General features: G+C 44.0%; 1 protein-coding gene across 1 annotated transcript; it reads right to left on the bottom strand.

Annotated features, from left to right (window-relative positions):
• Positions 1–58,044: 58,044 nt before the first annotated feature.
• pkdcca (protein kinase domain containing, cytoplasmic a) lies at positions 58,045–93,135 on the bottom strand. Its single transcript, XM_029753063.1, has 7 exons — positions 92,079–93,135; positions 77,905–78,027; positions 73,422–73,696; positions 72,892–72,971; positions 71,131–71,238; positions 60,334–60,507; positions 58,045–59,840 (listed from the first exon to the last, which is right to left on the bottom strand). The coding sequence occupies exons 1-7, from the start codon at positions 92,877–92,879 to the stop codon at positions 59,755–59,757; spliced, it is 1,647 nt and encodes a 548-aa protein (XP_029608923.1). The 5' UTR covers positions 92,880–93,135; the 3' UTR covers positions 58,045–59,754.
• Positions 93,136–128,758: the final 35,623 nt, after the last annotated feature.

The raw sequence follows: 128,758 nt of genomic DNA, 5'->3' as shown, positions 1-128,758 counted from the left end.
CACCCCACCCGCCGTGCTCAAACACACCTACCACAAAGCCCCCCTTTCTTCTGCTTTTCTGAAGGATGGAGGGAGAGGAGAAGGGACAATACCCATCATTCATCCTCTTCCAGGGTCCAGAGGGAATTGACACTTGGGGCCTGCCTGTGGTTTCTCCAGTGGGGTAATGATTGTGGGGCTACTTTGAAGGCAGACAGATGATGAGTCATCACAAAGCCAGCCTGGCAGGCTGCACAACCAGCTTCTTCACTTTGGCTTGATTGGAACTGACAGGGACCGTGTTAAATGTTTTAACATTTACGATGAGTCACTCAATGCATTGTACTACTTTTGGCCCAGTTATTTTTGCTGTCACATGTATTTTAGAGGCACATTCATAGTAACTAATACTCTAAAGTAGGCTAAACTGTAGTAGGCTAAACTGTACAGTATGTGGAAATGTCAAAGAGACAAGTTCAGTGGGTCTGTGGCTGCAACTGGTGTATATGCTGAGGTCTTAGTGGAGGTTTTGAGGCAGAATGGCAGATCTCTAAATCTGCCTCTGTGTTATGGGGCAGAGTACCATTGAAGTTTCTGCTCAGCGAGATGTTTGAGAGAGAATGAGCGAGAGAGAGAGGCCTCCAGGAGGGGGGCTCTCCCAAGGATAAATATTTGTCACTGTTTCAATTCACAGTAAATCTATAATCCACTAGGTGGCCCTACTCCACACACTATTGTTTTTGATAATGAGTCAGTAAATCACTGCAAGTAAGACAATTACAGTGGCAAGAAAAAGTATGTGAACCCTTTGGAATTACCTGGATTTCTGCATAAATTTGACATACATTTGATCTGATCTTCATCTAAGTCACAACAATAGACAAACACAGTGTGCTTAAACTAATAACACACAAATGATTGTATTTTCTTGTCTATATTGAATGCATCATTTAAACATTCACAGTGTAGGTTGGGAAAAGTATGTGAACCCCTAAGCTAATGACTTCTCCAAAGCTTATTGGAGTCAGGAGTCAACTAACCTGGAGTCTAATCAATGAGACAAGATTGGAGATTTTGGTTAGAGCTGCCCTACCCCACAAAAAACACTCTTTAGTTTGCTATTCACAAGAAGCATTGCCTGATGTGAACCATGCCTGGAACAAAAGAGATCTCAGAAGACCTAAGATTAAGAATTGTTGCCTTGTATGAAGCTGGAAAGGGTTTCAAAGGTATCTCTAAAAGTCAGTCCATGGTAAGACAAATTGTCTATAAATGGAGAAATTTCAGCACTGTTGCTACTCTCCCTAGGAATGGCCATCCTGCAAAGATGACTGCAAGAGCACAGTGCAGAACGCTCAATGAGGTGAGTAAGAATCCTAGAGTGTCAGCTAAAGACTTACAGAAATCTCTGGAAGATGCTAACATCTCTGTTGATGATTCTACAATAAGTAAAACACTAAACAAGAATGGTGTTCATGGGAGGACACCATGGAAGAAGCAACTGCTGTCCAAAAAAACCATTGCTGCAGGTCTGAAGTTCGCAAAAGAGCACCTGGATGTTCCACAGTGCTGCTGAAAAAATATTCTGTGGACAGATGAAACTAAAGTTGTGTTGTTTGGAAGGAACACACAGCACAATGTGTGGAGAAAAAAAGGCACAGCACACCAACATCAAAACCTCATCCCAACTGTAAACTATGGTGGAGGGAGCATCATGGTTTGGGGCTGCTTTGCTGCCTCAGAGCCTGGACAGCTTGCTATAATCGACAGAAAAAATGAATTCCCAAGTTTATCAAGACATTTTGCAGGAGAATGTCAGGCTATCTGTCCGCCAATTGAAGCTCAGCAGAAGTTAGGTGATGCAACAGGACAACGACCCAAAACACAGAAGTAAATCAACAACAGAATGAACAGAAGAAAACACGCCTTCTGGAGTGGCCCAGTCAGTCCTGACCTCAACCCGATTGAGATGCCGTGGCATGACCTCGAGAGCGGTTCACACCAGACATCCCAAGAATATTGTGTAACTGAAACAGTTTTGTAAAGAGGAATGGTCAAAAAATTCCTCCTGACTGTTGTGCAGGTCTGATCCGCAACTACTGAAAACGTTTGGTTGGGGTTATTGCTTCCAAAGGAGGGTCAACCTGATAATAAATCCAAGGGTTCACACATTTTTTTCCAACCGCCACTGGGAACGTTTACACAGTGTGTTCAATGAAGAAATGAAAAATTATAACTGTTTGTGTGTTATTGGTTTAAGCAGATTGTGTTTGTCTATTGTTGTGACTCAGTTGAAGATCAGGTAAAATGTTATGACCAATTTATGCAGAAGTCCAGGTAATTCTAAAGGGTTCACATACTTTTTCTTCCCACTGTACAATATATTCCTCATAGATGTTTAATATTGCCTATGTGTGTATTATAATGGAATGTGTTTTTAGTGTAGATTGGTGAAAGCCTGCAGAGAATATATCAATGTATGATATTAATGTACAGTAGTACTCATATACAGCCTGTTGAGTTGTTCAGATCAACTTTTACTTGAGCAGTGGCTCGCTCTAGTGGTTGTTGGAGATCATTTCACTGAAAGAACTTCCAGCACTTAGAAATCTTAGTTTGGCTTACTGTGTAGTCTCCCTAGGCAGACGGGTTGCCTCACACAAAGGCCTTAGATTTCCAAAACTTACTGTGGGATTTCAATTGGGCTGAGAGATTGTGTGATTGCAGCCATTCTGATCCATCGGTAGGTCTATGATCTCAAGTTTATGTTAAATAACATACAACTGCACTTTAACCATTATACAGGACATTCGGAAAGTATTCAGACTCCTTTACTTTTTCCACATATTGTTACGTTATATACAGCCTTATTCGAAAATGGTTTAAATCGTTTTTCCCCCTTATCAATCTACACACAATACCCCTTAATGACAAAGTAAAAACAGGTTTTTAGATATTTTTGCAAATGTATTAAAAATAAAAACTGAAATAATACATTTACATAGGTATTCATACCCTTAACTCAGTACTTTGTTGAAACACCTTTGGCAGCGATTACAGCCTCGAGTCTTCTTGGGTATGACGTTAAAAGCTTGGCACACTTGTATTTGTGGATTTTCTCCCATTCGTCTCTGCATATCCTCTCCAGCTCTGTCAGGATGGATGGGGAGCGTCGCTGCACAGCTATTTTCAGATCTCTCCAGAGATTTTCGATTGGGTTCAAGTCCGGGCTCTGGCTGGGCTACTCAAGGCCATTCAGAGACTTGTCCCGAAGCCACTCCTGTGTTGTCTGCTGTGTGCTTAAGGTTGTTGTCCTGTTGGAAAGTTAACCTTTGCCCCAGTCTGAGGTCCTGAGTGTTCTGGAGCAGGTTTTCATCAAGGATCTCTCTGTACTTTGCTTCATTCATCTTTCCTTTGATCCTCACTATTCTCCCAGTCCTTGCCGCTGAAAACATCCCCACAGCATGATGCTGCCACCACCATGCTTCACCGTAGGGATGGTGCCAGGTTTCCTCCAGACGTGACGCTTGGCATTCAGGCCAAGAGTTCAAACTTGGTTTCATCAGACCAGAGAATCTTGTTTCTCATGGTCTGAGAGTCCGTTAGGTGCCTTTTTGCAAATTCCAAGTGGCCTGTCATGTGCCTTTAACTGAGGAGTGGCTTCTGTCTGGCCTCTCTACCATAAGGCCTGATTGGTGGAGTGCTGCAAAGATGGTTGTCCTTCTGGAAGGTTCTCCCATCTCCACAGAGAACCTCTGGAGCTCTGCCAGAGTGACCATCAGGTTTTTGGTCACCTCCCTGACCAAGGCCCTTCTCCCCCGATTGCTCAGTTTGGCCGGGCGGGCAGCTCTAGGAAGAGTCTTGGTGGTTCCAAAAGGCCACTGTGTTCTTGGGGACCTTCAATGCTGCAGAAATGTTTTGGTACCATTCTCTACATCTGTGCCTCGACACAATCATGTATCGGAGCTCTACAGACAATTCCTTTGACCTCATGGCTTGGTTTTTGCTCTGACATGCACTGCCTACTGTTGGACCTTACACGATCAGGTCCATAAATACTTGGACATTGATCAAGTAATTATTATTTTATCTGTCTACCACAGCATATTGGAGTTGAAATTAAATAATGAATATGAGCTGAAAGTGCAGACTTTCAGCTTTAATTTGAGGGTATTTACTTTTTATATGTGGTCCTCCCTTTTTAAGGGACCAAAAGTAATTGGACAATTGGCTGCTCAGCTGTTCCATGGCCAGGTGTGTGTTATTCCCTCGTTAGTTAATTTACAAGTAAGCAGATAAAATGTCTAGAGTTGATTTCAAGTGTGGCATTTGCATTTGGAATCTGTTGCTATTAACCAAAGTCCAAAGAGCTGTTACTGCCAGTGAAGCAAGCCATCATTTTAGGCTGAAAAATAAAAACAAACCCATCAAAGAGATATATAGCAACAAAAAAAACATTAGGTGTGGCCAAATCAACTATTTGGTACATTCTTAAAAGAAAGAATGCACTGGTGAGCCCAGGAACACCAAAGGCCCGGAAGACCACGGAAAACAACTGTGGTGGATGACAAAATAATTATTTCCCTGGTGAAGAAAAACCCCTTCACAACAGTTGGCCAGATCAAGAACATCCTCTAGTTGGTAGGCGTATCTGTGTCAACAATCAGAATACCGAGGGTTTACCACAAGATGTAAACCATTGTTAAGCCTCAAAAACAGGAAGACCAGATTGGAATTAGCCAAAAAAACATCTAAAAAAGCGTGAACAGTTCTGGAACAACATCCTATTTACAGACAAAGATCAACTTGTACCAGAATAATGGGAAGAGAAGAGTATGGAGAAGGGAAGGAACTGCTCATGATCCGAAGCCTACCACCTCATCTGTGAAGCATGGTGGAGGTAGTGTTATGGCGTGGGCATGTATGGCTGCCAATGGAACTGGTTCTCTTGTATTTATTGATGATGTGACTGCTGACAAGCAGCAGCAGGATGAATTCTGAAGTGTTTAGGGCTATATTATGTGCTCAGATTCAGCCAAATGCTGCAAAACTCATTGGATGTCGCTTCACAGTGCAGATGGACAATTACCCGAAGCATACTGCGAAAGCAACCCAATACTTTTTTAGGCAAAGAAGTGGAATGTTCTGCAATGGCCAAGTCAATCACCTGACCTGAATCAAATTGAGCATGCATTTCAAACACCCCAAGAACAAGCAAGAACTGAAGACAGCTGCAGTAAAGGCCTGGCATCACCAGGAATGATACCCAGCATCTGGTGATGTGTATTGGTTCCAGACCTCAGGCAGTCATTGATTGCAAACGATTTGCAACCAAATATTAAAACTCACAATTTAATTTATGATTATGGTTGTTTGTCCAATCACTTTTGAGCCCCTAAAATTGGGGGGCTATGTTTAAAAATGGTTGTAATTCCTACACGGTTTATACAATAATTTTGACAAAACCCTTAAATTAAAGATGAAAGTCTACACTTAAAGCGCATCTTGATTGTTTCCTTTCCAATCCATTGTGGTGGGGTACAGAGCCAAAATTATGCGAATTGTGTCACTGTCCTAATACAAGACTGTATAGACTGTAGGTGTGTGCCTTTCCAAATCATGTCCAATCAATTGAATTTACCACTGGTGGACTCCAATCAGGTTGGAGAAACATCTCAAGGATGATCAATGTAAACCAGATGCACCTGAGCTCAATTTCGAGTCTCATAGCAAATGATCTGAATACTTACTGTATGTAAATAAGGTATTTCTGTTTTTTGTTTTTAATACATTTGCAAAAATGTCTAAAAACATTTTTTACTTTGTCAATATGGGATATTGTATGTAGCTTGATGAGGAAAATATTGTATTTAATCCATTTTAGAATAAGGCTGCAATGTAACAAAATGTGAAAAAGGGAAGGGGTCTGAGTACTTTCTGAATGCACTGTGTGATTTTCTATCCTAACCCCCCCACCACCCACACACCAATGTGTACCTCCTCGTACATACATACCCAGCTCTAATATGTAGTCTACACTAGTTCCTTCTATGGGAAAACCAATCTCCTCCAAACGCTATTACCATGCTACTCTGAATGTAAAGTTACCACGGGACGGTTGATGAATTCTTTACCATAATAATATCAATAAGGATGATAATGATGATTACCGTGGACATGGCAGCCAGCTGTTGCGCTGTGCCGAAAGGCCTGTTTATGCGGTGGGGCCCTCATTAGCCATGTTTTCATAACCTCCTTATAACGTAATATTTCTTACGCCGTTTTAATTGCCCCAGAGTTGGGCTGCTGAGAGATTGTGATAATTGTCCACGCTGCTGTAACTCCATGGTGTGATGGAATGTAGAGGCAGCAACCTACATTAAGCACAGCAGGCAAGGGAGAGGAGAGGAGGGGGTCAGTGAAGGGGCTTTTCTCCTATCCTGATAGAGCTCATGCAAATATGTTTTATTTATCTCTGGCTCAGGCCCTATTTACACGAAACATCTAACACGGATTCTGCACTGACTGTCGCTGGATCTGGTTTTGACACTATATTGTATCTCTAGCACTGATATGTATTGTTCCTTTGTTACTGAGTGTATGATTTAAGTAGACGGCAGTCGCCTGCCGATTCTAGGTATGTGGTCTTTGTCTGGTGTTTCAGTTATTGACTACTGTGTCTATTGTACGGTAGCTTAACAGTAAACACTCTATTAGGTTTGAGTGTTGGTACAGTGCCCACTGGAAAAAAACTGGTTGAATAATTTCTACCCCAAAAAATCAATGTGATGACATTGAATCAACATGGAAAACTGATTGGATTTGCAAAAAGTCATCAACGTAGGGGCATTTAGTATTTTTTTCACCCAACTTTTAACCTGAATCCAATGACATGGTGACATTTGTTGTTGATTTCTCATTGAGTTCAAGTTAGTTGGCAATTCAACCAAATGTAAATCAAAACTAGATGATGAACTGACGTCTGTGCCCAGTGGGTGAGCTCAGTATTCGGGGTTATAGTTGAGGCTAGCATGGTGTGCACCTCAGTGTCACACAGAGAGCCCAGGCCCATGTTAGTAGAGCTGGGAGACCCCTGGCCAGGTTTCCTGCTCTCATCACTCTCTCCCCCCACTTTCCATCTCTTCAAAGTTCATACTCCCTTTACACCCTATGTACCCCCCCCCCCCCCAGACCCTATGGTCTCCATGTGCGACAGCAGCCCCATGACCCCCACTCTCAACCAGTACCCACACTCCCCTCTCTATTCTCCCCTCTGTCAGAGAGTGCAGCGGAGGGAAATGCCGACGTCAAATCCGAAAGAGAAAGCAAAGCACGATCACTCTCCCAAGTCTCTGTTATTCCACTTTCCCCACACCCCCCTCTTCCCCCTGCCCTCGTCTTCTACTCCCCTTCTCCCTCGCTCAGCGGGCCTGTTGAGAGAGTTACATTAGCGAGCCGAGAGATGGAGGGCAGATAAACTCACGCTGGCAGAATGGAGTCATTAAGGAAGTGTTGATGGAGGGGGGACTGAATTGCAGTGAGGAGGAGGGCTGGAAGAGGAGAGGAGAAGAGGAGGAGAGGGAAGTGCCTCATTCACAGCTTTTTACACTTCGGTTTATGTACATTATGTACGTTTCACAGGGCTTTTACCATTGAGGGCTCATGATGTGAATGAACAGAGCCAGTCTCTGTGTGCCCCGCGCTTTCACTTTCAATAAATACTGTCAACATTGAAATATTCAATTACTGCTCTTCACTCACTCTGAGTCCCAGAACACAGCAGACTGTCTGAGGCCCTCTAGGCCTTGTGAGGGGCGACAGGAGACTACATACTCATTCACGCAAGTCCCCGTTGACAATAAGATAATAAAAGATCAGCGAGGGAGCATGAATTTGATTACTCTATCAAAGAGCGTGGATTGGATTATTGATTGACAGAATATTGTGTGTGAAATTGCAGTTGGGCAGTATAGCTATTCATGTAATCACCGCAGCGAGCCAGCCCTTTTGGATAAGCTGAATCACCAAGGCATTGGCGAGCAACGCAACCACTCTGTCACGCTCTGCCTGGCACACAAAGCCCTTTCCCTCTCCCTACCAGCCTGTCTGTCTGTGAGACACTGTCAACCCTCTGGATTAGAGCAGGGAGCTGACAAACCACAGAGAACTGAGAGAGCTCCACTTTCCTTTCCATCTGAACAAACACACAGGGTGGGAGAGTGGGTAGACAAATCCACACACACACACACACACACACACACTCCACAGCTCGTTGGTCTGATATATACATTATTCCCATAAATATTTAAGAACGCATGTAATGGAACATACCAAAGCTAGGAATTCTTTTCTCCTCCATTCCTACTTGATGTGAGAATAACCAGACCCAGGAGTGGTGTAGAATGACGTCTCTCCACTAGATGGCGAGAGGGGGCTGTATAGTTAACCATGATTGCAGGGTTGGAGTGGGTGTGTGTGTGTGTGTGTGTGTGTGTGTGTTGTGTTTCGGGTTCTGCTGCTCTGTATTACAGTTTTTTCCAACTGCTTACACACGTTTTCAAAACGCGTCTCCTTTTTTTCAAAACTCTATACACAATTCCCTAAACTGCACACACAAAATGCAAAATGCCTGACATCTCCTTCAAAATGTAACACTGTGTTCAAAATGCCATAAACACATGTCAGGTTGAAGCATTTGCATCGAATGGCAAACACTGCTTTCATAATAGTACATTTTTGGATATGCCATGTAAACACTGTTGCTCTAAATCTAAAGCTCTTTGGTCTTTCATAGGCTTATATCTACATTTCAATACAATGTTCTACAGTGAAAGTAATCTGCTGAGAGGGGTAACAAGTACACTGTAAACACCAATGCAATGTAGAAACAGAAAATATTTATTAGGCCAAACATTACTGTTGTATACAGTAGCATACAACAAAACCATAAACATATGTAAACCAAAAGTATATTCTTTAGAATACAGTAAAGAACACAATTGTGTGTGTGTGGGGTCCCGGGGGGGGCAGTCCAGAAATTGGTAGGGGGGGGGGGGCAGTCACCAGTGCTAAGCTACGCTTCATCTCTTCTCCGGGCTGGGTCTGGCCACAATACTTCGTCCACATCACAAGAAATGTTTTCTCTTGCCAAACATCGAGGGAAGTATCTCCTAGCATGGCGTATCCAACCTTGGACAGAGGCAACCTCTATGTCCCCACATGCGTCCTCCATTGCCTGGAGAAGCGGCATGCGGGCATAGGGTTGGCGATCATACACTTTCCAGCGCCAGGCTGAGAAGAATTCCTCTATGGGATTTAGAAAAGGTGAATATGGGGGTAGGTACAAAACTACAAATTGTGGATGGGTGGCAAACCAGTTTTGGACCATAACAGCCCGGTGAAAACTAACAACGTCCCATAAAACCACAAATCTAGCAGGCTCCTGATCTGGATCAGGGACAAGCATTGTGTAAATTGCATCCAGAAAAGTGAGCATATGGCCGGTGTTGTACGGACCCAGTGTGGCATTGTGATTGAGGACCCCGTTTTGAGTGATGGCAGCACACATAGTTATATTACCCCCACGCTGTCCAGGGACATTGGTAATTGCCCTCTGTCCTATTGTGTGTGTGACCTGGTGAATAAGTGTAGCATTTTGATTGGTTGTGTTTGGAAAAGGAAAGCAAGTCACTTCCTGTTCGATTTTTGTGTTTTACGTAGAGAATTGTGTGAAGTGTTTTGAAAAAAGTGTTTTATGCAATTGACAACTCAGTCAAAGGCTGAGAAATATAGCTTATGGTTTTGGATATTTGGTGTGTAGTTTTGCACTTTGAGTGAGAGGTTTCAAAAATCGTGTGACTTGAAAAGATTTTGTGTGTAAGAAAAAACTGTAAGTCCTAGTCCTAATTACCCCTACCATCCCAGACCTCAACTCACACCCTCGGGCACAGAGCAACTACCTTCACCACCCCCTCTCCCACCCTCAGTCCCACACCAGCAAGGTTATTATAGTTTTGTGTTTTTATATGACTTTTGATTTCTGTTTGTTTTAAAAATGTGTATTTGAAATTCTGCTTAGTTTCAGTTAGTTTTCAGATTTGATTTAGTCCTTTTTTATTTCATTTGAGTTTGATAAAAACATTTTCTGTCGTTTCAGTTCTAGTTTTAGTGTTAGGGACAGAAACTAGCCTCTGCGTAGAAGGCTAGGAGCCATTTATGTCTTGTAGGCCTAAAGTTTGTGTTTTATGCGGATGACGCTTCATACCACTGGTGATGGTCATAGGTTTGGTTAGGCTTCAATTCTAAATCAATCTTAGGCTACATTCCAGAGCTTAGACTTTGATTACGCCTGACATATCTTATAATGCCTGGATAGGTATTTCAAGTATCAGCTAACCACATCATATGTTATAACAATCTGTCAGTCAATGACACAGTCGATGACGTGGCACGCAACCATTGGTTGATGCATGCAACGTCCGAGCAGGGGAACGCAACCATTGTCTGCTAATTGCCCCCGCAGTGCCAAGGTGGTGCCCCAGAGCGAATCATCTCACTGGAAAATTCTGCTTATTGCCCCTGCCGCGACCAGAAAAAAATTGCCAGTGAGTTGTTTCGCTCTGGGGCACCCCCTTCACCAGATCAGAGTGGCCCCGCCACGATCAAATCAAATCAAATCACATTTATTTATAAAGCCCTTACATCAGCTGATATCTCAAAGTGCTGTACAGATACCCAGCTTGAAACCCCAAACAGATCCGGGAAAAAAATGTGATAGCAGATGAAAATGCATGTCATCAAAGACGGAAGGCAGGCGGCAGGAGACGAGATCAGGTGGGACCATTCTATCCAATGAGAGGGCAGATAGGCGTGTGAACAACAGTCACAACTAAGTTGTTTTTCTCAAAGTTGCCGAATGCCACGTGCATACACCTACATCAGTACATTTGTAACAGTCTAAACATGAATCTATTTGATCAAATAAGCCTCAAGTAATTTGACACTCTCTCATAGGTCTTCTTATCTCACGGGGACAGATTTTGCGCGGGGGTGATCCTCTGGCTTCGCCTCTTCCTCGCCGGTGATAGCTAGCGATAGTGATGCACAAGGTCTTACAATGTTTTTTTGTGTTGTTTCATTTTTGTTCGTATTGCAGTCTAAGATAATAGTGTAGTGCAGATGGCCTAGCCCTTGTTCCCCCATGTGTTCCACGGTGCAGGTTCTGTGTGCATGATAGCCGCTCATTGGTTAATGGGTGTGCCGTGTTCAGGTTAGCCAGTTGTCTAGTTTTTCCCACAGTTGTAGTTTCGCTGGCATGTTCATGGCATGGACTTGGACATCGTTCTGTGCCCGAGCAAGAGAGCCTAGACAGAGCATGTGTTATCACATTTTTGTATAAGAACATCTCCTGAATGCCAGTATCTTCATGTGGATCCCCATCGTCATTATACTATATCATTTGAGACGACCTTGTTGCCGTGGCCCTTCTTCACCCACGCGTCAGTAGCTAGGAAGAGCTCTATCCAGCAACACCACAATAGTTTTCTTCATTATTTTACTTCATTAAATGTTTTGTTTTAGTTGACAACGATAACCTTGCGTACCAGATCCCTCTACACTAGCTACCCCTCGCTCCCTCGCCGTCGACCTCTCTCAGACATACGTTCTCATTCTCTCTGCTCCTTCTCTCCTACGTGTCTCTCCTTCAGTTGTCATCTCCCCTCAGCCCTCCTCTACCCTGTGCCTACTCATTCCTCTGCTTCACCCCCCTAACCAGCAGTCAAGCACAATATGCCAAGAACTTTTTTCCCCCCATGATAATCTGAAAAATTGAAATTTCCACCACAAACATGTCAAATTATTGTCTAACTGCTCCCAGCTGTGTTGTCGAGGCGGTGGTCCGGTGCGGCACGGCGTTGACAACTGAGTGAACTGAGAAAAATGAATTAGCAGGCCTGTTTATAAGTTAAAGATGTGACCCTACCGACAGAATACAGTACAGAACTATCAGCACTGAGCCTGGAAAGCCACAGCCTGCCTGTAGTTGATAGCCACCCTGTTAGACAGCTCTGATAGCTAATTATAAACTGGGTAGTTCGAGCCATGCTCTAATTACGTTGGTAACAAGTTTATAATAGCAATTGAAACCTCTGGGGTTTGCGGTATATTGACAATATACCATGGCTAAGGGCTGTATCCAGGCACTCCACGTTGAGCCGTGCATAAGAACAGCCCTTAGCCATGGTTTATTAGCCATATACCACACCCCATCGGGCCTTATTGCTTAAATATACAGTAGTCAGTAGCATGCATCAACAGCAACTTAATCCTATTGTTAATGTACAGTAGAATTACATTGCGGGTCATTCTACAGGTGTTGTCACAGAAAATGTCGTAGTGGAGAGAAGACCAAGGCGCAGCAGGTATGTGGATACTCATATTCTTTAATGAAAAAAACACACAGAGCATCCACAGTGAAAAAAAGCAATAAATGATACTCACGACAGCAACAGTTTTGCAGGCTATACAAACGCAGTGCAAAAACAACCCACAACCCCAAAGAAAAACACACACTACTATATAGGACTCCCAATCAAAGGCAACTCAACACACCTGCCTTCAATTGGGAGTCCAATCACCAACACAACCATTCACACACACAAAAACCCTGCCACATGCTGACCAAAACTAACACCATTACGCCCTCTGCTGGTCAAGACGTGACAGTACCCCCCCCTCAAGGTGCAGACCCCGGAATGCACCTAAAAGAAAAAACAAACCCCCAAACAACAAAAAATATCCCCCTAAACAATAAGGGAGGGAAGGGAGGGTGGCTGCCGTCAACGAAGGCACTGTGCTACACCCTCCCTCCCCAACCCACCTCTCCTGGAGGTGGCTCAGGTGCAGGACGTGGACCTCGCTCCACCTTCGGCGTCACCCACTTCGGTGGCGCCGATAGCTGCGCCGGGCAGACGGGCCACTCGGGCTGACCCTGCCAGACGGACCACTCTGGCTGGGCCGGAGGACATGCGGGCCACTCTGGCTGGGCCGGAGGACAGGCGGGCCACTCGGGCTGGGCCGGAGGACAGGCGGGCCACTCGGGCTGGGCCGGAGGACAGGCGGGCCACTCGGGCTGGGCCGGAGGACAGGCGGGCCACTCGGGCTGGGCCGGAGGACAGGCGGGCCACTCGGGCTGGGCCGGAGGACAGGCGGGCCACTCGGGCTGGGCCGGAGGGCAGTCGGGCCACTCTGGCTGGGCCGGAGGGCAGTCGGGCCACTCTGGCTGGGCCGGAGGGCAGTCGGGCCGCTCTGGCAGACCCGGGCAGTCGGGCCGCTCTGGCAGACCCGGGCAGTCGGGCCGCTCTGGCAGCTCCGGGCAGTCGGGCCGCTCTGGCAGCTCCGGGCAGTCGGGCCGCTCCTGACTAGCGGGCGGCTCTGGCGACTCTTGACTGGCGGGCGGCTCTGGCGACTCATGACTGGCGGGCGGCTCTGGCGACTCATGACTGGCGGGCGGCTCTGGCGACTCATGACTGGCGGGCGGCTCTGGCGACTCATGACTGGCGGGCGGCTCTGGCGACTCATGACTGGCGGGCGGCTCTGGCGACTCATGACTGGCGGGGGCTCTGGCGACTCATGACTGGCGGGCGGCTCTGGCGACTCATGACTGGCGGGCGGCTCTGGCGACTCATGACTGGCGGGCGGCTCTGGCGACTCATGACTGGCGGGCGGCTCTGGCGACTCATGACTGGCGGGCGGCTCTGGCGACTCATGACTGGCGGGCGGCTCTGGCGACTCTTGACTGGCGGGCAGCTCTGGCGACTCTTGACTGGCGGGCAGCTCTGGAGACTCTTGACTGGCGGGCAGCTCTGGAGACTCTTGACTGGCGGGCAGTTCTGGTGACTCTTGACTGGCGGGCAGCTCTGGTGACTCTTGACTGGCGGGCAGCTCTGGTGACTCTTGACTGGCGGGCAGCTCTGGTGACTCTTGACTGGCAGGCAGCTCTGGTGACTCTTGACTGGCGGGCAGCTCTGGCGACTCTTGACTGGCGGGCAGCTCTGGCGACTCTTGACTGGCGGGCAGCTCAGGCGACTGTTGACTGGCGAGCAGCTCTGGCGACTCCTGACTGGCGAGGCTGGGCTGACGCACTAGACGCCTGATGCGTGGGGCTGGTACTGGACATGCCAGCCTGGAGACACGCACCTCCATGCAAGTGCGTATAGCGGGAAACACCGGACCGTAGAGGTGCACTGCCGGTCTTGAGCGCAGGGTTGGCATCACCCCTTCCAGCTCAATGCTCACCTCGCCCTGGCACATGCTGGGCGCTGGTACTGTGCCTACCGGCCTGAAAATCCCAGGCCTCACCACAGCCCCAACCCCAAAGCACGGGACCTGTCCAGTCTGCCCTACAAGGGTACGGGGAGCTGGCCTGGGGCTCCAATCTCGCCCCGCCAAATAGCCCTTGTGCCCCCCCCAAAAAAAATTATTGGGGCTGCCTCTCGGGTTCTACCTGCCTCCCAGGCAGGTTGTCACAGTGGACCTGCAACTGCTCCCATGTCCAGTCAATCCTTTCCTCCAATACTTCCAGCGACCAGGAATCCATCTCTTCCCGAGCGCGCTGCTTCCAATAGTCCTCCTTGACTTCCCTCTGTCCTCTTCTCCGCTGCTTGGTCTTTTTGTGCTGGGTAGTTCTGTCACAGAAAATGTCGTAGTGGAGAGAAGACCAAGGCGCAGCGGGTATGTGGATACTCATATTCTTTAATGAAAAAAACACACAGAGCATCCACAGTGAAAAAAAGCAATAAATGATACTCACGACAGCAACAGTTTTGCAGGCTATACAAACGCTGTGCAAAAACAACTACCCACAACCCCAAAGAAAAACACACACTACTATATAGGACTCCCAATCAAAGGCAACTCAACACACCTGCCTTCAATTGGGAGTCCAATCACCAACACAACCATTCACACACACAAAAACCCTGCCACATCCTGACCAAAACTAACACCATTACGCCCTCTGCTGGTCAGGACGTGACAGGTGTGGTGTGGTTTGGGTTGGAGAGGTGCCCTGCCAATTGATCATGGAGGAGTTGAAATGTGTCTGTCTAGTGAAACTGTCCAGATTTATGATATACTATGTGTGCGTTTACCACATCATTACCTGACCATTTGTTATCAGGAGACCTTGGCATCACATTAACCTTCCCTGTGACCCAACATCCCCTAGCCCCCTGTCCACCCTCCATGCAGGATGCACCAGGAAATGAGGAGTGTGCCGATGTGTGTGGAGAGATGAGGGGCTGCAGGCTGCTGGCAAGGGCTGCTAAATGCTGCAGAAGGGTGTGGTGCTGGACCCACATGGGCGATCACACAGCCACCCCTCCGGACCCCACTCCACACCCCTCCCCAGACCCCTGATCAAAGACCTGGCTCACCCCTGGCTGCCGTGACAAAGTGCCCCCAACGTAAACAGGAAGGCCTGCGTACATGAAAACATTTAATCATTTTCCATTTTCCTCCCCAAACAGCCAGTGGAGCAGACACTACTCTTAGGCTCACTACAATCAACAGCTTGTACTTAGAAGTGTTGAGTTAGTGTTTACAGGTCGTGCATATGTTACTTCCTCACTGTCTTCAGTTGAATATAATGAGGGTCATTTCAGCAGTGTGATTATTGTCATTTAATGAAGGTTTCCACTTTCTTCACGATACTTATATAGGAGATTATTAGTTGTGGAGGAAAATGCATTGACATCAATCTAACTATCTGTCCTCTACTGTACCCTTTAAATCCCTTTCCCAGGCTCGCTTAAAGTCGGCGGCGGCAATAGAGGATGTCAAGGTATTTGTGGTCAATCTTGGCTAGACGTGAGGGACCAGATCAGATGAGCAGTAACAGGTCGGGTTATCACACTAAAACATGGGGTTTTCAAAAGTACATCTACTGTAACATCTGAGAGAGGGTAGGATGAGAGAGAGAGACTAACAGCAACATACAGACAGTGCCTGGTCTATCTCAGAACGGAGAGTGTGTGTGTGTTGTTGATCAGGTTCCCAGTTGTAGAGACAGAACTACTGTATAATTTCTTCATTATATCACAGACCCACCAGAGGCCTGGAGAGGGGATCAGGTCCAAATCCACAAACGGATTTGGCCACTCTGCAGTAATCAGGCAGCCTTAAATCCTTCCCAAGTGTGTGTGGAGATAATGTACAGCATCGTACCATGGCATTTGATCAAATTCTCTCCGCTAATTCAGCAAATGTACATGGGAAAGCAAACACAGCCACAACTCAAAAGCTAGTTTGACAGCATTTGGCGGTGCTTTCATGGAGCTTGTCCCGTGTGTGTGTGTAAGTGAGACACACACACACACACACACACACACACACACACACCCTGTATTGAAACCAAATATGCTTGGCTTTGGGAAAATACAATAAACTTTCCCTGGATTGGAGTGCTTCCACTAAGCAGGAATTGAGCGTGAGCCCAGTGTTTAGGTGTTGAGTCTGGACTGAACCTCTGTCCAAAACCTGCTGTTCACATTATTGGGCTCCGAACCCCTGACTGTCACAGTTAAAAGCAGGGCTGGACTATCGCTTTTGGGGCCCCGGGGCATCGACCGGCAGATTTTTTGAGGGGAAACAGCTAACTTCCTGCATTTCAACACGTGTGTAGAAAAAAAATGCGGTTTTAAAGCAAATTTCCTCAAATTCTACACTTTTTGCCATGGGACAAAGAGAAAATGTGCTTTTTTTATAGCTCATCTCATGCTATTGTTCACATTTTGCCATGAGGCTGAGAGAAAATGTTGCTGAGCTAATATCCTGCAATTAATTATTTTTCTCTCATTTGGCTGAGAGATCATTTTACACTTTTAAAGCTAATTTCCTGCAATTCTACATATTTTTCTATCATATTCCAACACAACTCCCCACACAAAATGTAAATAATAATACTAATTTTGGTTGGGAGGACCCCTGGAGGTCGGGGCACGAGCCCTGTGTGCCCGTTCTGTAATCTGGCCCTGGTCAAAAGCCTACTAACAGTTTTATAACACTTTTGGCCTGATGTAGTTTTTAATTTATTATTCGTTGTGGAGATAGTTCTGTGGATCTCTGAAATTCAAAGAAACATGCCATTGAATACACCAAAGAGGCCTTGAATTGGAGTAGCAATAAGGGTGGAGACTGGTTTATAAGGTACAACACACAGAGGGGAGGATGTATCGGGTTTGTGTGAGATGAATAAACAAGATGAACGGGGGATATACACAAGGCCACCCAGTGGACATAAATAAAGGAATAAAACAGGCCAAGGAAGAGACAGATGGAGGGAAGGGAAAAAATGATACAGACAAGAAGCTATAAAAGCCACTGCTGGACTTGCTACTGGAAACATACTCCCACTCCAAGCGATATACCAGTAATTGCGCTGGAGGGGATGGCTGCCGTTTTACAGGCTCCTAAAAGCTTCTTAAGGATAGCACCCTTTTATTCAATTTTCGCCTAAAATGGCATACCCATATCTAACTGCCTGTAGCTCAGGCCCTGAAGCAAGGATATGCATATTCTTGGTACCATTTGAAAGGAAACACTTTGAAGTTTGTGGAAATGTGAATTGAATGTAGGAGAATATAACACAATAGATCTGGTAGAAGAAAATACAAAAAAACCTCTTTTTTTTACCATCTTTGAAATGCAACAGAAACTTTAGCTATCACTCTGGTTGTAATTCTGATGGTGTCCACAAGATGGCAGCAGTGTATGTGCAACGTTTCAGACGGGTAACTTAAAGTATGAGCGAACTACATGACATTTAGTGTGAAGTAACCCAGGTACATTTGGGCAAATCGTGAAGGAGACTTTTGCATTCATATTACATTTTTCTGCAAGAATATCATCAAATCTGTATACTTGGACTTTGATTAAGCTTTTCCAGTATGAGTAGCCATATTATAAGTTCAACATTTGCAAAACAACCAGTTTTCATAACTTCATAACTCTGAATACTCTTATAATTTTTGTCCAAAAGGAAAAGGCATGCTGTCGCACAAGGTTAGCAGCTACATTTTGCGACAGATACTGGGTTTCCTGTAGATAGCTCATTGGCTATCTAGCTAGCTTTGTTTGACCCCGATTGGTGCTTATTTGACAAAGTTAGAGTTGATCACACCCGCGTCGGAGTGTGATCAAGGCGTCGCTCTCTGACCAAATTTGGTGTCCTATAGGATATACTACACCCCTAATGATATAGTGAAGTCTAGTTACATTCTAGGATCTCTGAGTAATACAAACAAATGTGATTTGACTGGTTGAAACAACGTTTAGGGTTAGATTTTCACAGATTCCTTTCTTTGCAAATTGAACGGAAATACAAAATCGATCGTGCATGCTATATGGACCTTTTTAGGATATGAAAAATGATTTTATCTAACAAAACAACACTTCATGTTATCTCTGGGACCCTTTGGATGATAAATCAGAGCAAGATTTCAGAATGTAAGTACACATTTCACCTTCAGAGGTGAATTTATAAAACCTATTGCGGTGAAAAAAGTGTTTTGTTGTTAGGAGCTCTCCTCAAACAATAGCATGGCATTTTTCGCAGTAATAGCTACAGTGCAGTTATATTAACAAGAATTTAAGCTTTCAGCCGATATAAGACACATATGTACCGACATTTGTTGTTTTTCTAAAATCTGCGATCGTTACACAAGGCGCTGCATGATTTACAACTGTCCCGTTGATGGGACATCGATCATTAAGAGGCAACTGTGCTATTTTGTTAGTTTTTTCACATTGTTTGTAACTCATTTTGTACATAATGTTGCTACTCCTGTCTCTTATGACCGTAAATAGCTTCTGGGCATCAGAACAGTGATTACTCACCTCAAACTGGACAAAGATATTTTCTTTAATGAGTCCAACATGAAGGATATACTGCTTTGTCAAGACAAGGCCCAAATCCCCATCATCAGTTTGAAGAAAAGACAGAGGAAAAGGGGGAGGAGGGCGGGGCGCCTTGTAGGAATTCGCCGACTAGTAGGTAAACCCCCACTTCCCTCTGTATTATTGGCCAACATGCAGCCATTGGAAAACAAACTGGACGATCTACGATTAAGACTATCCTACCAATGGGACATTAAAAACGGTAATATCTTATGTTTAACTGAGACGTGGCTGAACGACAACATGGATAATATAGAGCTGGCTGGCTTCTCCGTACATTGGCAGGACAGAGTAGCTACGTCTAGTAAGACGAGGGGTGGGGGTGTGTGTCTATTTGTCAATAACTGCTGGAGCGCGATGTCTAATATTAAAGATAGTGTGGTCTACAGTTTATCTACCAAGAGAATTCTCATCTATATTATTCGTTGCCGTTTATTTACCACCACAAACTGATGCTGGCACTAGAACCGCACTCAACGTGCTGTATAAGGCCATAAGCAAACAATAAAATGCTCATCCTGAAGCGGCACTCCTAGTGGCCGGGGACTTTAATGCAGCAAACTTAAATCTGTTTTACCTCATTTCTACCAGCATGTCACATGTGCAACCAGAGGAAAAAAAACTTGAGACCACCTATACTCCACAGCAAGAGACACATGTATACAAAGCTCTCCTTCACCCTCCATTTGGCAAATCTGTCCATAATTCTATCCTCCTGATTCATGCTTACAAGCAAAAACTAAAGCAGGAAGTACCAGTGACTTGCTCAATACGGAAGTGGTCAAATCAAATCAAACTTTATTTGTCACATGAGCCGAATACAACAACTGTAGACTACCGTAAAATGCTTACTTAAAAGCCCTTAACCAACAGTGCAGTTCAAGAACAGTTAAGAAAATATTTACCAAGTAGACAAAAATAAAAAGTTAAAATAAAAAATAACACAATAAGAATAACAATAATTAGGTTATATACAGGCGGCACCGGTACTTCCCTCTGTAGCGCCTTATGGTCAGATGCTGAGCAGTTGCCATACCAGGCAGTGATGCAACCGGTCAGGATGCTCTCGACGGTGCAGCTGTAGAACCTTTTGAGGATCTGGGGACCCATGCCAAATCTTTTCAGTCTCCTGAGGGGGAAAAGCTTTTGTTGTGCCCTCTTCACCACTGTCTTGGTATGTTTGGACCATGATAGTTTGTTGGTGATGTGGACACTAAGGAACTTGAAACTCTCGACCCGCTCCACTACAGCCCCGTTGATGTTAATGGGGGCCTGTTCGACCCGCCTTTTCCTGTAGTCCATGATCAGCTCCTTAGTCTTGCTCACGTTGAGGGAGAGGTTGTTGTCCTGGAACCACACTGCCAGTTCTCTGACCTCCTCCCTATAGGCCGTCACATCGTTTTCGGTGATCAGGCCTACCACTGTTGTGTCGTCAGCAAACTTAATGATGGTGTTGGAGTCGTGTTTGGCCACGCAGTCGTGGGTGAACAGGGAATACAGGAGGGGACTAAGTACACACCCCTGAGGGGCCCCATTTTCTTTAATTTGAAGACGGCATATTCTGAGCCCGAGTGAGTGGACGTCTCTTTCCCTGCCTAGTGGTGGGGAGTAGGAGGCTCCTGAGGCTGCAGCCAGAGCCGTGTGCTGTGGGCCTTCCTTATTACAGCTTTTCCAATGGCTGCAGTACAGCACACAAGACCCCGGCTGACTCGACCGAAGTCCCAGATTCCACTCTCCCTGCCCCACAGATCGTACCAACCCGACCCGCGGAGGAGAAAGGGAGGGTGGGTGATAATTAAACCAGCCAACATTCCAACACTATCTCACTACTGTGGTGGGTGAAGCTGTCTGTCTATGAGCAAAGACAGAGCACTTGATGATTAAATGTCTTTGACTGTGTATATGCTTACCAAAATATTATCTCCTTGTAGCGCCATGAATATATACTGAACAAAAATATAAACGCAACATGCAACAATTTCAAAGATATTACTGAGTTACAGTTCATATAAGGAAATCATCAATTAAAATTAATTTCACGACAGGGGAGGGGCGTAGGGGCGTAGGGGCGTGGATCAGAAAACCAGTCAGTATCTGGTGTGACCACCATTTGCCTCACGCAGCGCAACACATCTCCTTTGCATAGAGTTGTGTCAGCGTTCCATCATTGTTAGAACCATTTCCATAGTCTAACCATCTGCACCGTTCAACTGAACCAGTCTGAGCACCTAGCTAGACGGTTGACATCTGCTCTCTCCTTCATGCTAGGAGTTTTTGTTGCCACGTTTAAAAGCCATATCTGCCAGTGGCCACAGCAAAGGCAGTAAAAAAAAAAATACAACACACAAATGAATTGAATTTCATGTAAAGAGACGATCTCGCATTGAAATGCACTTCCATTGGCAGGCCTTTCTGCTGTCAGTCCACTTCTGGTTGTGTAAGAGCCAGTTAAAGGACTATAACATATGGGGAGAGAGGAGAAGTCTGTCAGTGGTTGACACTTTAAATACCTGCTCGTTAAAACTTTACACCGGAGAGGACAGAATGTATTAGAGAGAGGCACAAAGTACACATCAAACTGATCCTAAACATGTCCTCTCATCTTTTGTCTGTTCCTCTCTTTAGGAGACTGAAATGATCTTGGTGACGCAGGTGATACATTTTCATGCACGCTGTACCCAGTAGTGCTCTGTGACGTCAAAATATTTTGGGGTAATTAAAATGTCTCACTATTGTCTGAAGCAGGAAAGATCACGGACAAATTATTTAAGAGGACAATGAAATATTGTCCTTGCCATAACATTTTCACAAAAGATGCTGCTGTGTACACTGCTGTTTACTCAACTGTAATCTGAGTTTACGGCAAACACACCTCACCAAAACCGCTCCATACTTTCTCTTAACTCTTGAACTTTGCCTTCAGGTTGGAATTCAGTGTAGTTAAACCGCCCCGTGTTTCCTGAGCCTCCAGACGTCAGCTAGACAGTTCGGAAATATTTCTAGAGGATGAAACAAACCCAAATCGTCATTATAAACATATTTCAGTGGCAGGATTAAACTATTAGGCCTGTCTCTAGGGCATTGTCGTGTTGGTTTGAAAAAACGGCTGCGTCTGCTGTGAGTCAATCATGTGGGTGTTCTCTGTGGCTTCGCCGGGAGGCCTGAAAGGCCTGTAAAATAGCAGCACGCAAAGCAGCAAACCTCCCGCCCATCTGTCTGTCTCTGAACTCATCGACTACGAGCTCTTCATTATTCAAAATGGAGTTTGAGTAGAAGGAATAAGGAAGGCTCTATTGTACCTTTAATGTCAATGTACCAGATATAGCTGTCATGGTCTAAAATCAACTGGCATTGGTTGTTGTGTTTTTCATGAAAGCGTTTCCCTTTGTGTGGAAGTTTGACTTAGAGGCTTTGTGTGTGCATGTCTGTGCCTTTTTTTGCTTGCATGCATGAGTGCACGTGTGCATGTGTGAACGGCTGTGTCTGGGTGCGTGACTGTTTATGTTTTATATGTGTGTGCGTGTATGCGTGCGTCTGGATGTGTGTCTGGCGATGTGTTAGTACAGCATGGCAGTAATTAGTGTGTACAGGAGGGGTTTTACTGTGGTGTGATGTCACCCCTCCAGTGGAGGCTCCCAGGCTTCTACCAGGGAGAAGGGTCTAGGCCTGACTCAAGGAACTGCTACTCCTGGAATTGTAATGGGATCGTTCATGTGGGGAGTAGAGGCCTTGCAGACTGGTAACCACTAAACAGCCAGCACACAGCAGAAGACATTGAACTCGCAGGTATCACACTGGGATCCTATACTGGAGTGAGAGGAACTGAGACGGTTTTGAGATTGCATCCAAAAGATGTACGTTAGTGTGTGTTTCTCTCGTTAATAAACCCTCGTTCTTCTTGGAATGGGCAGAGCAGACCTAACACTGCTGGCAACATTCTGTGTACTGTTGTTGACAGTATCAACAAGGAAGAGGACAGTACATTTAAGGCCCTATCCCCTGTAGTAACTCTTCTGATGGAGGCATTGATCCATCAAATGCCGTGTGTCACACTCTCTCCCCATCTGGGTCAAGGTTCAGTTCAGAGGGACCAGCCCCTCTCTCTCTCTGTGTGCCTGGTTCCAACCTCTAGAGTGTGCTCTGCTCTGCACACACGTGTTGGCCTGGAGTAGCTATATCCATCACAGTCACAGCAGAACCATGCCGGGCTGCTCTGGTGAGCCTTAGGGCGGGCCGACCTGTCAGGAGCCTGGCTCACATCAAAACAGCCAAAAAGTGAAACTAGCGCAAAGGGCATCGTCATGGCAACGTGACAGTAACCAATGCTCTAGGTCAAAGGTTGAGTGTCTGGAGGTGAAGCTTGAAAGGCCAGAGGAAAACCATGGTTTTACTCCCACACCTCTCGCATTAGTGTTTAGCATAGAGCTGTGTTTAGATGTATAGATCAGCAGGAGTTGTATTTCCAATGAGGCTACCTTATATGGCCCCTTAATGTCTGGTTATGCTTTTCTGTATGTCCAACCAAACTCCCCCATCTGTCGTTTTCACTTGATCTCTTAATTGATCAGTGGGCTTGAACTTCCATTGCTCAATTGATGTCATCCATCTCCCCTACTGATAATGAACTACAGGGATTGAAAAGGCATACTTCTGGTTACTTTCATGTCACTTCCAGAGGGATCAATGTGAAAGTCATTGCTTGAAATTTTGTGAAAATATTGGCCTCGTATTTGTCATCCAGTGGAAGGAGGCAGGTTGTCATACAAAAATACTCAATATTTTTACACACGCGCATGGGTGCACATCATTCAAACACACACACACACACACACACACACACACACACACACACACACACACACACACACACACACACACACACACACACACACACACACACACACACACACACACACACACACACACGAAGCCTCACCTCGTCTCAGCAGTACAGCTTATTTTCTGCTACATTAGGAGCTCTCCAGCAGTATCTGTCTTGCAGATGGACTGCATTAGGATCAACCAGCCCTCTGCTGCACTATCTGCCTCTTTCCCCAAATGTACACAGCATATGGCCCATAAGCAAATCATTTTCCCTTCTGTGGTGGGACCTGGGAGAGGGGAGCAGGATGGAGGGGGCAAGGCTTGGGTGTGGGCTAAGACAGACCATCTGAAGCAGCTCCCTCACTCAGAAAGCTAAGCTGCTCTCCTCGTCTGATCTGGGCTGTGGTCTGTCGGATCTCACTGAAGTTTTATTTCACCTTTTAGCCAGAATACTGAGAAGGAGAGAGAGAAGGAGAGAGAGGGAGGGAGAGAGAGAGCAGAGCCCTGTAGCATCTCCATTTGAAAATAGCAACACCTGGAAAATAAACAGATGAGAAGGACCTTTGTTTGTTTTATTTCTTCCCTAATCTTGATGGTTAATTACAGAACATGAAATAAGGGGGAGGAGAGTGTTGACAGCAGTCAGTGTTGTATAGAGACCACACTACAGTAAACAACACTTGAGGTTTGACATGAGCTGCAATTTACAGAGAGAGAGCGAGAGAGAGAGCGAGAGAGAGAAAGGGAGAGAGAGAGGGAGAGAGGGTTCTCCCAAGGATAAATATTTGGCACTGTTTCAATTCACAGTAAATCTATAATCCACTAGGCGGCCCTACTCCACACACTATTGTTTTTGATAATGAGTCAGTAAATCACTGCAAGTAAGACAATTACAAGATTGATTGGTTAAAGCCTGAAGTGAACATATCAATGTATGATATCAATGTCTGTTGAGATGTTCAGATCAACATTGTGTCCGTCCCACATTGACGTTATTAGCCACATTAGTGTCCTGATTATCCGTGGAATTCACCCAGGAAGTGACCTTTTGAAGTTTCTTGCTGGACCAGATGTAGTTTGCGGCTGTCCGTCCTCAAAATGGCCGTTATCAGAAGGACCGGTCTGCGTCTAGACTGAACCGAAGGAGCAGACAAGCATTCTCAGACGGATGATGAGACAACTCTGAGAGTTCGAAGTGGAGCGACTTCGCAGTCTTGAATTGATCAGATAAGAGCGAGCTGTTAGGTGTGCGATTCTTTCTGCTGACATGGCTTTTGTTCCCTGTACAGATCGAGGACATCAGAAAAGATTCGAACCAGATTTAAAAGTGATCACCAAATGGCATGATATTTGAGTGAAGCTAAGAGTAAATGGTCGGAGTAGGAGCAGCAGAAAAAGCATTAGAAACAGTACCAGCGTAGCACTAAGGTAGTACAGTAGAAAGTGTGTTAGCAAGATCTTCTCAGCGAGGCAGGGCTCCTAGGACATGTTCCCTTGTGCTCAGGAGTGGACATTCCCCTTGCATGCAGTCTCTGTGTGTGGAGCTCTCTGTGATCCTACCTTCCCCAGCAGTGGAAACATCAAACAGTGCTGCCCTGCGTGTACGTGACACACGATTCTGCCTGCCGTTTAGAAAACCCCAGTTAAGCTCTAAGTGAACTCAGGTGGATTATCGATTGGATCCAAAAACAAATGGTTATTTCTTCACACATTCGCCTATGGTCCTGCTACACACACTGGCACACACTGACTTGATTTACTGTGGATTAGAGAGGTGACATGAGGATTACAGCACAGCAGACCTTTTTTCCCCTTGTCTCTTTCACGACACATTGCACGGGGATATGTTGGACAGGTGTTCTGCATTGAAGAGAGGCCTACGGTAATCTGCAACATTGGCCTTACCCAGACTCTTCCCTGCTACTCCTTATATGTTTGGTCAGGCAACCGCACTCTCTCTTTCTTGACTTTCTCCCCTTTTTAATCTCTCTCTTTTTCTCTCTCTCTCTTTCTCTCTCTCTCTCTCAATATCTATGTTCTCTGTCTCACTGGCTCTCTCTCTCTCTCTCTCTCTCTTTCTCTCTCTCTCTCTCTCTCTCTCTCTCTCTCTCTCTCTCTCTCAATATCTATTTTCTCTCTCTCTCTTTCTCTCTCTCTCTCTCTCTCTCTCTCTCAATATCTATGTTCTCTATCTCTGTCTCTGTCTCTCTCTCTCTCTCTCTCTCTCTCTCTCAATATCTATTTTCTCTATCTCTGTCTCACTGGCTCACTCGCTCGCGCTCTCTCTCTCTCTCACTCTCTCTTTCTCTCGCTCTCTCCATCCCTCCGTCTCTTTTTCCTCTCCACCTCTGTCCTCTCTCCCTCCTCTGTCATCTCCAATAGAAATATTTCTAATGACGGTGAGTGATCCCGGGTCATAATTAGCAGAGTATTTATTGGAGGGTGGGGAGGTCAGGGGTCAGTATTTAGACAGGCTCTCGTTACTCCCTGATATTAAGGCTAATCGAGACGACTCTGTGTGCTGCTCTGTCCTTCTCTCCCTGGTGCCGGCTGGTCTTTGGCCCGTGAGCCTGATTGCTCCCAGCTCATTCCCAGCCGGGATCATGGTGCAGTCAGTCAGTCATTACGGAGCTATTTGAAATAGGGTGGGTCATCAAGAGGATTCAAAGATGACTGCTGGGGTTATGTGTGACTGAGAGGGAGTGGATTCAGCGGTGGTGCTTTTAAAGGAGTAGAATAGACCTTTGTGTATTCCAGTGTTACGTGGAGGGTTTTTTGGTTCCAATTGTATGTGGATATTTGGTATTTGTCGTTGATTGACATCAGTGCTGATGAGAGACTTGACGTGATGCCTCAAGTAGAGAAGGCCCCTCCTCACCTCCAACAATGTTATTCCATAGACTCCTTTCTGTCAAACTGTGTCAAAGCAATGTATTTTACTCATTCAGACTCGTCTTACTTTCCCAGGGAGGACAGTACTGTTAAAGGGGACAGACAGTGCCCAGTGTGACCACTAGAGGGCAGACCCAGTATGGCAAGCTGACTGGCAGACGGCCTACTCACTCACCACTCAGCATACCTGTACCAGACCTGTTTCACTAGCTTCACCTGGGACTACAGATACTTCCTTTTTGAAAGTTTTAGTTCACATTTTCCCAATTTGTATAAAATGGCCCATTTACTCAAGTTATGGTGTTCCCCCTCAAAACCCATCTACGGCAGGGAGCCATTGGCCTCTCATTCTGTCTACACTTGGATGGTGGTGAACATAGCTCAAAGAGGTAGCACATCAGAAACAGGACGCAACAGAGTTCACAACTGTGTCGTTTTCAGCCGAACAATATTCAGCCTCATTCTTTGTGGAATGTTTCTAGAGGAGAGAGGGATGGGATGGGGGGGGCTGGCGGTCTGAATGGAGACTGTGTTTCAGACGACCATCCTATTAGTCTCTGATGTAGCTAATAAAGTTATACGCTATCATTTACAGGGGCCTGCTTTGATGTTGTTCTAACCGCCAGGAACGATTGAGTCATCTCCAGGGGCAACAGACTGTCCAAGCTTGATCTAGTCAGGTGACATAGGAGTAACACTTTCACCAACATCCAATGGAATAGAATAGAAAAGCTGCATTGTCCACACAACGTGGAAATAACTGAGTCAGTAACAATGAATCGCCGTTGCATATTCTACTATGCGAGTGTATCTCTTTGATTCCGTCATTTAGGACTATGGCTTTATGATCTCGGACCCGCCGTGGCCCCAGTATGTGTTTGATCACTTGTCTGCTGCAGCTCTGAAAGGGCATCTGCCCTCATGGCTTGACGATGCTCTTTGAAGTTGGCTGAAGTAAAAAAAAAAAAAAAAAAACACACAAAAAACACGAAGACCACATCAGAACGTCTGTCTGTCTGTCTGTGGGACAGGAAAGACTTGCTTCATGTCATGGTCAATTACAGGCCAGTCTCCATAGCTTGCCCCCTTTAATTAAAGAGGTTGCTCACGCACACAGAAAGCCTTGTTGTTCTTCTCCGGGTGAGGCTTATGGTCAAGGGTTCTGATGTCATTGCATGGTCAGTTCCCTGTTGCTGCTCTCCTTACGCCTGGGATGGGATGTCTCCTTTCATCTGCTCACCTCCATCTTTGTCTTCATTGGTAGCCCTGCTTTTATATCAAAGGTGCTGGTGTGGCTGGTTCCCCTATACCAGCCACTGATAAGTACATAGCTACCCCAATTACCTCGTACCCCTGCACATCGACTCGGTACGACCCTGTGTGCATAGCCAAGTTATCGTTACTCATTGTGTATTCATTCCTTGTATTATAATTGTTCTATATTTTTCTCTCTGTATTGTTGGGAAGGGCCTCTAAGGAAGCATTTCACTGTTAGACTACACCTGTTGTTTACGAAGCATGTGTCAAAGAAAATTATATTCTGTCTTTTTATTTGACTTGATCTTCTGTTTTGCGAAGGCAGGTCTTCGAGACAGGATGCTGCCGTCTCAGTGCTGCTCAGCACACACACACACATCTGTTATTCCTCCAGCTGTCACCACGGCAACAGAGCTGGACTGTCTCAAGGTTCTGAAGGTTCCAGGTGAAAATAAACAAAGTCCAGGAGCAGAATCGACCGGAGGGGAGGGGAGGGAGAGCGAGAGGGAGGAGAAGTTCTTAGTTCTCACCAAGGATTCTCCCCACATACGTCATACGTGACCTACCATATTGTCATGCATTCCCTTATGACAATAGTTCTCTCTTTCATTCCATCTACCGTTTCAGGTGCAACAAATGAGCTGTGTCCCTGGTCCTCCCAGATCCAGAGTGTGTTTGCCCCGTGTCTCAGTAGCCTGAGCTGATTACTGGGGAGCATATGAAACACTCAGCAGACCTCCACGTGTTGACAATACTGGTCTTTGTGGTTCGTCCCTGGCTGGAGTCAGAGCCTTCTGTAACCAGAGCAGAGCGGTGGAGGCCATCTGGCCCGTTTAGCCCTACATTGAGCAGACGGTACATACAGCACAGCACTACAGTCGGTTGTGTCAGGGGATGGATGCCCTGCCCTGGGTCCTGTGTGTGTGTGTGTGTGTGTGTGTGTGTGTGTGTGTGTGTGTGTGTGTGTGTGTGTGTGTGTGTGTGTGTGTGTGTGTGTGTGTTGTGTGTGTGTGTGTGTGTGTGTGTGTGTGTGTGTGTGTGTGTGCGCGTGCGAGCGCGAGCGCGCGCATGTGGGATCAAACGCACCGTGATAAATTCATTACAGTGAGGCTGTTACTGTAAAAAGAACACAGGGCCAGAATATAGCCTACAGTAAACACACAAAGCCACAGACACTCAAATACACGGAAAAAGAGATAGCGAGAGAGTTAGAAAAAAATGCTGTCGCTTCTGGATTTCATTTTCAATAATCCTCAAGCCTAGTCAATTCATTGCTTTTATACGCGCTCATATTTTTCACTCCAATGTAGCATAGCCTATGAAACAAAAAATGCCTGTGATAGACAAAATGTATTTATTAGGTGTATCATAAGGAAGGAGTTGTTGTGGGTTTCCTCTATTTTAGTCTAAGCTTTTATTCGGTTCTAGGCGCTTTTGTTAATACTCCACCATGCGCAGCTCCTCATCGCGGCCCCGGAAGATACTTCCTGTATCTAACTTTGTTGGGGGTTATCTATGATATTGGCTAGTCCAAGCGGGGCTTTTGAGCAATGACTGTATATATAAATAGACAAAGCCATCGATCACATGACACCATTCCTTCCTATGGGAAGACTCAACGGGGCATTGAAGACGAATGAAGCCGGTTAAGATGGCTAAGACATAACATGAGTAGTTTGAGCTACTCCAGGAAGTGGCGTTGCAGGCTAGCTCAGTGCTGCCCCCTCACACTGAGTACCTCAAGTTGAAGGCCGACCGGGCTACTGCACGCTGCCATTAGCAACTAAATGATCCTTATAACTTCTTCTGTGTGCGATTTTCAAATAATCGGTTCAAGGACATATGTCTTTTGTATTAGAAGCAATTATTGCTATCATGATTGTCTTAGTAGATTGACCACAACCATTTTTTCATTCACAATAATGGGGTATCCTGTTTTCTGCAATCAATGCCTGCAGTACCGCGGTCAGCATTGGAGTCGAAGGGAGTTCAATGAGCGGGGGTGGTAGTTCTCCCCTGCTTTTGTGTCATTGGCAGTGTTCCCGACCAGTCACAGAGCTATACATACACTGAGTATACCAAACGTAAAGAGTGGATTCAGTGGTGGTGCTTTTAAAGAAGTAGAACAGCTTTGTTTATTCCAGCGTTATGTGGAGGGTTTTTGGTTCCAATTGTATGTGGATAACAGGTACATTTGGAACCATTTGCCCTCGAAACGTCGGGGCATGGACTCTACTTTGGTGTCGAAAGTGTTCCACAGGGATGCTGGCCCGTGTTGACTCCAATTCTTCCCACAGTTGTGTCAAGTTGGCCGGATGTCCTTTGGGTGGTGGACCATTCTTGATACACATAGGGAAACTGTTAAGCATGAAAAACCCAACAGCTTTGCAGTTCTTGACACCCTCATACCAGTGCACCTATAACCCGTTCAAAGGCACTTCAATCTATTGTCTTGCCCATTCACCCTCTGAATGGCACACACACACAATCCACGTCTCAGTTGTCTCAAGGCTTAAAAATCTTTCTTTAACCTGCCTCCTCCCCTTCATCTACACTGACTGAAGCTGATCTAACAGGTGATCCTAGCTTTCACCTGGAAAGAGCAGGTGTGTGTGTGTGTGTGTGGGGGGAGGTAAGTATACTCAGTGTATACTTACCTCCCCTTGTTGATGTGCAGTGCTGTATCACTATGCGTACCTTATTTCCCCACATATTACTGAGCTTGCTGTGTAATCGCTGAGGGTCTTGCTCCACGTACTGAATATATCAGGAGATTGCTTTGGATCACATATTGTTTCCAGTGTCTAATCACTGTATGTTCTCTTGTAGGCTGGTATGCCTCCCCCCTCTTGGCTGATTTTAACCTGCAACCAAATGATTGTAATAAAGGAAAAGCACATGAACTGCTATTGTAGTCTGCTTGGTTCATGGCCAATGGTTGCTACCCAAATCTAAAAACCTGAGGGTTTTTTACACACGAGTGCATCTCATCCAAAACAGATATTGTAAATCAAGAAATCGTGTCAATAAAAAAAATCGTCAGGCTATTAGTGCGTGTGTGTGTCTGTTTCTGTGGGTCTGTTTTTCCTCTTCAATTCCCAGGTTATTTCTCGCCTTAGCTTGAAGCGGTATTTCCCTGATCGCTCAGAGGTCAGACTGGCCCGCTGCCAGGTTGTAGACATGACGATAGAGTATAAAACACAGCCCTTAGGACACCAAGAAGAGGTGGGCGTGTGTGTGTGTGCGTGCGTGCCTGTGTGTGTGTGTATATGCAGGTTAAATGAAAATAAAAATAACAGATTGGCCATGCCTGCACGCCAGTGTCCAATTAGTTATCTGCAATGATAAATGCCTGTATGGATACGCTGGGCCCAGCGAGATGACTGCTATCTGTGTAGTGGGTGATGTCCGGGAGGCAGGATAGGAGGGTGTTTGTGTGGACAGCTGCTGACTCCTTAGTGTGTGATTTATGTCTCCATGTTGCAGAGTGCTCTCTCGCTCTCTCTCTCTCTCTCTCTCTCTCTCTCTCTCTCTCTCTCTCTCTCTCTCTCTCTCTCTCTCTCTCTCTCTCTCTCTCTATTGAGCTGTTTCTGTCCGGCTCCGTGTAGGATGAGAACTGGCTGTGCTGCATCATAAATCAAACAACCCCCTCTTTCCCAACCGAAAAATCTCCTCTGTCACTTTTTACATTTTGGATGAAGTGTTCTTTATGCCACGTTATGCTCGCTACAGTTCCCATCCCTCTGAATCTCGAGTCTTGACACAGTGCTTTCTCAGTACATTTTAGATCATTTGCATTTTTATAGCGTTAGAATGAACAGGGCCATAAACTATGAGGAGCGATCATACATACAGCCACGTCTGAACAGGGCTTTGAAAGGTTCACATTCAGTAAATGGATGCCGTGAAATAGTCAAATGACTGTGCTTCATGGTCTATTAATTATTTGACATCCGCTGTATGTCAGTGCATTTTGTTTTGGTGTGAATTCACCCATAGGTCATCATTTCCCAGGCAACAGAAGGAGAGAACTGAGAAAGTCCATTGCAGTTGGACAATTGGACAGCGTTTTCAATGGACAGTGTTTTCCTCGTTGAAACAAATTGCCTACATATGTGGGATCTTAATTTGACCAGTTTCGTCGCAGCTCTAAAATAATCCTGCAGCAGGAGAATTTAATTATTCAATAAATTAAAATGATAATTTCAAACATTAAATTTGTTTTGATACAGTGCGCTATAGTATGGATGTAGTCTACGGCTGTATTTCGGATACACTTGTATGTCGTAGTGAAGGCCAATATCTATCTTGTGTTATTAAGCTATATAAAATGACAGTTGTTGATGGTGTTGGCTGCATTTCAGTTAGATTTTTGAACAATTTAATGTCACATTAGTAGCAGCTACTGTGGTAGGACATGTATTATGTCTGGTTCTTTAGCGTTTGAGCGAGTGAGAGAGAAAGAGAACTGGTTCAATTGAATTTCCCGCGGCATAAGAAAATTCTCATCGACAACAGAGTGATCAAATTAAGATACTATATCTGTAAGTCAATTACTGTGTCTGGCTCTCTAATATTGATTTAGCTAACATCCTGTCCTTTGTGGAGTTGTTGTGTGGTTAATGAGGGACATTTTGTATTAAGGGGACTGAAAGTGGCTAGCTGGCCAGATTCCCCTTACACCCGGCGCTGCTAACATGCCTAACTGAGCGGGTAGAGACCAGAGCCTTTGGCATGAGGCCGATGTGGGCTAGGCTAGGCTATGTGTTACGAGGACCACAGATGTTCCTGTAATCTAGTGGGTGTCCTGCCCTTCGCATAGTGAGAGCCCTTAACAGGACATGAAGCAAGATGAAATGAAACATATGTCTAGCTGTTGCCTGTGAGAGGGGAAGAGCATGGACACACACACACACACACACACACACACACACACACACACACACACACACACACACACACAGGTCCATCATCACAAACACAGATATGTCTCTCTCTCTTTCTCTCTCTCAACCACACACACACCCACAAAATGTGTTTTTACAATAACACTTTACATCACCAGCAAACTTCCTCCTGGAGCCGTGTTGGCATGAGACAGGAAGTCGCCGTGCTAATATACAAGTGATATTCAAGAGTAGAAAAGAGGTGACATGGCGGGGTGAGAAGGCTATCCCAGGTGCCCCAGCTGCCCTGGAGATTAGAGAGAGATTAACAAAGGGGTCACAGCGCTGGCGTGGGACACACAACTGGGGAGACAGACTCCGGCTGGCCTGGATGGGCGGCAGTTTGGATAGTACTATTATGACTCCATTACTGCATTTGATGTAAGTAGAACAATAGTACCAGTTAATGCATCTGATTTGGAGAGACATACTTTACTTTTGAAAGTAATTGTTTAGCCATGGATTTGGCGTAATTCCATCAACCACTTACAAATTTAACATCAAACGCTTCAGCTGCTGGAAACTTCCTCACATCCTCCTTGGACAGACTCCTTCGCACCCTCTCTCCTTCTTCCCCCTTTCACTCTCTCTCTCTCTCGTCTCCGTTCTCTCTCACACACATCCCTTCTGTGGCGTGGTCAGTCTTGGCCTTCTGTTTCCTGGGGCATGTGTATCACGGACAGACTTCCTCTCACTGTCAGTCACAAATCACAGACAGAACACACTGGTCAAAATCACACTGTTTTATTATCACACTGCGGCCCTGTTCGGCACCGGTGCTAAATCTTTGGGCCATCAACTGAAGACTTGGTCTGTGAGAATGAGATCTTCAAAAGAAATGGCAAACATAGCTTGCAGTAGAACTGTTGGTCATTTGTGATGAATTCATTTGCATAGGAGCAGGACTAAGGCTAGATTCTTCCTCCATGGTAAATAGACAAGAGGAGAACATAAGAAACCAGACAGTTGATCCAGAGCCCATTCACTCCTAGTTGAGTTGTTTGCTGCAGTCATCTGATCGAAGGTCTCTTACGGCACAACCCACACACGCTCACAAAGAACTCCATTCACCATTGATTATCACTGACAGTGTTTTTACTGTTTAATTGAGAATCATCCCTGCTAATACTGGCTCCTGACTTCCTCTCTAAACCACATTTGCATCACTCCAATCACCTCTTCCCCTTTTCCCGCTGCCCTGTCCTCCTTCTAGTGAGAGCAACCTAGTGCCAGCTAAATGGCCTGAATTGCACAAGACAGCAGACCTTATTAGGAAGCATGGAACTTCTTCTTCCTTTCTGCGACATATCATGTGCAGAATGATATCTTACAGCTTTAGTCGTAAATCCACACACATCCATCTTTCTTGAACAGGGCAAATATTTAGACGTGCATTCAGCAGCAGTTCCTGATTCGGGGCTGCTGGAATCTGGAGACTAGGGGAGAGTTGTGGATGTGGTAGATGATACAATACGTCGATTGATGTATAATGGACTAAGGTACATAAAAATAGATTTTATCTCAATGGGACTAACCTGGACAAATATTCCTACAAGTCCTACATTTTTGCACATACAATATCACTCAGTGACGTCGATGCATAATTTACACCAATATCTGAGTTACTCACTTGTTGCTCAAGTTAAGGATTTGGCGTGGAGTTCACATCGTCGCATAGCCTCTGTTTGGGCAGTCTTCGCTTTATTGTCAATGTATGTTGAAAATGAGCGAACTGGTGTTGCTTGAATTATGCCGTGAGCCCTGTGGTGCAGCTCTGAGCTGAGGACTGCATGTAGCTTTGAGCTCTGTGAAGGAGAGCTTACCATTCTGTGTCTCTTGGAGTTCTGTTTGAGCACTGGGGATTTTTTCCGCTCTGTGAGAAACATGAAAAGGCCTCAACTGGCAGAGGATGGAGGGTTTTCTGCTTCGGAGTAATCCTGAGTAATCCTCTGAGACTTTGTGGCCAGTCTCAAAAAAACTTCACCCAGATCCACTCGGTATCTTAGCAACCGCATGCCAACAACACCTCATTATACCGTGAAGACTGGAGACAGGGAGTGTGATAGAATGAAAGAACCAGTAAGAGAGGGAGGAAGAGAAAGAAAGAGATTGAGATGTCTTTAGTCAAGAATTTTAAATGGACTCTCTCACAATTGACACTAGCCAGTGTTTAGGTGCCAACGGCGGAGCGAGCGTGTAAGCCCATTGGGGAAAAGCAGCCAAATATCACCTTGTGTCAATAATTTGTTTATTTTCATTTGCGTTTGCTGGCGTCCCATCGTCTGAGGCTAAAGCATATCAACACATGCTCACGCTCTCACCTTCCACAGAAATGCAATCCCAATCACGCACCACCACCACACACACACACACATACACACACACACACACACACACACTCACACACACACACACTCACACACACCACTCTCAGAGAATGTGTTAGATTATATTCCTGTGCTATATACAGTATGTGGACTTGCTGCAGTAAGTTGAGCTGAGGGAGGGCTGGCTGTTAGTAGTGCTGACAGGGCGTTTGACTGTACCTCCACTCAGGCCTGGTGAGGAATGGGCCTGTCACAGCCCTAGAACCGGGCCCAGCTGTGGGCCTGTGTGCATGAGACGCAGGGCTCTGGTAACTGGGCCTGACACATAGCAAGGCGAAAGCTTTCAGAGCCTCATCCATCATGCTGTAGCCAGGCTCTGCTAGCCACCCTGATCACGTCAGCAATGCAATGCTCCACTCACTGCCTGGCCTGCTAAGCCCACCACCACATACCGTTCACTACCATTTAGACCTATCCTTCAGCTCCAACACACAGCTGCTAATGTACTGCTAAAACACTTCACAGGGCCAGGGAGAGTCCCCAGCATGGAGCTCACCCAGGGGGCTCAACAGGGGTGAGGCTGAGCTGGGGAAGTACTTGTCAAGATGGCCGGTATGTGTTCACACTGGTGGACATTCTGTAAATGTATTTCCCTATGTTTACTACTTGAGCCTGAGGCTGTTATTCACCCAGACCCAGGCCAGATAGGAATTAAACCAGCAGACCATCCAGCAGAAAAACACTCTGGTTCCTGTGTTTGACGGGCGTCCTGAATAGGGAGGGCAGGGGAAGGTAGGGCAGGATGGGCAGGATGGGCACCCAGGGGAGAGATGAGACTGCCCAGTGAAAGAGCGGCAGCAATGAGGAATTTCACGCCTGCTGGTTGGGAGTGGAGCCCCCTGAAAGAGCCAGTCTGTGCGAACATCGGCCCCCGTCTGGGTGGGGGTGGGGGGGGTCACCATTGTGGGGGTCCGGAGAGGGGATATGGGAGTGACATCATCATTGTTAATGCCAATGAGAACAACAGCTGTCTCATAGAGTGCATATGGAAGCCGCTGTCTCTTCTATTCATACTTTTCTGGTGTTAATTAAGTCTTCAGAATAAGTTATAATTCATTTATTACTGCTGTAGCATATTGTCAACTATCACAAACAATATCTAACCCTTGGCAATAACTGAAATTGAGTCACCAAAAGTTGTTTTGTCTGCTTGAATGGTGATCTCTCTCTCCCTCTTTTGCTCTATCGCGCACTTGGTCTCTCTCTCTATCATTCTCTCTTTATTTCTCTCTCTCTTTCTCTGAAAGGATGAGTTGTTGTAAAGAAAGATGTTTTACTCTGAAAAAAAGCATCTGTCCCTTTCTCTGAGCTACAGATCCAAACAGACCTTGGGTTCTTTTGGGTCACTGATGCCATTCTCTGTCCTGTGCGCCAGTAGCCTCATCAGCCAATCAGATGCCTGCGTGCTGTTTGAAGATCTTTACCACAAAGACATTCTTTGAAGTTATTCATTGTGACAGTGCTCAGCTGACATCTTTAAACCCAACGCACTAAAGCGCAGCTTATACTTTAACTCCAAGGTAGGCTATACAGTATCGTGGCGGGTTTTCTTCTTTTCAGTATTGGAATTGCTCTCAGATCTTCTGGACAGTTTCCTTTCAGACTTGCTGCCATGCGTTCAACCGAAATGCAGATTCCACTTCCCCATTGAATCTTTGTTTCTTTCCTTTTAGTGTGAGCAGTGGGTGAAGTGGCGGAACGGGCTGATCAAACGTGGACTAGCCTGGGTGCTTGGAACCCTTTTGTCCCGCTAGCTTGTACAAACACAGTCCCCTCTGGCTCACTCAGAAAGCATAAGAGGAGGAAAAGATGGCGTGGATATATATAAGGTGTAAGGATATATAAGGTACAGAATATCATAATACACTATATGTTGATAAAACTGTCCGTTTGGTCTACACAGCCATAAAGGTGGCCAATAATGGATAATACGACACTGTATATTTTTCTGTTTTCTTTTTGGGTCCTTGCTTTGAATATAATCATGGAATAAATCAGAATACATCTGTTCATGTACATTATTCTTTTCAGAGATTATTTTGTTTTATTTCTGGCATCAAACATATTCAGGTATTACACAGGGACACAAAAAGATGGAATACTGATAGCGAAAGGTGCCGTGAACATGCAATTATGATTATGCAAATTGCAAGACATTATCAAAACCTGGGGAATGATTCTTGCTCTTGCTTTGCTAACAGTTAAAGTCACTTATCTGACTGTAGAACTCGTGCTAGACAAACACTCCTCCCCGCCCTCCCTTCGGCAAATCAGATCACAACTCAATTTTGCTCCTCTCTTCCTATAAGCAGAAACTCAAAACAGGAAGTACCCGTGCTAAGGTCTATTCAACGCTTCTCTGACCAATCGGAATCCATGCTTCAAGATTTTTTGGATCACGCTGACTGGGATGTGTTCCGTGTAGCCTCTGAGAATAACATTGACGTATGCACAGACACAAGTTCATCAGGAAGTGTATGGGGATGTTGTTCTTTCTCGGACTATTAAAACCTACCCAAACCAGAAACCGTGGATAGATGGCAGCATTCGCGCAAAACTGAAAGCGCGAGCCACGCATTTAACCATGGCAAGGTGACTGGGAATATGGTTGAATACAAACAGTGTAGTTATTTCCTCTGTAAGGCAATCAAACAGGCAAAATGTCAGAATATAGACAAAGTGGAGTCGCAACTCAACGGCTCAGACACGAGACGTATGTGGCAGGGTCTACAGACAATCACGGATTACAAAGGTAAAACCTGCCAAAACACTGACGTCTTGCTGCCGGACAAGCTAAACACCTTCTACGCCCGCTTTAAGGAATGTGGGCTCTCGTTCTCCGTGGCCGACATGAGTAAGAAATTTAAACACCCCTCACAAGGCTGCCGGCCCAGACAGCATCCCTAGTCGCGTCCTCAGAGCATGCATGCGCAGACCAGCTGGCTGGAGCGTTTACGAATACATTCAATCTCTCCCTATCCCAGTCTGCTGTCCCCACTTGCTTGAAGATGTCCACCATTGTTCCTGCACCCAAGAAAGCAAACGTAGCTGAACTAAATGACTATCGCCCCGTAGCACTCACTGCTGTCATCATGAGAGGCTAGGATCATATCACCTCTACCTTTCTGACATCCTACTACTACTTCAATTTGCTTACTGCCCCAATAGATCCACAGATGATGCAATCGCCATTGCGCTGCACACTGCCCTATCCCATCTGGACAAGAGGAATACCTAAATAAGAATGCTGTTCATTGACCATAGCTCAGCTTTCAACACCATAGTTCCCTCCAAGCTCATCATTAAGCTCGAGGCCCAGAGTCTGAACCCCACCCTGTGCAACTGGGTCCTGGGTAAGAAACAACACCTCTACTTCGCTGATCCTCAACACAGGGGTGCGTGCTCAGCCCCATCCTGTACTCCCTGTTCAACCATGACTGCATGGCCACGCACGCCTCCAACTCAATCATCAAGTTTGCAGATGACACAACAGTACTAGGCCTGATTACCAACGATGACGAGACAGCCTACAGGGAGGAGGTGAGGGTCCTGATGGAGTGGTGCCAGGAAAATAACCTCTCCCACAACGTCAACAAAACAAAGGAGCTGATCGTGGACTTCAGGAAATAGCAGAGGGAGCACGCCCCTATCCACATAGACAGGACCGCAGTGGAGAAGGCTTCAAGTTCCTCAGCGTACACATCACTTACAATCGGAAATGATCCACCTATACAGACATTGTGGCGAAGAAGGCGCAACAGCGCCTCTTCAACCTCAGGAAGCTGAAGAAATTCGGCTTGGCCCCTAAGACCCTGACAAACTTTTACAAATGCACAATTGAGAGCATCCTGTCGGGCTGTATCACCGCCTGGTACGGCAATGCCACCGCCCGCAACCGCAGGACTCTCCAGATTGTGGTGTGGTCTGCCCAACACATCACCAGGGGTACACTGCCTGCCCTCCAGGACACCTACAGCACCCGATGTCACAGGAAGGCCAAAAAGAACATCAAGGACATCAACCACCCGAGCCACGGCCTGTTCACCCCCACTATCATCCAGAAGGGGAGGTCAGTACAGGTACATCAAAGCTGGGACTGAGAGACTGAAAAACAGCTTCTATCTCAAGGCCATCAGACTGTTAAATAGTCATCACTAGCCATCACTTGCCGTCTACCACCCGGCTACTCAACCCTGAACCTTAGAGGGTGCTGCCCTATATACATAGAAATGGAATCAGTGGTCACTTTAATAATGGAACACTAGTCACTTTAATAATATTTACATTCTGATTTACTCATTTCATATGTACATACTGTATTCTATTCTACTGTATTTTAGGCAATGCCACTACTTTTAGATTTGTGTGTATTGCTGTGAATTGTTAGATACTACTGCATTGTTGGAGCTAGGAACACAAGCATTTTGTTACACCTGCAATAACATCTGCTAAATATGTGTATATAACCAATAACATTTGATTTGATTTGAACACATTTCCCACCAGTTGAGAATATTTCCTGGTGTAAAGTTTTTCCCCTGTTTTTATTACTGATAGTAACGGAATCTCCCCTGATATTTAGTTTATACCCACCTTTTTATTGGATCCACACATTGATATTTTTGGGATCAGAGGGGGTTGCCAGAGAGAAAAGTTCTCTCCAGTCCGGGGAGACTGGTCCCAGCTCCACGCAGGAGGCCTCCAGCGATGCTCCTCAGCCCGGAGCCTCCAGCGACGCTCATCAGCCCGGAGCCTCCAGCGATGCTCCCCAGTCAGGAGCCTCCAGCGACGCTCCTCAGCCCGGAGCCTCCAGCGACGCTCCTCAGCCCGGAGCCTCCAGCAACGCTCCCCAGTCAGGAGCCTCCAGCGATGCTCCTCAGCCCGGAGCCTCCAGCGATGCTCCTCAGCCCGGAGCCTCCAGCGACGCTCCTCAGCCCGGAGCCTCCAGCGACGCTCCTCAGCCTGATGCCTCCAGCGACGCCTCTCAGCCCGGAGCCTCCCGCGACGCTCCCCAGTCAGGAGCCTCCAGCGACGCTCCCCAGCCCGGAGCCTCCCGCGACGCTCCCCAGTCAGGAGCCTCTAGTGACGCTCCTCAGCCCGGGGCCTCCAGCGACGCCCCTCAGCCCGGGGCCTCCAGCGACGCCTCTCAGCCCAGGACCTCCAGCGACGCCGCTCAGCCCGGGGCCTCCAGCGACGCCGCACAGCCCGGGGCCTCCAGCAACGGTCTGCAGCCAAGAGCCTTCAGCGGTGGTCTGCAGCCAAGAGCCTTCAGCGGTGGTCTGCAGCCCAGAGTCTTCAGAACGGGAGCTACGCCCAGAGCCAGAGCCACCTCCGTAGTGGGAGGATTGGCGAAGGGGGGGGTGTAGCACAGGAACCATCGTTGACGGTGGCCACCCTCCCTTCCCTCCCTTTAGGTTTGGGGTTGTTTTTGTGTTTTTTTTTTTTTGAGGTGCAGTCGGGGTCTGCACCTTTGGAGGGGGGTACTGTCACGTCCTGACCAGTAAAGGGGTCATTTGTCATTGTAGTATGGTCAGGGCGTGGCAGGTTGTGTTGTTTTTGTGTGTTTTGGGGTTGGTTTATTTAGAGGGGATTTGTTCTAGTTTTCATTTTCTAGGGTTGTTTTCTATGTGTGGCCGAGTATGGTTTCCAATCAGAGGCAGGTGTCTTTCGTTGTCTCTGATTGGAAGACATACTTAGGCAACCCTTTTTTCCTTTGGGTTTGTGGGTGGTTGTTTTCAGTATAGCCTATGTGCCTTACGGAACTGTTTCGTCGTTTGTTTATTTTGTTTGAGTGTTCTCTCTAAATAAAGAAAGAAGATGAGCACTATACCCGCTGCGCCTTGGTCTGTCCCTTATGACGCTTATGACAGGAAGGAGAAAAGCTCCCTAACAGAAATGTAACAAAAAGCATCTCAACCAAGCATGTCTTGAATATATTTATTTTCATATTTATATTTATATTTATGAACATATTTATTTTTGTGGTGTAGGGCAATTTGTTTGGTGCCGGAGCGCAAAAAAATTATATAAATTAAAATCATCATTTCGCAGTCAAAGTTTATCACCGTCACCAACAGGCCAATGCAATATATTAAAGATTTGTTTTTTTTACAATATGCAGCAAATTCATCTACAAATGAAACATCTGCCTATGCCTATACACACATTGGCTCAAAGATTTTTGTCTTCTAATACCCTCACGCACTAAATTAGGCTCAACTTATTTCAAAATAGGCCATCATCACTGACATTGATTTAGCTTTGATCAACCTTTACGAGTACCATTGTGAGAAGTGGCAGAGTGCTGCTCCGGTGCGCTCCTCCAGCACTACACCTCTGCTTACTATGCCAAAGATTTGTTTAACAAATGTTTCAATGCAACATGATCGGAAAAGGAGTTACGAATACACATTGACAGCAAATATTTTTTACAGTAATTTGCAAATCTCCTGAATCTGATGCAAAGATCCAGGATCTGACAGCTACCCTACTGAGTTCTTCAAATACATTCACCGTTAATCATCAAAATGGCAGCTGAAATAAAACAATCCTCAACAATTCCACCACCCAAACGGAAACTGTAAACTCATTGCTGAATCATCCCGACCGAACAGGTTTTATCAAAGACATCAAACAACATGCCTAGTCACTATTAACGGTATAACATCATAAAGTTTAACACTGAACAGGCGAACCAGGCAAGGATGCCCACACTCTCCCTCACTATTTGCACTATTCATCGAACCACTTGCCACTGCTATACGACAAAATGAAAACCTCTCTCACTCTCAATACAAACCACAACATCAGCCTTTATGGAGACGCTATATTGCTATGCCTACAAAATCCATCAGACTCACTACAAGAAGCCATTACACTCAAAAATACATTCTCTGTTATATCTGAATACTTTATAAACTCGACTAAATCCACAATTCTACCCGTGTGGAGATTCATGCAGAACTCCTGGAGGAGTCCCATGCAGAATACATTTGTTTACACTATCTTCCCTTAAACAGCTTTTCTCTCTGATGTGGACATTGTGATTAAATCAACATAATATCAGTCCCTTTCAATGCAACAAAACAAAACAAATCTAACTTTGCGAGATTGAGTCTGTGATTTTGTTGTAGGCCAAGGAGTGCATTGGAGTAGCCTTTGGTTGTGAGTAGCCTAGATGAGTAGAATTTGGTTGTGAGTAGCCTAGATGAGTCACCTTTGGTTGTGAGTAGCCTAGATGAGTAGCCTTTGGTTGTGAGTAGCCTAGATGAGTAGCCTTTGGTTGTGAGTAGCCTAGATGAGTAGCATTTGGTTGTGAGTAGCCTAGATGAGTAGCATTTGGTTGTGAGTAGCCTAGGTGAGTAGCGTTTGTTTGTGAGTAGCCTAGATGAGTAGCCTTTTGGTTGTGAGTAGCCTAGATGAGTAGCATTTGGTTGTGAGTAGCCTAGATGAGTAGCATTTGGTTGTGAGTAGCCTAGATGAGTAGCATTTGGTTGTGAGTAGCCTAGGTGAGTAGCGTTTGTTTGTGAGTAGCCTAGATGAGTTGCCTTTTGAGATTATAGCACAGCCACTGAGTGTAGACATGTGTGTACATTTGTTAATATTCTTTGCTGGTTTGCAAGTTAATATCCCAGTTATAGCTAGTTTTGGTCAGTAACGGAGGAGTGATTGTTGTGTCATTTTCAGCCATCTATTGGGCCAATGATGTTACAGATCTTTTTGTATTTTTGGAAATGTGATTGGAGCTTTCGGGACAAGTAAAACATCAGTCCTGAAATGGTTCATGTCAAGCCATGCATAATGTTGCCCACATTATTACCCAAATAATGATCATGATCAACGGACCAGCCAGTCTGGCATTTGCCCAAACTGCCCTATGGCCCGTCCATTTCTTATTACAGGGACACATACCAAACCCAAACATCCCCAAAAATGAGGGTAACGACATGAGCAATATTTGCAGGTCGACACCTCAATGTGGTGATGTAAAAAAAAAAAAATGTAAGCAATTTCAAGAATTGGACATTTCATCATGCTAACTTAGTCATTCTATCTTCAGAAGTTGGTAAAAGTGTGTCCCTGTCGATAAATAAAGACATTGGTCAAAAGAAGCCATTCGATACAATCAATTCATCCACATTTAAGTATAGTAACTAATACTACTCCATACTTGGCCCGTCTTACTGGTTTGATTGTTCTCAGTGATTGTCTGTTCAACAAGCTCTCACAGTCTCACTGCAGAATTAGACATTTATCCACGTTGCTCCAAAAGTCCCATTTCAAAGTGTTTTTGACACCCTGGGTTGCCCTTCCTGCTCTGTAACATTTCATTTCTCCAAATGTCAAATTTCAAAGTTAAAGGTGATGTTTAGGCAGTCATTCCGAATGGTTGAGGTAACCTAAGGGTTAAGATTTGGGATAGGTACAAAAATAAAACAATTACACCCATGTGCCATCCCCATCCACAATGCCATCGCAAAACCCAAGTCTGATAGATGGTAATAGTGTTGCCCTTAGTGTCTGGTTTTGGAGGCACTGTGTGTGTGTGTGTATGTGTGTGTGCGCGCACTCTTGCGTGCGTGTGTGCATGCGTTTTTGTGGGTGTATGCCTGCCTGCCTGTATGCGTGTGCCTGCTTGAATGTTTGTTTGCGTGTGTGTGTGTGTGCGTGTGTGTGTGTGTGTGTGTGTGTGTGTGTGTGTGTGTGTGTGTGTGTGTGTGTGTGTGTGTGTGTGTGTGTGTGTGTGTGTGTGTGTGGATATCACAGGTGTGTGACTGATTCTGCTATAATATTTAGATTTACCTGCGGCAATGCACCAAATTCAGGTTTCAGCAGTGGATCCTTTCTTGATAAATCGACCTGCTGAAGGACAAACAGAGTTGTCTGGGCTTATCGCCATACAGATGGCTCTGAGTGTTCAGTGGGGTTTGGCGGTGGCTCGCGCCTGGACGTGCTACGGTGGTGATGAAGAAATGCTGGCTGATCCCCAGTCAGGGAGAAGCAGTAACTGAAAGATGGGAGAATATAGGGATTAAACCCTCTCCGGTGGGAGAGAGATAAAGTGAGGGGGGGGTTAAGGCAGGGCTCTAAGGTGTGTTGATGAAAAGCAGGAGGGTGATATGCATTTCGTAAACTTGATAACCAGTGCTGTGCTCATTTCTATATCTATGGTGTGTTTAGGATCGTCCTTTAATAACATAATGCCTCCTCAGGGACTACCTGACGTTTAACATATCCTGGTACATAGAAATGGGTCTAGTCTTCATTTACTCCTTTCACGTGGGCAGGTATATCCACATTTCATCATATGTTCAACTATTAAATCAGCTGTGTTTGTTACTTCTAGACAGGAACGAAAGACTGCACAAAGATTGGCCACCGCTGTTTTTGTAGGTCAAGACTCACGGCATGGGAACATGGCCATCTAAACCTATACAATCCAAGTTGCTAATTTAGTGGTGCTTGGGAGATGTGGTCCCACTATTCCCTCTTGGCTTATGTGGACATATCAGACCTAGAAGTAGCATTCCATTGGTGGCTCAGTGAGGGTAAACTGACTTGGGCCCGTATCCACAACGTATCTCAGAGTAGGAGCGCAGGATCTGCCCATTTAATCTTATCCATTATGTTTTTTTTTTAAAGATCAGCGCTCCTACTCTGAAACACTTTACTGTCCCACAAGTCCCCACACCCTCCCTCCCGGAACCAGACCCCAGACCCTAGATCCCAGCGTCAGATAAACCAGGTCTGAAGGGGTTATTAATTAAAGCCTGAGAGAGTGGCCGACCAACTGGCCGCTCCACTGCTTGACCTCTGACCCTGACCAGCTGCCATGACCTTCCTAACCACATTCCCCTGATAAGACAGGAAGATAAAGAGAGAGGAGGGGGGGAAGAAAGAGGGGGGGTGTCCAGAGTTGTGGAAAGTGAAGATGGAAGGGGTGAGAGAAGGGGGAGGTGTGCATAGAGAGGTTGAGGTAAGGTAGGGGTGGAAGAGGGAGAAGAGAGTAGGGTGGAGAAGAGAAGAGAGACTGAGTGGGTGAGATAGGAGAGAGGGAAATAGACGGTGGGTGAGAGATAAGAGAGGAAGATAGATGAGTCAAAGAGGAAGAGAGAGAGAGTGGGTGAGAGAGAGGGGCGAGGAAGAGAAGAGGTAAGGGGGAGGAGGACAGTGTGCATCTCAGCTTTCAGGCGGGCTGCCCTGGAGGCAGTGTTATCAGACCTGTCACTATACACTGATAGGACACAGTGTTCTGGTTGTCCCCGGCTCCAAACAACACATGTAAGGACTCAGCATTTGTGCCTCCAGTGATAGTGAGGAAGATACTGGAGATAAGAGTGCTGGATTAATTAGTGTCTCACTCACATGAACTCACACACTCAGACACACACACAAACACACACACACACAACCACACAGATTCACAAATACATTCAGACACACACACACACTCCCCAGACATACCTCCCATATTCCCACACACTGACCTCACAAACAGACTCAGAGAGCCTCCCTGATGTATCATGCATTGTGCAACATTAGGAGTGTACTGTATCACCGTGTTAGTCCAGAGGAGATAGAGTCATGAAGACAAAGGGAATGCAGCCAGTGGTCTCTGACAATTCCATGTGAGTTATTACAGTTTGAGATGATTGTAAATCAACGTTGTTTCCAGGCCTGTGACGGAGTTAGGAGTACAGAACGGTATTTGCCAGGGAATGCATCGGTCCAGTACAGGGAGTTAAAATATGCTCTGGTGTCCTGGCTTGTACAGAAACACACACACGCACCCCTAGCACGCACTCATACACACACACACACACACACCAGTGGTGGTCGTTAATGTTTAAGATAAGGGAGAAAGATCTTTTTTTAAATGAGCATGGCCTTGTTTCTGTGAAAGCATATTGGATGACTGTCTGTTCATATTCCGTTCACTCGGCTCAACGTAACATCGACAGGTTTAGGCTGCTACGTGATACTAGAATTTCCATGTACCCATCATGAGCATTTCGCTACACTCGCATTAGCATCTGCTAACCATGTGTATGTTGACCAATAAAATTGATTTGATTTGATGAGGTTGCTACAACCGACGATACAAATGAAAGTTCATAACGTAGGTGCGATAGGTCGAGAGACAAATTGGAGTAATCAAGGTGACAGACAGTGACACGTTCAATATCGCCTTGCACACTCTTGCCTGCATCTAGCTGATCTGGGTAATCACTAGTCCAATAGTTGCAAATAAGAGTTTCTATTGGACAAATTCAGGTATGTTTATCCCTGTTTTGTTCTGTTTGATTCCTTTTAAGACATTTTTTTCAACAGAATCGGCGGAATGAATACACCCCTGATCACACGCAAACACAGTTCACTTTCATAGCAGCCACATACAAACACCATGATCATTTTGCTCGTTGTATAAATTCTTTATCTCATCTACGTGCTCTCCTCATCCTACCTTTTCCCTTTGCTTGTGGACTTAAGTGCATAACACATCAGATCTCTGTGACCAGGCGGAAAAACCTTTCCAAGCCAAACCTTCATATCATAACCTCTAATCGCTACACACAGCATACATCGTCGTCACCATATTTGCTAACGTCATAGTAAACCCGCTACAATCATGCAGTACAGTGTACAGTCAGCAAACAGTTTAGCAGTTACACTGGCAAGCCACGTGGTAATAAATGTATAAAAGCTTACCTTGACTTGGAAGCGTTCCAGTGTTTGATAGCCATAGCCATCTAGCTAACATAGTATCCCTCTGTGTTCAAGCCAGCTAGCTACATTCGTTAGCTAAGTGAAAGTTAAAAGAAATACTACGAAATATAGCTATCTCTCTTTCTCTCTTGCTTCTCCTTCATTTTTAAAGAAATGTATTTGTTCAAAACTGTTTCTCTCTCTTTGAGTCAACTACTCACCACATTTAATGCACTGCAGTGCTAGCTAGCTGTGGTTTATGCTTTCAGTACTATATTAATTCTCTGATCCTTTGATTGGGTGAACAACATGTCAGTTCATGCTGCAAGAGCTCTGATAGGTTGGAGGACATCCTCTGGAAGTTGTTATAATTACTGTGTAAGTCTATGGAAGGGGGTGAGAACCATGAACCTCCTAGGTTTTGTATTGAAGTCAATGTACCAAGAGGTGGACGGAAGCTAGCTGTCCTCCGGCTACAACATTGTGCTACCCTACATACAGAGTGCTGTTAAGGCTACTGTAGACCTTCAATGCAAAGCAATGTGTTTAAATCAGTTATTTGGTTACATTAATATATTTAGCACAGTTTTATCTAAAAAGGATAACTTTTTTCATGTTTCACTTTTTTTTTAAATTAAATTCATTCAGGAGGATGGTCCTCCCCTTCCTCCTCAGAGGAGCCTTCACTGACACACACACACAAACACACACACACAGATTGAAATTGACTGTAAGTAAGGTTACACAGCTCATTTCGCTACATACTATATGACACACAACCCCAGAAAGAGGAGAATGTCAATTTTCTTGCTTATCCACCCATGACATCATATTGTAATGACACCTTGCATTTCCAAGGTTTCACTGGAAATTCTAACCACAAAACATTACCAAGGACCTAATAATTTATAGGACAGATTTATAAAACTCAGTAAAACTAAACATGTTTCCTGACAGCTCAGTATGAGTTTGAACCTGAGGTACAGTTTGAAGCTTGGAGTTGTTTTTCTTCCCAACTCACCCATACCCAAGCCCTCTCTGTCTGTCAGGCAGGCAGACTTCCTTCCCTAGTTGGCACACTGGGCAGTGTGGGCACAATGACCTCAGATGTCCTCGCCCTGGGTGGCATGGTTGCGTGTGCTGGGTGCCCAGACAGTGCCTTGCATGCCCACGGCGTGTGCTGATTACTTCCTTGTCAAGAGCCAGTCACCCACAATGCCCTCTGATAGCATCAGGACTGATGGGAATCTGGTGGGATTTTTCCCGGCTCCATGCTCCTCTATGGCATTCCTCTTTCCTAAAGAAAAGGCTCTTTTTAGGTTTGTTTAAGAATTGTTCAACGCAGTTGTTCCATGAACAATGTTTTCTTTGTCGTCAAAAACTTGTTTAGAATTGCTTTGTGATAATGACGTGTGTGTGTGTGTGTGTGTGTGTGTGTGTGTGTGGGGGGGGGTGGGGGGGGGGGGGTGTGTGTGTGTGTCCTCCCTCATTCTGTAGTATCTGTGTGTGTGTGAGTGTAGAATGCAGGTCCGTATAGAGAGCTGGGGAAAGGGAGGGAGTCAGGAGAACCTGGGTGACTGCCAGACAACCTTGGAACGACCCCTGACTACATCAGACAGAGAGACAAACAGAGAGAGCAAGAGGGAGGAAGCGAGAGAGGCAATTCAGAGCTTCCATTCTACTCCCCTCTCCCTCGTCACCTTCTCTGTGCCACACACGTGTTGCAGCCTTGTAAGCCTGGCGCCTTGTGGGCCCGGGTATTAGGGCATTAGGGATGAAAGGGCAAGGGCCGCCACCCTGACTCCCTTTATTTGAGCCTGTGTGTCTCTCTATCATTGCCTCAATCCACCCTGAATCCAGTCAGTCTGTCTGTCTGTTTGTCTGTACCTCTCTCTCGCTCCCTGTCTCTCCCTCTCTCTCTCTCTCTCTCTCTCTCTCTTTCTCTCTCAATTAATCAAATTCAATTCAAAAGGATTTATTGGCATGGAAAGTATTACCACATACATTGCCAAAGCAAATATATAGAAACTTATCAAATAAATGAGTAATAACGATTAAGAGGACAACACAGTAATATTGAATGTGGACAATAATTCACTAATGATCGAGGCAAAGGCAGCAATGTTATTGCCCTGGCTAGTCATTCCACTGGCTGTCCCTACACTCACAGAAAACAAAATACCATCTAGAATCTAAAAGGAGAAGCCTTTGAAGAACACATTTTGGTTCAGGGTATAACTTTAGATTTTTTTTGTAGAACATATAACCCAAAAGGGTTCTACCTGGAACCAAAAAGCATTCTCCTATGTGGACAGCAGCGGAACCCTTTTGAAACTTTTTTTTGTATGAGTGTATGAGTGTGGCAGGAAGCTACTTATTTACATATACTCTCTCTGCTCTCTCTGTATCTCTTTCTGGCACCACTCCCCATATTGGGACTATACAGTTCTATCTGCAAAACAAATATTCTGAGATAATTGTTTTTAATGTTCCGAACCCTCACTGGTTTGAGTAACGTCAGCAATTTCTATATCATATACTTTTGAATTTAACAATATGAATTGGGGTATTTAGCGTACTATATAGAACATTGAACAGAACAAGGCTATGTCAATAAAGCCTTGTTCAGACTGCAGGCCTTAATGCTCAAATCAGTTTTTCTTTTTTTCTCCGTTTTGGAATACTGACTGTCCAAAACAGCAAGTTAACAAGTGACCACATCGGATGTGTGTGTTCAGACAGCAGTCATTTGCTGACATGGCTACGCTAGTTGTCATAGTAACGACTGGTGTGAGCCCAGTGGTGTAGGCTGATTGGTGTTGGTGCTCGTGCTTCCTATCACTCAGCAGTTATGTAGCGAGCTAAGCTGAGAACAACGCCTGCCATGGACGTTTCCTGGTTGCTTTGAATGTTCAAAGTCATAGTGTAGGAACACTCTTAAAACCTCAAAGGATAAGACGATCTGTCTTTCAAAGTAGTTATTTTTTGGCAAGCCACAGCAGTCCCTTAGCTAGCTAGGTAGCTGATTACCTTTCTTGTACATTCACTAATTTGTTTGTAAATAAATAACAAGCTAGTTAGCTACCACATATCCTTGTCAAACTGTCAACAGAGTAGCTAGCAAGCAACAAGCTATGCCAACAGTATAAAAACACCTCGAGGGCAAATAAATCAGTCACATGGCCAAGAATCAGATTTGTATGTAACTTCAAACCACCTACGAAGGTGGTATAAAATGTGGCTTGAAATAGCCAATTCCATCTGCTTTTTGACTGTTCAGACTGCAGGACAAAGAACAGATTCGAATCGGATATGCAAAAATGTTCGATTTGAGTCACTTCAAACTGCCAATGTGAAGAAGTCTTTACTCTTGACAAAAATGCAGATAGAACCGTACAGTCCCAAGCTCTTGCATTGGCTCTCACAGACTCTCATCTGTGATTCTGCCCCCACGAACACCTACCCTGTGTGCCTTTGGAACCACTGTCCCACTGTCACATTCACTCACTGAAAGAACACCATCAGTCAGTAATGACAGTAAATGGACAATTACGGGATGGACATAACCAGAAGTTCAGTTTCCTGCTTGTCAGCTGCTAGCTATCTATTGGCTCCATAGTTAGGGGTCTGTCTCTGGGGACACACTTGCTCTCTCCCCTCCCAAGGTGTTGACAGTCTGTTGTTAACACAGTACACAGTGGGGTTCCTGGTAAGACATCTCTCTCTTTCTCTCTCTCTCTCTCTTTCTCTCTCTCTCTCTCTCTCTCTCTCTCTCTCTCTCTCTCTCTCTCTCTCTCTCTCGCTCTCTCTCTCGCTCTCGCTCTCGCTCGCTCTCTCTCTCTCTCTCTCTCTCTCTGCCAGGCTGTGCTAGCTTGCCACACTGTCAGCTGAGCTAGACTATACCCCTTAGGTATCTGGCTCCATGTCTAATGCAGCCAAAGTCTGTTTACATTGGTTGTGAATCTGTCTCGTTTTGATGACATAATATTCCAGATATGTAGAATGGCTTGTGTGTGTTTTCTAGTTGGTGATGAGTAGGTATAACCTTCACTTCTCTATGCCTGAGAACCACAGTAAAGTGCACCACGTCCGGTGTCTCGCTGTATCTCTTAGGTTTTTAACCGTTTTTACAGACTTCTAAATCACTTTAAAGCTACCGGTTGAAGTGAATGTGTGTAATAGTTTGGTAGTTGTGTAATCAGGTGGATTGTTTATGAGGAGAGATTTCTGGGAAGTATAAACAGTCATTAAAGTGCTAAGAACACACTGTAGAACTCAGAGCTAGCCAGTAGCAGACCACAGGACGTTTCATACCAGCTTCTGGTTCTGTTTCTTCTCTCCCGTCAGAGATTCTAAGAACTTCCATGCGAAGCAGCAATCCAGATAATTAGCCTTTGCCCAAGAGTGAGCTGCGAAAAGTAAGTGTTACTCAGTGGAAGCTACTCAGAGGAGGAAGGGGAGGACCATCCTATTCCTCTAACATTAAAAAAGTTGTCCTTTTTAGATAAAACTGTACTAAATATATTCACGTCACCAAATAACTGATTAAAATGGTTAAAATGTTTTGCAATGGTCTACAATAGCCTCAGCAGCACTCTGTAGGGTAGCACCATGGTGTAGCCGGAGGACAGCTAGCTTCCTTCTTCCTCTTGATGGTACATTGACTTCAATACAAAACCCAGGTGGCTCATAGTTCTATCCCCGTTCCGTAGACTTACACAGTAATGATGAAGACTTCCAGAGGACGTCCTCCGACCTATCAGAGCTCTTGCAGCATGAACTGACATGTTGCCCATCCAATCAAAGGATCAGAGAATGAATCTAGTAATGAAAGCATAAGCTACAGCTAGCTAGCAGGGGAGTGCATAACGTGTGGTGAGTAGTTGACTCAAAGAGAGAGAAAGACAATAGTTGAACAGTTTGGAACAAAACCATTTCTTCAAAAATTGAGGAGAAGCAGCAGAGAGAGAGAGAGAGAGATTTGAATTGTATGTTTTTCTTCTTCTTAGCTTGCTTGTTATTTACTTAGCTAGCTAATGCAGCTAATTTAGCCTACTCAACAACCTGACTCAAACAGAGAGGAATGCTATTTATGTTAGATAGCTGGCTAAGACTATCCAACACTGCAACTCTTCCAACTCAAGGTAAGCTTTCGGTTTTATTCATTTATTGCCACCGGGGCCCACCAGTGTAACTGCTAAACTGCTTGCTGTACACTGTACTGCGTGATTGTACACATGGATTGGATTGTGTGTTTACTAACGCGTTAGCTGTGTAGCGGTTATGGTATGAAGGTTTGGCTTGGAGAGGTGTTTTTGCCTGGTCACAGCCAGCTGTTGTGTTGTGCACTGAAGTCCACAAGTGAAGGAAAAAGGTGACAGGAGGAGAACACGTAGATGCGAGAAGGAACGAGCAAAGTGCCAGTGCTGTATGTGGCTGCTATGAAAGTGAACTGTGTGTGCGGTTGATCAGGGGTGTATTAATTCTGCTGATTCTGTCGCAAAATATTTCTTAAAAAGGAAGCAAACGGAACGAAACGGGATGGACCTACCTGAATTTGAACGTTTTGCAACTGTTTGGACTAGTGATTACCCAGATCAGCTAGATGCAGGCCAGAGTGTGCAAGGCTGTATTGAATGCGTCACTGTCTGTCACCTTAATTACTCCAATTTGTCTCTCGACCTGTGTGCACCTACGTTATAAACTTTCATTTGTAGGCTAGGTTGTAGCAACCTCATGATGGGTATAGGAAACATTTTAGCATCATGTGGTAGCCTAAACCTATGGATGTTCCATTTCGCTGGGTGAATGGAATGTGAATGACTGTCATCCAATATGCTGTCATAGAAATGGTCATAAATGCTGTAAAAGATCATGCTCATAAAGAATAGTCTTAAATGGCAGCGACCGCCACTGGAGTTACTGGTTCTTGGAAGTGTGTGTGTGTGTAAGGCGGGGGTGCAATGCGCGTGCACGCGCGTATGTATGACAGCGAAAGAGAGTAAGTAAGACAGTCGAAAGACCAAAAGAAAAAGAAAGACCATGCAGGTAATACCACTTTCCTCTATATCCCTCCATCCCCACTCACCTCCAGGCCACTTGATGCCTAGATTGAATATCATGTCCAGACGTTCACATGTAGTCACCACCAACAATTGCTGCCATTGTTGCCTCTCTCAACAGTGCTAGACAGAGAGACACAGGATAGCTGAGACAAAGGCGGGTTTTGAGAGCCCCTGTGACAGAGGACAATGCTGCTACTGTTGTCGGCCCTTAGGGCCACAGTTGGGCCTATGGGGCAAGTGCAGCCAGCAGCCACTGTGAGGTGCAAATCAGTGGAGGCTGCTGAGGGGAGGACGGCTCATAATAATGGCTGGAACAGAGCAAATGGAATGGCATCAAACACCGTATTTGATGTAATTTATACCATTCCACTCCGGTTAGTACTACAAGCCCGTTCTCCCCAATTAAGGCAGGCAGCCACAAACACATAACACACACACACACTCCGACTGATGTTCTGCATTGAAGTGTGTTTCATATGGTGATCTGCAATAATGCCATTGCCCAATGCCTAACTTCCTTCTAGATCCAACCTGCCTATAGCTGCCATGTCCCTGTCTGTCTCTGACATATCTGTCTGTCTCTCATTAGCAGAATTTAGCACCGAGGAGGCCCTCCCTGCCCCTGCCCCTCCAGCCCCACTCTAGTCCCCCCTGGCCCCCAGGCTCCACCCCAGGAAAGGCCCTAATCCCCCAGGCCAATAAAACACAGATGCTGCGCCTCTCTCTGGAGACACTCACCTCGCTCTTCCTGTCCCTCACACAAAAGATGCTAGGCTAGGGGTAAGTCTTTCTCTCTCTCTCTCTCCCTCCTCTCGTTCCCTCTCTTTCGCTCTCTTTCTCACTTCCACCCTCTCTCTCACGCTGTCTCTCACTCTCTCACCCCTCCTCTCTCTCTCTCTCTCTCTCTCTCTCTCTCTGTCTCTCACTCTATCCCTTTCCTTCTCCTCCCCCATTTTTAACTGGCACCGAAGCAACAAAGTTTTCCCTCTAACATGAAATCAACCAATTTCAGACCTGTCCCTGTTGATATGAATCACTTGGCAGGTGTCTTCTTATTTGTTTAGTGTCCAGAAGCAAGAAAGCGGTCTTCCCACCAGCTTAATAATACACAGCAATCACACACATTCACGCATCAACAGCCGCATACAAGCTAACACATACAAGCTCAGATAGACAAACACGCTCTAAACAAACCGTTAGCGTCACCACACACACGCGCGCGCACACACACACACAAAAACACATGTACAGACACACAGTCTCTACACAGATACATTTCGTTACATATTTGCTGGTTGGTTTGTTTTGGAGCGATTTTTTGGGGGGGGACGGCTGGCCCTGGTTTACTGGACTCCCAGGCTGTCTGTTATACGGAGAACAGCTGCTGGTACACTGGAACACACCAGTCTATTAAACAGCACAACCAGTGGTTCCAGTCCAGGGGGGACTACATGCGTGACCACAGCCCTATACCTACTGTGAGTGGGGTCGGTGGGGAATGTGTGAGAACGTGAACGTATATGATTAATAATGTTTACAGTGTATCTACTCACACTGATTTACTCACATTGCTCCCCTGGGACAGGAGAGGTAGATTTAAGCAGTAAGGCCCGAGGAGGTGTGGTGTATGACCAATATACCACGGCAAAGGGCTGTTCTTAAGCACGACGCACCGCGGAGTGCCTGGACACAGTCCTTGGTCGTGGTATATTGGCCATATATCACAAACCCCCGAGGTGCCTTATCGCTATTATAAACTGCTTACCAACGTAATTAGAACAGAACATTTTTTATGTTTTGTTATACCCGTGGTATATGGTCTGATATGCCACGTCTGTCAGTCAATCAGAATTCAGGGCTCGACCCACCCAGTTTATAATGTTGTGTAGCTCTGTGCAGGTCTACTCATGTTAATGACAATCACTTTAGTGTGTTGTTTCAGTAGATCGCTCCATGCTTTACCGAGTCCTCCTTGCCACTCTTCTGAAAACGTCCTCCACATTTTGTGTGTGTGTGTGTGTGTGTGAGAGTGAGTGAGTGAGTGAGTGAGTGAGTGAGTGAGTGAGTGAGTGAGTGAGTGAGTGTGTGTGTGTGTGTGTGTGTGTGTGTGTGTGTGTGTGTGTGTGTGTGTGTGTGTGTGTGTGTGTGTGTGTGTGTGTGTATGTGCGTGCGTCCGTGTGTGTGTGTGTGTGTGTGTGTAAATGTGCATATGCTTGTCACTCCCTGTATTTCTGCCCCAGTTACCCTGTGACCAAAATCTCCACTGATTAAGTTGTAGAGAGTATGTGTGTGTTGACACAAGCAGCCTTTGAACACTCAATGGGAAAAAAGGATTCCCCTCTATAGGATGCTCCCAGAGTCCCATGGCCTCCCTCTCTCACTGTTTAACAGCCTTTCCCTTTGTCCTGCCCACTCTGAGGTGAAAAGGTCAGGGGCCAAGGGTCACACGGACTCATTTCAACTGGAACGGTCAGACAAAGAGCCTCACACACACACACACACACACACACACACACACACACACACACACACACACACACACACACACACACACACACACACAGGCCCTCCCTACATGCACACTTCATGAAGAGTTGGGGGGAGTAAACCAAAGAGTGTGTTCTCTTCATTAAGATGTTGTTTTCTTTCCTGGGTGCTTGAAGGGCCCCTTCAGGACTTCCATTGGGGGCCCTTAGCCCCACAACCAGGCCCCCACTCCCCCCACTCCCCCAGCCCCCTGGCTCTGTGCAGCTCTTTAAGCCAGTGACCCAGGACCGGTCCAGATGGGCTGCAGGCCCATGCCAGCTTCAAGGGCCTCTTTAACTCGCACTCCATCCAAATAGTTCCATGATTGTAAAATTATGTTTGTTCTCAAAACACACTCTCTCTTACTCCTTTTTTTGCAGACTTTTTCCTTTGCATTATTCCCTCCTGCATTTTTCCCTCTCTAGAGGTGAAGAATGAGAAACACATCTCCATGTGTTTGTGTGGTTTGTTTTCTTTTCACAATGGGGCCAGTACTTTGGGGTGATTCCAGAGAAATGTGTCCTCAATCATTTCATCAGTTGACAGGTACATCAGATGGGATGGGCATTCACTAGGCCAATCAACACCACCACAGGCTGTACTGTACCCCTACAGTAATAATCTGTACTGTTTACTAATCCATTATCTATCATCTAAATACAGTGCATTTGGAAAGTGCTCAGACCCCTTGACTTTTTCCACATTTTGTTACGTTACAGCCTTATCCTAAAATGGATTAAATTGTTGTTTTTTCCCCCTTCATCAACCTACAAACAATACTCCATAATGACAAAGCAAAAACAGGTTTTTAGAAATGTTTGCAAATGTAAAAAAAGTATTCGAATTAAATATCACATTTACATAAGTATTCAGACCCTTTACTCAGTACTTTGTTGAAGCACCTTTGGCAGTGATTACAGCCTCGAGTCTTCTTGGGTATGGCGCTACAAGTTTGGCACATCTGTATTTGGGGAGTTTATCCCATTCTTCTCTGCAGATCCTCTCAAGCTCTGTCAGGTTGGATGGGGAGCGTCGCTGCACAGCTATTTTCAGTTCTCTCCAGAGATGTTCGATCGGGTTCAAGTCTGGGCCACTCAACAACATTCAGAGACTTGTCCCGAAGCCACTCCTGCGTTGTCTTGGCTGTGTGCTTAGGGTCTTTGTCCTGCTGGAAGGTGAACCTTCACCCCAGTATCAGGTCCTGAGCACTCTGGAGCAGGTTTTCATTAAGGATCTCTCTGTAATTTGCTCCGTTCATCTTTCCCTCGATCCTGACTAGTCTCTCAATCCCTGCCACTGAAAAATACCCCCACAGCATGATGCTGCCACCACCATGCTTCACCGTAGGGATGGTGCCAGGTTTCCTCCAGACGTGATGCTTGGCATTCAGGCCAAAGAGTTCAATCTTGGTTTCATCAGACCAGATAATCGTGTTTCTCATGGTCTGAGTCCTTTAGGTGCCTTTTAGCAATCTCCAAGCGGGCTGTCATGTGCCTTTTACTGAGAAGTGGCTTCTGTCTGGCCACTCTAGAATAAAGGCCTGATTGGTGGAGTGCTGCAGAGATGGCTGTCCTTCTGGAAGGTTCTCCCATCTCCACAGAGGAACTCTGGAGCTCTGTCAGAGTGACCATCGGGTTCTTGGTCACCTCCTTGACCAAGGCCCTTCTTCCCCGATTGCTCAGTTTGGCCGGGCAGCCAGCGCTAGGAAGAGTCTTGGTGGTTCCAAACTTCTTCCATTTAAGAATGATGCAGGCCACTGTGTTCTTGGGGACCCTCAATGTTGCAGAAATGTTTTGGTACCCTTCCCCAGATCTGTGCCTCAACACAATCCTGTCCCGGAGCTCTACGGACAATTACTTTGACCTCATGGGTTGGTTTTTGCTCTGACATGCACCGTCAACTGTGGGACCTTATATAGACAGGTGTGTGCCTTTCCTAATCATGTCCAATCTATTGAATTTACCACAGGTGAACTCCAATCAAGTTGTAGAAGCATCTCAAGGATGATCAATGGAAACAGGATGCACCTGAACTCAATTTTGAGTCTCATAGCAAAGGGTCTGAATACTGTAAATAAGGTATTTCCGTTTTCCATTTTTTATAACTAAAATATTTTTTGCTTTTTCATTATAGGGTATTGTGTGTAGATTGATGAGGGGGAAATCTATTTAATCAATTTTTAGATAAGAATGTAACGTGACAAAATGTTTTCCAAATGCACTGTATATACTACATAGGGTTTTCTGTAATTAAATAAAAAGATCTGTAACTCAAATCATCACTGACACACACAGAGAGAGAGACACACACACACACAGAGAGAGAGAGACACACACACACACACAGAGAGACACACACACACAGAGAGAGACACACACACACACAGAGAGAGAGAGAGACACACACACACACACACACAGAGAGAGACACACACACACACACACACAGAGAGACACACACAGAGAGAGAGAGACAGAGAGACACACACACACACACACACACGTCTCATTTGCCACAAGTTTTGTATTTTTCCATATAAAAATAGCCATCTCATCATTATCATCATTATATACATCAATGAACAGCCTACACAGTGTTAAAGCTTTTGTAGAATTCACTTTTGGTAATTTTTTTCCACAATGTTCTGCTTTCACTGAAAGCAAGAGCTCTTTTGATACTTGTCTGATTATTTATCTAAAGGTTCATGTCACATTTCCTTAGGAAATTAGAATAGATGGAGATTACTTCCTGCTGTGTTTGCTCTAAACCCAGGGTCATATTCATTAGGGCAAACCATTGCAAAGCGTTTTGCAACAGAAAACGAAAATTTGAATTTCTTATTGGACAAGTTTAGTCCCTTTTCTTCCGTTTGGTGCCTAATGAATGCGACCCAGGAGTGGGACAGGAGCCAACACACACGGTCCTCAATAAATACAACATGATCAAAAAAGTGACCCTCTCAAGGAGGTCACTACACTACATTACATTTGGTCAACATGCAAAATCAGCAATGACACAATATTCAAAATAAGTCTGTGATTTTCCCATACGAGAACAATTTCTTTGTTTTCATCAACATAGGATTGAAATAAAAGATATTTGATCTGATAACTCAGCTGTTACAATCCTCTGTTCTATAAGAACAGATTCTTCAGCCACTAAGACGTGGAAATCAATCACTTATTGAGTTGCTTTTTGAAAGCACAGAGAACCCCTGTTTGACTTAATCGAAAGTGCTGTCGATCTAACACAAGACAGAGGAAGGGAAAGGAAATAGAGAAAGAGAGACAGGGTCAGGAAGGAGGGAGAAAGTCTTAGCAACGCTCAGCGTCAGAGAATAAAAAAACAAGAGCTTATTCACTGATTAAGACGTCACAGTAACACTGGGACATCAGTCCTTTGCCAATACCTTTGTTTCCACCTAGAATAAAGCCTGAACATTGCATGAAGACGAACTATTGAACTAGTCCTAGGGCTCGATTCAGTCTGTATCGCTAAAACGTCACATTGCACAAACGAAATGTAAAGGTCATTTCCTATTGAGCCAACATGCGCAGCTTTTACCGGGAATGCAATCTTCGCTCACGCGGGAACATTACCTTTAAATTTAAATCACGCTATAACACTGACCTTCAGCGATACAGATCGAACCCAACCCTAATTTGGACGTTTTTTCGGATATGTTTGTTGAGTACCTTTCCGATTGTTTGATGGTTGGCTGATGGTTCGTATTGAGGCCGCCTTCGAAACCTTCACAGAACAATGATTAAACACTCTACAGTACCAGAAGGAGATCCTTTTGACCAGATATGTGAAGGTAGTTTAGGGGGCACAGGAGGGGCATCTGACCACAGGGATACATTCTCACCCCTCTCAGCTAGGAAGGTAACCTCAGCATACCCTGAGCTAAAAGCCTGCACAACTGAAAAAGAGTCACGTTTAAACATTGAATTTGAGGACAGATCATCAACATCTATGTTACGATAAATGTTCTCCTTGAGTTATTATTGCACTTCAGCAGGAGCTGGTTTGGTTTAGCCTTCTTTACGGCCCGTGGAGGTTCACACTGGAGGGTGTGGTCTAGGATCCATCTTACACTCCCTCTGTCTGACCCATCCAATGGGGTGGCTCACTATGCCGTGAGGGCCCGCCCCAGGATTAGGTTAGCCAATCAGAGGAAGGTTTGGTAGTTAAGTCTGCTCCCTCTCCTTTGGTTCAGCTGCCCACTCTGACGTAGGTGACCCGTCCCTTGGCAGAGTTTAGACTGGCAGGGCCCGTCTTGAAGAATACAAGCTGGTGACCTGTAGACAGAGAAGAAGAAAAAAAGTAAACTCGCGAATAAAAAGTAGAAAAGTAGGAGAGACCGTAAAGTTGAAGACATTATGTTAAATGAGCAGAATGTACCCTAGCACGTGCTTCCCTTCTACAATGTATTATTGGTTAATTGCATGAATGCGATGACAATCGTACAATGCCAGAGATGTACAAAAAATGGAAAAAGACTGAAAAGAAAGAACTGCGGTGAGAGATATACTGTATGACAGGGGAGGAGAGGATGAAGAGTGAAGAGAATTAATGTGAAAGTGCTGGCCTGGTTCAATAACGATTAGTGATTGCCATGCTGATGTGCTCCCTTCAGACTGCTCTCCAATTAAGTGTGTGTGTGTGTGTGTGTGTGTGTGTGTGTGTGTGTGTGTGTGTGTGTGTGTGTGTGTGTGTGTGTGTGTGTGTGTGTGTGTGTGTGTGCAATACAATGATAACACTGTGGCGTGAACACATTCATTTAACTCTTACCTGTCCAGGTTGTCTGATTGGTCAGTACAAATGCTCGGCACTGGGCGTGGCTCTCACATACACCAATAGCCTCTGTGATGCTGTAGACTGACAGCAGACATCCATCGTGCTGATAGGATGGCCAGCAGCGGTAGTTCTCCCCAGGAATAGAGGCATCCACTACACGCTTATAGTCTGGAGAGGAGAAGGAATTTAGTTAGCAAGGAAGGGTGTGCGTGTGTGCGTGTGTGTGTGTCTGTCACTGGCAGGGTGTAGATGCACTGAGGGTCCTGCACGCGTGTAATGAGGTAGGTCATTGTGTAAGCGTGGGGGCTCTGTTTTGTCTCTCTGTCAGAGGGAGTGTCATGGAGCTATTGAGGAGTGAGAGGCTGACATGTCTTCTGTGATCCTCGACGCCACCCCCCCCCCCCCCCCCCCCCCACACACACACACACACACGCACACACACACACACACACACACTCCCCTTCTCCTCTCTCACCCTCCCTTTGCCCCACTAACTGTCTGACACACATTGTAAAGGCCGCTTTTCTACAATGGTTGCCACGGCAACCGCGACCCTAGGCAGACTGAACTCAGGAGTGACAGAGAGAGCAGAAGAGAGAGAGGGGGGAGAGAGAGATACTAAAGGGAGAGTGATGTGAAGGGCCCAGGAATGAGGACCACACTAGAATACCTCTACAATTCTTTCTCTTCTCTCTATTTGTCTTCTCTGTTTTAATCATTCTAATCCTAAATCTTAAATGGGACCACTTTAAAATATGATTAGAAATACTGTACATATATTTTTTTTAACCTTTATTTAACTAGGCAAGTCAGTTAAGAACAAATTTTTATTTACAATGACGGCCTTCCCCAGCCTAACCCAGACGACGCTGGGACAATTGTGCACCGACCTATGGGACTCCTGATCATGGCCGGTTGTGATACAGCCCGGATTCGAACCCGGGTCTGTAGTGACGCCTCTAATACTGCTATGCAGTGCCTTAGACCGCTGCGTTACTCAGGATCCCTAAAATAGAAAAGGGCGATTGATTTAAAACATACAAATCAAATGAGATTACATTTCGATGTAATACATGTGTAGACCTAAGCAGTTGCAATTTAAATGTACATTTACCATGGCAATATAGTAACATAACTTTCATCAAATTGTATAATAGAGTGAATGAAAAAAAGATCAAGATTGTTTTAACCAGATTCAGAGTTCCCCTGAGGATCCACTAACAATATACAGTTGAAGTTGGAAGTTTACATGCACCTTAGCCAAATACATTTAAACTCAATTTTTCACAATTCCTGACATTTAATCCTAGTAAAAGTTCCCTGTCTTAGGTCAGTTAGGATCACCACCTTATTTTAAGAATGTGAAATGTCAGAATAATTGTAGAGAGAATGATTTATTTCAGCTTTTATTTCTTTCATCACATTCCCAGTTGGGTCAGAAGTTCACATACACTCAATTAGTATTTGGTAGCATTGCCTTTAAATTGTTTAACTTGGGTCAAACGTTTCGGGTAGCCTTCCACAAGCTTCCCACAATAAGTTAGGTGAATTTTGGCCCATTCCTCCTGACAGAGCTGGTGTAACTGAGTCAGGTTTCTAGGACTCCTTGCTCACACACGCTTTTTCAGTTCTGCCCACAAATGTTCTATAGGATTGAGGTCAGGGCTTTGTGATGGCCACTCCAATACATTGACTTTGTTGTCCTTAAGCCATTTTGCCACAACTTTGGAAGTATGGTGAGGGGTCATTGTCCATTTGGAAGACCCATTTGCGACCAAGCTTTATCTTCCTGACTGATGTCTTGAGATGTTGCTTCAATATAGCCACATAATTTGCCCCCCCCTCATGATGCTATCTATTTTGTGAAGTGCACCAGTCCCTACTGCAGAAAAGCACCCCCACAACATGATGCTGCCACCCCCGTGCTTCACGGTTGGGATGATGTTCTTCGGCTTTCAAACCTCCCCCTTTTTCCTCCAAACATAATGATGGACATTATGGCCAAAGACCAGAGGACATTTCTCCAAAAAGTAAGATCTTTGTCCCTATGTGCAGTTGCGAACCATAGTTTGGCTTTTTTTATGGCGGTTTTGGAGCAGTGGCTTCTTCCTTGCTGAGTGGCCTTTCAGGTTATGTCGATATAGGACTCTTTTTACTGTGGATATAGATACTTTTGTACCTGTTTCCTCCAGCATCTTCACAAGTTCATTTGCTGTGGTTCTGAGATTGATTTGTACTTTTTGCATCAAAGTACGTTCATCTCTAGGAGACGGAACACGTTTCCTTCCTGAGCGGTATGACGGCTGCGTGGTCCCATGGTGTTTATATTTGCGTACTATTGTTTGTACATCATGAATGTGGTATCTTCAGGCATTTGGAAATTGCTCCCAAGGATGAACCAGACTTGTGGAGGTCTACAAAAAAATTGTTTAGGTCTTGGCTGATTTCTTTTGATTTTCAAATGATGTCAAGCAAAGAGGCACTGAGTTTGAAGGTAGGCCTTGAAATACATCCACAGGTATACCTCCAATTGTCTCAAATGATGTCAATTAGCCTAACAGAAGCTTCTAAAGCCATGACATAATTTTCTGGAATTTTCCAAGCTGTTTAAAGGCACAGTCAACTTAGTGTATGTAAACTTCTGACCCACTGGAATTGTGATACAGTGAATTATAAGTGAAATAATCTGTCTGTAAACAATTGTTGGAAAAATGACTTGTGTCATGCACAAAGTAGATGTCCTAACCGACTTGCCAAAACTATAGTTTGTTAACAAGACATTTGTGGAGTGGTTGAAAAACAAGTTTTAATGACTCCAACCTTCGTGTAGGTAAACTTTCGACTTCAACTGTAAGTTTGTCGACGAACAATAAATAAAAGCAAAAACATAAATCTAAAATATGAAACAAATGAACAGTAAAGTCAATAGAATGAAATAGTTTTCCTTTGCCAAGGCCCATACCAAACTACTGCTGGTAGCCAACTGTTAATAGCTGTATGTTGTACAAATTCAAAGTCTTTTTCTCTATTAGAATAGCCTGTTTTGTGTCCTGGGTTTCATGCTCAGTAGAGCAAGTCTTATTTCTCAGAGTGTTCTCACATGGAACAATAACTACATAGACATACTGTATAACCAGAATACATTACTGATTAAGCCCGACCAGACATGGTTAGCTGGATCTGAGATGGAAAAGATAATATTGAGTGCATGGCTACCTGTGGAACAGTCTTTGCAACTTAGATGCAACTAACCGTATACAAGTATCAGTAAGTAGTTTGAATGATAAGACTTCAACAATGTATATGATGCCTTGGAATATGCACAGAACAACACAGTCATGCTCTGGATTTTAGTGTGCTAGGGTCTTATGTAGTTTTCTACAGCAGGAAAATAATCCTGCAGCAACAGTAAATGTGAATTATTATGTGGATTATATTAATGGACATTTTTGTAGGGGTTGATACATTTTTTTGTGAGGGAAAATCAAGTCTGAAATTTCTAAGGGGAAATTACAAACTTCAGAAGCCTTTTTAAACCTCAAATACACAACAAGTTTTAAATTCCCTGAAAGTTCTCCTGCGACAGGGTGATCAAATTAAGATCCGACATATGTAGCTTGATTGATGTGTGGCAATTGTCATTCTCACGAAGTTTAGTCAAATAAAACACAATTGTTCTGTGCTACTTTTTCTAGTGGTTAGAAACATAACTGACTATGATTACCGGCCATTGTTATGCTGATCTTTGGATGCTAATAGTGAGGTTTTCCTCTGTCTCATCCCAAATGGCTATGATTACACTGTGGTCTAATGGCTAGAAACCACACTCTACACAGTCCAGTCAGCAAGATAGCCGTGTGTGTGTGTGTGCACGTACATGTGTGTGTGAGTGCATGTGTGCGCCTGTGTGTGCTTGTATGTGTGTGCTTACATGCTTGTGCATGCATGTACAGTGCCTTGGGAAAGTATTCAGACCCCCTGACTTTTTCCACATTTTGTTACTTTATAGCCTTATTCTAAAATGGATTAAATATTCATATTTTTTCAGCAATCTACACACAATACCCCATAATGACAAAGCGAAAACAGGTTTTTAGACATTTTTGCAAATGTATTAAAAATAAATAACAAATACCAAATTTACATAAATATTCAGACCCTTTGCTATGAGACTCGGAATTGAGCTCAGGTGCATCCTGTTTCCATTGATCATCCTTGAGATGTTTCTACAACTTGATTGGAGTCCACCTGTGGTAAATTCAATTGATTGGACACGATTTGGAAAGGCACACACCTGTCTATATAAGGTCCCACAGTTGACGGTGCATGTCAGAGCAAAAACCAACCCATGAGGTCAAAGTAATTGTCCGTAGAGCTCTGAGACAGGATTGTGTTGAGGCACAGATCTGGGAAAGGGTACCAAAACATTTCTGCAACATTGAAGGTCCCCAAGAACACAGTGGCCTCCATCATTCTTAAATGGAAGAAGTTTGGAACCACCAAGACTCTTCCTAGCGCTGGCTGCCCGGCCAAACTGAGCAATCGGGGAAGAAGGGCCTTGGTCAAGGAGGTGACCAAGAACCCGATGGTCACTCTGACAGAGCTCCAGAGTTCCTCTGTGGAGATGGGAGAACCTTCCAGAAGGACAGCCATCTCTGCAGCACTCCACCAATCAGGCCTTTATGGCCTTTATGGTAGAGTGGCCAGACGGAAGCCGCTCCTCAGTAAAAGGCACATGACAGCCCGCGTGGAGTGTGCCAAAAGTCACATAAAGACTCTCAGACCATGAGAAACAAGATTCTCTGGTCTGATGAAACAAAGATGGATCTCTTTGGCCGGAATGCCAAGCGTCACGTCTGGAGGAAACTTGACACCATCCCTACGGCGATGCATGGTGGGGGCAGCATCATGCTGTGGGGATGTTTTTCAGCGGCAGGGACTGAGAGACTAGTCAGGATCGAGGGAAAGATTAACAGAGCAAAGTATCGAGAGATCCTTGATGAAAACCTGCTCCAGAGCGCTCAGGACAGACTGGGGCGATGGTTCACCTTCCTACAGGACAATGACCCTAAACACACAGCCAAGACAACGCAGGAGACACGTCTCTGAATGTCCTTGTGTGACCCGAACTTGAACCCGATAGAACATCTCTGTAGAGACCTGAAAATATCTGTGCATCAACTCCTCATCCAACCTAACAGAGCTTGAGAGGATCTGCAGAGAAGAATGAGAGAAACTACCCAAATACAGGTGTGCCACGCTTGTGGCGTCATACCCAAGAAGAATCCATGCTGTAATCGCTGCCAAAGGTGCTTGAACAAAGTACTGAGTGAAGGGTCTGAATACTTATGGAAATGTGAAATTTCAGTTTTTTTGTTTAATAAATTAGGAAGAAAAAAAAACTGTGCGCTTTGTCATTTTGGGGTATTGTGTGTAGATTGATGAGGGAAATAAACAATTTAATACATTTTAGAATAAAGCTGTAACGTAACAAAATGTGAAAAAGGTCAAGGGGTTTGAATACTTTCCCGAAGGCACTGTATGTGTATGATAATTAATGTATATATGTGTGTACTGGTTAGTATGGCTCCATGAATCAGCAAATAAATCACTATTTCAATAACCTATAGGTTTTAATTTGAACTGAGACAGTATTCATGCTGTACATGAAGCAGTTTGAGCATCTGTACTTCCCCTACACAATCAGGATTCACTTTTCCTATCTTCTGTGGGTTTAACTAAGCTTCACAGGACTGTGACAATGGGCCTAATGAGAAGGGCAGCTTCAAAGCAAGTACCCCCGCTCCTTTAAAGCCTCCCAGCCTATGAAGCATGAATCATTGAGTCCAACTTTCTCTTTCTTTCACTTTCTCTCTCCGTTACCTACTATGTTTCTCTACTACTCTTATTTTTTTTTAAAGTGTCATGCCTGGCTGGACCAGGAGTAGTCCTGGAGATTTACAGGGAGGGTTTACACGCCTGTTTGAAGTCGAGGAAGAAAGATGGCCTTTAAATGGAGGGGGGGGGGGCAGGACAGTATGTCTCTCCAGACAACCTGTCCGCGATTTATTATGTGGAGGTACACATACGCACACGCGCACACACACACACACACACACACACACACACACACACACACACACACACACACACACACACACACACACACACACACACACACACACACACAAGCTGGCCCCTGCATGCGTGGCAGCAGACAATCAATAACTACAACTATCGTTCACTTTATGTCCATAATTAAAGCTTAACGTAGCTCTCGATTTCTGCAAATGCAGGACTTAAAAGCTTCAGGAATGGCATTACAGGGAGAGGGAAGGGGAGGGATAGAGGAATGAAGGGAAGGAGGGCGCAAGGAAGTAGGCATGTCCCTGTGTGTAATTGCAGAAAAATCACATGATGCAAGGGCACATTCCACAGGGAAGCCCTGCATGGGCGAACACTTCCCCAGCTAACACATAACGTTCCGAGAACCATATGTTTCTTAGAGCTTGGTGAGAGTGTGGTTGTCCTATGGTTAGTTTGTATACATCTAGGGCTGTGGCGGTCACGAAATTTCATCAGCTGGTGATTGTCAAGCAAATAACTGTCAGTCTCATGGTAATTGACCGTTAATTAACATATACACATTTAGCACCTCCTGGCTTCCACCTCAAGCCACTGATGCAGACCTTTCGAACATCTACATTTTAGAAAGTCTAATAAATCCATGTAATGTAGCCTACACCTTCATAATAAATCCATTATTTATTTTAGACAGATCTAAAGAAACATGATATGAAGAAAATATAGTATATTTCAGAAGAACAGAATAAGATACTCTGAGTTGTCCTTATGTTAGGTCCTGATCTGGCTATGCCATATGGCTGTGGGCTACACTAGTTCATTTAGTAGAAAAGATTTGCTTAGAATTCCGTAGCTTTATTTAATATTATTTTATAGTATGAAGAATACAATTTAACAAAGCTGAATAAAATAGAAAGGATATTTTCTCCAAACAATTTGAGGGAGTGCGCACATGTGGCTATTCTGTGTTGAGCGGTTAAAAAATAAATAGGTATTCCAATATGCTTAATTTAGAGTTATTAATGTAACTTTAGTTGTTTTACAAACGTTGGGCTATATGTTTTGATTTTTAATACATTGTAAGGCTGCATGATGACATTCTAATGACGATTTGAAAAAAGTCACTTGAAAGGCATGAGCTCTGCTTAGTTTTTTTGCGCCAACTGTACACACTTCATCAGTCTTTCATTCACATTTTGAGAATTTCCCGGTGGCATCCCCTTTGTGTGGCCGTAATGCACCCCCAAAAAATCCATGCCTTTTGCAGCCCTTCTCCCTGTGGGTTGCCCCGAAGCACCTCTCACTCACATGGCTCCCCATCACGTGTACAGGTCTTTCTCATGGGCTACAAGTGAAGACAGACACATCGGGAATGCAACTGCGCGCATCCTTATCCAATTCCGAGGTGCATATTGAAGATATTGGAAGAACTGTCCACATTTACTTTTCGTCAGCCAACAAGATGATTAGGCCTAACGAACAGCAAAAGCACTAGCCCATGTCAATCTACTATCCCCCATAGTACAAAGGTTGACCTATTCTGTGGGAGAAATAAATATTCCAAACATAGTCTGGGACAGTTGTGGGATGCGATAGATCCCAAATTAATACAACCACTAGCATCAAATACCTTTTTCAAACATTGAGGCTGACGCAACAGATCAGAACGTTTAGCTTAAAATGTTGACAAACTATTAGGCTATTTATTCACATTATAAGCGCAAACACAAGGGAGTAGGCTATAATCGTGAAAACATGATTAGCAAAAGTGACTACAAATGTGATTATGCATGTAATGTTTTTATTATAAAGGTGGATTGTTAAGGTGAAAATGATCTTCCCCAAACTTGAAACTCACACGCTGCTTATGTATGCCAGTTAGGCTCTACACCCCTTGTAAAGTGGATTAATGTGCTTAATTTTAAGAAGTTATTTGGCCACTTTAGTTGTGGTACAAACCTTATCAAAACATATAGGCCTATGGTCTAGGCTACATGAGGTGTGCGGCTATGATTCGATAAAGTCACAAAAAAAGGCATAGTTTCTTGCCTTACGCTGGTCATCATTCGCAAGTGATAATATATAATTCACAAGTGATATGCTAATATTGTCATCCATCAGACTATTCTTGAATGAATCTTGTCTTTACATATACTAAATAATAGATTTAGAACGGACCATTATCATGCTTATGTTTCGAAACAGGGGCAGGGGAAAAAAATACATGTCATCTCTGCACTTAAATAGCGAATGGAGGATGCTTTTCCCATGGTTTATTTTCATGCCAGCCAGGTAGGCTATACTCCTGTTGTAAATAGAAGCAATGTGCTTAATATTAGGAAAGTTGAGAAATAAATATAGTAGGCCTAGCGTATAGAAAGCTGATGGAATCCTCCTATTTTTAATAGAGGCCATCAACTGTTTTCCATGAGCTCATGGCCTCTCATGAAGTGTTTGATTAGATTTCCGATTACATTTGCATTGATGTCAAAATGATTAGAGAGTGCTGAGTGCCAGGCAGTTAGCAAGTTTGGTAGGCTACTAATGACCAGCAGCAGCATCAGAGCTTGGAGAAGCCTAATTACCGTGACTAAACGGTCACGTAGAATTTGACTGCCTTCAGGTGTAGCAGTGATACGGTCACCGCAACAGCCCTACATACAACTTTCCCACAACTTTCTGGGAATGGTGCAGGATAGTTGGAACATTCTCAGTTTCTCTGTATTTCATTACTTTAACAGAACATTTCCTAAAGGTTCTAGGAATGTTCTCCAACTGGTTTGGCATTGGGAATGTTCTCAAATAGTTCAAATAATGTTAAGAAACAACGTTCTTCTGTGGGAATTTCAGTTCTTCAGCATAACGTTTCCTACAGGTTCCCTCATGGTTCTATTCAAAGTCATGCTCTCAAATTGTTCCAAGAACGTTAAGAAGCAACGTTCTTCTGTGGGAATGTCAGTACTTCAGCATAACGTTTTCCTACAGGTTTCCTCATGGTTCTATTTAAATTCATGTTCTGAGAAAATACACAAATGTCCATAAAAACCATAAGGAAATTATCTTAATCTTGATCTTAATGATCGCTTGTTTCATTTGAAATGGGGTATGTTTGAATAGACTAAAATGAACAGCGTAAAATCATGGCATGCTAGCTCCATCCTGGTGGCGCAGTGTACTAATTACATGGATAGAGAACAGAAGATTATAGGTTTGAATCTCACTGATGTCATGTACAAATAAAAATGTGTTTGCATGATGCCTAAGGAAATGAATTTCTATGTGTCCTACCTGTGAGTTCAAAAAAGTTAACTTTCTTGAACTATTCTGGGTTATTAAAAAACCTCCAAATAACCTAGAATTAAGTTTTCAGAGCATTAATAAAACCTCACCGGAAAACGTTCAAGGAACCAGAGTAAAACATTTTCAGAACCTCCTGGCAACCTAAAAATAACGTTCCCAGAAAAGGCAAAATTGTCACTTCTGTTCTCAGAACGTTTTAAAAACATTCCGTTTTATCGGTCAGTAAATTAATGGCTTTGTCCCCACAACCAATGTGAAACCAAAAGCATACGTTCCCCCAACTTCCAAGGAACCAAATGTGATAGCTGGGTAGCCACTGAGAAAGACCCTACCAGTGTTCCTGTGTAATAGTTATAGTCAGAGTGAGAGAAACCACAGCACTTTTGTTCCGTGTCAGTGAGAGAGGAGCTCAAGGTGGGGACTGGGGAGTGAGAGGCCTACTGGAGCAGCAGTCTCTTTGTGAATAGCTAAGCAGACCCAGTTGTGTTCGGCCCTTGGGCTGCGAGCACTCGTCAGTCAACAACTGTCTGAATCTGCTTTACACTGCCAATGGAGGGAGGCGATTCGACACGAAGGAATGGAGAGAAAAAGAACATGTGAAAGTAAATGAAGAAGAGCAAGGGACACCAAGTGAACATTAGAACGTGAAAGCTGACGCCTCCAGATAGAGGAATGGAGAAAGGTGAAAGGATAGAGAAGGAAAGCTTTCGAACATACAGTAAATGTGAACTGAGCGGGAGAGAGGGAGAGCTCACTCAGTCTAACCTCCCCCCCCCAAATGCACCCTGGGATTAGCAGAGCTGTGAGTCTCTCCCATCCCCCACTGAGTTTCCTCCCGTTGTATGAAGTGTAATCTTTTTAATCTCATTCCATTTGTCCGGAGCATATCTGATCAGACCCCCCTTTCTCTCCTTACTTCACCCCCCTGGGCCTCTAGGTGTACTCACCTACACACACAAACACACACACACACACAAACACACACACACACACACACACACACACCAGCCCCTCTAAGGGCAGTCCATATATGGCCATCTTCATGGGCCCTCCAGTCTGTTATGTGGCGGTTCCAACCCCAGACATGGGCATTAGTGTGTCAGTCGAGGGGATAAAAGCCAGTAGCCCAGACATATAGCCAACTGAAAGGGGTAGTCCAGGACACAGAAAGTCCAGGGGAGACAGCCAGTTATGTAACTATATTACCGTATGAGCTGATATCTAGCACAGTGTGTGTGTGTAGGATTCACTGCTGGGTTTAATTACATTAGACTGTTATCATACACAGGAATGCATGGGAACAGAGGAATGATGTACTGGATCTGCTGTGGTATGACAGTGTGTATGCGTGTGTGCCTGTGCGTGTGTGTACTGTATGTATGTATTTGTGTTTGCATGCATATGTACCTGCTCTGTGCGTCTGTGTGCTGTTCTGTAGGTAAAATCCATTTCTGTACAGGTGCAACACTTCCTCCAACTGAAGTAGTGTCTCATCTATCCCCCATATCAGCTCTCCTGAAACCAACACAGGAAGAAACATTCAGATAGTGCAACACAGTTTAAACTCTACACCTTCAAACAAAAAATTCCACATGACAAGGTTAGGACTCATTGTTATACAGACATTAAAGCATGCAATTGAACCAAAAACTGGTTGAAACTAGGGTGCAATAGCACAAACAAAACAGGCACAGCTCAGTCTTTGAACGTCAAGGGACATGGGGCAGTGCCTGTGTTGGCTATTCTTATAGCAGGGGTTCTTAAAGTGGGTCTGCGGAGGTACTGCAGGGGGTCCGCAGCCAGATCAGAAATATTCAAAAAAGAACATTACTACTGACAACAACAGATTAAACCAATTTTGGAATTGGTTTAAAGGGTGTAATACAAGACAATATAATGTAATATTAATCTAAAATGTATGTTCTTAACCCTGGGCAACATGGGCCTGGGAAGCTCACAGGGATATTGGTGTCCACACCAATTATGCACTCAAAACTTTGTGAATTCCTCAACAATTTTTTTTTTTTCATAATGCACTGTAATTTAAGGTTTAAATAAAACTGAAACTTTTTCACTCTGCCTTATGGCAAAATGTGTAGAATTGCAGCATATTAGCTTTCAAGCTGCAACAACAAAAAAATCTCTCTACCCCATGACAAAATGTGTAGAATCGCAGGACATTTGCTTCAAAACTGAAAAATGATCTCTCCGATGCCAAGAGGCGTGCCTTTTAATTGTTCCTTCCCGTAGCTCGAGACTTGGTTCATCAGGCCATGGATTCCAAAAGTCATAGTAAAGTCTTAGTAAAAATAATTTTATGCACAACAAAAAAATCTCACTCGAGTTTTGTTCTAATTATGAGGAGGTCCCTGATGAATTGGCTATCACAAAAGGGGTTCCTGGCCCCAAAACGTTTGAGAACCCCTGCCTTAAAGGAAAAGCTGCTCAGAGGTCGTGAAGCTGTCTGTCTGATAGGCTGACTGGGAGAGATAAGATCACCTGACTCATCCCCCAGTTCGCGCACACACTCACAAACACACAGATGCATGCACACACACGTGCACGCAGACAGAGACACACACCGCCCGCCCACGCGGCCTGCGCCTTCACGGCCTGTTGTGTCCCAGAAAAACAGATCTCAACCACCCGGCTGACATACCATTAACCTGAGGATAAGCCAGATAAGGAGGAGGGAGGGGAGAATGGAAGAGGGAAGGGTAGAGAGAGGGGGAAGCAAAGAGAAAGGGAGAGAGAGATAAAGAGAGGGCAGGGTGGATAGAAGGGGATCCAGCTGAAGCAGATAACGTAGAGAGCACTGAGGCAGACTAGGTATACTGGTAGCTAAAGTGGCTTAATCCCTAAACTAAACAGGAACTAGTGAGAACTAGAAAGAGAGAGAGAACAAACACCCACTAGGCACAAATGGGTTGAATCAAGGTTGTTTCCACATCATTTCAACAACAACAAAAAGTGTGATCACGTTGAATCAATGTGGAAAACTGATTTGATTTTCAAAAAGTCATCAATGTACGGGAATTTCAGGATTTGGGGTATTTCTTTCACCCCCTCCAATGACGTGGTTCAAAGTTCACGTTAGTTGACAACTCAATGAAGTGTATATACAAAAAATGTAAGTTGAACTGACGTCTGTGCCCAGTGGGCACTCACCTGTGGAGTTAACTATCTTGTCCAGTAGGGGTCTTAGAGAGGGCGGGGCACTGTGAGGCAGCAGGTAGGTGAAAAAGAACCTGGAAATCAAAATCAACGCCGTTTCAAACACCACAGCCAAGTTTCCTTAGACTCCAACAAATCCACCCCCACATTCTGAAATGGCATTTTTGTCCCCCCCCCAGTTTTATAATTGGAATGTGATACAAAACGAGGCCCCGGTGTGCTTAAGGACCATGCAGACACCTCCGAGCGGTCAGGTAGGCTGTTTGGAGTGTTTACCCGACTAGGTAATTATTTTTATTTTATGCTCCCCTAACTCTCATCATACGACGACGTAACTAATTCAGAGGAGGTTGGTGGCCGCTAAAATCGAAGGAGGCACTCATTGTCATGGCTGAAACGCAATGAACCCGACCAATCCTCGGATAACTCCTTCCCCACCAGCCTTCGCTGAACTACTTGGATGATCCTCTAAAATGGCGGGGGTCTTGATTCTTCTGTCAAATGGCCAAACGCTTGCTCCTCACCTATAGGCGTTGTAGAGATTGCGCTTCTCGTTGATGCCCAGGCAGCGCCCTCTGCTGCAGGGGAGGGTGAAGTTGCGGGCGGGAAACTCCATGACACAGTCTGAGGTGGAGGAGGGTGAGCAAGGGGCCTCCTCGGTGCTGGCGTCGTCCAGGTCGGTGACTTTGAGCTCGCCCGCCACCAAGACAAACTGGCGTGGTCTGAAGTCCAGCAGGGTGACAGAGCCTAGAGGAGAGTGGGCCAGGTAGTGGAGAAGACGTACCAGACTCAGACAAATCTACAGCAGAGAGAGAGGAGAGAGAGAGAGGAGAGAGAGAGAAGAGATAAAAAGAGAGGGGGAGAGAGAGAGAAATCAAACGTTAACACACATTTACATCACATCGTTTGCAACCCATTCAACTCATTGTTTATGCAAGCAACTGCACTTTCTTTATGTGGTAATTCTCTAAATCCCTGAGAGGACCCTGTGTGTGTGTGTGTGTGTGTGTGTGTGTGTGTGTGTGTGTGTGTGTGTGTGTGTGTGTGTGTGCGTGTGTGTGTGTGTGTGTGTGTGTGTGTGTGTGTGTGTGTGTGTGTGTGTGTGTGTGTGTCCCTCTCTCATTGTGTGTGTCCAGGGGGCAAGGGTAAGGGCTGAGAGTAGCAAGAGGACATGTGAAAGGGGGACTTGAGACCTATAGAAGAGATACTATAAACCACACAGAGAGGGGGATTGAGACGGAGAGAGTTGAGACCTATAGAAGAGATACTATAAACCACACAGAGAGGGGGATTGAGACGGAGAGAGTTGAGACCTATAGAAGAGATAATATAAACCACACAGAGAGGGGGATTGAGACCTATAGAAGAGATACTATAAACCACACAGAGAGGGGGATTGAGACCTATAGAAGAGATACTATAAACCACACAGAGAGGGGGATTGAGACCTATAGAAGAGATACTATAAACCACACAGAGAGGGGGATTGAGACCTATAGAAGAGATACTATAAACCACACAGAGAGGGGGATTGAGACCTATAGAAGAGATACTATAAACCACACAGAGAGGGGACTTGAGACCTATAGAAGAGATACTATAAACCACACAGAGAGGGGGATTGAGACCTATAGAAGAGATACTATAAACCACACAGAGAGGGGGATTGAGACGGAGAGAGACAAAAGAGGTGAAGAGGATGAGCTGAACAGCTCATTTATTTTCAGGCGAGACAAAATCGTTTTTTAATGTACTGTGGATTATTAGTAAGTGGGAGAGGTCGGACTCAGAGCACTGAGGCGTGAAGGAAGTCTCTTTCTTAACCTAGTGAAGGAAGAGTAGTGCTGGAGGGATGCAATACTATGTCACACTATGCTGAAATGCTGGGTCATAGTCCACATTTCAATGTGCGTCCTTCCCTGTGTACAATGATGAGGCTAAAGCTGGAATTTAATCAGACTAGTCATAGGATTGTTGCAGTGTCTTTGCTTACAAACTTTTCGTAGTCTGCAATCTTCTTTTTTTAAATGATTGATTTGATTGATAGTCATAGGTAATTTTGTTTGACCATGGTGAAAAGTACTACTGTGTATTTTAAATTCTACAATACAGGTTTGATTGAATTCAGCCATTAGTTACTAATATTCATACATGTAAATGAGCCTGACCTGAAGGTTGACAGACTAATGGGTGGGAGTGGTTGGTGAGGGAGGGGCTAAGGGGGACATGGGTGTGTCTGTCTCACTGACAGGGGCCGCAGGCCGAGGCCATCAAAGCCTTCATCAACGCTCACAGGAAATGGCTACAGACTTACGGTAAATGGAGCATTTGAAATTCAGTGGGTTTACAGCGGGCCTCCCTAGAGTCTATTAATGTCTCATGTGAATTGCAAAAAAGCTTCTTTTTTTCATTTTGCACTCCACATTTCAAGGGAAGGATCTTGGGTGAGAAGAGGGAAAGATACCTGATAATTATGTTGTGGGGAAACAAAGGAGCAACCAAAAACAGAACACACTGATGCCTCCACGAACACACACATCAAGATCCATAGACAGTATGTGGTGATACTCCAGTCAAATATTATTATTATATTAAAGCTGAAATGTCAGTTACAGATCTGTATTTCTCATTGAAAGCAAGTCTAAGAACAGGTAAATCTGTTCTATATGTGCTATTTCTATGCTTCCCATTCCATTTCTATGCATCTTTTACTTTCGGTTTTGTACACCAGCTTCAAACAGCTGAAAATACAAAATTTTGGGTTATTGAAAATATATTTCACAGCGGTTGAGATGGTACAATGATTCTCTACACTATAAATTGCTTGTATTGTCACATAAATTGAAATGGGGTGAACTATTCAAATTTTTGCAACCAGGAAATGACGGAGCCATTTCTGCATATTGCACCTTTAAGTAAAAATATTGCACCTTTAAGTAAAAACATATTGCACCTTTAAGTAAAAATATTTAAATGAATATTTAAATATTTAAATGATTTCTAACCTCATGCTCTGATATTGCATTACGGTAAAATCGAGTTACACAGACAAAAAAAATAAAAAATTTAAGTGCATAGTTTCTCTCAAAGGTAGACAAAGCCTTTCCCAACTGAGCCTCACATCCAGTGAGTGAACCTCTAAGAGCCATTTGGAGAAAAGCAACATTTTTATGTGCAAATGAAAGTTATTTGAATGCTGTCTCTATCCTACTTACAAAAAGGAACAAGCACGAGGAAGGAGTCTTAAAAAGCAGGTATTTCATGGTCGCTGTTTAAAAGGGGGAATTTATTTCACTTTTACTTCAGTGGCTTAGAAAAATTTCTGGCTATCATTCAAGGCCCAAGAAATCAGTGGAAAGTTACCTCGATGTATTTACCAGAAGGCTGATGTATTTGATGTGTCTAACTACACTATGGAGCTCTGAGAGGGAGACAGCTCTGACTTTGGTTAACCTTTTACTGCAGTGGGCTAAATCATTGTCACCCAGAGTGTTTCTTGGTAGTCTTAAACAAATCTGCTTTGAAACAAAAGTATACACCTCACACACATGGTTATGGGCATAAAAAGAAGACGCCTGTACCATGTCAATATAGAGTTGAAATGTATGACAAAAAAAATGTTTGCATCCCAATATTACACTTTATATACATCACAGAAGACTGAACTATAACAAAACCGTTGACATAGAAACACTGGATTTTGGGCATTTAAAAAATATATATGTTTATTAATTAGGAAATTATGAAAAATATAAATAACATTCCACTCATGAGGCCACTAGGTCATTTGACTGCAGGAAAGGGCTAAAGTTCGCCTCTCCTCCTCAAATACAGTGTTGATTAAGATGATGAAACAAATAAAGCTTTAGGAGGTCATAGACTAGTGTGATGACATGTAGATGGGCGTAGTGCGTAGTGTTATAAATGACAGTGATGACACATCCAAGGACGTGTTGAGCCGTGCATGTGTCAATGGTTACACCGGGAACTCTACAACTAACTCCCCCATGCCCAGTTCCCAACCCACCCCTAGCCCCTACACCCTAGTCCCTACCCCCCAGGCACTTATTCAAATCCGAAAGGATTGGATAGATGTAAATGATATGGAAGCCCAAGACACTTAAAGAAGCCCGATGTCTTTCAGAGGGCAAGGTGAAGCTAATAACACATTTTGTATATCTATCCATTCTATGTTTTGTATATCTATCCATTCCTTTCAGATCCATAAGTTCCTACAGCTATACGATTTGGAATTTGGCAAACAATGTCAACTGAACTTTCCCGCCCCGTATTCATCACTACACTTTTCCGTTGAAGGAAGTCTCTCAGTAGAAGAGCTGCCTGTCTCAGGGAATCTCCTCCGGTGTTGCCAGCCAGGGAAGGAATAGAGGTAGAGAGCACTTGCTGGTGATTTCATGCACTGGAGCTCTTCCATCCTCTGTGCGGCAGGCGGGTGGACACTCCCAGGCCACAGGAAGCAATAGGGAATAATTAGAGTGTGGCGCTGTGGCGATAGTGATCGGCAGACCAGGCCGAGCAGCCCCTGCGGCCCAGTGGCACACAGGCCCATGCTGCTAAGCTAGGGAGGCAGGAAACTGGGCAGGCTCTGGAAATACCGTCTGCTATACCAGTAGTGTCCCTATAAACCAAGTCAAGCCAGCCAATGCTACAGCCAATTCGCTCTGCACTCAGACAGCCTGTAATGGGTTTGAGTCACAGGAGGCTCAGTAAGGCCTTAGTATCCACTCATGCATGTGATCCACCCTCAGTCCCTCAGTAACCCCAACCAGCATTCAGCCTACTCTGCTGACTCAAACATTTTGCACTCTGTTCAGTGAGAGACAGAGAAGCACAAGAAGCTCACAAGAGAAGTGTTAATGTTAATGTGGCATTAGATGAAATACTGGTAGTGCTTTAAGTGAGGGTCTGTGTTTAAGTGAAGTGTGTGTGTGTGTGTGTGCGTGTGTGTGTGTGTGTGTGTGCGTGTGCGTGCATTGTAACACTCACCCTGAAGCGTTCCTCCCAAGAGGTCTGCAGTAGTTGGATCATCTCCAGAGGACTACCGAGCTCTGTAATGGCTGTCACTGTGTCCTGGATGTCATTGCTGTCCTGGTAGCAGTAACCGTACAACTGGAGGGGGCCAAAGAGATACACAGGTTATTCATCTATATATACTGTCCATGGTATAAATCTGAGCGGTCAAATGCCAACAATCTCTATCAGAAGATGAACATTTTTGTATGTCAATTGCATGCATTCGGATTCCGAAAAGGTAATGACACACGAGATAGCTTTGGCACTGATGAATGTTTCTTTCGGTCGATTCCAGTTGTTTACTCTACTCTGTATTACCATGGCGACAGCCTCCTAGAGAATCTGGCTGGAACCTTTGCTTGCAGAAACATTTACATAAGGTGATTTGTGCCAGAAGAAGTAGTTTGAAATTAGAGGGCATGAAATTCAATCTAAAAGCTAAGCAACCGACCTCGCCGTCAAGCACACCACCAAACCGAATCAAGGGAAAACGTTGACTATGCAAAACAGAGAAGGTGGCATTGCGTGTTGTTGTTTTGGTTAATAAAATGCTTCACAGGTGAATGATGTGAGAATGTAGCGTGTCGGAGTGTAAAGTAAAGGGTTCATACACTTGGAGTCTGACTAATGTTCGTTGGGGGTTTCGGTGCATCTGTGAAGGGCAATGTGAAGAGCGATGCATGGACATTTATAGCAGTGGTGTGTGATAGGAAATGTGAGGTGCCCAGTGGGTGTCAACCCTGTGGGAGGAAAGGAAGGGCCCGTGGGCAAGGCTGGCAGAAATACGTGGAGAAGACTTCACCCAAGCCTTCTTTGCACTCGCACTTGTCTTTTCCTACCAGCACTAACTTTCCTGATAATGACTTTATTAAGGGAAAATGTACACTATGACTGTGATGCGTGGTTGTCTCATCCTAGCTATCTTAATAAGGTGAATGCACTGACTGTAAGTCGCTCCGGATAAGAGCGTCTGCTAAATTACGAAAACGTAATGTAATGTAAGTGTACACTTCTAGAGCTTTATTCAGGCCTTCGGGATAAGTCCGATTCAATATTTTCCTTGTGCAGTGAGAGTGCGTGTTCGAATTGAGTTTAGTTGAATGGGGTTGAGTTTTCTAGTTTTGCGGTCTCTTTATTGCTCTCTATAAATAGTGTTTTGTTGAGTACATGAATCCAAAGTGCATTTTTTGCAGCAAAGATTTGCTATCTGAGATTAAATTCGCATTAATGACTATTATCGCCGCACGCCATCTCGCTCTGATTCAGAGGGGGTTGGGTTAAATGCGGAAGACACATTTGGGTTGCATTCAGTTGTGCAACTCCCTTCCCAGATTGTGTGTGCGCACCACATCTGCAGCCAGTGCTGAAGTTGTTGGTATCGTGCAGCAGAGGCATTCTTATGCCAACATGACTGCATCTGGGCAGTGTTGCTCCTCCGTGGCCGACTAGACTCATCGGCAGCTCAGCATGCCCTGAGTGAGATAGCAGCTGCACGCACGCTGGGGCAATGTTTGTGTTGACTCTGAATGTGGTGCCATTTTGTCTGACTGGAGTTCAGAGGTCACTCGCCTCGGTAGTTTGCTAGCGTCTTTCTACTGAGAAAGGCATCACTGAAATATTTTAGGGAAGTGTTGTTGTTTTTTTTACTGTTCTGTTGTGAGTTCAGGTTTTGATATGTCTCGTTTTTTTCTGGAAGAAGAGGTTTATCTATGTGCATTGTTGGACGGGTGTATATGGAGCATGACAGAGTGTGGCTTACAGTGAAACGTCTGAGAAACTGTGAGGTGAGGTAAGTATCAAAAGGCAGGTACGTTAGGAACAAAGCCTAGTACGCCAATCCCCTGGCAGTCATCCCCTTTCCTGGCCACAGGCAGGAGTGAGTCGGGATGGCACGGCTCGGCATGGCCTCGCCAGGAACAGAGAGGGGACCAAGGGCCAGGGCCACAAACACACACCAGCCCAGGGACCAGATACACTCACACAGGCCATACCCTGGGGTTTAACCCCACTGGCCAATTGCCTGTACACACAGGAAGTAAGTTGAAGGAAGGAAGGTCTCTCTGTTCTTACTAAACCGAATGTAGTGTAGTGGGAATGAACATTTCAACTGAGACAGTCGTATAGAGATATTATAGAGAAGTGAGAGATGAAGATGGACAAAGAGAAGGAATCCATGCAGGTTCTGCTTAAGGTGGGACTGGGTACTGGTCAAAGTGAGACGTTTCAAGCAGCCAAGAGGGGGTGCTGCTGCTGAAACAGTTGCCCCGCTCGAGAAGCAGATGAAATAGTCGAGAACATATGCTATACGAGTCATAATATGCCAACACATCAGTGCTCCACAAAAGCATTTCTGTGTGGGACATTATTAATGTGTAAATAAACGCGGGGGCCGGCAGGGCAAGCCGAGCTGGCTGTTACCCCATTCACCACACTTTCTTTAACGAGGGCCTCCTGGTCCCTGATCAAACCGGCCCCGGGGCGGACATGTTTGTCCAGAGATGAAATCCCCAGCATCTGCCAGAGCCCAGAGCACACTGCTGCTATTCTGTTGGACAGGGTCACTGCAGGACTGAGTGTCAGGCAAACAAGAGTACCTCTATCATACGAATAGGATTCTCTCTGGATCTCTGCTATGGGCTGGTGGGGACTTACTATAAGCCCAGGTCAGGTAGTAAGCCCAATAAAAAAGTAGAGATTTTAATTTCACTCACAAATCACGTAATAAGGAACATACTTTTGATTATTATCATGTGGAATTCATCGAATGTATGTGTGAAGCGTATTCATGTAGAGTATACGGGTTTAACTTAGCGTTCCTGTGTGTGTGTGTGTGTGTGTGTGTGTGTGTGTGTGTGTGTGTGTGTGTGTGTGTGTGTGTGTGTGTGTGTGTGTGTGTGTGGATGTAAGCCTGTGTGTAAGCCTGTGTGTGTGTTGTGTGTGTGTGTGTGTATCGCATGACGTTAATGGTTGAATTTCTTATGCCTTGTTTTAATCAGAGACTTGGGCCAAGTGCCACTGGCAGAAAAACCTAATGTCATTTTTATTTTCCATCTGAATTGATCCTAGTACATTAACTGGATTTGAGACTTATAATGCATTAAATAAAGGAGGGTGAAATTGTAAAAACCATACGTTTGGGTAAATAAAGGGGTTTAAAAGTTTTGAGTTTTGATGATTATTCCGTTTATTACATTTTTCCCCTTATATAATTTGCATGACTTCATAGGGTTGAAAACACAGAGTTTGGGAGAAAGCGTTCAGGCAGCAAAGACGTATGGCTGCTAACTTAGGGACTGGACTGTACGTTATTTATAATGAGGGATACCCGGAGAAAATCGGGCCTCAAATGAAAATGGATGGCCCACCCTTCAGTACAATATATTTTTATCCGACCATCCCTGAACACTTAAAAAAAAACAAAAAAACATAACGTGGATAGCAGAGAACATGCCTACCATTTACCTTCACTCCTAGGACAGATATGCAGTCTTAGAAACTGTATCTTCGTTTTGTAAGCAATTCATGGCAAAGTAGCCAGAAGGTTGTGGATTCGCAGACCACCGCTGACAAGAGTAGGGGTGAAAAGATATCCATTAAAATTAAAAGCACTGCATGAATCTATCAACTGATTTGCGGTCAGAGAAAAAATGTCCTTATATAAACACATTTCATTCCATTTTAGGTCATTTTACATGATTGGAGACAAGCATAACCTTTTTTTTATACCACGACAGAGCATGACAACAAATGAGTGCATGCTGCAGCACTGGAGACGTTTTGATTTCTATGCAGGCTATTGTTTAAAAAAAAGAGAGGATAGTCCAAGTTTGGAACAGTGTTGAAGTCGTCTGCAAGCTGTAAAAATGTTGCGCAACAGAAGCGTTTACAACTGAAGTATATCTGATCGTCAGTGGTTGTTTACTACAGCTGCCGCATATGATCAGGGATCAGGATATGCATTTGGGAAACTATCACTGTGTTGACTGTGATTAGGGCCTGGGAATACAAGAGCAGCTGCTATGGTAAATGAACAAACTAGGCGTGCATAGCTCACTGCATGATCCTCAAACCAATGACTGACCAAACTCTTGTTTCTAAAAGTGATTTCAAAGGCACTGTAGAATGACTGTACAGCCTAATAAGGCATTTTTCGTTTCATTATTATGTAATTCGAAGTAATTATCTTTTCAATGACATTTTAGGCAGCCTAAATGCGACATTTATAGGCATGTTGTTGAAGTGCGGTTGTTGATTTGTTGTTGAAATACTGAGCGCTCCTGTCGGCCTGTATCGTGTCACAGATGCGTCACAATCGATTTCCTAAATTGCAGGCTATAGCCTTGAAATAATAACAATATAGTCTAAATAATAAAATGTTCATTCCTTCTTAGGCTACCTGGCTTGCTCCTGACTGATTTAGAGGTAGTGTGTTGTTTAATAGCCTGGTGAAATGTCGAACGTCAATTGATAGTGACAGAATCGCACATGACTTCCAAAGCAAAGTGACATTTTTTGTCTCCTCGGCTATAGAAGGTTGTAGTGCAGCCTCTGAATGTCATAGAGACAAACCAAAGACATCCCAAAAGATATTCCCCCAACATTTTATAGCTTGTTTCTAGTGTAAAGCATTGCGGACAAAAGAGTTGTTTTAGATCGCTGTATATAATCAGGTCTATTAAAAGCTTAAGCTAACAAGGGGTAGGCCTATGCTTTTAGCCATTTTCTTTAACAAAAGCCACAATGCCCTCACATACCCCCTCAATTCAAGCCCTGGTTTTAACTTAGCAGACCTAGCTCTTCGGTGACACTGAGATATTTAAGGAGTGCATGGTGACTGAAGCAATTGTCTGACAAAATCTATGGATAGTAGACTATAATTTCATCTGTCAAAAAAGTAGGCCCACCTCTTACTTCTTGAATAGGAAGAAATAGGCTAAAAAATAAAGCCCTCTTGTTGTTAGAAGCCTAAAGTCAAATTAAGATGAAGACTGTTTAAATGAATTAGGCCTTCTCGAATTAGCCTACTTTCAGCACCCATGCGCTGTCTATTCCCGCGGCTGCCGCTTCATAGTAATGTAAGTTATGTAAATGACTTGAATATGGCTTATTGTGAGTTCAACAATTCTAATAAATAGACTTCATTATGGGCTACGAAACATATTGTTTTTATTCAGATAAATGATAACAGTAACAAGCTTACATCCGGTCCTCCTTCTCATCTTCCGCGCTTTCCCTCTCAAACTGAACAGGACATCAGTAGGCCTAGTCCACGCGCAGAGATATTGCAATTTGGTTAGGCAGCACAAAAGGGTTTACATCATCAAGAGCAGGGCAGGCCAGGGCTCATGATTGGGAACGCCTATCCATTTCAGTGTGTAATGCAGTTTAACCTATTTTGCTATATATATACCATCCCAGCAGCGCCCAGCAGAGAATCAGGGATGAGGGGCATCATCGAGGGGGGGGGGAAAAAATAGAGATTCTACAATAAGCAACTCATTCTCAAAACCTGAGCAATACAAATCAAATCGTATTTGTCACACGCACCGCATACAACAGGTGTAGACCTTACCGTGACATGCTTAGTTACAAGCCCGTAACTAACAATGCAGTTTTAAGAAAATAAAAGTAACACGATAAAATAACAATAATGAAGCTATATACAGGTACCGAGTACCGAGTCAATGTACCGAGTCAATGTGTGGGGCCACAGGCTAGTCGAGGTAATTTGTACATGTAGGTAGGGGTAAAGTGATTGTGCATAGATAATAAACAGTGAGTTGCAGCAGTGTAAAAACAAGGGGGGGGGCACTCTGTGACTTGGGTGACTGGAGTCTTTGACATTTTTTTCGGCCTTCCTCTGACACCGCCTAGTATATAGGTCCTGGATGGCAGGAACCTTGGCCGCTGCAGCCCGGAGCCTACAGCGGCGGTCTGCAGCCCGGAGTCTTCAGCGGCGGTCTGCAGCCCGGAGTCTTCAACGGCGGTCTGCAGCCCGGAGTCTTCAACGGCGGTCTGCAGCCCGGAGTCTTCAACGGCGGTCTGCAGCCCGGAGTCTTCAACGGCGGTCTGCAGCCCGGAGTCTTCAACGGCGGTCTGCAGCCCAGAGTCTTCAGCGGCGGCCTTCAGCTCAGAGTCTTCAGCGGTGGTTGGCGTTTCAGAGCCACGGTCTGGTTCCTCCGGACACACAGAAGCGGGGGGATCAGTGGGCGGGGGGGGTTCTACGCCCGGAACCAGAGCCGCCGCCAAATATGGATGCCCACCCGGACCCTCCCCAATAGGTTCATGTTTGCGGCCGGGAGTCCGCACCTTTGGGGGGGGGGGGGGGGGGGGGGTACTGTCACGCTCTGACCTTGGAGAGCTGTGTTTTCTCTGTTTAGTTAGGTCAGGGTGTGATAGGTGGGTGGGCATTCTATGTTTTCGTTTTCTATGTTTTGGCCAGGTATGGTTTCCAATCAGAGGCAGCTGTCTATTGTTGTCTCTGATTGGAAGCCATACTTAGGCAGCCTGTTTTTCATGTGTTGGTGTGGGTAGTTGTTTTCCGTTTTGTAGGTATTACCTGACGGAACTGTTGGCTGTCGTTTTTGTTGTTTTCTGTTTAGTGTCATTATTAAAGAAAATTATGAGCACTCTACACACCGTGCCTTGGTCCCCTTTATACGACCTTTGTTACAATAGTTAAGTATCAAAATTAAAAGTACAAGTATATATTATTTACAATTCCTTATATTAAGCAAACTAGACAGCGCCATTTTATTTTTTATTTACGTATAGCCAGGGGAATACTCCAACACTCAGACGTCATTTACAAACGAAGCATGTGTTTAGTGAGTCCGCCAGATCAGAGGCAGTAAGGATGACCAAGGACGTTCTCTTGATAAGTGTGTGAATTAGACAATTTTCCTGTCCTGCTAAGCATTCCAAATGTAACGAGTACTTTTGGGTGTCAGGGAAAGTATATGGGGTTAAAAGTACATAACTTTCTTTAGGAATGTAGTGAAGTAAAAGTAAAAGTTGTCAGAAATATAAATAGTAAAGTACAGATACCAAAAAAAACGACTTAAGTAGTGCTTTAAAGTATTTTGACTTAAGTACTTTACACAACTGATGATGGTGTTGGAGTTGTGCTTGGCCACGCAGTCGTGGGTGAACAAGGAGTACAGGAGGGGACTATGGTGTTGAATGCTGAGCTGTAGTCAATGAACAGCAGTCTCACATAGGTGTTCTTTTTGTCCAGGTGGGAAAGGGCAATGTGGAGTGTGATTGGAATTGCGTCATCTGTGAATCTGTTGAGGCAGTATGCGAATTGGAGTGAGTCCAGGGTTTCCGGGATGATGGATTTCAAAGCCTTTCAAAGTACTTCATGGCTACCGACGTGAGTGCTACGGGGCGGTAATAATTTAGGCAGGTTACCTTCACTTCCTTGGGCACAGGTACTATGGGGGTCTGCTTGAAGCATGTAGGTATTACAGACTCAGTCAGGGAGAGGTTGAAAATGTCAGTGAAGACACTTGCCAGTTGGTCCACGCATGTTCTGAGTACACATCCTGGTAATCCGTCTGGCCTTGTGAATGTTGACCTGTTTAAAGGTCTTGCTTACATCGGCTATGGAGAGCGTGATCACACAGTCGTCCAGAACAGCTGGTGCTCTAATGCATGCTTCAGTGTTGCTTGCCTCGAAGCGAGCACAAAAGGCATTTAGCCCATCTGGTAGGCTTGCGTCACTGGGCAGCTCGTGGCTGGGTTTCCCTTTGTAGTCTGTAATAGTTTTCAAGCCCTGCCATATCCGACGAGCGTCACAGCCAGTGTAGTAGGATTAAATCTTAGTCCTGTACTGACGCTTTGCCTGTTTGATGGTTCGTCTGAGGGCATAGAGGGATTTCTTATAAGAGTTCAGATTAGTGTCCAGCTCCTTGAAAGCGGCAGCTCTAGCCTTTAGCTCGGTGCAGATGTTGAATTTACTCCAATACTCTGGAGTTATCTTCATCTTCTCATGTCCTTGTTAAACACATCTAATGGTTTCTCTAGCCACAAATCAATGCCTGAACTTCAGATTACCAGTTAACGGGAGCTGAAGATGTTCTCAGGGTCAAATAAAGGGAAGAAGTTACAGAGCTTTAACTAATGCAAATGATGTGGGAGACTCGCTGGCCCTATCAAATAGTGTTCCGCACCAATTGATCGTCATCTGATCAAATCATTTTTCATGTGTCTGTTTTAAGACTGGGGAGATATCCATAGATATTCTGTGAGCACTTCTAAACGTATCTTATCTTTCCTTTACTTCAACTATTACTTTTGAATTGATGACATGTATGTATTGCATATTCTTTGAAAGTTTCAGAACAGGAAGAGAAGCAGAAATGGCTTGTGTTTATGTGGTGAGGGTCTAGGGGTCTTGGGGGAACCCTGCTCTCCCTGCAGAGTGCGGGGGCTGCAGGGCTGTTGAGCCCCAACAGACCCAGACCCACAGCAGGGGTAGATCAGAAACAGGGCTGAGGGCTGAGAAAGGTATTGCAGGCAAAGGAGGCCTTGGACCACATTTGTGTGGCGTTCCATTTCCCCCTCAGCTTCCTTCCCGTGGAAGTCGGAGGTTAAAGTGTTAACCCTGGCTTAATTGCAACTCTGTCTCCAGCTCACGCCCCCTCTGCACTCCCCCCCACCCCCCTCATCCTCAAACTGACCCCAGGGCCTCTGTGGCCCGGGACACCCAGCTTTCACATTAACACAACCTGGTTACTGATTCCCCAACTAATGGAGGAGATCTACAGAGCAGGCCCTGGGGGAGAGAGGGAGAGGTTGACAGAATGACACGCTCGTGTAAATATAATCCAACTACATGGCCAGAAACAGGCCCAGACCCCTGCAGCAGCCCAGAGGTCCCACCACTCTCAGATCATCTGTATCCACCATACACACATGCAAGTGTGCGTACGCTGACACACACACACACACACACACACACACACACACAATTTCTCGGAAGGATAACCCTTACCCTTCCACCTCCCTCTCCTCCTCCCCTCCTTCTCTCCCTCACCCTACACACACTCAGGCAGGCAGGCCGGCAGCCCCTCTCGTTATCTTACTCTCTGATCAGCTCAAATTCATCTTGTTCACACTCGCTCTAACATGGACGAGGGGAGAGAAAGGCGGCCCGCGCCTGCCGTGCGTGCTGGTGTGAAAAGACGTGTCCACAATCCACCTCCAACTTCCCCGCCCAGTCAGTCACCTACCCCTCCTCTCCTCTCCCAAGGAGAGTCCCCCATCTACCCTGGACAAGCAGTATCAGTCAACATGGCTATTGACACCACAAGTGTGCTGAGTTAGGAGAACAGAGATGAACTGCTTTGGTTTCTACCTCTGATCCCATCTGTGGTAGTTTAAGGGGTGTGAGTCCAATAAGATCCCACTCTCTCTAGTGAGAGAAAGCATGGGCCTCTGTCTCTCCTCTCATAGCAAGGGACTGGACAGAGGCAGACACTAACCAGACAGTGTGTTGGAGGCTGTTTTGCTCAGACGGAGCCAAACTTCATCACTCTAACAGGATGTATTGGATCGGCGGAGCTGGACATGAATTGCTCTTTGTGACATTAAAACACGCTAAATAACGGTTAAAAAATATTGTTATACAGACAGATTTCAAGTTGCGATTCTAGTAAGTCAAGTTAATGTGGACCTAGGTCGGCTAAAATAAACATTCCTTTTTTCAAAGTGACATGCCGCTGTAATTCAGTTTTAAAGTTAATATATTGTTCATTTCTACAGGTAGTGGAGCATGTCAATAGAATTTACCAGAAGTCATTCAGGCATTTTTTCCTGGTGCACAAAAAAAGTGCCTGGATTAGCCTTAAGGCCAGTGTGCTGTTTAAAAATTCCTTGTATATTCCTCATGTTCATAGAGGGATGAACAATTAATAATAGTTTCCCTATGACTAGAGAGAGACATCTCAAACCCTTTTCAGTTTATGTTAACATGTTCTAAAGCAATTCCAGTAAACCTTCAATAATATCTTCCATGCCAGAAAATGAATTTAGTTATTTTTTTTAATGTTTATCCTGAAATAAATAATATTGCTATTATTTGCTTATGACAACGATGAGAGAGTAGGATAAAGCCAAAGTCCACTTTCCAGTCACACAATGCTAGCGTGTACATGTGTGTGTAGAACTATGTGTGTGTGTGTGTGCGTGTGCGTGTGCGTGTGCGTGTGCGTGTGTGTGTGTGTGTGTGTGTGTGTGTGTGATGGCATGATGGACAAAAAAGTCTGAGTGGACACAGGGAATATGTGTCACCTCTGACCCTGACCGAGTCCACTCCCACACAAACCAAGACTCCAGTATCACAGTCAATATCAATGTAAATATATACCTAGAAAGTACACTATCACAACATGGACTAGTACGACAGCGATGAGAGATGGGCCGCTGCTATTGGCTCTGCTCCCCCTTGACTCCACAATGGAACTTATATAAAGAAAATAACTTCCCATCAATGAACAAACCAAGTAAAAGTAGAAGACACGGGGATGTGTAATAACGTAGAAGAAAAACAGCCCATGTAAAAGTAGAAGACACTGGGATGTGTAATAACGTAGAAGAAAAACAGCCCATGTAAAAGTAGAAGACACTGGGATGTGTAATAACGTAGAAGAAAAACAGCCCATGTAAAAGTAGAAGACACTGGGATGTGTAATAACGTAGAAGAAAAACAGCCCATGTAAAAGTAGAAGACACTGGGATGTGTAATAACGTAGAAGAAAAACAGCCGAAGTAAAAGTAGAAGACACGGGGATGTGTAATAACGTAGAAGAAAAACAGCCGAAGTAAAAGTAGAAGACACTGGGATGTGTAATAACGTAGAAGAAAAACAGCCGAAGTAAAAGTAGAAGACACTGGGATGTGTAATAACGTAGAAGAAAAACAGCCCATGTAAAAGTAGAAGACACTGGGATGTGTAATAACGTAGAAGAAAAACAGCCCATGTAAAAGTAGAAGACACTGGGATGTGTAATAACGTAGAAGAAAAACAGCCGAAGTAAAAGTAGAAGACACGGGGATGTGTAATAACGTAGAAGAAAAACAGCCCAAGTAAAAGTAGAAGACACGGGGATGTGTAATAACGTAGAAGAAAAACAGCCCATGTAAAAGTAGAAGACACTGGGATGTGTAATAACGTAGAAGAAAAACAGCCCATGTAAAAGTAGAAGACACTGGGATGTGTAATAACGTAGAAGAAAAACAGCCGAAGTAAAAGTAGAAGACACGGGGATGTGTAATAACGTAGAAGAAAAACAGCCCAAGTAAAAGTAGAAGACACTGGGATGTGTAATAACGTAGAAGAAAAACAGCCCATGTAAAAGTAGAAGACACTGGGATGTGTAATAACGTAGAAGAAAAACAGCCCAAGTAAAAGTAGAAGACACTGGGATGTGTAATAACGTAGAAGAAAAACAGCCCATGTAAAAGTAGAAGACACTGGGATGTGTAATAACGTAGAAGAAAAACAGCCGAAGTAAAAGTAGAAGACACTGGGATGTGTAATAACGTAGAAGAAAAACAGCCCAAGTAAAAGTAGTGCTCTTTTTAATGCTGTTGTCAAAAAAGTATCTCTGGTTATAGTTATGTTATAACTTCAGTGGTCATCAAGTTTTGATATAGTTAATATTTTGAAATATCCCAAATATTTCATGTGTTTTTTTATTTTATTATTTATTTAACTAGGCAAGTCAGTTAGGAACAAATTCTTATTTACAATGATGGCCTACACCGGCCAAACCCAGATGATGCTGGGCCGATTGTGCACCGCCCTATGGGACTCCCAATCATAGCCAGTTGTGATACAGCCTGGATTCGAACCAGGGTGTCTGTAGTGATGCCCCTAGCACTGAGATGCAGTGCCTTAAACCGCTGTGCCACTCGGGAGCCCAAGTTAAAATATGTATTTTTTTCAATGACATAAGCCTTACTAAAGTCTATACATGTTACGTACATTATCATCTTGGTTTTCTATTTTCATTTGGTAATTTAATTCAATATTAATTGTTTGACAATTATATGTCGTTTGCAATACTACACATAAGACGGTGATATTTCTTTATTGTATGCAATTTAAATCTTGATAAGAATGTAAGCTACATGAAAAGCTTTAAAAAGGGTAAATAACTTGGTTATTACCAGATATTCTCTTATATCCTCGGTTATCATACATTATTATCTTTAAATTGTTCTCCATTCACAATGCACAAAAAAATGTAAAGACTGATAGAATTTATTCAAAGTAAGTGTGACACGTTTCGTTTTCTCAATGTTTAAACAGATAACTTCCCATTCGAATGTGCTAACCAAATACTGACGCGTAGAAATTCCGATCAAAAGGTCACAGACGTATAATATTGTCCAGAAAATGATTTTAGGGAGTATAATTGATTACATTTGCACACACTGTACATAGATTTTTCTATTGTGTTATTGACTGTACGTTTGTCTATCCCTTTTGTAACTCTGTGTTGTTGTTTGTGTCGCACTGCTTTGCTTTATCTTGGCCAGGTCGCAGTTGTAAATGAGAACGTGTTCTCAACTGGCCTACCTGGTTAAATAAAGGTGAAATTAAAAAAATAAAAATAAAAATGTATTGTATTTTAATAAATATTCTGTATAGACTATTTGGCGGCTGTCTTGGTTCCTTTGTATCGTCCTAAAAACAGTATAGGCCTATCTTGAAAACATACCACTTTTTACTTGGTTAAAGTGCAACACTATTTCTTACCTTAAATTACCCCATATTTATTAAGTTATAATAACTACCCTAAACTTTATTTCAGAACATTAAGGCACGTTTTTCACTTGTTTGGTGGCTACTTATCTATCCATTCTACAAAGGTTGCAGTGAAGGCATGAAGTTCCCTCAACAACATCGTTTGGATATTTTAATTGGGCCTCATGCGGTGCATATTACAAGCACTAATTTAGGCTTATACTGTTGCCTAGAAATGCCACTATAACCAGTACTTCAAGGCCATATATTTTTCTCAAGTATTAGCAAAACATGTGAAACATTAGAAGAACATTTTTTAAATATATGCCCTATAGGCTATTGTAAAATTGGACATTCGCGAGTATAAAGGCTTGCAAATTATGTTATAGGGATACTTGTACAGGCATAACGATTGGTAGACCTGTATTGCAGGCTTAGATGAAATATAAATGATTCGTGTGGATATTGATAAGGTCATTTGGCCGACTTATCTCGGTCTGAATTGTAAAATCGTCCTTTACGCATTTATTTAGAATATGCCGTAAAACGTTACCAGGCGCTTCTTGAAAATACACGAACAAAAACGTGCCCAGGTGTAGAAAGACTAGCTTTTATATAATTACATTAAACGGCCTTCTTTCTTGTTTACAGAACGTGTCTAAATGCAAATAAATACGAGGTAGAACGCGACAAAGCCTCGGGCATCTCACCGGCTGGTGCGCCATGCAGAGCCAGCAATCTGCTGATCGGATTTAATCAACAGGGGTAACAATGGAGCGATGGCGCTCATTCAACTGTTTAGCCACAGAACGCACAACACGTCGTCCAAATAGCACTATTAAACCATGCCAATCATGCACTTATTTCATGCTGACTATTTTGTTTTCGCTGCACCGCCACATGAATTGATTTCTCAAGGAATCTCGTGGAAATGGAATACACACCAGTGTTCCAAGTGTTCAGCCCATGTGTCACTTTTGAAACGCTGAGAGTAAAGTTTCACACCTATGGTTAATTCAGTCATTAGGGAAAGAATGATTCACGGTTTGGCTGTTGGTATAAGACAAAACGGCTATTAACCGTAACTTCGATATGTATAACAAGCGCAAATTGGGTTAAATTTGAAGTCAAACTGAAATGATTTATAAGGCCACAGTTGTAATGACGTTATAATTAAATGAATGGATTTCAGATAAATCTCCTGTCGTTTTTGGTCTGTAGGCAACATAAAACATATAGGTTGCATCTTAAATGTGTGTGGAATAGGCCTATAGCTAAATAAGTAATTGTGCTGATAATTTACAGAAATAGGCTAAAACACAGATTTAGAATATAAAAAAATGTGAAATCATTCATCATCAATTTGTTAGCTAGCCTAGATATATATTACCTTTAGGATGTTGGGGTGCTGTAGCCTTTCCATTAGCGTCATTTCTTTCACTATTTTGAAGGACGCCAGTCTGTAGCAGTCTCCAGGTGAACCATATTTCTTTACGCAATTTTCCATATCGTGTCCCCCGAAATCCACCGATTTCAGAGCCACCGACAAGCTGTTGTTGAGAGCCGCCTTGTAGACAGCCTTTGTGTAGCCTGAGCCGAGGTACTGAATATTGGTCACGTTGTCTATGCTGTTGCAGTCAAGCATCGGTGTACTGTTAATGCTCCTCGAATTCAGAGTTAAATCTTTCCGTGATTTTGTCTGCGTGTATGTGGAAGGTGAAAGCCGATTTTGAAAATGCTTCTGTTGGTTATCGGTTCGCTCAATGACTTTGACAGGGTCCCAATTGTCCCCTGGCTCTGAATCCATGAGCCTCCTTCTCTCCAGCGGGCGGACGGGGTCCCCGGTCCCAGACCCATGTCCTTGGCGCCGACGGTACCGCACAACCTCATCGAATCTCTCTCGTATCTGCAGTAATAAGTCCTGGTGATGCCTGCTTCCCGCGGCGTTTTTACTATTAGACTCGGACAGAGCTTTAGTGTCCGACTCGCCGACGTGAAGCTGTGAATCGCCTGTAACCCGCTGCTGTTTTTTGTGGTAGTACCGATGTACTCTATTGTCGTGGTTCTGATGGTGCTCGAACCCTGGTATGTACAGCAAATTCATCAGCGTACCGAGGAAGAAAGAGAGGCAGAAGCCTGCTGCAACCACAATCTTTCTTCGCTTCATTGTGATCAGTTGTAATAATAGCATAAAATAAATGTGTCCGTCTTCAGCTCCAGCCCCCGCCTATGTGTCTACCACCTCTGCAGCGGTGCCCGGCGTTCAAGGTTCTATCGTGCGCGACAGAACTGAATGGGATTCCGATGCCGAATGCGCTATGATCACGTCTTCATCTTGAATTATATGATTTATGCAGCCACGCAGGTTTAAGATCCTCCCCATATAAGGTCGACCATGGTGACACTTGCCTTCACACACTGCAAAGCCCACCACTTCTGTAGCCTATGAGCGCATCAGGCAGGGGTCCTCTAGCCTACTAGAAGCCCCCTGAGCTACTAAACAGCCGTGACGCCACTGTGATTGACAGCATACGTAGGTCATGCGTCTGTGAGCACTGTAGTTTTCAGGAAGTCCATTTCCCATTAGGGTACGTTGAACATAGAAAATCTTAAAACCACACTACCCATGGTGCAATGTAAAAATCCAGACAATTCCAGCAAACCAGCAGCTGTGGAACAGTGTTTGAGGTTTCTTAGAACTGCCGTTTCGAGTAGACCTTATGGCACGCGCAAAATCTGCCCACTGACGTTAGTGATGAAAGCGCGTGAGTTGATGGACATGAATTATAATATCTACTATCTAATGTTGTTTTATTTCAATTTTATTAATGGCCAGGCTTATATGTGTTTTAAATATAGCTTTAATTGAACGTTTGCAAAGCCTTTCTAATAGGCCTATACGCCTTAATATGCCAATTGGTTATGTCATCCGGATTATTAATTATTACCTTTGCGCATAGTAACATTATGTAGCTTAGCCTGTCCAGTAGGTTTTCTGCTGATGGTCTATACACATCATGGAAAGTAGGCTAAATTGAAATGTTTCCAATGAATAATGAACATTGCGTTATGAGACAACTGTGCATACACATAAGAACGCGTCATGCTTTCAGCAAGTAGGGTATTCCATTTAGCTAACACTTTTGGATTGCATTAAATCTTCCACCTCTGTTTTAAATTGGTTGAGAAGTCCAGACTCCTTGCAGGCTGAAGTTCTGCGAGCCCCTCTGTTACTTGGAAAGAAAAATGTGTATAATTATGTCTCTGGGGTCGGAGAAGTAAAACTCTAAATTAAAAGCAGACATTACGAAAAAAAGGGAGTATAAATAATCAAATAATAGGCTCCAGTACGGCTTTGTTAAACTCGGCAGAGATAAGCATTCCTTGACTGGAATCTCATGTTAGCCAGCACCCCCGTCCTCCCAAATAAATCCCGTCGTGTTTGTCTGCTGTAAATACACTATAGCAGTGCCAGCGACGTTTAAAAAATGAGCCACCCCGACCCCTTTTAAGTGGGCCCAAACAGAGTTCACCACGGGGTCTCGCTCTCTATTGTGGTAGGCTAAATGATGATGAACTTTAAAATAATGTTATTAATGCTCTCATTGTTTATCGGATTACTTTAATAATGACACATTAGTTATTTCTGGTGCAGCTGAGGCAAGACCAAGTGGCCTCTATACCTTCATTAGGCCAACAAACCAGAAGGATGACGCGGGGAGACCGGCCTGAGCCCTGCTTGAGATCCGGATAGTGTAGACCTGAATGCAAGTGACATGGCTATCCATCAAACCGACATTACCATGTAGTTAGCAACTAATTAACAAATACAATCAACCTGGAAACTGAACAAACAAAGCGGAGACAGCGGGGCTCAGCCGCACGACGGCCTGGGGTCGAGGGGCCAGACGCAGGGAGAATTTGTACAAAAGGCGCGCGTCCACTCCTTTTAATAACTTTGGTAACATTTTTTAAAAGGTCAAAGTAGTGTAAATATAATTATATTATATTAGCCCTATATTATATTATACTATTGGAACCATTTTATTGGCCCTTTTTGACAGGAAAGATCATTTTGGCTGGAACTGCTTTGGAGCTGAAGCATTTCAGTAGCCTAACTATAGCCTACCTCTCGCGCTGAAATGGCCACTGTATCCGACACCAACTGTTATCATATCTGGAACTGCTCCTGTCACTTTGAGACTGTTTTATGTCCACACATTTGATAAGTGGCATGGATGTGGAGTAGCTTAGCTCCATCTCCTGGACAACAGTCTTTGATGATGATAATTATAAATTGTGGCAATAGTAATAATTGATCATTATTATCCGATAATTAACAATTTGTGCATTTGGCGATTATTTTTCTTACATTTTTAAGCACGATGATTGGATTCAATTATTGTTATCTCTTCAGATTAATGGTCATTAGGGTTGATTGTCCGTCATTATATAGTCCAATAAACATCCGAATGATTGATTACACTTATCTTGCCCTATTTAGCAAGTTATCTATACATTGTGGTGTAAATTATATAATATAAATATTTAGGGTACTTTTGCAATCCAACTGTCAAGACGTTTTGACAAGATAGCCTAACCCAAAACGTAGAATTAATTATTTGGCTGCATTTTTTTAAGTAACAGAAGTGATGTGTAAGGAAACGGTATTTACCTCGTCAGTGGTGCAACTGTTGCTTTCATTTCCGATTTCTTACTATGAGAGTGGAGTGGTCATTTGCATGGCTTAGTTTGGGGCGGACAGCTCTGCGGGAGAGGAGGCTCAATGCGCCTCGGGGGAGCTAACACCCATTAATCCCACTTAAATAACTTCATTTTCTCTAGGATTATTAGGGACAATAGGCAAACAGTGTATTCTAACCACTGTGCCGGGGCCTTTCCATTTGACCAGCCGTTTACATGAGAATCCGGGAGTGGCAGTTGGCTGGCTCGCGGGTAACGGATTAGCCCGCTGCAGCGCAGGAATGTTACCTTTGCTGTGCCTTTGTGATTGGCTCAACCTACGGCCGTATATGACTGAACAAATCCTTTTACACTTCTATTTTCTGAGGGGGATAATTATATGCCTTTGTCACTGTAAACCACACATTAATTAAAATGAGGGCGAAGGTTGGCCATTCATTGGCAATGTGCGCTTTAGTAGGCCAAATACATTATGTCACCCAAAGTAATGACGTGTCAATTAATCAAGTTTGAGCTGAAAGTATTTATCGCAATTTGCAACCTGCAGAAGTGAATGCCATGGAGAGAAGGTCTCAATATAGAAGTTGTAAACTTGTGCATGAATGAGAGATATCCCTATTGTCCATTTTATTGCAAGGACCAAAAGGCTAAAAAGAAATTGGCTATGTATCTTGAATAAGACATTTTTAGTCAGAGCCATTTCTGAAACAGAGCTTAAATATACAGTGGAGTCAGTGAACTTGAGATGTTTTTAATGAATTAAAGACATTTCTGAACTGTATCTTGATGTTGTCCAGTATCTAATAAATGTGCTGTGCATCGTGGTTTTGATTTTGGAAATGCACTGTTCATGTATTTCATTTCCCACCTAGGTGCCAAGCTTTTTTATTTTCCGTTTAAGTTGAAATGGACTCTTTTTCCATCTGAACCTTTAGTCAGGAGGTTTGTGTGGTATTTGTATTCCTCCTCTCTTGCTGGCTGCTATAGCGAAGTGGAGTAGACCCATATCAGTGTCTGAGACAAATGGGTGATAAGGAGAGCGTTCTCTACTCCATAAGAGTTAAGTTTCTAGAGAGGGACTTCTGGTTCTGTTTAGTTGAGAAAGGAGGGAGTTGGCGAGAGAGGAGGAGAGAGAAAGACTGGGGGGGGAAATCTCAATTGCATACTCCTCGCGTCCTCTCTCCTCTCTCCTTATCTTCTTCTCAAAAACCCATTGGAGGAGAAGGTCAGAGGGTAGGGACGAGGAGTGGAGGAGAATGCGATTGAGATCTTCCCTTGGAGGGAGGCCTGTGCCGCCAGCAAACACTCAGTCACACTCTGTGAGTTTATGAGCCTCAGACTAGTGTGGATATGACCTTGAAACAAGCACGTGCGTTGGTTGGAGCCATTAGGAAACATGTAAGTGTGGCCCATATGCCTGCGTGTGTGTGTGTGCGTGTGTGTATCCATAACCTGCCTTACCTAACAGTCCTGGCTATCAGTCAGATGTTAAATGCATTGCAGGTGATGGCAGATACTTATCCCAGTAAGACAGTGCAAATGTATGCGTTTAATAAACCGTGCTACTCCCCAGGACTACTACCAGCCACGGGGGCCAGATACACCTCACCGCATTCATCCCATTTAGCACTGAATAGAAGCTGCATGCAGCACTCCTGTTTTCTCTCCAATCTTCCAATTTAATGGTACATTAGCATATCTAATTAGTTGTAAAGTGGATCATGGCTTGGAGCACAATGGGACACTTGTCTACGTTTTGCCAATACGATGCTAATTAGTTTGAGAAATCTTGTGGCCGGAGAGGTGAAATACAGTTGAAAAGAGAAAACAAAATTCCTGGACTGGGTCTTACTGTGAGATCTCAGGGGCCAGCAGAGAGAGAGAGAGCACTGGCATTTGGGTGTGTCTATATCTGTGTATGCAGTGGTGCAAAAAGTACCCAGTTGTCATATTTGAGTTAAAGTAAAGATAGAAATAGAAATTTAGTAATAGAAATTGTCTCAAGTAAAAGTGAAAGTCTGTCACGTTCGTTTTGAAAGACGGACCAAGACGTGATTAAAGTTTCACATCTTTTAATAAACAGGGAAACTCCTACAAAACAATAAACCAACAACGAAACGTGAAAGTAGTGGTGCTACACACACAAAACAATATCCCACAACCCAGATGGGAACAATGGAGAACTTAAGTATGATCCCCAATTAGAGACAACGAACATCAGCTGCCTCTAATTGGAAACCACACCAAGAGCATCAACATAGAAATGAAAAGACTAGAACAACCCCTAGTCACGCCCTGACCTACAACACCATAGAGAACCAAGGGCTTTCTATGGTCAGGGCGTGACAAAGTCACCCAGTAAAATACTACTTGAGTAAAAGTCTAAAAGTATTGGGTTTTAAATATACTTAAGCACCAAAGTAAATGTAATTACAAAAATATACTTAAGTATATACTTAAGTAAAATTATAAATAATTTCAAATGACTTACAGTGCATTCAGAAAATATATTCAGACCCCTAGACTTTTTCCACATTCTAAAATGGATTTAAAAAAGCCTAATCAATCTACACACAGTACCCCATAATGCCAAAGCAAAAACTGTTTTTTAAATATTTTTGAAAATGTATTAAAAACAAAAAAAACTGAAATATCACATTTACATAAGTACTCAGACCATTTACTCAGTACTTTGTTGAAGCACCTTTGGCAATGATTACAGCTTCGAGTCTTCTTGGGTATGTCGCTATAAGCTTGGCACACCTGTATTTGGGTAGTTTCTGCCATTCTTCTCTACAGATCCTCTTAAGCTCTGTCAGCTTGGATGGGGAGCGTCTCTGCACAGATATTTTCAGGTCTCTCCAGAGATGTTCGATCGGGTTCAAGTCCGGGTTCTGGCTGGGCCACTCGAGGACATTCAGAGACTTGTCCCAAAGCCACTCCTGCATTGTCTTGGCTGTGTGCTTAGGTTCGTTGTCCTGTAGCAGGTTTTCATCAAGGATCTCTCTGTACTTTGCTCTTTTCATCTTTCCCTCGATCCTGACTAGTCTGCCAGTCCCTGCCGCTGAAAAATATTCCCACAGCATGATGCTGCCACCACCATGCTTCACCGTAGAAATGGACCCAGGTTTCCTCCAGACGTGATGCTTGGCATTTAGGTCAAAGAGTTCAATCTTGGTTTCATCACACCAGAGAATCTTGTTTCTCATGGTCTGAGTCCTTTAGGTGCATTTTGGCACACTCCAAGCGGGCTGTCATGTGCCTTTTACTGAGGAGTGGCTTCTGTCTGGCCAGTCTACCACAAAGGCCTGATTGCAGAGATGGTTGTCCTTTTGGGAGGTTCTCCCATCTACATAGGGGAACTCTGGAGCTCTGTCAGAGTGACCATTGTGTTCTTGGTCACCTCTCTGAACAAGGCCCTTCTCCCCCTATTGCTCACTTTGGCTGGGCAGCCAGCTCTAGGAAGAGTCTTGGTGGTTCCAGGCCACTGTGTTATTGGAGACCTTCAATGCTGCAGACAGTTTTTGGTACCCTTCCCCAGATCTGTGCCTCAACACAATCCTGTCTCGGAGCTCTACGGACAATTCTTTCGACCTCATAGCTTGGTTTTTGCTCTGGCATGCACTGTCAACTGTGGGACCTTATATATACCTTATATGTGTGTGCCTTTCCAAATCATGTCCAATCAATAGGATTTACCATTGGTGGACTCCAGTCAAGTTTTAGAAACATCTCAAGGATGATCAATGGAAACAGGATGCCTCTGAGCTCAATTTCGAGTCTCATAGCAAAGGGTCTGAATACTTATGTAAATAAGGTATTTCAGTTTTTAATTGATAAAACATTTTCAAAAATGTCTAAAAACCTGTTTTCGCTTTGTCATTATGTGGTATTGTCTGTAGATTGATGAGACAAAACATTAATTTAATACATTTTAGAATAAGGCTGTAACGTAACAAAACGTGGAAAAAAGGGAAGGGGTCTGAATACTTTCCGAATGCACTAAGCAATCCAGATGGCACAATTATCTTTCATTTTTTATTTATCGATAACAGGGGCACACTCCAACACACAATTTACAAACCTTAGCATGTGTGTTTAGTGAGTCCAGATCAGAGGCAGTAGAGATAACCAGGGATTTTCCTGTCCTGCTAGTCATTCAAAATACTGTACTTTTGGGTGTCAGGAAAAATATATGGAGTAAAAAGTAGATTATTTTCTTTAGGATGTAGTGATGTAAAAGTAAAAGTTGTCCAAAATATAAATAGTAAAGTCAAGTACAGATACCTCAAAAACTCCATAAGTAGTACTTTAAAGTACTTTTACTTAAGTACTTTACACCACTGTGTGTGCGTTTGCCATGCAGCTGAGCAGCGGCATGCCAGCTATGCCTTGGAGTGGAGATGCTAGTATTCTGCACTCCTTCTGTGTTTCACATCCATCTGACATCAGCCTGCTTGCACATCACCGCATTCCACCAAGAGATTCCTCATCAGATCAAAATATCTACTTCCTGGACAGAGTCACATTGTAGGCAAGCAGGTCACATGTACTGAGTCAGTATTTACACATTGATTCAGTGTCTCAAAAGTAAGAAGTTTGGAATATCAAAAACGTACAATATACAATTGTAAATTCAATCTACCTTTATACCTGTTATATCTCTCCTCTCCAGAGCTTTATTCAGAGGTGTCATGCCCATAGGAGGCACAGGGGCACGTGCCCCCTCAGATTTGTCCTGTTTAAAAAATATCAAACAATTAAATAATATTTTTTTTTTTTTATAATATTTTTGCTGTTTCTTTGTAACACTACTAGCCACCTAGCAATTTTATAAAGTTGGCTTTAGCTAGCGCAGATTGGTTCCCAATCTCCTAACCTCATAATCAAATCAAATACAGTTTTATTTGTCACATGCTCCGTAAACAACAGGTGTAAGTAGACTAACAGTGAAATGCTTACTTATGGGCCCCTCCCAACAATGCAGAGAGAAATATTAACATTTTTGGGAAAAAATTATGACACATAAATACACACAATGAGTAACATTAACTTGGCTATTTACACAGGCTACCAGTACCGAGTTGATGTGGAGGGGTACTAGGTAGTTGAGGTAGATATGTACTGTGCATATAGGTAGGGGTAAAGTGACTAGGCAACAGGATAGATAATAAACAGTAGCAGTATGTGTGATGAGTCAAAGAATTTAGTAAAAAACGGGTCAATGCAGATAGTCCAGGTAGCTATTTGGGTAACTATTTATCAGTCTTATGGGTAGGAGCTGTTCAAGGTCCTGTTGATTCCAAACCTTGCACATCGGTACCGCTTGTCGTGTGGTAGCAGAGAGAACAGTTTATGACTTGGGTGGCTGGAGTCTTTGACACATTTTAGGGCCTTCCTCTGACACCGTCGAGTATAGAGGTCCTGGATGGCAGGGAGATCAGCCCCAGTGATATACTGGGCAGTGCTCACCACCCTCTGTAGTACCTTGCAGTCTGGTGCCTTGCAGTTGCCGTACCAAGCGGTGATGCAGCCAGTCAAGATGCTCTCAATGCTGCAGCTGTAGAACCTTTTGAGGATCTGAGGGAACATGCCAAATCTTTTCAGGCTATTAATCAAGTTAGAGTAGCTAGCTTGTCTAACTATCTTGGCTGGCATGCCTGATGGCGAGGTTGGTAGACTTTAGCAATAACTAAACGTACTGAATAAGACTCACATTCCTTTCAATCTTTCGCCCAGATTTTTGCAGAGCTGTAGAGACGAATATTTGGTTTCTTTAAAAAAATAACCACAGCGAGGATACAGCGAGCAGAAGAGGTATGCTTAGATAGACAGAAAAATTGACATATTTTGTTTAATATAGAATTGAGCATAATGATTATGGCTCTAGATTGCAGGAAAAAGCCCAAGCCCCTGTCTGGACGACACCTCAACCATCCACATGTACTTTGTGGTCCCTCAGACTTTTGGGGTGCGTGACGCCCCTGGCTCTATTTAATCTGCGTCTGAGCCAACATATGCAGCGTTTAACATGAATGCAGCCTCCGCTAACGCGGAAACATTGTCTTTACATTTTAATCATGCTGTAACGCTGAACTTCCACGATACGGATTTAATGCTGTTTTACACACTTTTTATGGCTGTGAAAAACAGCAGATAAAGCAACACTAAAACGTGACCTTCATTAAGCAGAAAGTACATGGGAACTAACATCAACCAACAGACCCTCAAGGTCTTGACTTAGATGGATGGCCCTTAGTGCACTGGCTTGGACGTGCTCCAGTCATGACCACGGTTTGTAAACAGTGTTGACCGAGCCATGTTTGCCATCTACTGATAGCCCCGCTGGCTGGCATATAAAGACACATCAGTTGAAATGCTGGGGGCTGGTCTGGATGGTTATCTGGTCTCAGTAGTAGATGAGATTGATATGTAAGGAGAGCAGGGGTTAAACTGATTCTCTAGCTCCTGGCCCTGTGTTGCAACACAATCTTCATTCAAATATGTACAATTGTATGTACAAATATGTACAATTCATGCACGTATGTACAAAAAGTATTTCAGCCGATTTTGTGCGTTTTGTACCTTTTTGTGTAGCTTAATTCGTGTGAAAATACACACATTTTTGTGCGACTTAATTTTTGTGTGACACAAATTCATAGGAAAATTCAACTTCGGCACAATTTTTTGAAAATTATTGGAGCAATGCATTTTGCCTTTTTTGTGTCCCACATTTATATATATATATATATATATATATATATATATATATATATATATATTTATATTATATTATATTATATATTATTTATATTACATTTTGTTAATCATCCAGGTTGTCATGAAATACTTCTAATATAATAGTAGCCTTACATTTGTTTTTGTTTTTATTAATGCCAATGCTGTTTTAGATGCTTGTTTTCGCTACATACTTTGGAATACTGGTGCTATGACGGATTTTGAGGGTTGGGATTGGAGTAAAAAGCTGTATTTGTCTGTTTTTGTGTGTGGTATCGATGAAGGTATTTGATTTGGGAATGGGGATACATTTTCATAATGGGAAATTCATTCATCAATAAATGTGGGGAAACAGAAGACCTGCAAAAAAAATCTGTTTGGTTTAAATCTCCCTGTTGCAACTGCATGGTATTTGCCACTATAAGGAGTCTGGACTATGATCAATTAAACCATATCAATGCAGCTAGACGGGTTAAAGTTGTGACAGCGTAGCCTAGTGGTTAGAGCTTTCGACTAGTAACCGAAAGGTTGCAAGATCAACTCCCTGAGCTGACAAGGTACAAATCTGTCGTTCTTCCCCTGAACAAGGCAGTTAACACACTGTCAATGAAAATAAGAATTTGATCTTAACTGACTTGCCTGGTTAAATAAAGGTTAAAAAAAATAATAAAAAAGTTAAATAATGAATTATGTTGGTTTCCATTTACGGCTCTTCCAAGGCCGTTTCATGTTTATTACGATCGTGTCAATCATGTTATTTACTAGGTCTGTAGGTCTGCATTGTAGACCTACTGCCCCTGCCCAGAGGCCTACTAAGCTTTAATGACAACGGCCGTTAGAGTTCACTTTGTCACGGATGAGCCCTGGTTAGAGTCCCTGTTCCAGCTTTCACTTTCTTAAGCTACATTGGTGGCAGCGTTGGGATCACATCCAGCTCACGTCTAGTTATGTGATCTAGTGGCGGGAAGCATTCTGTTTTTCAACATTGTGTTGGGTGTAGTTACATTGATATATCTAGTGAACAATGGAAAAGCGACAATGGGTGTGACGGATAGAAGTAGTCACTACAGGCGGGATCAAGCCTTTTTACATCCAAGTTGCCTGAAGCTGAATGGAAAGTGCAATGCCCTAAATCCTCTGTGACTGTCTAATTTACATAAGTTACCCAAAACAAACACATTGTACACATTTACAAACTACCTGTTTAAAGTGTTATTACAACCATGGTGTTCTGTTGTTACTAAAGCTTATACATCTAATAACCTGACAATGATCCACATCATATGGGTAGACAAATGACGCAAGTGTGTTATGCAGCAAAACACAACTATCCTTTTTATAGGATGCAAACCAGTAATATGAACCACTGTTGATCCATCCTGTTCTGATCTAATGAGATGGATGGAGGATTTTCTGCAGCCTAGAATCGAGGCCTTTCCCTTGGCATAAAGGACGAAGCTAGGCCCCTCTTGGTTCTCATTGGCGAAGACTGAACTCAAATTAGGGGTTATATATTTCCAACTCTCCTATACCACTTTTCCCAACATGTTATACCCCAGAGGTTGTGAATAACCCATTTTTAAGGTGATATAACTTGTCTCATTGATATAAGACTGTGAAACCCATAGCCAAATGGCTTCAGACTGAGCATTTCTTACTGGAAATTGCTGGTGACATTGAACATAACTTACGGTTAGGGTATTTCATTCATTTCAGACTCTCCTATAACACTATTTCCAACATCTTATACCCCATAGGTTTTAAATAAACCTTTTTAAGGTGATATAACTTGCATCATTATTATAGGGCTGTGAAACCCATAGCCAAATGCCTTCAGACTGAACATTTCTTACCATTTATTTATGGAGAGCCATTTTCATTTTATAACAGGTGGTGTCCATTTATTTACAGTAGTGTGTTGATTAGTTATTGCTTTCTTCAGTGGAAATAAAGAATGTGTATAAAAATGCCAAATATACCAAAAGCTAAATCAAGCAGAGATTTACAACTATTTAACCATGTTAATCATAACTGAAACAAGCAAACTACAAACATTTAAACAATTAAAGATAATGAATACATGACAAATAGATACAAATCTTTAATAAAAAATGATTCATACAAAAGTCAAGAGTTGGCTATAACATGAGTACAAAGTGTTTTTGTGCATCTGTGTGTATTATGGTGTGTATTATCATTTCCCATCTTAAAAATGTATCCCCATTCCCCAATCAAATACCTTCACCAAAAAGAAAAATCTGTCTTTTTTTCCAATCTGGCAACCCTCATAAAGTTCAACGTAGCCTTGTATAAAATGCATTATAAAATAAATGGTGTAATGTACACAAAGTGGAGCCTTGTATTAATTGCATGATGAAGAGAATTGTGTAATGTAGGCTCCACAAACTATGAAAAGCATTATGAAGAAAATTGTGTAGGCCTACTGTTGACTACACAAAAAAGGGCTTTTCTGCACCAGTATCCCAAAGTATTAACTGAAAAAAACAAAAAAACAACATAAGACTACTATCATATTATAATTATTTTGGTGACAACCTGGTTAATTAACAATATTGGGTTGTTAACACGTTTGTTGTTTTATATTAATAAATGTTGGACACAAAAAAGGTAGTGTAGAACACCATTGCCCATCATGCATTGCTCTAATAACTTTCAAAAGATTATACCGAAGTTTACCCCCCAAAAATGTATTTTCCTATGAAAGAAGTCACACAAAAATGTGTCTCTTCTCCTACGAATTAAGTCACACAATTTTTGGGGTCTTTTCACACAAATTAATTAAATCTGCTGAAATACTTTTTTTTTTTTTTTTACATATTTGCACGAATTGAGTGTGAGATTGTGTTGTGTATTATAAGTAGCTAGGCAGCTAGCATTAGCATATCCCCCTGACAACCCCACTCAGCACCATGTACACACCACCCAGAGTGGCCCAGCAGAAAATGATCTGGCCCGAGTGCTGAAAGACGGACGCGGTGCACTTTACGCTGTCAGATGGCCCTGATCACTGGGCCGCGTCGGGGGCCTCCGTCTTCCTGGGACAGTGGCTGGTTGGAGGACCAGGCGGCGGAGAGGGTGAGGGAACCCGATCTGGCGGGATGCTTTCCAGTGTGGAGCGTGAGTGCGGGCGCCTGGAGAGCAGAGGCCTCACAATGGAGCTGTTCAGTAGAGAGATGGGAGGACGTTCCAGCCCAGGGCCCAGGGAGAGAGAACCATTGTCACCCAACGCACAGGATCTCAGAGAGAGAGAGAGCGCAAGAGAGAGAAAGAGAAAGAGAGAGAGGAGACTAAGGAGGGAGGGAGGAGAGAGAGGGTGGGGTAATGATCACAGGTTCGTAGGGAGCACTTGTGATGAAGACATTGGGTGAATAAGCATGGATGAAAATAATATAATATTTAGAGAGATACCAAGAGAGAAACATTATGTTAAGTATGACTGGTCAAAGTGAGAGGCATCACAAGGATAATTAATCTGTCTGTCAGTCTGTCGCTATGGGAGTCAGTGGGCGTAAAAGAGCAGGATCAGGGCAGGCAGATGGCCCCTTCTAGCTCATAGTCTATATAGATGAGCTCTCCCAGCTAGCACATAACGTTCTGAGAACCATATGTTTCTTAGAGCTTGGTGAGCGCGTGGTTGTCCTATGGTTATTTTGCGTACAACCTTCCCACAACTTTTTGGGAATGGTGCAGGATAGTTGCTTGGCTTTGGAACATTCTCAGCACATTTAAGGAACTTACTTTTCTTGGTATTTCATTACTTTAACAGAACGTTTCCTAAAAGTTAAAACATTGTTACATTTCATTTCAATTTTGGTAATTGTCATGTCTACTCCCGCTCTCCCGCTCCGGCGATCAACGTCGCCGGTTTCCTAACCACCGGTCCTGGCAACCCCTCATTATGTACACCTGGCAACCATCATTACGCACACCTGCACCCCATCATCATGCACACCTGGACTTCATCACCACCTTGATTACTTCCCCTTTGTCTAGCACTCTGTAGCCTCTCTCATCAGGCAGTATTGGTTCTGTTTTCATGTTCAGACGCTTCTCTTGTCTTGAATCGCGCCATGTTCATTATCATTAAATGCACCAACTGCACCTGCTTCCTGACTCCCTGCGTCTCCATTACAGTACTGTTCTAGGAGTGTTCTCCAACTGGTTTGGCATTGGGAATGTTCTCAAATAATTCAGAGAAGGTTAACACCTTACACTTGTGGGAGTTGTCCTATACGGATAAGGCTAAACTGAAGTTTCTTACAGAATAAATATGGAAAGCATATGCATAACCATGGTAGCAATTAAAAGGGAACAGTTTGGAGAAGATGGGAACATTACTAGAATGAAGGTGAGGACACAATGGTCCACCTGAAACTAAACTCAATCCGAATATTACACTGTTGATTTTATGTGCGTTTCACGTTTACTGTACTTTTCACCGCATTTGTTGATAACGAAATATGAAAATACTCTGGATACATTCAGCAACATGATAAGAACATTCCTAGAAAATGTGGGGTAGGTGCAACATAAGACCAAAAAAATGACACGGGTTTGAGTGAGAGGACTAACTGGTCTCTCCTAGTGTCCACACACCTCCCCAAAGTGTGCAAGTAATTCCAATGAAAATTTTATGACTCAAAGAGTCTTCAACTACACCTGTAGTTGTTTTGTTTGGGACACAGTCCTGCATCCTCGCCTTTACATAATTACTGTTGTTTACGCACTCCAGAAAAACGGTCCATTATAAATCGCAGTCTGGGTCATGTTGGCATCATTTGAATGCGTATTGCCGACATGACTAGCTAAATTATAAAATGTGCTCTTACAGTGTCAGGCTTTCAGAAGGCAGATCTTAATTCAGTTGCGTATCGAGAATGGAGTCGTGAATGCATTCAGATGTGAGGTCTGCAGCAAATGTTCCTCACAACACAACAAACACAGGCTTGTTTTGTTCAGGACAACCCAGGGTATAACGCCGTGTCATCTTATAACTTTACATCAAACATAGTGATCGTAAATGTGGACACTGTATATTACATGAATTTTATGATATGAAAATGTGAAGTGCACATTTGGACTCACGGGTGTTTGGCTTGCTTGTATGACATTAAAGCTGTATTTATTATAATCCTCTGTCTCATCTTTGAAAATACGTCAAATCCCTGTCATTTACAGCATTTCCCTCACTCAGTCATCAAAAAATGTGCACCAGTTGCCAAATTATAGGCAGGGATTGGGGAAACTTCTTGTCGCATGCAGTGCTCAAGTTCAAAATGTCTGTCAGTCAAAATCCACAGCCCTGTGAAGCGCAGAACCAGAGCTCTGACGTCATGTATAGCATGTTACTGTACAGCCACTACATTCCAATTTAGGCACTTATTAGTGCCCAAATCTACCATTTTCAACCTGTATATGGGTATGAGTATTAAAGGCTACAAATTAACGTTCTTCTGTGGGAATTTCAGTACTTCAGCGTAACGTTTCCTACAGGTTTCATCATGCTTCTATTTAAATTTGAGTTTGAGTTTATTTTATTTTTACAGGGACAGTGCACATTAATCAACGTTTCAGTAAAAGTGCCGGTTTTAGCCAGCCGGCTAATTTTCAACCGCAGTCCCTGGGCAGGTTATTAAAAACAATTACAAAATAGACAATCATAGAACAGTGAGCACACGCAGAGTAACATAGGACAAGCAAGACATAGCATACAGACAGAGCAACATAGGACAAGCAAGATGTAGCATACAGACAGAGCAACATAGAACAAAAAGCAACAAGACAAAATCCATAAAAACAAAGTGTTTCCACACCTCACAAGCTACAGACAACATGGAAAGCGGCATGAGAGATATACAGTGTGGTATCTCTCAGGGCAGTTGCCTTGGGCTGTTACTCTTCTCTATTTTTACAAATGATTTGCCACTTGTCTTACAAGAAGTTCAAATTGCTATGTATGCTGATGACTGCACACTTTACACTTCAGCACCTACAGCCAGTGAGCTCACTGAGCCTCTTGGCAAGCAGTTACAGTCAGTGTCCGAATGGGTAATTATCAATAAACTGGTCTTAAATACATCTAAAAACCAACAGCATTGTAAATGGTTCAAAATATTCTCTTAGAACTAAACCTCAACTGGAGTTGTGTATAAAGGGTGCGGTCATTGAACAAGTTGAAGAAGCTGAACTCCTAGGAGCAACATTGGATGGTCCGTTATCGTGGTCAAGTCATATTGACAAAGTTGTTATGAAGACGGGGAGAGGTATGTCTGTTATAAAAAGATGTTCTGCGTTTTTGACACGGAGATCAACTATACTAGTTGTTCAGCCTCTGGTCTTGTCCCATCTTGATTACTGTCCGGTAATATGGTCAGGTGCAGCACAGACAGACCTAGCAAAGCTGCAGCTGTCTCAAACCAGTGCAGCACACCATGCACTTAACTGCACACACAGAACTAACACCAACAACATGCACGATAGTCTTTCACGGTTGAGGGTCGAGGAGAAGTTGACTACTTCTCTTCTAGTCTTTAAAGAAACATTTGTGTGTTGAAAATGCATACCCACTTATATAATCGATATACATTCACTTCAGACATACACACCCCACCAGACACACCACTATGGGTTTCTTTACGGTACCCAAACCAGAAACAGATTTAATGCGTCGCTCAGTTATATGTAGAGTCATGTCATCGTGGAATGCTCTGCCACCAGAAGTTACTCAGGCAAAAACCAAGCCTAGCTTTAGAAAAAGGGAAAAAACCCATCTTGTGTCACATCTTGTATTTCTAAAGACCTAATTTAACTGTACTGTATATAAGATTATGAATATGTATTTATGAATAGTGTATTTGTGTATTTGTATTTTTGTTGTCTCTTGGTGTCTTTCATATATACAGTGCCTTGCGAAAGTATTCGGCCGCCTTGAACTTTTCGACCTTTTGCCACATTTCAGGCTTCAAACATAAAGATATAAAACTGTAATTTTTTTGTGAAGAATCAACAACAAGTGGGACACAATTATGAAGTGGAACGAAATTTATTGGATATTTCAAACTTTTTTAACAAATAAAAAACTGAAAAATTGGCCGTGCAAAATTATTCAGCCCCTTTACTTTCAGTGCAGCAAACTCTCTCCAGAAGTTCAGTGAGGATCTCTGAATGATCCAATGTTGACCTAAATGACTAATGATGATAAATAGAATCCACCTGTGTGTAATCAAGTCTCCGTATAAATGCACCTGCTCTGTGATAGTCTCAGAGGTCCATTTAAAGCGCAGAGAGCATCATGAAGAACAAGGAACACACCAGGCAGGTCCGAGATACTGTTGTGGAGAAGTTTAAAGCCGGATTTGGATACAAAAAGATTTCCCAAGCTTTAAACATCCCAAGGAGCACTGTGCAAGCGATAATATTGAAATGGAAGGAGTATCAGACCACTGCAAATCTACGAAGACCCGGTCGTCCCTCTAAACTTTCAGCTCATACAAGGAGAAGACTGATCAGAGATGCAGCCAAGAGGCCCATGATCACTCTGGATGAACTGCAGAGATCTACAGCTGAGGTGGGAGACTCTGTCCATAGGACAACAATCAGTTGTATACTGCACAAATCTGGCCTTTATGGAAGAGTGGCAAGAAGAAAGCCATTTCTTAAAGATATCCATAAAAAGTGTTGTTTAAAGTTTGCCACTAGCCACCTGGGAGACACACCAAACATGTGGAAGAAGGTGCTCTGGTCAGATGAAACCAAAATCGAACTTTTTGGCAACAATGCAAAACGTTATGTTTGGCGTAAAAGCAACACAGCTCATCACCCTGAACACATCATCCCCACTGTCAAACATGGTGGTGGCAGCATCATGGTTTGGTCCTGCTTTTCTTCAGCAGGGGCAGGGAAGATGGTTAAAATTGATGGGAAGATGGATGGAGCCAAATACAGGACCATTCTGGAAGAAAACCTGATGGAGTCTGCAAAAGACCTGAGACTGGGATGGAGATTTGTCTTCCAACAAGACAATGATCCAAAACATAAAGCAAAATCTACAATGGAATGGTTCACAAATAAACATATCCAGGTGTTAGAATGGCCAAGTCAAAGTCCAGACCTGAATCCAATCGAGAATCTGTGGAAAGAACTGAAAACTACTGTTCACAAACGCTCTCCATCCAACCTCACTGAGCTCGAGCTGTTTTGCAAGGAGGAATGGGCAAAAATTTCAGTCTCTCGATGTGCAAAACTGATAGAGACATACCCCAAGCGACTTACAGCTGTAATCGCAGCAAAAGGTGGCGCTACAAAGTATTAACTTAAGGGGGCTGAATAATTTTGCATGCCCAATTTTTCAGTTTTTTATTTGTTAAAAAAGTTTGAAATATCCAATAAATTTCGTTCCACTTCATGATTGTGTCCCACTTGTTGTTGATTCTTCACAAAAAATTACAGTTTTATATCTTTATGTTTGAAGCCTGAAATGTGGCAAAAGGTCGAAAAGTTCAAGGGGGCCGAATACTTTCGCAAGGCACTGTGTACATATACAGGGCATTCGGAAAGTATTCCGACGCCTTGACTTTTTCCACATTTTGTTACGTTACAACCTTATTCTAAAATTGATTAAATAAAAAAATGGCCTCATCAATCTACACACAATACCACATAATGACAAAGCGAAAACATGTTTTTCTAAATGTTTGCAATTTTTTTTTTATTAAAAATGAAATACGTTATTTACAAAAGTATTCAGACCGTTTGCAATGAGACTCAAAATAGAACTCAGGTGCATTCTGTTTCCATTGATCATCTTTGAGCTGTTTCTACAACTTGATTGGAGTCCACCTGTGTTAAATTCAATTGATTGCACATGATTTGGAAAGGCACACACCTGTCTATATAAGGTCCCACAGTTGACAGTGCATGTCAGAGCAAAAACCAAGCCATGAGGTTGAAGGAATTGTCCATAGATGGAGCAAAGTACAGAGACATCCTTGATGAAAATCAGCTCCAAATTGCTCAGGACCTCAGAATGGGATGAAGGTTCAACTTCCAACAGGACAACAACCCCAAGCACACAGTCAAGACAACGCAGGAGTGGCTTCTGAAGTCTCTGAATGTCCTTGAGTGGCCCAGCCAGAGCACGGACTTGAACCCGATCGAACATCTCTGGAGAGACCTGAAAATAGCTGTGCATCGGTGCTCCCCCTCCAACCTGACAGAGCTTGAGTTGATCTGCAGGGAAGAATGGGAGAAACTCCCCAAATACAGGTGTGCCAAACTTGTAGTGTCATACCAAAGAAAACTCGACGCTGTAATCGCTGCCAAATGTGCTTCAACAAAGTACTGAGTAAAAAGTCTGAAGACTTACATATGTAAGTATGATATTACATTTTTTTGCATTATTTATTTGCAAACATCTAAAAATATATATTTTTAATCAATTTTAGAATGAGGCTGTAATGTACCAAAATGTGGAAAAAGTGAATGGGTCTGAATACATTCCAAATGAACTATATATATATATATATATATATATATATATATATATATATATATATATATATATATATATATATATTAGTGCTCAAAAAAATAAAGGGAACACTTAAACAACACATCCTAGATCTGAATGAAAGAAATAATCTTATTAAATACTTTTTTCTTTACATAGTTGAATGTGCTGACAACAAAATCACACAAAAATAATCAATGGAAATCCAATTTATCAACCCATGGAGGTCTGGATTTGGAGTCACACTCAAAATTAAAGTGGAAAACCACACTACAGGCTGATCCAACTTTGATGTAATGTCCTTAAAACAACTCAAAATGAGGCTCAGTAGTGTGTGTGGCCTCCACGTGCCTGTATGACCTCCCTACAATGCCTGGGCATGCTCCTGATGAGGTGGCGGATGGTCTCCTGAGGGATCTCCTCCCAGACCTGGACTAAAGCATCCGCCAACTCCTGGACAGTCTGTGGTGCAACGTGGCGTTGGTGGATGGAGCGAGACATGATGTCCCAGATGTGCTCAATTGGATTCAGGTCTGGGGAACGGGTGGGCCAGTCCATAGCATCAATGCCTTCCTCTTGCAGGAACTGCTGACACACTCCAGCCACATGAGGTCTAGCATTGTCTTGCATTAGGAGGAACCCAGGGCCAACCGCACCAGCATATGGTCTCACAAGGGGTCTGAGGATCTCATCTCGGTACCTAATGGCAGTCAGGCTACCTCTGGCGAGCACAAAGAAATGCCACCCCACACCATGACTGACCCACCGCCAAACCGGTCATGCTGGAGGATGTTGCAAGCAGCAGAACGTTCTCCACGGCGTCTCCAGACTCTGTCACGTCTGTCACATGTGCTCAGTGTGAACCTGCTTTCATCTGTGAAGAGCACAGGGCGCCAGTTGCGTATTTGCCAATCTTGGTGTTCTCTGGCAAATGCCAAACGTCCTGCACGGTGTTGGGCTGTAAGCACAACCCCCACCTGTGGACGTCGGGCCCTCATACCACCCTCATGGAGTCTGTTTCTGACCGTTTGAGCAGACACATGCACATTTGTGGCCTGCTGGAGGTCATTTTGCAGGGCTCTGGCAGTGCTTCTCCTGCTTCTCCTTGCACAAAGGCGGAGGTAGCGGTCCTGCTGCTGTGTTGTTGCCCTCCTACGGCCTCTTCCACGTCTCCTGATGTACTGGCCTGTCTCCTGGTAGCGCCTCCATGCTCTAGACACTACGCTGACAGACACAGCAAACCTTCTTGCCACAGCTCGCATTGATGTGCCATCCTGGATGAGCTGCACTACCTGAGCCACTTGTGTGGGTTGTAGACTCCGTCTCATGCTACCACTAGAGTGAAAGCACCGCCAGCATTCAAAAGTGACCAAAACATCAGCCAGGAAGCATAGGAACTGAGAAGTGGTCTGTGTTCCTCACCTGCAGAACCACTCCTTTATTGGGGGTGTCTTGCTAATTGCCTATAATTTCCATCTGTTGTCTATTCCATTTGCACAACAGCATGTGAAATTTATTGTCAATCAGTGTTGCTTCCTAAGTGGACAGTTTGATTTCACAGAAGTGTGATTGACTTGGAGTTACATTGTGTTGTTTAAGTGTTCCCTTAATTTTTTTGAGCAGTATATATAGCTTCATGAGGAATGCTTTTCCAAAAGTCTTGAAGGAGTTCCCACATATGCTGAGCGCTTTTTGGCTGCTTTTCCTTCACTCTGTGGTCCAATTCATCCCAAACCATCTAAATTGGGTTGAGGTCGGGTGATTGTGGAGGCCAGGTCAACAATCCATCACTCTCCTTCCAACAAGCTTTCTCTACCCTTAACCTTGTTCTGAACACCTCCAAAACAAAGGTCATGTAGTATGGTAAGAAGAATGCCCCTCTTCCAACAAGTGTTATTACTACCTCTGAGGGTTTAGAGCTTGAAGTAGTCACCTCATACAAGTACTTGGGAGTATGGCTAGGCGGTACACTATCCTTCTCTCAGCACATATAAAAGCTGCAGGCTAAAGTTAAATCTAGACTTGGTTTCCTCTATCGTAATCGCTCCTCTTTCACCCCAGCTGCCAAACTAACCCTGATTCAGATGACCATCCTACCCATGCTAGATTACGGAGACGTAATTTATAGATCGGAAGGTAAGGGTGCTCTCGAGTGGCTAGATGTTCTTTACCATTCGGCCATCAGATTTGCCACCAATGCTCCTTATAGGACACATCACTGCACTCTATTCTCCTCTGTAAACTGGTCATCTCTGTATACCCATCGCAAGACCCACTGGTTGATGCTTATTTATAAAACCCTCTTAGTCCTCACTCGCCCCTATCTGAGATATCTACTGCAGCCCTCATCCTCCACATACAACACCCGTTCTGCCAGTCACATTCTGTTAAAGGTCCCCAAAGCACACACATCCCTGGGTCAATCCTCTTTTCAGTTCGCTGCAGCTAGCGACTGGAACGAGCTGCAACAAAGACTCAAAATGGACAGTTTTATCTCAATTTATTAATTCAAAGACTCAATCATGGATACTCTTACTGACAGTTGTGGCTGTTTAGTGTGATGTATTGTTGTCTCTACCTTCTTGACCTTTGTGCTGTTGACTGTGCCCAATAATGTTTGTACCGTGTTTTGTGCTGTTGTGTTGCTACCATGCTGTGTTGTCATGTGTTGCTGCCTTGCTATGTTGTGGTCTTAGGTCTCTCTTTATGTAGTGTTGTGTTGTCTCTCGTCGTGATGTGTGTTTTGTCCTATATTTATATTGTATTTTTTTATTGAATTTTTTATCCTGGGTCCCTGTCCCCGCAGAAGGCCTTTTGCATTTTGGTAGACCGTCATTGTAAATAAGAATTTGTTCTCAACTGACTTGCCTAGTTAAATAAAAAATAAAATCCTTCTTGGTCAAATAGCCATTGCACAGCCTGGAGGTGTGTTGGGTCATTGTCCTGTTGAAAAATAAATGATAGTCCATTGCTCGTGTTTCTTGACCCAAGCAAGTCTGTTCTTCTTATTGGTGTTCTTTAGTAGTTGTTTCTTTGCAGCAATTCGACCATGAAGGCTTGCTTCACGCAGTCTCATCTGAACAATTGATGAACAATTTCTGAGGCTGGTAACTGTAATGAACTTATCCTCTGCAGCAGAGTTAAGTCTGGGTCTTTCTTTCCTGTGGTGGTCCTCATGAGAGTCAGTTTCATCATAGCGCTTGATGGTTTTTGCGACTACACGAAGAAGCATTCAAAGTTCTTGAAATGTTCTGTATTGACTGACCTTCATGTCTTAAAGTAATGATGGACTACCATTTCTCTATTCTTGCCATAATATGGACTTGATCTTTGACCAAATAGGGCTTCTGTATACCACCCCTACCTTGTCACAGCACAACTGATTGACTCAAATTCATTAAGAAGGAATGAAATTCCACAAATTAATTTTTAACAAGGCACACTTGTTAATTGAAATGCATTCCAGGTGACTACCTCATGAAGCTGGTTGAGAGAATGCCAAGAGTGCAAAGCTGTCATCAAGGCAAAGGGTGGGTATATATATATATATATATATATATATATATATATATATATATATATTTATTTAATGCTTAATCTTATGTTGTTCTTGTCTGCTACTGTTCTGTACTTGGTCATGTATTTGAATGTTTTATGTGGACCCCAGGACGAGTAGCTGCTGCATGTACGGTAGCTGATAGGGATCCTGGTAAACTAAAGTAATGTTCTCAAATTGTCTGAATGTTTTAAGGGAGTTATTCGAGAGTAGTTCTCAGAGCGTTAATAAAACCTACCAGGAAATCTTTCAAGGAACCAGAGTAAAACATTCTCAGAACCTCCCTGCAACCTAAAAATAAATCTCCCCAAAACAGAAAATGTTTAGCGGTCAGGAAACATATGACTTCATTACCAATGTGAAACTAATAACATACTTTCCCACAACTTCCAAGGAACCAAATGTGCTAGCTGGGCTCTGTGTGTGTCAGGTCAGTTGGAGAACACAGGTGCTCAGGGGGAGTCTGATCTCTCACCCCCCTCCTCTTCTTTCTCCTCCCTCCATTCCTCCCCATCTCTGCCCCACTGCACCACTGTCTCTCAGCCTCTTTGTCTGGCCCTCAGAATTCCTGGAGGAATGTCCCTCATTAAGACGTGCTGGTCATATGAGCATGGCTGTGGTTCCACTTCATGGCTAGAAGCTGGAGGCTCTGAACTGGCGCACACACACACACACACACACACACACACTGAAACAAATGCACGTACCCACACTCGCACACACACAAGCACACATGCACTCGCACACACACAGAAGAGCACACTCAAGCACGCATGCACGCACACAAACACACACGCACACACTGGAGCCATGGTGCAGGGGTTAGTTTACCATGTGAGTTCTAGAGATCTGTGGTGTGCATTGCAAGGCCAAAAAGACACTGTATGTCCCCATAAATGACTGGTTCATGTGTATGTTTATGCTCAATGCATTTTTTCCTCTCACTATTTGTATGATACGTTCAGGTCATAAAAGGCACTGCACCTCAATGGCTGAATTTACCCACAAAACCTCTGCATGGTTTGCACCCCAGTCATCAGGCCCTGGATGTCTGCATGAACAGGCGTCTCAGTTTGAGGCCAGTACTAGCTGGCTGCACATCTGGCCACAACATGGTGCCCAAATCAGCCTAAGCCACCGTAGTGTGAGCTGTCAGGGCGCCCAGCGCGACGCCAAGCCCCCCTTGCATGCCCAATACAGTCTGTCTCCATCTCGCCATTCATCAGCAGAGTGGCTAAAATGCTTAATGCCAGAACTGGGCTCAGTTTACAGGTCAGAGACAGACACAGAGACCGAGACAGAGACGCTTCTCTCCTCTACTTTTCTCTCCTCTCCACTCCTAGCTTACTGTACTGAACAAATGTTCCACACATACACAAAAAGCATATTTCTCTCAAATTTTGTGCACAAATTTGTTTACCTCCCTGTTAGTGAGCATTTCTCCTTTGCCGAGATAATCCATCCACCTGACAAGTGTGGCATATCAGGAAGCTGATTAAACAGAATGACCATTACACAGGTGCACCTTGTGCTGGGGACATTAAAAGGCCACTAAAATGTGGCCAACAGATGCATATCTGTATTCCCAGTCATGTGAAATCCATAGATTAGGGCCTAATGCATTTATTTCAATTGACTGATTTCCTTATATGAACTGTAACTCAGTAAAATCTTTGAAATTGTTGCATGGTGCGTTTATATTTTTGCTCAGTATAGATGTGCTGGGCTGGGGAGGTCAGGGAAGTGAGATGATATGGGAGAGTGGGCTTCCCCACTGTGCAGGCTCAGCTGTTGGGATGGCACCAGCGCCACCACTCACTGTAGGAGCAGAGATCGAATGTACTCTACTGTACTGTTTGCAGACTGCGTGACACACCAGGTTCTCATCTCAGACAACACAAGGGCACTTCTCGTGTCTCAACTGTCTGTCAATCAGCGTTTAATAACCTGTAGGGGAGACCGGGGTTGGTTGTCACAGTGTGGTGATGCGTGGGTTGACCCTGCAACCTGGACTCTTAACCCGCAGTCCCCGCAGTTATATCAGCGGAGCAGGCGGGTTTAGGGTCATTAAATATTGTGTGGATGAAGGGCAGGTTGAATAAAGAGAAAATATTACCTTAAAAAAAAAGTATAATTCTTGTGGAATTTATATCTATAGGCTACATTGAGGTTTTTCGAGTCATTATTTTAGGCTATCTGGCATTAGTGCGTAAAAGCTTTAGGGCCCATCTGTAGGCTATGCGCGCCAAATAGCCTACACGCCAATCACCAAATGCTTTTGAAAACGGGATGAAAAAGTTAGTTGAGCCAGAAAAGGAATGTTGTCACGGATCCGTCCGGAACTTTCATCACGCACACCTGTCCCCTATTCCCACTGATTAGTATTTGTATATATGTGCCCTTTGGTTTCCATTGGGGGTCGATTATTGTTACAATGTCTGTTGGTGCGTGTAAGTACCTGTGCTGTGTGTTTTGGCTTTCGTGCCATTGTGGATTGAGCAGATGATTACGGGTCTCGTCCCGTGGGTTAATCATTCTGAGCTTGTGTTATTTATTCGACGTACTCCTCGCTCTTTTGTTTGGGTTTCAACCCTGTGTTTTTGTTACGTGTTTGTTTGGTCTTCATCCCCGTGCCTTTACACGGCACGCCGTAATTTGGGGTATAATAATAAGAAACGATTACGCATTCCTGCGCCTGTCTCCCGATCCTTCATGCCAGCGTGACAAATGTTTGGTAAAGATTTGCTGAAGTGGTAAAAAGGATGATAGCAGTGCCGGCTATGTTATGTTTGATGATAATGAGGCACTATACAAATTCGACAGTCACAAGACGTGAATTCAAATAGGCCTATGGCACGTCAAGGGAACTGTAGCCTACTGTTCAAATGAGTTAAATGGAAACTGACATCTAGACACTGACGGTAGGTCTAGAACCTCTCACATAGAATGAACGATTTCTTGCAGTAAAATGGTACACCAAATGTCGGCTACATTTTTACTCGGGAACAGGAGTGGAGAAATGTGATTTTTCTCACAGCATCTTGAGAGAATGCGAAGGTGAAGTTAGGGACCGTCTGTAAAGGTGCTATCTTTATCAGCAACATAGAAGCTGATATTATTTCAACCACATAAAATCTGCATCCACGCCAAACTGAAATCTTAACAGAAACATGTTGGGTCATTTTCACAGCTTTCTATTTCATTACAACCGGTCAAACTTATGACATTTGAACATTTGGCACATTTTGCATTTTCTCACTGGTCCCTAAAGTCTTTGCTCTGCGAAAGAAGCAGAGATGACAGAGAGAACTTTACCGATGTCAACTAGATTTAGGCATTCATTCTATCGATTTATGACCTTATTCTGGTGCGCACGTGTTTATTTAGTCTTCTAGGGCAACATATAATGACAAAAGAGAAGCTGCATGTATCTAATTATAGACAAGTTGACTAACAAGTAGTCTACCAAAATGTCAGAGATTATAAGCAGAAACATATCTAAATTAGGCAAAAAAGGCTATCTCGGACTGTAGCCTACTGTAGCCTACAACGCATTTTCTATATTAGCGGGTTAGGGTCGGGTGAGGGCCTCAGATATTCACTTTATCACATATAGTTGGGCGGAGGCGGATGGGGTATTAACAATTGCAGGCGGGTGCGGATGAACAAACAGCTGACTCGGGCGCCACTATTACAGTGTTAACTGCTACCAATCTAAATGGCGCTGTGTAAAATGTGTGAATTCTTTGAAAGAACTCATCCACCCGGTCAATTCATGTCAGCATGACAACACAATGAGGTGAGGGGAATTTGTGTGTTTCGTTGATTTAACATAAGAAAATCAATTATTGGTATTCTCTTTGTAAATGTTTGAGTTATGGCAGTATCCAGGGACAAATATGTTTGTTGAAAAGAGGAAACCTATTTCAGAGTTCCTAGGCCAACTCATGTGGTAACTATATCTTAATTACCGTGGGGTTGGTTGGGGAGGGTTGTCATATGGAATATGGGGTTGGTTGTCATTATCAACATTGCCACTGCCAGTATAAAATACATCCCAAGCTCCTTTGTGCTTGTGTTATAAAGAGCTCCCTTCCTCGCCTCTCTTACACAAACATATTGTACATGTGCAAACATAAGCATACACACAAATGTACAAAAAATGAAATATGTTATTCTCAAAGGAATAAAATGCAGAATTTTGTTAGGAACATCATTTGATCAAAGAAAGGTTTGGCATATTGCTTCACTTCCTGTTACAAAAAGGAATAGGCTGCTGGCAAACATTGTGACAACCAACCCCATACCGTGTGACATCCAATCCCATGAAAGAATAAGATATGAGGATAAAAACGGGTCCCCATTTCAGTATTGAAAAGAGTCCTGTAAGATAGACTGGTGCTGAGAAATACACACAAGAGTTAAAAGTGTGACAACCAACCCCGGTCTCCCCTACTGCTTCCAGTGGGGTTTTTTTCTTTCGGCGAAGCAGTGAGGGGACAGAGATGGATGTGGCACAGCTGGGGCAGAAGGGTGAGGGTGTGTTGGGGCAAGAGGTTGAGAGTGACGGCTGCTCTCCGGGTCGGGCCCTGGGGGGGTCGGGCCCTGGGGGGTGAAATTACACGCTCTGTTTAAGCATACGGCTACCAAAGAGCAGAGGGCTGTGATGGATAACCAACACCCCACATGAAGTCCCACCCCGCCGGGTCACTGCAGTAGGCACCCACCGACACACACTCACGCTGTATGCTGTATATATACTCACACACACATGCACTCACACACACACATACACTCACAAATTCGAACACACACATACACTACCTATAGACAAATTCAGCTTTTAAAAAAAACTGAATTCATAACATGTAGGCCTATAGGAGACAAAATGACATGCACATACTCTTTCTGGTAGTGGAAGGAAGCCAGATTCTAGAATGGATTGAATCCAGGCCAATCATAAACTGCTGGTCCACATTAAAGCCCAGCTATCTCCCAGACTGACCTAATGGAAAGAGGCAGACTGTACGTTAACATGAGGTGAAGTCAAACAAAGAGATTCCTAGAGGTAGTTGAAAAGATACCTGCCCATCCTGAAAAGTCACTTGCTGTTTTTTTTTATTTTGGGGGGCTTCTGGTCTAGATTAAAGCTTTGATTGGTGTTTCAGATCTGGGTGTAATGATGCGTGAAGTATCTATAAGCGGACCAAAACAAAACTGTCCACTACCCAGGATTTTAAAGTGAGCTGTTGAAACCGGGCCAAGGAACGGTGTGTGTGTGTGTGTTTGTACGTACGTGCGCCTGTGTGTGCATGCCTGTGCATGCCTGTGCGTGTGTGTGTGTGTGTGTGTGTGTGTATGTTTGACCATATTTTAGTATTTATGCCATGAGTAGGCTGTGTGTGTTTGCATTTAGACAGCACTGTGGGTGGTTATGTGGTTATCTCCACATTGCTAAGCCAATCTGTGCAGAGTGTGTACATATTTACGTGCAACATGGTGGTCTATTAGGACATGTACTGTATATAGGGCGTCATCTGACAGAGTTGTTGACAACGTGTGTGTGTGTGTGTGTGTGTGTGTGTGTGTGTGTGTGTGTGTGTGTGTGTGTGTGTGTGTGTGTGTGTGTGTGTGTGTGTGCGTTAGCGTGTGTGTGTAGTGAGGAATCACATGTCCTTAGACAGTGAGAAACGATCTACTGTAACCCCATTTATATTGAAAAATATGACAATTTCCTTATAGATTTCTTTCTTACCATGTAAAAGGTTGTGGACACACACACACAAACAAACAGACAGACAGACAGACAGACAGACAGACAGACAGACAGACAGACACACACACACTCAGAGGTTCTCTGACAGTCTCCGTCCTGAGTTGCCCTGTTGTGTTTTAGAGTTGACTGGATCGTATGTCGCAATGACCTTGGTACACGGGGTACAGAGGGGTCGGCCACGTTTTTTTGTCCATTAAAATAACATCAAATTGATCAGAAATACAGTGTAGACTTTGTCAATGACTATTGTGAGCGGACCAAGTCATTTGGTGTCACTCTGAAGTGGAAAGGTGGAATAAACGAGTCCAGAGTAGGTTATCTTGATTCAACACAATTCTCTATTGAGGGATTTCTGACAATAGAAACACTCCAACACAGTCAATGAGAATCTCCAAAGGAACAACATACATCTTCTTTAGATGACACAGGATCACATTACGATTATCTTCAAACTATAACAACAATCACATATTCGTCACCGTCTTGATGGCTCTTCATGGATAGCACCTCTCTCCCCGTAGCCATTCTCCAAAGATAGTTTATCATCTCCTCTTCTTGCTGGTTCCATCCTCTCTCTTGTAGGGGAAAGAGAATCTCTCATTAGTACCGTCAGCTGTGCTTAATTGACTCTGGTTCCCTGGTCTCACATGCCTTGTTGGGCTACTATCCGTGAGCCCAGCCTGCCCTCTGGTGGTCCTTCCACATACCTCCCCCCTCAGGACCGGACCGGAGGGTCGGGCGCCAGACGCACCGTCTTGGTCGCGTCGGGACAGCGCGTCTGCATTCCCGTTCCTCAATCCGGCCCTGTGGATGACATGGAAAGAGAATGGTTGTAAAGCAAGAAACCATCTGGCTATTCGGTTGTTATGGTTTCTCTTACCAGCCATCCACGTGAGGGGCGCATGGTCCGTAACTAATGCAAACCTCCGACCCAGTAGGTAGTACCGGAGATAATCGAGGGCCCACTTAATGGCTAGGGCCTCTTTCTCTACGGTAGCATATCTCTGTTCCCGATCGCTGAGCTTTCTACTTATAAAGAGAATCGGCCTCTCAGCTTCACCTTCACCCTGAGCTAGTACGGCCCCGAGCCCCGTATCCGAGGCGTCTACCTGTACAATGAACTCTTGTGAGAAGTCCGGAGCCTGTAGGACGGGATCAGAACACAGGCCCTCTTTTAGCAATTGAAAGGCCTCCTCCGCCTCATCTTTCCACTCTACCCGGTTTGGCAAGTTTTTCTTGATGAGGTTTGTGAGGGGGTTGGCAATGGTTGCATATCCAGGGATAAAACGGCGATAATATCCCGTTATCCCTAAGAAGGCCCGAACGTCCCGCTTGGTCTGGAGTCGAGGCCAGTCCCGAATTGCCCTGGTCTTCTCTGCCTGTGGGCGTATTTTCCCATTCCCCACGGTGTACCCCAGGTATTCCGCTTCGGACAGACCCAGGCAGCATTTTTTTTGATTGGCCGTCAACCCTGTGGCTTCCAGACTCATGAGCACCGCCCATAGTCGTAGGAGGTGACTATCCCAGTCCTCGCTGTGGATGACCACATCGTCTATGTACGCCGCTGCGTACTCTTGATGGGGCCGTAGAATGGCATCCATGAGGCGTTGGAAAGTTGCAGCAGCACCATGCAGTCCGAAGGGCATCCTCACATACTGAAAGAGCCCCTCCAATGTGGCGAAGGCGGTCTTTGGGCGGTCCTCTGGAGCCACCGGCACTTGCCAATATCCCTTCGTCAAATCCAGGGTGGTGATGAACTTGGCCTTTCCTAAGCGCTCCAAGAGTTCATCCACACGGGGCCTGGGATATGCGTCGAATGTAGAGATTGCATTCACGCTCCTAAAGTCGTTGCAGAGTCTCATACTACCATCGGGTTTGGGGACCAGGACTATGGGACTGGACCACTCACTCGTCGATGGCTCGATCACACCCATCCTCAGCATCTCCCTTACCTCGTTCTTGACGATGACTCGGCGGGCCTCAGGAATCCTGTACGGACGGATATGCACCTTCTTGCCGGGTTCAGTGTGGATATGGTGGAACAAGACATCTGTTTGTCCTGGGAATGGAGAGAATACCCGGCCGAAGTGAATAATCAGCTTGTCTAGCTGTCTCGACTGTTCCGGCAAGAGAGTTTGGCCATGGCGCACCTGTAGTGGAACCTCTTCTTTTCCTTGGCCCTCCATGGCCATCAAAGCCACCTCCTCCTCTCTTCCATGGTACTTCTTCAACAGGTTTATGTGATAGAGTTGGACCTTCTTCCTCCTGTCGGGTTTGGTTTTTTCTTCTTTCCTGTCCCCCTTCTTCTCATGCATAACGTCATCTGCCGCAGCTCTTTATATAGAGGACAGTCTCTCCCTATCAATAATGGCACCTTCAGCTGGGGTACTTTCCCTGCCCTGACTGTACACCTTCCTTTCGGAGTGAGAATAGACAGATTCACGGTGGGGTAATAGTGGGTGTCTCCATGGATACAGGACACGGCTACTTTGTCTGGTAGCAGTGTTGCTGAGGTCACCATCCGCTCCTCTACTAACGTAACCATACTTCCCGAGTCGAGAATGGCAACCACATCTTGTCCTTCTACTCGAACCGGAATCTCTGGGGCTGGGGCTATTTCTGTTAACCAACAGTGTTGATCATGCCCTCTCGAACCGGGATGCGTGGGGATGGGCAGCGATGACTCCGTGACCATGGACTCGTCCTTGCTAGGACATTGTGAGGCATAATGGTCTGGAGACTGACATTTAAAACACCGACCCTGCTGTGTGGGGGATGACTTCTCCCACCTCCGGAGGGGTTTTGGAGGTTTCGGTGGCGGACGTGCCGGGGCGAGTCGTGGTACGGGATTTGCAGAATCCTTCCGTTCCTTCTTGTCCTCTTTTAACAACTCCCCTGTAGATCGGTATGTTTCCACCGCCTGGGCTATGTCGTCGGCTGACAACGGGTTGGTTTGACCCACAACCCTTTTTAAGTCACTGGGTAATTCCCTCAATATCTTGTCCACAACGAGGGTCTCAATTACATGTCCTACTCCCTTTCCGGGTTCCAGCCACTGTTTCATCAGTCGTATTAGAGCGAAGATCTGGGCACGGACGGGTTGGTCAGCCATATAGGTCCACTGATGGAACTTCACAGCTCTATCTCTGGCAGTCAGCTGGTACCGGGACAGGATCTCGGTTTTTAGTCGCCCATAGTCCGCAGCTTCGCGGGAATCCAGGTCAAAATAGGCTTCCTGGGCCACCCCGGTCAAAAGAGGGGCTAACGCGCTCGCCCATTCTGTGGGCGGCCACTCTTCCAAGGTGGCCGTCCTTTCGAAGGTCATGAGGAAGGCCTCGATATCATCCTCCTTGGAGAGACGAGGTAAGATGGCATGAGCAGCCGCTCTAGGCTTCACTCTAGGTTCTTCTCGCCCACTCAGCTGTCGTTGCAGGAGTTCTATGGTTGTCTGCTGTGCCGTGATCAACTGTTGTAGTAGGGCGTTGTCCATCGTTCTTGAATGGTTCCTCTGTCTACTGGAAGAATCTTGATTTACTCACTTATCCTTGTGTCACTCGTCCACCTAGTGCCCACATTCTCCACCAATGTGAGCGGACCAAGTCATTTGGTGTCACTCTGAAGTGGAAAGGTGGAATAAACGAGTTCATGTCCTCTCTAGTAGGGGAAAGAGAATCTCTCATTAGTACCGTCAGCTGTGCTTAATTGACTCTGGTTCCCTGGTCTCACATGCCTTGTTGGGCTACTATCCGTGAGCGCAGCCTGCCCTCTGGTGGTCCTTCCACACTATTGTAGCTGAAAACGGCAGATTTGAAATGGAATATCTACATACTGTACGTGAACAGAGGCCCATTATCAACAACCATCACTCCTGTGTTCCAATGGCACGTTGTGTTAGCTAAACCAAGTTTATAATAAAAGGCTAATTGATCATTAGAAAAACGATTTTGCAATTATGTCAGCACAGCTGAAAACTGTTGTTCTGATTAGAAACAATAAAACTGGCCTTCTTTAGACTAGTTGAGTATCTGGAGCATCAGCATTTGTGGGTTTGATTACAGGCTCAAAATGGCCAGAAACAAATAACTTTTTTCTGAAACTCATCAGTCTATTCTTGTTCTGAGAAATAAAGGCTATTCCATGTGAGAAATTGCCAAGAAACTGAAGACTCCCTTCACAGAACAGCGCAAATTGGCTCTAACCAGAATAGAAAGAGGACTGGGAGGCCCCGGTGCACAACTGAGCAAGAGGACAAGCACATTAGAGTGTCTAGTTTGAGAAACAGACGCCTCACAAGTCCTCAACTGGCAGCTTCATTAAACAGTACCCGCAAAACACCAGTCTCAACGTCAACATCCCGACTCCGGGATGCTGGCCTTAACTTGGATTAGCTAACACAACGTGCCATTGGAACACAGGAGTGATGGTTGCTGATAATGTGCCTCTGTATGCCTATGTAGATATTCCATAAAAAATCTGACATTTCCAGTTACAATAGTCATTTACAACATTAACAATGTCTACACTGTATTTCTGATGAATTTGATGTTATTTTAATGGACAAAAAAAATGCTTTTCTTTCAAAAACAAGGACATTTCTAAGTGACCCCAAACTTTTGAATGGTAGTGTACGTCAAACCAAGAATCAATGAGCTGCAATGAGGTGGGTTCATATCCTATAGTTAAAAGGCCTTTGGCTTTTGTTGTGGTTTACAGTACTTTTTTCTTTATTAAAGCCTTACCAAGTCTATGATTGATCCGCAAGATGAAGGTGCAGCTGCATTTTATGTACCCGCAATCTGTGTGATGTCTGAACCACTAAGAAAGGTCTGCATTCCCTGATGATTTATTGAGATATCTATAGGACTGGATCTTTTGAAAGCTGCTGACTAAAGCACTCAGGGGGTTTTGACAAGTGCAGTAACAAGGCATGTAATTCCATTGCTATGTCTCATCAACCAGATCGTAAAATACTGTGTGAATCACTCCTCCTTGGGTTGTTATACACATAATGTGTTCTGCGTGGACGTGTTTAACTATTCTTGTGAGGACCAGAAGTCCCCACAAGAATAGAAAACGAACAAAAATTTGACAAACTGGGGACATTTTGTTAGACCCCACAAGGTCAAATGCTATTTCTAGGGGGTTTAGGGTTAAGGTTAGAATTAGTGTTAGAATTATGTTGGTCAGGGTTAGGAGCTAGGGTTAGTTTTAGGGTTAAGAGCTAAGGTTTAGGGTTAGGCTAAAGGTTAGGGTAAGGGCGAGAGTACAGGTTAGGGTTAGGGTTATGTTTAGGGTTAGGGGTTAGGGAAAATAGGATTTTGAATGGGACTGAATTGTGTGTCCCCAAAAGGTTAGCTGTACAAGACTGTGTGTATGTGTGTGTGTGCGTGCGTGCGTGTACATCTGTGCATGCATACAGTATGTGCGTTTGCATGTGAGAGAAAAAAGGTCGATCAATAGTGGAAACTAAAGCACTTCTCCACTGCATTTCCATGGCTGCTATGTGAAGCTGAGAGGGAGAATTCCAGGGGTGGTGGGAGCAGTCTGCCTTGTCTGCGTAAACAGGCTGCTGAAATTTACTACCACAGTGATTCTCCCTCCCTCCCTGCACTGCTCCCGTTTCCCACCTCTGTGCCAATCCCTGTCCGCCTCCATCACTCTACTGTCTACTGCTGCTCTAGGACCAGGGGCCAAAGGGTTTCTCTGTCCGTGACTAAGAAGCCCCTCAGATACAATGGGGTTTAGCTGGCATAGAAAGCATAGACATCTTTTTTATTTTTCAAATGACCTGCCACTGGTATTAAACAAAGCATGTGTGTCCATGTATGCTGATGATTCAACCATATACGCTTCAGCAACCACAGCTAATGAAGTCACTGAGCGTAGCAGTCTGTTTTGGAATGGGTGGCCAACAATCAACTGGTCCTGAACATCTCTCTTGAACATCTCTAAAACTAAGAGCATTGTATTTGGTACAAATCATTACCTAAGTTCTAGACCTCAGCTGAATCTGGTAATGAATGGTGTGGCTGTTGAACAAGTTGAGGAGACTAAATGACTAGGTGTTACCTTAGATTGTAAACTGTCATGGTCAAAACATATACATTCAATGGTTGTAAAGATGGGGAGAGGTCTATCCGTAATAAAGAGATGCTCTGCTTTTTTGACACTACACTCCAAAATGTAAGTCCTGCGGGCTCTAGTTTTGTCTTATCTTGATTATTGTCCAGTCGAGTGCTGCAAGGAAAGACCTAAGCGGTGTTCGAATACTCATACTACCCACACTAACCGTACTATTTGTGACGTGAATTGAGTATATAGTATGCTTATTGGTCATAGTATGGATATAGTTAGTATGCCAAAAGTTCCCGGATGTCGTACTAAATTCGCCAAAATATGAAGTATATACACAGAGGACACTATTTCTGTACTTTATGGCCCATAATGCAATTCTTCAGGAAATGTGTTTCAGGAAATGGCGGAAAATATGCAGCTGAAGTCCAACGATAGCGGATACAAATTCATTGCTTTAACTAACTTTGAGACATGTTATCAAAATGTTGAGCAATGTAATAAAGTAATTACTTTTCAAATAAGTTACTTTACACGTTGTTGGCTGACAATTTGTTAGCTACGCTGTCCTTACGAACCACATAGCATATCATTACAGCAGTATGTACCAGTATGTTAGCTAGCTACCTAACGTTAGTTGGCTACTTATATATCAAGCTATTATTAACTATAGGTTATCTAACTGACTACACAACGTTTATTGACTTGATTATTCCCGTCATTCTTAGCTTAGCTAAATGGTATAGTCGTTGTGCATTCTCAATGGACATTCGGGTGCTTTCGTAAATTCGCTCTGGCTATCTACTCCGATTTCAGGGCACTCTCGTCTGAGTGTACTAGAGCGCAGAATAATGAATTTATGAACGCTCAACACCGGTTGAATGTGGCCAGTGCCAGTTAACTTCGGCAACATTAGCGTAATTAAATTATTGCCAGCAACACAGTCACCAACGCTCTGGATAACATGAAAACTGCCTAACCAGCTCTGCTAGGGCGAGGAAAATGGTTAGAGTGGTCACTCTCATTTGTGTCTGGAAGTAGCTAGCAAGCTAGCCAACGTTAGCTTGGGTGCTTGACTGCCGTTGTAAGGTCAGAACGCTAAAATCAAACCTACTCCTCGGCCCTAGTGTCCAGTGTGCGCTCCGAGGCTCTGAATTTACGAGCGCACTCTGGCACTCCAGATTGAATTTAAGAACACACCCGAAGTCGTAAAATGTCTAACGAGTCATTTGTTATGCTAACTAGCTAGCAAGAGGTTGCATAGCAACAGCATCAACTTCCAGTAGACCGGCGAAGAGCTAGTTCGCTCAACTGAAAGGATACTGTTCCATTCACAGTATACTAAAATTAACTAATAGCATGTAGTATCTGGTGTATACCCATTAAGTATGTAGTATAGAGTATGTTAGCATGGGTATTTTAAACCTGTTGAGGACAGACGTTCCGCTAGCGGAACGCCTAGCCAACATCCAATGGAACAGCATGGCGCGAAATACAAAACCTCAAAAATCGAATCATTTAAATTTCTCAAACATACGACTATTTTACACCATTTTAAAGATACACTTCTCCTTAATCCAACCACATTGTCTGATTTCAGAAAGGCTTTACAGCGAAAGAAAAAAATTAGATTATGTTAGGAGAGTACATAGATAACCACACAGCCATTTTCCAAGCAAGGATATTGTCACGTCC

The sequence above is a fragment of the Salmo trutta genome, chromosome 5 (genome assembly GCF_901001165.1).
Source record: "Salmo trutta chromosome 5, fSalTru1.1, whole genome shotgun sequence".
Taxonomy (NCBI): domain Eukaryota; kingdom Metazoa; phylum Chordata; class Actinopteri; order Salmoniformes; family Salmonidae; genus Salmo; species Salmo trutta.
Note: the sequence above shows the minus strand (reverse complement) of the source record. Positions and strands in the feature narration are given on the sequence as shown.

Bases quoted from the DNA above. Each gene is read 5' to 3' on its own strand.
- pkdcca (XM_029753063.1), bottom strand. From the start codon at position 92,879: ATGCTATTATTACAACTGATCACAATGAAGCGAAGAAAGATTGTGGTT. The intron at 78,028-92,078 runs GTAATATATATC...GGCCCCCTCCAG, and splicing joins AGCACCCCAACATCCTAAAG to TTGTACGGTTACTGCTACCA. The intron at 71,239-72,891 runs GTGAGTGCCCAC...TGTTGGTTTCAG, and splicing joins CAAGATAGTTAACTCCACAG to GAGAGCTGATATGGGGGATA.